Here is a 144,179-nt window from a genome sequence, read left to right on the forward strand (position 1 = left end):
TTTTTGCTCTTCTTTTTTCTTCCTGTCTTTCCCCTCCTTTTCCTTTTTTCTCTCTCTCTCTTTTCTCTTCATTGCTCCGACAATAGGGGGGCCGGGCCCCTCGCCCCCGGATCCACTTATGGTGTAGAACAGCAGAGTCAAGAATGACGTCTTTTCGAAGGAAACAGAGCAACAATGAGACCAGAACACATGACCCTCTACTTTGTCAGGTGCTGAGAGTCAGAAGAATAAAGTTTAATATTTGCACATGTACAATGGGTCAATAAAAAAAAGCATTGAAAAAAGATATTTGTTCATGTATGTCTACTTTGAGAGTCGGTTGATCCCTTTCTCCCCTCTAGATATATAACTGTTCCGTTGATCCCCGGATGTGGGCCGCTCTTAATCTCGGAAGCCTTGCTAACCTTTTCTCCCTTTCACACTTTCACATCATAAGGGCCTCGAAATGATGAAATTCCCAAAGTGGTTCCTTCCTGCCATTTTACGCACGCAAATTGGATCTTCTGCGGGATAGCCTTCTCTAAATCAAATTTAAGTCTCTATGAAATCACTGTTTTCGCTCTACCAAGTTAACCAACCACCCCCCCCCCCTCTCCTCTCCGCTCTCCGATATTGATATTGATAGGTTTGCCTCTTTGAAACGGAAATTCCACTCAACGGTAAGAAAAGAGATAAAGAGAGGGACTTAAGAGGGTGGTTTATTAAAATGATACAGACACAAAATGTCATCTTTGAAAGAATCTCGCGCTCGAACTGTATTTTCTTTAAAATTGCACGATCTTTATTAAAGGCATACTTAACATCTGTGGTTGGCTAATTAGTGTTTGAATCATTTAACCTGTTATCAACAAAATACTGTATTAGTTGGTAGAGGGAAATATTGGGAATATCAGTTGTTCTACATTTGTAAATAATATATTTCTCTTATTAATCAATTTCATTTGCTTCCATCCTTTTGCTTAACCCATCAGTGCCAACGAGGGAATGAGGGGCAAATTTGTTAGCTCTCTTTGCTCACTCGGGAGTTTTAAGCAATCTTGCCACACGCGAAATGACATGCTGTGGAACCTTAGGTATCAATGTTCGTAACCTAAAAATTTTACGCACGGCTGGTGACCAATTTTTGTGCTAAAATTCATTTTTTTAAACATAAATGGTAGTGCATTTTCCTTTAATTCCAATCAAAATTTTGAAAAAATATTGACTTTCCCATTCAGATACTTTCTATCAATGAGAATTTTAATAAAGAAACATCGGATGTAGACAAAATATGATATCGGAAAATCTGAATCAGCCTAGTAAAAAAGGGCTACCAGTCAAGCATCGAACGTGACTTTCGAACTGGTCAGTGAAATACCAGGGGCCCTTAACACAAAGATTAGCGATTAATCGCTATAGACCCAAATGGCCTATCAAGATCATTGTTGCATGCCCATTTTGCTCAGTAGATTGACTAAGGATCAATCAGCATCGTTCTTTCAAATTTACGATTAATCGCTAACCTTTGTGTTACGGAGCCCTGTTGTCTCCGCAACACAAAGGTTTGCGATGAATCGCAAATATGAAAGAACCGCACTGATTGGCTCCCGGTGCAGTATTTTAGACAGCGTGCGCTTGGTCATTGATGTTCCCGACCTTTCGTTGGAGAACGCGAACGCTTATTTACGACGGTAGTTGATTTTGGAAGAGACTTTTGGGCCCGTCGTCATGGTCGTAAAACTCTGTCCTGCAATGCAAATTGTGCGACATGAGATTTTTTTTCGTTTCGCATCTGCAACGGAAACATTCAATATGCGTTTCGTGTGCAAAATTCTGGTTGCTACTATGGTAACAGCGATATATCCGATTTAGGACGACTTTCCAGAGCCTCATTTGGTTTCTCCCAGAGCTCGAGAGGCCGCCCGGGGGGCCCACTTCCATTGACGAGTGGATACCAGGCGCGACCACGCGTAAAGGGGACAGAGTGGGCAAGTACGTTACGTGTAGGCCTATGTAACGTTATAAGGGTGTCAAAAACGATGCTAAAAATACTGAAAAATGGGATATATTCCCAATACTTGTAGGGTTTCACAAGCCTAATACTAGTCTTGTAAAGAGATGCATTTTCATAATCTGGAAAAGACTTGCTTCCCTTGTTTAGGGTGCTTTTCGAAACCCCATGGTCGTGCCTGGTATCCACTCATCAGTGGAAGTAGTCCCCCGGGAATTTGAATCTAATCCCCCATTTCTGGGGAAAGTAAAATATAATGTCTATTACATTGTGTGCTAGAGGCATATCGTTTGTGTAGAAGGAGTAAACAAAAGAAAAAACCCGCAAATTCGGCTGAAGTTCAGACGTATATAGGCCTATTGCATAATGCTGTGTACATATCAACGCATGCAAAATGGTTTCGGCTGGAGAGGTGATCTGACCCATGGAATCAATTGCCATACGTGATCCACCAATAATCCACATTAAATGCAATATCGATTCGATGGACTGTAATGATCTATATCTAAGCCTTAAAGGTCAAGTCCACCCCCAAAAAATATTGATTTGAATAAATAGAGAAAAATCAAACTAGCATAACGCTGAAAATTTCATCAAAAATAAGAAAGTTATGATATATTAAAGTTTCGCTTATTTTTCACAAAACAGTGATGTGTACAACTCAGTGACATGCAAATGAGACAGTCAATGATGTCCCTCACTCACTTTTTCTTTTGTTTGTTATTGTTTGAATTATACAATATTTCATTTTTTACAGATTTGACAATAAGGACCAACTTGACTGAACCATATAGTATTAAACAAAGCTAATTCCACATGTTCATGGAGGAATTAAGCATTGTTTCACTTGACAAAGAGGAGAAAATTAGAATATTTCATATTTCTCACAATGAAATACAAAAGAAATTGTGAGTGGATGACGTCATCGTTCTCCTCATTTGCATACCGACCAGGATGTGCACATAACTGTTTTGTGAATTTAAGCAAAAACTTTAAAATGCCATAACTTTCTTATTTTACATCCGATTTTGATGAAATTTTCTGTGTTATGCTTGTTTGATTTTTCTCTTTTTATTCAAATCAACTTTTTGTTGGGGTGGACTTGTCCTTTAATTCAGTAAGTTTTTCCTCACTCAATATGTACTCGATTTGTTTGAAAAACCACTTTCTTGTCCATGTCATAATCTATTGTGGGCCCTGCATTTCTAATATCTCCAGCCAACTGTCATAGTGGAGGCTCGCCGCCGGCTCAGGGGGCATATTCGATGATGACCAGAAGTACATTCATGAAAACGGGATTTAATTATGGTGCGGGTGTCGCGTGAAAGAATTTTGCAAACGAAAAGCAGATCTATAGGGCCTGTATCACAATGCTTAGCAATGAATGTAGAACAGTTTTCTATGATTGATTCTATTGATTATAATGTACACTTAATCGTGAAAATCAAACGTACGATTAATCGCTAATTTTTGTGTTAGGGGACCCTAATGTTACCGTCCCTGAGGTTTGCGAAAGGTGGCTATTTAGCGATTGATCGCAAACCTTTGTGCTACGGAGCCTTTAACACAAAGCTTAGCAATGATTTTTCTACGATTGATTGCATTGACTACAATGTACAATCAATCATAAAAATCAAGCATATCCGATCACCTTTGTGTTACGGGACCCAGATGGTTCCAAGCCTCCGAAAAGCTTTTACAATGCTATCAATACAGAAAATCATTATGCCCGAATCATATGTCAATACATGGTTAGTTACCCTAATTATGTTAATTTCAAAATGTTGATTTATCTATATGTATTGTAATGTATTGCGGGGGGAAGGAGGTTGGGATATGAGATGAAAACAAAACTGTCGCAGCCAAATCAAAAGATGAATGATAGTTACAAACATTCAAATAAGGCAGCGATTAATAAATGAATTTATAAACACAAGAAATAAAATGATGAATTATATATATATACACAATTGAATCACAAGACGGGACAAGAAGTTATAGTTTATGTAATATGATATAATAAGAACCTCCGTGTTATTTCTTTGTCATTGTGTTCTTTCCTCTCTTCTTTGAGCTGAAGTGGTGTAAATCAATTTTGACTCATCGAAGTGGGCAGCGCCAGGATATTTTGATTGAGGATGCAAAGCACTAGCGTACCTACGGGGGGGACAGGGGGGGCAGTCTGCCCCCCCTGACGAGCAACAACCCATACAAAAGACATATACCTGCCCCCCTGACGAGCTTAAAAGACCTTTTTTGCCCCCCCCCTGACGAGCTTAAAGACCTTTATTGCCCCCCTGACGAGCTTGAAGACCTTTTTTTTTTTTTTTTTTTTTTTTTGCTTGTCAATTTTTTTTTCTGGTACGAAAACCTATATATTTTTATTAAAGACCTTTTTTTTTTTTTTTTTTTTTTTTGCTTGTCAAATTTTTTGGCGGCCGATTTTGCCCCCCCCCCTGTGGAAAATTCTAGGTACGCCACTGATGCAAAGTGTCATCAAGATGACTTGATTTTTTACACAAATAAAAGTATTGTGTTCTTACCAATGAAAAGAGGTATTTTGTTCTTTGCCCCTAAATAAGCCATCTAATCTTCACAACACGACACACATATCAATGTCATGTATTATTCCTTTTTTCTCGACGTTTTTCTTTTATTTGTTATTTGACGCATCATAAGGGCAATCGCCCAAGCTTCGCCCCAGTATAGCTGCCCAGTTTTAAGTAGTCACCTTGAGACGAAAATGGGGAGGAATAGGTAAAATACACTCTAAAAAATATTGGGTAAAATTGCTCCATGAGGGTAATTATGTGTCCAACCAACATTGGTCATTTTTATTTATCCAGTGTGATGAAAATTTTGCCCATTCTAAAGTAATTGCTGCTTATTTGTTTAACCTTAATGGGAAATTTGCTTCCCGCATTGGGTAAAATTTTACCCAACACTTTTTTTTACAGTGTATTGTGTACAAAATATATTTATGAAAGTCCACATAATCCTACAATCTGTAAGCAAGATTGTCATTCTCAGGTGCATACCTCATAATTTAGATTGATGGTTTATAAAATGTTAACTCAATATCATATCAAGGGCCTACCCTATCAATAACACTGTGATAATAAATATATATCATATATCATAATAATTCAATAATGATAGAGCTTTGCTGTTATAACTGATTTGAATATTTCTCCATATTTGATCTTTCATATTCTTCGAAAAATGAAAGAGAGAGAGAGAGAAAAAAACTTATTAAAAGGAAAGTGAAAAGAAAAACAGAGTAGGGAGAGAACAGGGGGGGGGGGGACAAGAATAAAGGTGTGATAGAAAGCAAAAGGCGATATGGATAAAAATGGGATGCTGCATGACAGGATATCCCAGCCATCGTGGTGTGAAATTCAACTAAATGCACTAGATGAGATTGGAGATGAAAATTCCAGTCATCTTTCTTTCAACCTTGACATTCGGTTCGACATGTACCTAATTATGCTCGATTCAATGCACAGGCAGGGCTGGTGACAGTCTGTACCCTTCCAATTTATTATTTCTGCCGCTATAAAATCTCAACAAACAACAGTCGGGAAGCGATGGTATAAGGAGGATGCCGGATGAGGAGCAAATGAGTGGGGGTAATTTTCAGCCCCTGTGCGGTTTCGGAGGTGGTGGGGGTTGTATATTGGTGGGCTTTGATAAATTTGGTAAAGCTTTCCCCAAAACCTTTTGCACTATAAAAAAAAAATGAAATGTTAAATCAACAAATGAAAGGCTGGAGGAGTCACAACCGTTTTACACCCAACCTTATATACACAAAGCTGAATCCAAAAATTTAAGTGTTGGCCGGGTCTCGACCAGTTTAAAGTGGTAAATGCAACATTTAGAAAAGGTTGTCACTCCTCCAATCTCTCGATTGTTGATTTAATATTTTTTTCTTTGAGAGTGCCGATCTAGTGTACTTCTTATAAGTGTATTATTTTCAGTATATTGCGTTATTTGAGCATGGGTGTCGATTTGTGTTCATGGTTGGGAGGATGACTGACACAATATTGATCTCTGTGAGGTTTTTTTTTCCATTTAGTTGGAAGGGGAGGGGCAGTGGCGTATCGTGGGTCACTGGATGGGGGGCACCAGCAAATTTTTTGTTTCACTTAATGGGCACGCGAAGCGCGATTATTGCCAGGTATACTGACCTAATAGCAGGGGCAGCGATCCTGGGGGCCGGGGGCACAGTGCCCCCCACTTTTTCAAGCACTGAAAAAGTGCCCTTTTACGCAAGAAAAATGCCCACTCACGAACGTGTACTGTGCCCCTTTCATCTGAAGAGGACCCGTTTTAGGTGTTACCAAGTGCACTTTCTCGTATAAGTGCCATTTTTTCTCCAAAAAATGCACCCTCGCGGACGTGTTCTGTGTCTTTGCCCTTTTCACCTGAGAAGGACCCGTTTTATGTGTTAGCAAGTGCACTGCAAAAACTCTGGTGTTGATTTAACACCAGCCCGGAATCTATATATGTCCACATCAGAGAAGTGTTAAACAACACCAGTTTAGTGTTGGTCTCACACCAGATAGGTGTTTATACAACACCAATTAGTATAAAAACAGCATCGGTTTGATTCCAAACTGGTGTTGTTTCAATACTTCTCTGGTGTGGACATATATAGATTCCGGGCTGGTGTTAAATCAACACCGGGGTTTTTGCAGTGTGCACTAATCTTGTATCAGTGCCAAATTTTACCCCCCAAAATCCCCTCACTAACGTGTTTTGTGCCCCTTTCACCTGAGAAGGACCCGTTTTTATGCCGTTAGCAAGTGCCCTTTGCCATCTTATAGGTGCCTTTCTCATATCAGTGCCCCTTTTTACCCAAAGAAAGTGCCCCTCACAAACGTGTTCTATTCCCCTTTCACATGTTCTATGTCTAAGCAATTGCCCTCTTGCCTTCTTGTAAGTGCCCTTTCGAATCCGTGTCCCCCTTTCCCCAAGGAAAGTTTCCCTCACGAACATGTCCTGTGCCCCTTTCACCTGAGAAGGATCCGTTTTATGCTGTTAGCAAATGTCCCTTTGTTTTCTTCTTTTACAGGTGCACTTTCTCGTATCAGTGCCCCTTTTTACCTATATAAGAAAAGTGCCCCCCACGAACGTGTTCTGTGCCCCTTTCACTGAGAAGAACCTGTTATGTGGTTACGGGTGCCCCTTTGCCTTATCATATCCCTGTGCCCCCCCCCCCCCCACTTTCAACTTTGCTCCGCCGCCCCTGCCGAACAGAGACATTTTAAGGACTGTGCCATTAAACGATTATGTATCTCACTTATCAACTAATGCGAGTGCGAAGCGCGAGCTGAAAATTTGTGATATATAGACCTTAAATAGGGATATTATAAGAAAATTTTTGTTACCATGATTCGTACCTGTCTTACTAAAAAACAATGCGAGCGCGAAACGAAATAACGTTTGGAGTGTTCATTGATCTAAAAAAGGCGTTTGATTGTATTAACCATGACATATTGCTTAGTAAATTATCTTTTTATGGAATACGAGGTATTTCCCTTAAATTAATACACAATTATTTAAGTAATAGAAAGCAATGTGTTCTTTATAATTCATGTCATTCTTCGTTCAAGAAAGTATCAATAGGCGTACCGCAGGGTTCAATCCTCGGTCCTCTTCTTTTCCTTATATATGTTAATGATCTTCATCTCTGTTCTAATTTATTAAAATTTGTTCTTTTTGCTGACGACACAAATATATTTTTTTGCCACAGTGACATAGGTTATTTACAACAAAATATGAATATTGAACTTAATAAAGTACAGGAATTGTTCTCTGTTAATAATTTAGCTTTGAATATTCAGAAAACAAATGTTATGATCATCAGTAGAAACAATGTAGATAAAAAATCTGTTTAATTATATATTAATGATACTGAAGTAGAAAGGGTGGAGAGTGTAAAATTTCTTGGAATTCACATTGATGATAATTTAAAATGGAAAAGTCATGTTAACAAAATAAACTCCCTCATTTCTAGAAATATAGGTGTTTTAAATAGATTACGTGAATTTGTCCCACAAAATATTCTCTTAATGCTTTATAACACTTTAATTTTGTCATATCTCAATTATGGAATTATTGTTTGGGGGTCTTCAAATAAATATTTATTAGATAGAACTTTAGTTTTACAAAAAAGAGTAATCAGAATGATATCTTATTCTAGTTTCAGAGCTCACACTGCTCCACTCTTTCTTAAGTTTAAAATATTGCCTGTGTATGAATTATATAGTTACAATCTTGGTATCTTTATGTATTTATACTATAAGAAATTACTTCCAATAAATTTTGATTCTTTATTTTGTAAAAATTCTGATATTCACAATTATGATACTAGAAGAAAATCTGATTACCGTGTATCATGTGGGAAATTATCATTATCCCGAAAGTCAATAATTCATAATGGTCCTGTATTCTGGAACAGTCTCCCTGAAGATGTCAAAAGTTCTCTATCCCTTAATGTATTTAAATATAAACTTAAAACATTTCTTCTACAAAAACTTTAATTTCCTAGACTAAGTTACCTCAATTACATTTTTTTTTTCTTCTAGTCTTTCTCTGCAAAACTCAAACTTTTATTGACAAAATTGGGATTATGTTATAAGTTTTTAACTTTTTAAATGATCCCCCACATTTACATATACTGTTTCTCTTCTTGTCTGATTTAAGTATTGTTCATATTTTGGTATATTGTTTTGTGTAGTGTATGTTCTCTTTATGCATCGGAATATATTGTACTGTATTTTGTAATACCATCTTTACTCTGTATTGTTCTTTTTATGAAGTGTGGAAATAAATGAATCAATCAATCAATCAATCAAGTATTCAGTGTCAGTGTGGAGAAAACGTACCCTCGCAACAGGTTTTGCATGCAAGTGGAGCTTGACGTGGGAGAGCCAATCACGCCTCTCGTACAGACAGTGACGTCATCAAATTCGAGTCAATTCAGAGACCGATGCGAGGCATATTTCGGAGAGGCATTTTAGCGCTTTTTAATTGGCGATTTCCACCTTATGTATTATTTTCGTTATTTTTGAATGACCTAATGGTTATCCTCACATCATTACCTCTCCACTGATATATAATAAGGCCATATTCATAATCAATATATTTCTCCTTTAAGAACTATTTTCTTAGGAGATCATGAAGAGCATACATATCTCACCATAGTCATAAAATGCTAGCGCCAAGCGCTTGCTTATTTTGTTAGAATTACATCTAAACACATGAAGCACTTTTTGTAGTCATTGTAATCATGAACATGATACGTATCTCACTAATAAAATATTGCGAGCGCGATATTATTTATTTTCCTCCATTTCCAAACATTAATTTTTGCTATATAGAGTTTGCAAAACAGTTGTAGGCTTTCACAAACACTAAGAAAGTGGTTATGATTTTTGCTAGCGACCGCATGAGCAGATAGGCCTATATGTTCCAGAATGAAATCGGCAAAATTTGCAAAAAGAATTCGCATATACATAACTTTTGACGGTTTGCAACACTCAACACTCAGGAAACTGATTCCAAACATCGCTGTGTTACAGTAAGTGGGCACTGGCATACAGAGAGGAGGGGGGGGGGGGGACTCTGACTATAAATGAAGAGATTTTGTATAAATTGGCTTTTAATATTGAAGCTATTAACATTAAAGTCTATGCTATTATCACCCACAGTACCGTGATCTGTTATTAATTGGTACAAGCATGGGGAAGAAAACTAAACATGTTATTTTACAACTTACCCTGTTTACTATTAGGGGTAAGTCGTAACACACATTAAAAAAATCAGAATGAATGTTTAAGCATTTTCCACAACCACTGTTTGCGGGGAGTCTCACACCTATTCCAAATTACTCCGCCATTTCCCTGCATACTTTCAGTCCCGATCTGTATAGTTTTACAAGTTGTTCGACGTCTAACAACTTTCATCGATTCTATTTAAATAAAAAGCACAATTACTCTGATAAATGTGCAATAAAGCAAACCTCCCCATACATTGTTTAATCTCTATCTTTTCGGTTGATCAAAATACCGCACACCCCTGTCTATATCCCAACCCCCCCCCCCTCGATATTTCCCTCGCGTCTTTCCTTTTTACTCTTTTTTTCATATTTATTTCTTTCTTTTAGTATCTAAAAGTGTATTTCAAATTTTTATTTTAAAGGCCAAGCAATTTCTAAATTGGGAGGAAGAAAAATATATTTAGGCCGATATGAGTTGCACTAGAGATATACTATAGTGAACAGGATGGAAGCAGGGACTCTCCGAATTTTGTCAATGTGACCAGAAGAACATGGCATTGACCAAATGACTTAATCGATGACATGAAACTATTCAATTATGCAATATACCCGCAGTGAAAATCAATAACCAATTATCATGTTGCTCAATATATTTTATTCGATCAATCGTCTCGACACGGAAAACCATGTACCACCATCGGACGTTACCGAGCAACCAAGGTCATGTGATCAATCAATTACCACGAAAAGGTAAGATGGCGGCCGACATGGTCCCCGATAACAAGCCATATTTTTTCCATGGAAATTGACATATTCACAGACAGAAGATAGATGAGTATATTGTTTCAGTGAGGGTAGCAGATTCAGGGTGTACCTACAATTTAAAGTACAAAGGTAAGTTGGAAATGATATAGAAATGATGTTATTTAAGCTGCAAATTCATTGTTTACATCATTCCACCACTCACCAGGTTCAATTGTCCCGTTTTCGCGTCGCGCGCTGGCCGGCCGGCCGGACGGACTGGGCGGGGACCACATACCGGTATCGTGATTTTCGATACCGAGACAACTCGGCTCAGCTCGGATGTGTTGGGCCGGGGGGGGGGGGGGTCACTCTCCACATGACCTTCTACCCACCCGCGTCCAGAAAAAGCGTCGAAAAGGGTCCGGTTTCAGGCACTCACTCAGCCTCAGGCGCGCGTCGTCGACGTCTTTGCCTTTGGCTTTGGCAAAAAGGGTTGCATTTCACTTTTCAGGACCATTCGCTGGTAAATCGCCATTTAGCCTTTTTTTAGGGTAGCCAGGCGGCTTCTTGAGAGTAAAAATCATTCACTAACGTAGGCTTACTCTCAACGAAGCCAGGGAGTCCTTCCTATTCATCTGCCTGTACAGCAAAAATGAAAAAACCCTGAAACTTTCGCCCCCGAGATTTCTACTTTAGCTTTCCTTCTAAAAGTAAAACATCTAGCCATAAATCATGTAGGCCTACATGGGATAAAACTTCATTTCCGACATTTCTAGGCTCTCGTTGTTATTTTTAAACAAGAATTCATCAAAAAAAAGAAAAAATATTGAGAAAAGACGGAAGAGACTTGCCCGATGTTTACGCCGCCATCTTGTTTCTTATTGTACTTCCCCAACGTTACGCGACGCTCGCGTCTTTTCACAATATTTTTTCATTTTTTTGATGAATTCTTGTTTAAAAATAACAACGAGAGCGTAGAAATGTCGGAAATGAAGTTTTATCCCATGTACCATACATGATTTAGAGCTAGATCTTTTAGAAGGAAAGTAGAAATCTCGGGGGTGAAAGTTTCAGGTTTTGGGGTCCTTCGTGTAGGTGAATAGGAAGGACTCCCTGGCTTCGTTGAGAGTAAGCCTACGTTAGTAAATGATTTTTACTCTCAAGAAGCCGCCTGGCTAGATTAGGGTAGGCCTAGCCTTTCATCTCTCTCTTCACGCCATTTAGGGTTGCTTATTTGGTTATGAAGATTACGCCGTTGAGGGTTGCAAATATGAATAGATCTACGCCATTTCCGGCCATTTAGGGTTGCAAATTTGAGAAGATTCGGGAGCAGGCCTAAGCCATAAACACCATGAAGGGCGTGATTTTATTGGATACAAAATAATCCTCGCACACGCCGGCCAGCGCATCACTTACGAGAGAATACCCCTGTACACAGTAGTCTCTAGTCTTACACCTGGCTCTATACTAGGCAGCACACCTAGGGTTTAGGCCTATACTGTAGTCTATCATTTTGTGTGATTCATACCGGGGATTCTTATATTGATTTGCTTTTTATTATCAATTAAAACAAAACAAAGAAGATATAAGTTTAATTAATGTCTAATGAATGTATTTTTCAACACATTAACTGGTATGGATATAATGGATTCCATTTTTTCAAGTTTTGATGAAATTGGTAAAACGAATAGCAAGTGATGCATCGATCAATCAGTCAAAGCAAGCAACATTTTTCACTTGCATTCATTAATTTAGTCTAAAAGTTGGCTATTCAAAGTGGCCAAAAGAGGTGTCATTGGGGGTAAATTATGCTGGCCTTACTTGCAAAAACTTTTTAAAAATGCAGGGAATTTATACCTGTTGTATGTAACATCAAGTTAACTTCAGTAATCAGTATGGTATAAATTTAATCAATTTCGATATGTTTACGCCACTTAGGGTATCGAATTAGGGGCTTTTCCCTGTTAACGCCACTTAGAGTGGCTTTTCTCATGGGTATACGCCATTTAGGGTTGCAAATTTAGTTAATGTAGTTACGCCGTTTAGGGTGCATTTCTGAGGTTGTTGGACACGGGTGGGTAGCAGTCCATTTGCTGAATTGCCATCATAATTTATAGATCTAGTTCATGAAACTTAGACATAAGTTTAACAATATCCTGCATGAGATTCAGGTCACATGACCTGCCATAGGCATAGCTTAGGTCATGACATTGGGTCAATGAACGTAGTATTTTATTATCATATGAATTGTGTTTTAAAAAAAACACCATTCAATAGTCATGATAGTTGTTTTTCAAAATCAGCACTGCTGCTATATTGACTCGCGTAATGCAGGTGAGACTGCCAGAGCCAGAGGTGATCCACTTGTTTAGGATTTAAAGGCATCTTGTCTCTGGCAAAGTTTGAGACTTCACCGACATTGGTGTTTCCATCAACTGGACAGACATATCCCCATACTCCGGTATGGGCGTAGGATTGGAGTAGTGATTTTCGTTATTCCTTTCTTTATCTTTATCATCTCCTTCCTAAGTTTTCCAACCTATGTTCATGTACTTCGATTTTCAGTAAAAGCCCTGAATTATTGAGACACACGTACATGTACTTGACTTTAAATCTAACCGTAATGATACAGAAGTGAAAAAGAAAGAAGAGAAAATAAAGAAGAAAAGAAAGGGATTACTTTTTCATTTTTCATTTATTTATTATTGTTTTTTTAAAGAAAACAAAATTGAAGAATATTTATGATGGGGGAAATAGTCAAATTTACTGGTTGCCAAATAATAAGAAGACCCCCCTCCTCCCACCTCTATCCATTTCGAATTCCTTTGACAATTAATTGTGTGGTCTTTCAAAAAGTTGTGGAAAAAAATCAAAGCAGGTTAATACCTTAATATACCTATTTTATCCAAACACGCTTTATTCCAACAAGAGATCTTTTAGTGCTGGCGTTTTTCCTTTTTGGGGGAAATTTTGTTCCCCGGGGGGGAAGGGGCATCCTTTTGAGAGCCATAATCAAAATTTGTAATGTAAATATGCCATTCTTACACAAGTGTGTCCCCCCCTTTGAAAATCATAGCATATATTTTTAATAGGAATATGTTGTTCATACACCAGCAAGGACTTTTTTTTTGCTTGTCAAATTCCTGGATCTGCCCCTGACCCCATTGATTTTACTTTACTTACTTACTTTACTTTAAGTCCATGATGCTGTAAGCTTGAGTTGAGTGCCTGTAATATATATATATATATTATATATATGTATATATTTATATACAGTGTATATATAATATATATATTAAGTGTATATAAATATATATATATATATATATATATATATTTATAATAAACTTAACATGAGAAAGGACTGTCGGAAGTGTGTACACTTTTTTGGAAATTTTTTTCAACACCCCAGTCAGTGGCTGATCCGGGGGGAAGGGGCATCCTTTTGAGAGCCATAATCAAAATTTGTAATGTAAATATGCCGTTCTTACACAAGTGTGTCCCCCCCTTTGAAAATCATAGCATATATTTTTAATGGGAATATGTTGTTCATACACCGGCAAGGACTTTTTTTGCTTGTCAAATTCCTGGATCTGCCCCTGACCCCATTGATTTTACTTTACTTACTTACTTTACTTTAAGTCCATGATGCTGTAGGCTTGAGTTGAGTGCCTGTAATATATATATATACACAACAAAAAAAGTAAGTCCCCCCTAAATCAAATTGCTGTAACTTTTGAACGGAATTATTTTGAGATATGATATTTCGTAGGTGGTTTTCTACACTCATTAAGCAACCTCTGGGGAAAAATGAGATTGATCGGTTGAGTCATGCATGAGCAATTAAAGATTTAATTAAAAATGACAATTTTTGAAAGTCACAAGAGTCGTTTTTCAGATTGTGCAAATACAAAACTGGGCAAAAGTTGTTTTTAGGTGAATTTTATGGTGTTAATGCTGTTTTACTATCCATCATTTAGCCACTCCACACACAATTTTGATATCGTATGTTCATGGTTGAGTGAGCACAATAATGCAGGGGCCGCGGGGGGGGGGGGGGCTCAGCCCCCAACTTTTTTCCAAAAGCATGTACAAAAATGTAAAAATGACCATACGATTGTGATTTTTTGCATGGTCAGCCCCCCCCCCACTTTGAAAACCGTTCCGCGGCCCCTGTATAGTGACGTATCATCAAAGGGGTTTATGGTAGTATCCTCTACAACTTGTTAGATCATGTTAAAATTTGAAAATGTTGATGGCTACCCCGATTATAGGCCCCTCCCCCATTTTAAAATTCTGGATCCACCACTGATTTGTCCATAAATTAAACTGATCATGAGAATTTGTAAGAAAAAATACATTTATGCAGTATAAAGAGTATTCATTCCTAAGTTTTTGAATGTGCTCGCTCAACCATGAAAATTTTAAAATTTCGGAAAGTGTGTGGTGATAAAAATGATGGATGATAAAAACAACAGCAATTAAAATCACATTTGAAACCGAATTTGCCCCCAATATTCACTTTATTACCATTTAAAATGGGTCTGTGACTTTGAAAATACCCAATTTCCCACTTTGATGTGTGCTCACTCATCCATAAATAAACAAATCGATTTCATTTTTGCACATAATTCTGCCCATAGGTTGATAAACATTACTGCCAAATGACATTGCTAAAGACAGCCTTGAAAAAAAGTTCCACCACATTGAATAGGGGGTTACTTATTCTTAAACATATGCTCCCATAATGTACACAAGTCTATGAGAGAGGAAGTCAACATTTTAACAAATATGAAATGAGGGTTTGTTTCATGGACGGTTTTTGTTACTTCTGCCAACAGTTATTTCATGAAACTTCGCACATGGCTTCAGTGTAACACTATCCAAAATGTGCGCACACCAAAATAACCATTTGATACGGCACAGAGTGGGGCCAGGGCCTTGAACTTTCTTCTCATTTGCATAATTTTCGAATATTGTGTGCTCACTGATGCATTAAACATCGGGATTTTCATAAAAATCAAATCAAATGAACCATGCAAGGAGGTTTGTGATAGATATCCATAGTTACAAATTGCATTTTTTCCAATAACGTAAAAAAGAGCTTATCACATTCCACTTGTTCATTCAAGCGTGAATGTTTAATTAAACGCCTTTGAATCATTGAAGCATGTTAATTGGTCATGAACATAACGAAAAAGTTGAGAAAAGATCATTTTCAGTTACCAAAATGAAACAATACTTGCCTATGATATTTGAAAATCGTATCTTTTGTTTTCAATAAATGTTCATTGAATCGTGAAACAATGAATATTGTTGAAGATACTCTTCCCAAAAATAACTGTCATCATATTCTATCATTTTTATTGATAGAAGTTTGTAAAAAATCCAATTATAGCAAATTTGGACTTGTGTTCATTCAACCGTGAAATTTAGCCAGAAAAATTGTATCGTCTTTTAGAAAGTACCTTTTACAAGCCTTCTGACTATTTTTCATGATGAGAATGTGGAATTAGTTCCAATAAAAATGGAATCAAAGTCATGATATTTGGCTTGTGACTTTTGAAAAGTGACATTTTTGCCTTCTGACGGTGCTCACTGAAGCATGACGTAAAATACGTCCATAACATTTACTCAGAGGGTAGCCTATAAAATTACCTACACGCTCATGTAAAAATATATTAAAAACTCGCATTGGTTCGGAAATTATTGATGTTTGTTTAAGGGGGGACTTCCTTTTTTTGTTGTGTATATATACACTTAACATGAGAAAGGACTGTCGGAAGTGTGTACACTTTTTTGGAATTTTTTTTCAACACCCCAGTCAGTGGCTGATCCGGGGGGAAGGGGCATCCTTTTGAGAGCCATAATCAAAATTTGTAATGTAAATATGCTGTTCTTACACAAGTGTGCCCCCCTCCCCCTTTAGATATCACAGCATATGTTTTTTAATTGGAATATGTTGTTCATACACCAGCAAGGACTTTTTTATTTTTGCTTGTCGAATTCCTGGATCTGCCCCTGACCCCATTGATTTTACTTTACTTACTTTACTTTCAGTCCACGATGCTGTAGGCTTGAGTTGAGTGCCTGTTTATTGATCGTAGTATCTCCTCTGGTGGTAGTACAGTATCTATGGTATTAAAACAATATATATATATATATATATATATATATATATATATATATATATATATATATATATATATATATATATATAAATTTTAGTTTGAAGGTAGATGACGCCAAAATACAGCCTAAGTTTGAATTCAGTGTCCGCAGGTCAAAGGTCACAGCTCATTATATATGCGAGTTGGTTTCTGCATGATAACTTATGAAATATTCAACAGATTTTTAAAAATTTGGGTGTGTAGGTAGATGACACCAAATTACAGGCTAAGTTTGGATTCGAAGTCGGCAGGTCAAAGGTCACAGCTCATTATATGCAAGTTGATTTCCGTGCTATAACTTATGAAATATTCAACAGATTTTTTAAAAATTGGGGTGTGTAGGTAGATGACACCAAAATGCAGGCTAAGTTAGATTTTGGAGTCCGTAGTTCAAAGGTCACAGCTCATTATATATGCGAGTGAGTTTCTGCATGATAACTTATGAAATATTCAACAGATTAAAAAAAAATTGGGGTGTGTAGGTAGATGACACCAAAATACAGGCTAAGTTCGATTTCGGAGTCCGTAGGTCAAATGTCACAGCTCATTATATATGCGAGTGGGTTTCTGCATGATAACTTCTGCATGATAACTTATGAAATATTCAACAGATAAAAAAAAATTGGGGTGTGTAGGTAGATGACACCAAAATACAGGCTAAGTTCGAATTCGGAGTCCTCAGGTCAAAGGTCACAGCTCATTATATATGCAAGTTTGTTCAAAGGTCTAAAATTTGTTCATTATATACATCTGTATATGAATATTGGTTTCTGAATGATATTAAGTTCAATCACATTAAGCGGGGGCATCTGTGCCCTTTGGATACGTCAAATTTCTAGTTTGTTTTTGCATTGAACAAGAATTCCACTGTATACATGATTTAGGTGCTGAATAGGAGACGAACCAACACATTTTTCAATTGACTTCGCAATATCTTTTGGGTTTACACCCTTTAATGATTTCCTCTTTTCTATTGGGACAAATGGAATTTTCAGATGGTTGGTGCTATGAATGGAGGTGCTGCGGTTAGAAGAGGGGGTTTTGCATTTGGTATTATGTGATTCGGAAGCGCTGGAAGAGGAGTCTGCCCTGAGCAAGATAGATTCTTCTGCTAGACTTCCTTCATGTTTGCGTTTGTTTCGGCGTTTTTTACATCCGACGGTTTGGACATCCTTGCCCATGTCAAATGGGTTGACTCAGGAGCGGAAGTCGACGCCATTATTGGGTGCAGGGGGAGTGGCAGGAGTTTTATTTTCCGCCATTTGTGCGTGTGTGTGTTAATTAGACAAGTAAATGAGAGAGTGCAGATAAAAGTCCAAATCTTAAATGCTACCTAATTTTGTAAAATCCAACTCGCCCAGTCTCTGAACATCAATTCAAAGAGTGTATCAACTTCCAGAAGAAAAGATTACCATTTCTTTGTCGAATAGATCCGATTTGGAGAGTCGCGTCGGCCTGATGAACGATAGATAATGTTGACATAAAAAATCAGGCGACTTGTGTCATATGAATAGGCGACATGAAGCAGGCTTATCAGGGGAATAATCATCTTGAGGGCGGCCTCAGGCGGCCTCAGTCCACTTTTGGTGGCTTCAAAGTCGGCGTCAGAGACAGTTTCAAACCCGATGCATGTGTATCACAGGTTTTTGTTATACCCAGCCCCGGGGGGGGGGGGGGGGGGGAACTCACATATATTGGTGGTACAGGGACGCTTTGATGACACCCTTTTTCAGACCTAATTTTCAGTTCTCTAGATACTCTGAATGACATATATGCATAAACTATTCTTACATTTTGTATAAAATGAAGGAAAATTGAATATTATGATGCAAAAAAGATCATAAATCATCTTGGTACGTATGTATGTTCAATGTAATTAAAGAAATAACTGGGATTCCTGTTTTCCATTTTTATCTCGCCCACCAGAGGTGAAGGCGGGACTTAGGGATCCAAATGTCGTCTGTCCGTCACAAACCTTATGACACATAACTCCACAACCGTAAGTCACTTTTCGGGGGGGGGGGGGGTAGCATTTCTGGAAATCTCCATTGTTTATATTTTTGTCTCGCCCACCAAAGGTGAAGCCAAGTCTTAGGGATCCAAATGTTGTCCGTCCGTCACAAATATTATGACTCCACAACCGTAAGTCACTTTTCAACCAAACTTGCATGGTAGATGGACTTGGGGGACCTGCATGTTATGCTGCAGTCAGAGGTCACATGGTAAGGTCAAAGGTCATTTTCAGGTCAACGTTAAAGTTTACATGCAAGACTCTCTTATGACACCTAACTCCGCAACCGCAAGTCACTTTTCAACCAAACTTGCATGGTAGATGGACTTAGGGGACTTGCATGTTAGTCTGCAGTCGGAGGTCACATGGTAAGGTCAAAGGTAATTTTCAGGTCAACGTTAAAGTTTATATGCAAGACTCTCTTATGACACCTAACTCCGCAACCGTAAGTCGCTTTTCAACCAAACTTGGATGGTAGATGGACTTGGGGGAATTGCATGTTAGGCTGCAGTCGGAGGTCACATGTATGGTAAAGTCAAAGGTCATTTTCAGGTCAACGTTAAAGTTTACATGCAAGACTCTCTTACTGTATGACACCTAACTCCGCAACCATATGTCACTTTTCAACCAAACTTGGATGGTAGATGGACTTTGGGGACCTGCATGTTATGCTGCAGTTGGAGGTCACATGGTAAGGTCAAAGGTCATTTTCTGGTCAACGTTAAAGTTTATATGCAAGACTCTCTTTTGACACCTAACTCCACAACCGTAAGTCACTTTTCAACCCAACTGAGATGGTAGATGTACTTAGGCGACCTGCATGTTATGCTGCAGTCGGAGGTCACATGATAAGGTCAAAGGTCATTGTCAGGTCAACGTGAAAGTTTACATGCAAGACTCTTATGACAAGTGTTATTCCATCCCAGTCATTTCGCAATGAAGTTTTGATACCATTCTGTTGTGTGCCCTCACAAATCACGATATTTCTGGTTATTTTCATAAGTGAGACATAAGAGATAAGTGAGACATAAGCGAGACACAAAGTCGCTTTTGCCTTGTAGGATGCACTGCATGTAGGGAACAGTTTGTCAACTGATTTTTTGTGGAATTATAAGAAAAATGAATTTAGAATTAAATTGAAAGGATGCATACATCATACATACATGTATATGGGTCCCTCTCCATGCTCCAGTAGGATGGGGGTCCAAAGCCTGCACACTTACAATGAAACATTGTCTTTTGCTCTGAGCTGTCCATTGCATCAAGTATATGTAGCGCTAATAGTTAGTATTTTTCACATTTTCATATTTTATCAAATTTTTATACTTCTCATACGGAATTGGCTGAAAATGTCAAGATATCCTTGTGTACATGTGTAGCTGCTTTCTGGTTTCCAATACTTTTAGATGATTTTACTGGATGATCTGCAAAGAACAGTAAACACATTGTCTTAGCTTGGTCACTCCTTTGTTTTTGCTGTGAGTGTAGACAACTGTCAAAGAATGCTGTCTGCCATTGTACACTAAAATTTTTTATCTAAAATATTTTCCATTATTTGTAAATGTTTTCTTAATTATTTTATATGTAGATGGATGAGATACCAGAAGAGTTTGGTGTGCGTCAGTGGTCCCCCTCTATGGTGGGTACCATGTCTGTCTTAGACCGAGGTGATGCCCCAGCACAGCTGGTGATTGAAAGGAATCTAAAAGCTCAAGCTCAGCGTCAGGCTGACCAAACAAAAGAGGAACTAGATCGCATCACATCTCGTGTCAACAAGGTAACATTACTCATAAAGATTTCACGTTTATACTCATTGATAAGAATAATGTTGAATCCAGAAGTTAATACAGTTTTTCACTTTACCTCTCATCCATTATGGATTTACTCAAGATTTGTTTGATATTTGAAATATTCTTCTTTGTTTTGAGGGAGTTAGTAGATCTGGGATGGTGGATGTTTTCATAGAGGTTTTCATGTTCTGAATGACTGGTGTATTACAAGCCAAAATGAAAAAAAAATCTCAATCATCACACATTCTAGCTAAAGATGTAATAAACATATGCAGATGCAAATCTTGAACATACCAAACAAGACCTCCTTCAATAATACAGGCCTCAAAATTCAGGAATATCAGGGCTGTCATCTTTGCATTGGCTTCTTACAGCATAAATCAAGAAGGGCAAAATAATTACTGAGAGGAATATCAAGACCATGGCCTATGATGACCAGGGATTAATTTCAATCTTATTACTAATAATTAAAGGGATGGTTCAGGCTGGAAAAATTTATGCCTCAATAAATAGAGTAAAATTCACAGAGCAAAATGCTATAAATTTGATCAAAATTGGATCACAAATAACAAAGTTATTGAATTTTAAAGATTTGCATTTTTCTGGTGAAACAGTTCTAGGCATGCCTCTATGAATATTCATTAGGTGGGCTGATGATGTCATATTCCCACTTGTTCTTTTGTATTTTATTATATGAAATTAGGTTTATTCAAATTTTTTCTACTAAGAACTAAAACAATTTGATTGACAACTGATTAAGTGCATTAGTTATTTATTGCCGCAACTTATTTCATCATAGTGGAGACACATCATTTACACATGTATGAAAAAATGAAAAATTTATGATTTCATGTAATAACATATCAAAAAGGAAAGTGGGGATGTGACATTATCAGCCCACCTAATGAAAATTCATGACGATGTGCATATAACTGTTTTCACAAAATATTGATAAACTTTAAAATTCAATAACTTTGTTATTTGTTATCCGATTTGATGAAATTTTCAGCATTTTGCTCTGTGAATTTTACTCTATCTGTTTAGATATAAATATTGCCAGCCCGGATCATCCCTTTAAGATAAAATAGAATACTGAAGCAAATGTATAAAGCAGGAGAAAATGTTTGGCTGTGTATGTTACATCTAGATCCTATGATGATTGAAAAGTCTTATCTTTTGTCACTTTTAGACTGTTGCTGCCTTTGAACTCAATGAAGAGATGATGGATGAAAACAAAGCTGCCTACTTTGTCCCTGATTTAGTAAGTCATTTAAGGACGTTCCACAGTTATGTTTGTGCGCATTATGATCTGCGCATAGTTTACACTCTGCGCGCTGACGTCACAATTGATGAACAGGTGACTAATTAGCTGCGGGTATGAGCTGATTTTTCTCATCTTCTGCACTTTAACTGCAGATCCGATGCGTTATTTCATGAAGCTTAAAAATGGAATTATTCCATGGACCATTAAAAAAAAATTCTCTACAATTTCAAAATACTTTACTCTGCAGTGCTGCCAAGAATCACGAATATTACCCCGAGTTTAAATAAATGGTAGAGTGGTTTTGATTTTTTCTTCACTTAGATACAAAGCATTCGGCGCATTTTTGGTGTTTTAAAAAGCACATTTGCTCTGATAAAAATGCTGATAGTTTAAAAACAAGCACATGAACCCCTAGTTTTTAATGTTTGTACCTCTTAGTTATACCTTCCTCTACAACTCTGCAAATTTTGGTGAAAATGACATGGATTTTGAATAAAGTGCAGCATTTATTGTACGTTTGAAGTTTGTGACTGAAATTTCAAATTTTTTAGATTGGGATTTTGTTATCTTTTACGCCATTTTTAAGAACTGACAGTGCTGTTAAACTAAATATTGCAAACAAATAGGACTATAAATAGATTCTCCATTCTAATTATACAATTATTAACTCTCTTGCGAAATTTGATGACTTTTTCATGTATTTTGACTGAATAATAGAGGTTTAAACTCATTGTAGTAATTTTGGGCGGTCTAAAAATGCCAAATTCTTTTGAATGCGCAATTCTTAAGAACATCAATTTGGGTGAACTTTGAAGCTCTATAGCAAAAAATCAAGCACATGGACCTATGTTAATTTTTGCATATTTCGAATATTAAGGTTCTAAAGTATCTATGTGCAAAGTTTGGTGAAAATGACATGGATTTCACTTTAACTGTGGAACGTCCTTAAGATCTTTTCTGTTGTTAGGGTTTATACTGTATATAAACTGGTTGACTGCTGAACTTAAGTCTTTCCTACTATCATAAATGTTACTTTAAAATGATTTTTTTGTGAGCTTTCCCCAATTTTTTTTAAAGTCTGAGATAAGAGGTTTATATACATGTGTGTGATTATACTCTCCTTACAATTGTTTAACAATTGTCCTTACAATTGTTTAACAATTGTTGAAGCAAACAATGTCGAAAAGAGAAACAGCATTGAAAAAAATGGGGGAAACATCAGAAGTAATAACAATTGAGTGCTCTAAGTTGTTTGCTCTCTTTGAATTCATATTCCACTTTTACTTGATTTTTTTGTGTGTGGAGTGTGATAGATGGTTTAGATGCTGTTCATATTCTTTTTTTGTTCTTCGATTTCAGTTGGAGCTTGAGAAGATCATTAGTGACACCATTCAAAAGAGAAGATATCAGCAGCAGGTCATGATCTTTGTGGTTGGATTTGAAGAAGTCACTGACCAGAGACTCAAGTTATTAAATCAGATCAATGATGTGAGTTGATTGTACATAATGTCTGTGTAGACTTAACATTATCTTTGACACTCATTCCAATTTTGATGAAGGGGTAGGGGTCAATGGTCAATACCAACCCCTTTACAAATTTTGTAACAGCCGTACAAACTCTTTTCTTTTCACAAGATTGCAGTTGTTTCTTCAAATTAACAAATATATGATTTGACTGCAAGTTTGTGAAATCAGATAACTTGATAATTTATGATTTTGCCTTACTTTCCCATTTGACACAGTATGGTAGACTTATAAAGATACAATGAATTTTATCATGGATTGGAACGACTTGTCATTTCTCCATGAGTATTTTCTTAATGATTTTAATTGAAATTATCTTTGATCATGAGAGCTAATTCATCATTTTTTGTCTCACCTGCATAGCAGAGTGAGACTATAGGCGCCGCTTTTCCGACGGCGGCGGCGGCGTCAACACCAAATCTTAACCTGAGGTTAAGTTTTTGAAATGACAGCATAACTTAGAAAGTATATGGACCTAGTTCATGAAACTTGGCCATAAGGTTAATCAAGTATTACTGAACATCCTGCCTGAGTTTCATGTCACATGACCAAGGTCAAAGGTCATTTAGGGTCAATGAACTTAGACCATGTTGGGGGAATCAACATCAAAATCTTAACCTAAGGTTAAGTTTTTGAAATGTCATCATAACTTAGAAAATATATGGACCTAGTTCATGAAACTTATACATAAGGTTAATCAAGTATCACTGAACATCCTGCATGAGTTTCACGTCACATGACCAAGGTCAAAGGTCATTTAGGGTCAATGAACTTTGGCCGAATTGGGGGTATCTGTTGAATTACCATCATAACTTTGAAAGTTTATGGATCTGATTCATGAAACTTATACATAATAGTAATCAAGTATTACTGAACATCCTGTGCAAGTTTCAGGTCACATGATCAAGGTCAAAGGTCATTTAGGGTCCATGAACTTTGGCCAAATTGGGGTATTTGTTGAATTACAGCCATAAATTTGAAAGTGTGTTGGTCTAGTTCATAAAACTTGGACATAATAGTAATCAAGTATCACTGAACATCCTGTGCGAGTTTCAGGTCACATGATCAAGTTCAAAGGTCATGTAAGGTCAAAGAACTTTGGCCGCGTTGGGGGTATTTGTTGAATTGCCATCATATCTCTATAAGTGTATTGGTCTAGTTCATAAAACGTGGAAATAAGAGTAACCAAGTATCACTGAACATCTTGTGCGAGTTATAGTAGTTTTCAAAATCAGCACTGCTGCTATATTGAATCGCGTGATGCAGTTGAGACGGCCAGAGGCATTCCACTTGTTTTTATTTGGGGGGTAGCATTTCTGGAAATGTCCATTGTTTATATTTTTGTCTCGCCGACCAAAGGTGAAGGCAAGTCTTAGGGATCCAAATGTCGTCCGTCCGTCACAAACATTATGACTCCACAACCGTAAGTCACTTTTCAACCAAACTGAGAGGTCACATGGTAAGGTCAAAGGTCATTTTCAGGTCAACGTAAAAGTTTACATGCAATGTTCTCTTATGACACCTAATCCCGCAACCATAACTCACTTTTCAACCAAACTTTGATGGTAGATGGACTTGGGGTACCTGCATATTATGCTGCAGTCAGAGGTCACATGGTAAGGTCAAAGGTCATTTTCAGGTCAATGTTAAAGTTTACATGCAAGGCTCTCTTATGACACCTACATGTAACTCAGCAACCATAAGTCACTTTTTAACCGAACTTGGATGGTAGATGGACTTGGGGAACCTGCATATCATGCTGCAGTCAGAGGCCATATGGTAAGGTCAAAGGTAATTTTCAGGTCAACTTTACATTTTACATGCAAGACTCTTATGACATATAACTCTGCAACCGTAAATCACTTTTCAACCAAACTTGCATGGTAGATGTACTTAGGAGACCTGCATGTTATGTTACAGTCGGTGGTCACACGGTAAGGTCAAAGGTCATTTTCAGGTCAACTTTAAATTTTACATGCAAGACTCTTATGACACATAACTCTGCAACCGTAAATCACTTTTCAACCAAACTTTGATGGTAGATGTACTTGGGGGACCTGCATATTATGCTGCAGTCAGAGGTCACATGGTAAGGTCAAAGGTCATTTTCAGGTCAATGTTAAAGTTTACATGCAAGGCTCTCTTATGACACCTAACTCCGCAACCGTAAGTCACTTTTAACCAAACTTGGATGGTAGATGGACTTGGGGGACCTGCATGTAATGCTGCAGTCGGAGGTCACATGATAAGGTCAATGGTCATTTTCAGGTCAACTTTAAAGTTTCCGTGCAAGACTCTCTTGTGACACATAACTCTGCAACCGTAAATCACTTTTCAACCAAACTTGCATGGTAGACGTACATAGGGGACCTGCATGTTATGTTACAGTCGGTGGTCACACGGTAAGGTCAAAGGTCATTTTCAGGTCAACTTTAAATCTTACATGCAAGACTCTCTCATCACATCTTACTCCGCAACCGTAAGTCACTTTTCAACCAAACTTGAATGGTAGATGTACTTAGGCGTCCTGCATGTTATGCTGCAGTCAGAGGTCACATGGTAAGGTCAAAGGTCATTTTCAGGTCAACGTAAAAGTTTACATGCAATGTTCTCTTATGACACCTAACTCCGCAACCATAACTCACTTTTCAACCAAATTTTGATGGTAGATGGACTTGGGGTACCTGCATATTATGCTGCAGTTGGAGGTCACATGGTAAGGTCAAAGGTCATTTTCAGGTCAACGTTAAAGTTTCCGTGCAAGACTCTCTTATGACACATAACTTTGCAACCGTGAATCACTTTTCAACCAAACTTGGATGGTAAATGTACTTAGGGGACCTGCATGCTATTGTGTTGGGAGGTCACATGGTATGGTCAAAGTTCATTTTGAGGTCAACATTAAAGTTTACGTGTAAGACTCTTATGACAAGTGTTATTCCATCCCAGTCATTTCACAATAAAGTTTCGATACAATTCTGTTGCATGCCCTCGTTGTACACCTGTAAAAATGTGTATTTTATATTGTATTCATATCTGAAATCTGGGTGCATCAAAAGGATGTTAAAAATTCTTTGCAGTTTTTGTAGGAATTTATTTTAAAAATGTAACAGTTATTTGCTTTCTGAAAGTCATACATACATGAAGGAAAAACTAATAGGAGGTGAAATTTTTTATATCAACAACCTGAATAAATAAGGTAACAAAGGTCTAATATCCTGTGGTTATAAATATGAATCCTGAGTGGTGAATAACTGTCCACATTTACACACAATTAGATACACGTATGTAATCCTTGCTGGTATAAAGTTCTGTGGAATCATATACTGTACATTAAATGTTTCCTTTCAATTATGTTATCATTGTTCTAGTGACTGTTACCTATTCCACTCATTTTAATCATTACGCTGATATTCACTGCAACCATGAGTCGGATATATAGAGTATGTCATCAGATAATTACAACTTCCTCCATACAGATCGAAAAGTTGGTAAGGGAGGAGGTGTCGCTCTCTATGTACATAAAGATCTTAATTACAAAGTAAGACATGATATTGAACTTCAAAATATAGAATCCTTATTCATTGAAATTTCTAACGCTAAAAATAAGAATAAAATAATCGGTGTAATCTATAGACCCCCAACCTATAATGCTGATACATTTTTAAATGAATTGGAATCTAGTCTCGAATCAGTTTCTCGAGAAAACAAAAAAATCTATATCACGGGCGACTTTAACATTGATTTGTCCTTTCCCTATACTACAATAGGTCAACATTTTACTAATTTATTATCATCAGTTGGATTACAACATCTCGTTAATAAACCAACTAGAATTTCTAACATATCAAATACAATACTTGATAATATTTTTTCTAATGCACTTGATAGAAATAATAATGGAATAATATACTATGATATTTCAGACCATCTGCCTATTTTTGCAATGTATCCAAATGATAAACGCCCTCACCAACCTAGGGACAAAGAAAACATAACCAGACGAAAAGAAACCCAACGTAATATAGAATCCCTGAAGGTAGATTTGGCTGAAGAAAATTGGCATGATATTTACCTAGAACAAAATACAAATGACTCTTATGTAATATTCTTAAATAAACTTCTTTATTATTATGATAAAAACGTGCCATTAATAAGAGTTAAATCGAGCAAAAAGAAGAACAAACAACCGTGGGTTACACAAGGTATAATTAAATCCATATTTACTCGGAATAGACTCTATAAAATATCCATTAAATCGCCTACAATTCAAAACATAAATAAATACAAAAAATTCCGCAACAAATTAACTTCAGTTATCCGCCTAGCTCGCAAATCTTACTTTTCTGATAAAATTGAAAATAACAAAGATAATAAAAATTCATTATGGAAATCTGTAAATGAGATATTAGGTAAGAAAAAAGAAAGCTATGATAACATTAATTTCGTAGAAAATGGTCAACACTTGCGAAACCCAAGTGATGTTGCTAATGCCTTTAATAACTTCTTCAATAATATCGGTCCAAATTTAGCTTCAAAAATAATATCTAATGATAATGACTTTTCTGAATACTTAAACGACTTTCCGGAAAATTCTGTATTTTTTAATCCGACTAATACTCATGAGATCTTAGAAATTGTTAGGTCTTTGAAACCGACTAAATCTTCAGGGCATGATGGAATAAGTGTCTATTTATTAAAACAAATAATTCACTTTATAGCTTCACCGCTCATGCATATTTTTAACCTGTCTCTGTATCATGGCATTGTTCCCGATCCACTTAAGATTGCAAAAATAATACCAATATATAAGAAAGATGACCCATGTCTTACTTCCAATTACCGACCAATATCTTTATTACCGAGTATCTCTAAAATTCTTGAAAAAGTAGTTTACAAGCGATTGTATTCCTTTTTGAACAATAATAATATATTAATTCCAAATCAATATGGTTTTAGAGAGAATCATTCAACCGATTATGCTATTTTAAAATTATTCGACAAAATATCTGATTCTCTCTCTAAAAAAGAACACACTGTTGGGATTTTTATGGATCTATCGAAAGCATTCGATACAATGGATCACCGCATTTTACTTTGTAAATTAAAGAGATATGGAATCAGGGGGGTGGTTTTCAATTGGTTCAAAGATTACTTAAGTAATCGACGCCATTATGTTTCTTTCAAATCAAAAACATCCAATATTTGTACCATGAAATGTGGAGTACCACAAGGATCGATTTTAGGTCCCTTGCTATTTTTGATTTATATGAATGATATTGTAAATGCATCTCGAGAATTAACATACGTTTTATTTGCAGACGATACAAATGTCTTCTATTCCCACAAAGACTTAAATATACTCGTCCCGACACTTAATTTAGAATTAAAGAAATTATCAAAATGGTTTAAAGCCAATAAACTCTCCCTAAATCTAAGCAAAACAAATTTTATGTATTTTAAACACATTCAAACTAAACATATATTCCTTAATATATACATAGATGACATACCTATCATTGAAAAACAAGAAACCAAATTCTTAGGTGTATGGATTGACTCAAATTTAACCTGGAACAGTCACATTCACAATATTTCCATGATGGCATCCAGAGGAATAGGAATTTTGTTTAGATTAAAATATTATCTCTCCAAAAAATCATTATTTATGCTTTATAATTCGTTCGTTTTATCCCACTTATCTTACTGCAACTTAGTATGGGGGTATAGTAGTAAGGTAAAAATAGAAACGATTTTCCGTCTCCAAAAGAAAGCACTCCGCATATGTACTCATTCACATTTCATTGCACATACTGATCCAATATTTCACAACTTAAAGACATTGAAAATTGAAGATATTAACATTTATCAAACCGCCATATTCATGTTTAAATTTTCATCCAATATTATCCCGATTCCATTTCGCAATTTTTTTGTTTACAACAAAGACATTCACAAATATCCAACACGACATTCAACAGATCTTCACTTAACCAACCCAAGAATATTACTCGCTCATAAGACGATACGCCACCATGGCCCAGATATTTGGAATGCATTGCCACATGATCTTAAACAATGTACATCTCTCTATTCGTTTAAAGCTTCGTTGAAAAAATTTCTTATATCTAAATATACCTAATTTGATTCACCTGCACTCACCCACATGCACACACTTGCAATTCTTTTTACCATTTTTTTCTACCAATATATATATATATTTAAATCTTATATTTCGTGACGATCAATTTATCAAATATGATTTATGATGGTTTTCATGTAGCCCCCTCTCCTGGCTGCTATTGCTTCAAGCACCTTTGTGCTTATAATAGCTGGCCCCTGTATTTTACCGAACTATATCACATGCTTAGGTATGATTTAATTATCAGTCTTTTCTGTATTATCTACAATGTATCTCTTTAATTGTCACATTTAAATTGTATTCATTCAATTATGTGAACATGTTGATTTATTATTGATTTATGAATAAAATGCAGAAACTCCTGCAAAAAAAAAAAAAATAATCTTTCACATGCTTCTTTGACATGAGGAGACTATTTTACATTACATTTGATCAGTTTCAGTATTCCTTTTTAAGCTGCCAAAATTGGATATGATTTCAGAGGGTGAATGATGATGGGATTTTATATCTAAAAAAAAAAATGATTTGTAAACCTTTTGTGGTATTCAGTTCTTTGGAACATACATAAATAGTGTGGATGAGGAGGAATTTAAACCCAAGAAACCTGAAGTTGACCTGGAAGAGGTATCCATTGCTGTGAAGGATGCTCTAGATACAGCGTCTAGTGCCACACAGAAACTATCTGACATCAATACTGAAATCCTATCATATGTGGAGAAAATGACAGGAGGCAAGGCTGCATCAAAGTAAGTCTGTAGATAGATGTTATATTTCTAGACTTTTGATGTTTTGACACAGTGGTAAAAAAAGGATGAGACAAATGAGAATATACATATCTCCATTCTTGAAAATCCATCTGTACAGAATATATGTTTTCATATGTTGCAAATCTAGTTTAATACCGGAAGTCAGTTTTTAGAAAATTGTGAAGTCCAATTTTAATACAATTAGCATGAAGTCATCAACATGTTCAATCCAGTGATCTGCTCACTAAACAATTTTATGTACAAACCTGTGAACTATTTTTGGATCTATTCATGCTATTAAAAGAATTGTTGTGTTAATGAGTTTTTGCCTAGTTTTTAAACTTTTGTGTAACTTATTTCTTTCATATAAATAGGAGTAAAAAGAAGCTTGAAAAGGCTCTACAGCAAGCCAAAGATGATATCATGAGTTTAACTGACAAATTACAGGGGGCTCAAGCAGGTAAGAAGGCTACTCTTCTTAATGAAGTAAAGTGATGATTACCCTTCTGTGGTCAAATTTGTGGCAAATATATTTAAACGTTAGGAGCTGATTAAACTTTGTTTTTGTATATGTATTGAAGGGTCATTGAGGTTACTAGTTTTGGGGGTCACAAGATCAAAGGTTGCAAAGGTAAAATACCCCAAAATAGCCTGTTCTCTTGAGAACTAAAGAACAGTTTGAAGATGAAAGCTTCAAACTTAGCTTCTTGTATATATGAGTGATAATGGTCTGATTGGATTTTGTGGTCATGAGGTCAAAGGTCATAGGCACCATCATTATTGAATTCGTAACTAAGGTTAAGTTATTATAATGTCATCTTAACTTTGAAAGATTGTGGATCTAGTTCATAAACGTGGACAAAAGGGTAATCAAGTATCAACGATTGTCGTGCGTAAGTTTTAGGTCACATGATTTAGGTCATTTAGGGTCAATGAACTTTGACCATGTTTTAGGAATCAACATCAAAATCGTAACCAATGTTAAGTTTTTTAAATGTCATTATAACTTTGAAAGTTTATGGATCTAGTTCATAAATATGGACAAAAGGGTAATCAAGTATCAACGATTGTCGTGCGTAAGTTTTAGGTCACATGATTTAGGTCATTTAGGGTCAATAAACTTTGACCATGCTGTGATTATTTTTTTTAAATGCCATCATAACTTTGAAAGTTTGTGGATCTTGTTCATGAAACTTGCAAGAATTTCAGGTCACATGAACAACGTCACAGGTCATTTAGATTAAATGAGCTCAGTATTGCATTATCTAATGAATATTTTTTTTTTAATAATTAGGCATCTTTAATAGTTGTTTTCAAAGACAGCACTGCTTCTATATTGAAACGCGACATTGCATAAGACAGGCGAGAATGCCATAGGCATTCCACTTGTATACATTGCATTTCCCATTCTCGTAGAAAAAAAAAAAAAAAATTAAGGGATAAACTTTAAACTTGGTTCATGTACATATAGAAGGAAATATGATCTAATTACAATGTAGTCTTAGGGTCATGAGGTCAAAGGTCAATTTGGCACTAGGGCACTATACCTGAAAGTAACTTGTATTTTAGATAACTGAAGAACCACCTGGGTTATCAACTTAAAATTAGACTCATGTATGAATGAAGGTCATCTGATTTTTTTTTTGTCACAAGGTAAAAGGTCACAGCAATCATTAAATACTGGAAAATTTTAGAAGTTGTGTGTGTTGTCTAGCAATCGCAGAGACATAAATTTTACTACATACAGTTGAGAATCATGTCTAGCTTGTTTCTTCACACTTTCACTTTGCACATACTCCAAATATTGATATGAACTTTATGCTTCAAAGCTCTTTAACCAACTTAATTTTTTTTATGCAAGCTTTCATCTATTTCTATGGATTTATCTTACAATAAATTCATGTCTTTCCTGGCATTTATTTACAGACATTGAAGACAAAGAAGATCAGATGACAAGACTTTACAAGCAGATTGATTTGAAGAGCATGGAAGTCATGAAATACAAGAATGCAGCTGAACAAGCAAAGGTGGGTTTCAATTCATCAATCAGTATAAAATCAATTATGGTGAGTGTGTACATGTTGTAAATATAGAATGTAAACTGTTATAAAAAGTAATAAACCAAGGAATAAGTTTAGGAAATAACATTGAACAAGAATGAGTGGGGAACTATATACAAGACTATCAGGGATCTTGCTATGTGGCGTTATTTTATGCCAGAATTTCAATGTGTTTAAGACGAGAAGGAAAAAAATAGGAGGTATGAAAGGATATGAGCAGTATCTCATATTTTCCCCGTAAAGGTCATTTTGGAAAATCTCCACTCTCCTGTCTGAAATTTATCCGACCTGGCTTCATGTTTTTTCTGCTGCCTTAAAAGTCATATATTTTTCTTACCAAATGCAGGCCTCTACAAATTTTTTTTTCGTCACTTGCACTGTCGGGCAAGTGATTAAAAAATTTGCTTGCCCGATAGAAAAAACTGCTTGCCCAATTTGTTTTATAATTTTATTATGACGGCACTACTATTATATTCAAAGGTCATACAAAATAACAACAATTGAGAATCATGTATAGTATAAAAGAACACACATTTAAAAGTTTACTCAGCAACGTAGGCCTGAGTCATTACGTTTATTTATAATTTTTTTTTCGCTGTTTATAAATGGGCGTTTAAGGTTTAAAAAAAACACCTTAACCAAAAGTTGCTAAAATTTCATATTTTGCATCTGTAAATCCACGGAATGTTTATCTGTTTGCCATATTTCCTTAGAATTGTTTTGATTTAGTTGGAAACTATAAAAAAAATCCAGTGAAAAATATTCAGCTCTTTATTGATTCTGAAAAAGATAGTTTTTATGATGTTAAAATTTTTTTTTTTTTAAATCATCAAAAAAAAAAGTGGAGTGGCTAAAATTTCACATTTTGCATCTTTAAATCCATGAAATGGTCATTTATTTTCCATATTTCCTTGATTTTTTAAAAAATTAGTTGGAAAATATCAAGAAAATTAAGAATATTCACCTCTCTCTTGTCTTTTCTTCATCATTTTATGATGTTACGCTCGGTCAATATTTTTTTTATTGTAGTCCCACATTTAGACTTTCATGTTTTTTTTTCATGCAACATGAAAGTCTACATGTGGGACCACAATAACAAAAAAATTTACCGAGTGTAAGCATCATCATAAATCAGAGTAAAAAAAGAGAGTCAAGAAAGAGCTGAATAATCTTCATTTTTCCGTAGTTTCCAATAAATCAAAACAATTTCAAGGTAATATGGAAAATAGATGGCCATTTCATGGATCTTTGCAAAGTGTGAAATTTTAGCCACTTTTGTTGTTTTTGTTTTTTTGGTTTGCATCGGCAAATTGCGCAAGATAGTAGCGCATGCGCAGTCATTGCACACATATAACGTAAGATGCGATGGCACGGTTTTTCGAACGAGGTACCTGGCGATAAATTGTTGGTAATTGGCACTGATTTTACATCAGTTTCCACTGTTTTTTTTTACTGGTTTGACATAATATGAGAGATATATATAGTTGTGATTATCCAAAAGATTTTGAAATTTAGATGGTCTATTGATATTTTATTATTTTATTTCCAAAACAACCACTTTCCCGATCGGCAATTGACTTTGAGAAATGCTTGCCCGCACGTCATTTTCACTTGCCCCGGGCAAGCAGGTTTGTCACGCCCTGCAAATGTGCTCCTGTGATTTCTGCCATGAATTTGATACAACTTTGTTTTATTCACACAGAAAAAACTTGACCAAATCAGTGAACTGCAGTTGGAGATTTCTGAGCGGGATGAGGAAATTGAGAGGTTAAACAAGGCCCTAGATGACAGTCAGCTGAGTTTAAAACAGCTGGAGAACTCAAAAGAGAACAGCTTTGCCAGACTCAAAGCAGCAAATGATGAAGGAGAGGTATGCCTTTCTATTCCCCTTATTTGCATAAAATTTATCTTTACTTCCTTTCAATATTTAGAAAATTGAAACATTTTCTGTGCATTATTTTGATTATTATTTCATATTATTGTTGTTGCAATGACTTATGAATGTGAATTGAAATGAAATGAAAGAAAATGTTCAAGAATGGGGGGAAAGGGGACAATTACATGTACTCAAGGCCAAGTCTGTCCCAGTAGCAAGTTGACTTGAATAACTTGAATAATTACAGAAAAATTAAATAAGTAAAACACTGAAATGTTGCCAAGATCAGATGTAAAATAGCAAGAGTTTTTCATGTTTTGCTTGATATCACAGAATTATATGGGGGATCTGGAAATGAGAAATTTTACATACCATCACATGTTCATTTACATTATTATTTTTGCATTCTGGTGTACATGTATAATGCAATGAGCAAACCACTGAAAATTTTATAAAATCTGATTGAAAATAGTGAAAGTTCAGCATTATTTTGTGATTTATTTATATATGCATGTCATTATGAATATGCAATATGTTATGTTCCCTCTTTATTTTTCCTTATTTCACTATATGAAATAGTAATAATGATAATTACTTCTTACAAAAGTGCTTTTTTTTAAGTTGCAAAACAAAAAACTATTTCATAATTCATACATGTGGGTAAAAACACGTCTCCCTTGTAAACAAAATAAGTTTCAGCAATGATTATCTTACAGAGTAAATCAGCAGTCAGTCCTAATTTTACATTTTTAGAGGACAAACTTTGAACGTACATGATATAATTGAATACAGTACAAAAGAATGAATTAGGACGTGACATCATTAGCTTTTTCTTTTCATGTTCATGAGGTCAGGCATAGAACTCTTCCACTGAATTAATGCAAAACTTTGAATTGTCATAACTTTGTTATTCCTCATCCAATTTCGATTTAATTTGTAATGTTCGTTTGTCTGATTTTACTCATCTGTTCAAATTACATTTTCAACCTGTTGTTCATATACTCCTAATACCTCGGTCACATTTGCTCTACGGCGGCCGTACGGCGAGTCGAAAATAGCCGTTTTATTCATTTTTGTCTCGCCTGCATAGCAGAGCGAGACTATAGAATTATTTTCAAAATCTTAACCGAAGGTTAAGTTTTTGAAATGACATCAGAACTTAGAAAGGATATGGACCTAGTTCATGAAACTTGGGCATAAGGTTATTCAAGTATTAGTTAACATCTTGCTTGAGTTTCAGGTCACATGACCAAGGTCAAAGGTCATTTAGGGTCAATGAACTTTGGCCAAGTTGGTTTTTTTTTGTTGAATTACCCTCATAACTTTGAAAATTTATGGATCTAGTTCATGAAACTTGGACATAAGAGTAATCAAGTATCACTGAACATCCTGTACGAGTTTCAGGTCACATGACCATGGTCAAAGGTCATTAAAGGTCAATAAACTTTGGCCATGTTGGGGGTATTTGTTGAATTACCATCCTAACTATGAAAGTTTATGGTTTATCTAGTTCATAAAACTTGGACATAAGAGTAATCAAGTATCACTAAACATCCTGTACGAGTTTCAGGTCACATGACCATGGTCAAAGGTCATTAAAGGTCAATAAACTTTGGCCATGTTGGGGGTATTTGTTGAATTACCATCCTAACTATGAAAGTTTATGGATTTAGTTCATAAAACTTGGGATATAAGAGTAATCAAGTATCACTGAACATCCCCTGTGAGTTTCAGATCACAAAACCAAGGTCAAAGGTCAGTTAAGGTCAATAGACTTAGGCCATGTTGGGGTAATTGTTGAATTGCCATCATAACTTTCAAAGTTTATGGATAGAGTGAATGAAATGTGGACATGGGTGTAGTTGACAAGTCTTAAGTCACTGTTCAAATGTCATTTATGGTCAATGAATGTGGTATTATGTCATTATATGAATGGTGTTTTTGTGAATGATTATTTTATAGTAGTTTTCAAAGTTAGCACTGCTGATATATTAAATTGCGTAATGCAGGCGAGACTGCCAGAGGCGTTCCACTTGTTATTCAAACCACCTATATTTAGCTGGTACAAAAATTGTTAAAACGACTGTTCTCGACTCGCCGTACGGCCGCCGTAGAACAAATGTGACCGAGGTATTAAGCATATTATACACTGTATATCTGATCTGGCAATGGCAGAGTGTAAAACGTTGATGAAATTCAATCTAGTGCTTTCCATGCATGTACATGTATAACACAAACTATTAAAATCAGCTGGTTGTTGGGATAGACTTGGTCTTAAAGGAGAATGAAACCCTTGAAACCAGCTGAATCCATATCAAAGAGAAATATAAAAGAAACATATTGTTGAAAATTTGAGGAAGATTGAATGAATAATAAGAAAGTTATGAGCATTTGAATATTGAGATCACTAATGTCATGTAGATCCTCCCATTGGCAATGCGACCAAGATCTGTGATGTCACACACGTACAACTCCCTCATTACTTTAGTACTTATTTCACTTATATTCTCACTTTTATAGAGTCTATCACAGCAAGGTGAGGTGTTCTCTCTATGAGAGGACAAGTACAGAGGTTTCACAACATTATCATTGATGAATCGTTTGTCATATGATTAGAATGAGCAAAAAGATATGTTTTGAGGTATATTTTCATTGTCCAAAAGGGGAGAGTTGTTCATCTGTGACATCATAGATCTTGGTCGCATTGCCAATGGGAGGATCTCCATAGCATTAGTGATATCGACATTCAAATGCTCTTAACTCTTCTATTGCTAGTCCTATTTTACTCAAACTTTTGTTGATCTTATTCTTTGATTTTTCTGCTTTCACAAAAGCTAACTTGCTCCAAGAGTTTCATTCTCCTTTAATAATATATGTGCATGTATAAAAGGAAGAATGAAAATTTCTATGCTAGCCCTGATATTCACATCCATTTCACAAAGCAATCTTTTAATGCTGTGTTTTCTTGGAATTTTTGTCTGTCAGTACCGAAGTTTTGCAGCACCTGTGAGTTAGAAATGCTTGTGATGAAAAGCCAGTCTCCAAGTCACAATTCATCTGTCTTTCTAATTTACTTAGACATATACTGTATGAATTTCACTTAAGTTTATGAATTGAAATTACATGTAGGTTTATCCTACAATGGGCATCCATTAATGTGTCATTTCATATGCAAATTAAGTTTCAGAGACAACACATTCACAAGTGTACATGTATGTACTGTATGCCCTGACCACTGGATGCAAATTAGGAATCAAATGGTTTTTTGTTTTATTTAGGTCATCCATCGATCCATTTCCAATACTAGTGCCCTAAGAATGCAGGGATAGATTTTGGACACTTCATGACTACATGTAAAATCTATATTGGTGACCTATTAAGATTTCAATGTCAAAGGTCACTGAGGTCATGGTATTCATTAAAGTTTTTGAAGATGCATTTGATGGGTCATCTTTAAACTTTACCCTTATTGAAGTTGAATTATTTATAACCTAATTAAATCAGTTTAACCAATTAAATCAGTTTTGAACCTAGTAATATGTGTGCCTGCATACATGTACATTACCTGGATACGTGAAAGAATCTTGCGAATTAAGATAATTTATTACATAAACATAGTCAATTATAAAGCACATATTATGGCTTGGAGGAAGAACTTTCCAATAAATGTTTTATTATGTAAAATACAGTGTAATGTTATTTCAGTAGAAACTTTTTTTTTACATTGCAAATAAAGTTTTAAATGTGCATTTGGTATCAGTGCAAGGTGACTTCATAAAAGCAAAATTTAGACCTTGGTCAATCATCTTTATTTATAACGTCACTGCCATTTAAGAGCACTGTATTTGGAGGACAATTGAATACTTAAAAAGGGTTGTGTAATAGAAAGCAGAAAAGAACAGGGAATTTCCAGGTAGTGAAAATGTTGAAAAATACCCTGAGAAATTATGGAATTGAATAAGATAACATATCTCTTATTATTCCACTTTGATAATGGCTCTTGGATGCAGGTATTCACTTCTAAAGAAAATAACTACCTGTACCTGTACAGTACATGTAGTCATGCTATTAATGAAGCTTATTATTTCTCTCTGCAATTTTCACAATATATCATAGGGATGGTGAGAAAAGGGGAAAAAGGTCTGCCATTTCTTTTATGTTTGTTCAGTAATAAACAGACTGTATTCACTGACTTTTGTAGTTTATTTAAATTCCTTTGTTTTATTCTTTGATGCAATTTTCATTTTCTTAAATCATTTTCTCTTGGCGAAATTCTCATGTCTTCTGTGGATCTACGGAACATCTTCACTATGCAGAATAAAAATGTAAATTTGATTACATATCTTTGTAGTAGACTAGGCAGGTTTGCGGTGGGAGCTGTGTTCTTTATCTCTATAGTACTAGGATCATTTCTTTTCCTTAACATGAAAACAAATGTTGCATGTCATTAATCTAGTTGCTGTGTTCAATAATGCCTTCATTAACTGAAGTATATGTAATATAATTATCTGTTAAACATGGTAGTAATAAGTGCAATAATTATGATTAAATGATGATGATGATACTGGCCCTAGATCCTCCTGTTTCTAGGAACATAATTTTGTGTCTGCAAATTGATAACTAGTAAGTGAGAAAAATAATCATTTAATGTCTAATGTATCATGGTGGTACAGTATTACCCCAAAGTTACTTTAGCAAAAATTGAAAATGCTAACACACTTGCACACAAAAAAAATGAATTAAGAATATATTTTCATTGAATGATATAATGGGTAGCCCATCTGCAGGTATAAACTATTTGAATGAAAAATTTCAATAAACCGGAAAAACAGTGAGAGAAATATTCATCAAAGTTGGAAGAAAAATAACAAAGTTAGAGCATTTTTGTCTCACCTGCATAGCAGAGTGAGACTATAGGCGCCGCTTTTCCGATGGCGGTGGCGTCAACACCAAATCTTAACCTAAGGTTAAGTTTTTGAAATGACAGCATAACTTAGAAAGTATATAGACCTAGTTCATGAAACTTGGCCATAAGGTTTATCAAGTATTACTTAACATTCTGCCTGAGTTTCAGGTCACATGACCAAGGTCAAAGGTCATTTAGGGTCAATGAACTAAGACCATGTTGGGGAATCAACATCAAAATCTTAACCTTGAAATGTCATCATAACTTATAAAATATATGGACCTAGTTCATGAAACTTAGGTTAATCAAGTATTACTGAACATCCTGCTTGAGTTTCACGTCACATGACCAAGGTCAAAGGTCATTTAGGGTCAATGAACTTTGGCCAAATTGGGGGTATTTGTTAAATTACCATGATAACTTTTAAAGTTTATAGATCTGATTCATAAAACCTGGACATATTAGTAATCAAGTATCACTAAACATCTTGTGCGAGTTTCACGTCCCATGAACAAGGTCAAAGGTCATTTAGGGTCAATGAACTTTGGCCAAATTGGGGGTATCTGTTGAAATACCATCATAACTGAAAGTTTATGGATCTGATTAATGAAACTTGGCTATAAGAGTAATCAAGTATCTTTGAACTTCCCGTCCGAGTTTCAGGTCACATGACCAAGGTCAAAGGTCATATAAGGTCAATGAACTTTGGCCATGTTGGGGGTATTTGTTGAATTACCATCATATCTCTGTAAGTGTATTGGTCTAGTTCATAAAACGTGGACATGAGAGTAACCAAGTATCACTGAACATCTTGTGCGAGTTTCAGGTCACATGACCAAGGTCAATGGACTTTGGTCATGTTGTGGGTATTTCTTGAATTACCATCATAACTCTGTAAGTATATTGGTCTAGTTCATAAAACTTGGACATTAGAGTCATCAAGTTTCACTGAACATCTCATGCGAGTTTCAGGTCACATGACCAATGTCAAAGGTCATTTAAGGTCATTGAACTTTGGCCATTTTAGAGATAATTATTAGATTACTGTCATAACTTTCAAAGTTTATAGATATAGTGTATAAAATGTGGATATAGGGGTAATCAAGTATCACTGACACATTTTAGGTCACATGATCAAGGTCAAATGTCAATGAATGTAGTATTGTATCATTATATGAATGGTATTTTTTGTGAATAATTATTTTATAGTAGTTTTCATGTGCTTTTAAACAAAATGATGAAAATTGAAAAATCTATGATAAATGCACAAGAATGTACAACTGTACATCTTAAAGCTCTGGTGGATTTTTTAATGTTTATAATTAACATGTACTTCTTGACATCACTAATATTAACGTTTTATATTAAAAGCGACTCTTTTATAAAAGAGGAAATACATTGCATGCAGCATGGAACTAAAAATATGATGCAGTGCAGTGGTGATTTTGCATGATGTTAATGATGCATGATGATTATCTAACCATTTGTATTAACTCATTCTTTCCTAAATTCTAATAGTTTTTTTTTACTTGCATACATGTACATTTCAAAGCCTGTCATGCAGTTTTATATTAACAGTGCATTGTATGATGATTGATTGATTGATATGAATTTATTTGTTCACAGAAAACTCACATCAGCCCAAAAGACTGTTTTTCAGCAAGTCTGTGATACTATAGAATGACATTTTATTTGAAATAGAACACTGAGATGGAATATGATGATCAATTTACCAAAGAATAACACAAGTTAACATTATAGAAATCTACCAAAATTTCAATTTGTGATACATTCTTTGATTTACTTTCCACAAATACAATGTACATGTTCATTGTGACATTTCTATATTCTGCATAGTTTGAATGGTAAGTATGCTTTATTCATGTATTTATATGTCACATGAAGACAGCTATTAATATAATGGTTTGGGAGACTGAGGGTGGGAGGATGGTGGGGGAGTGGGAGAAGAACTTTGGATGGATAATGGTGATGTTTGCAGAAATTAAAAGATGAAAAATACTGGGAATTGTGCCAATAAAATATATGCATAGATGGGGTTTTTGTCAGGCATGAGGGCTTGATATTAGAACAGCATGATGTAACATGCCTGCGGAATGAATACACACTTTAATATGATTATCAGGTCACTCATTGTGGCAATGAAGGATTTTTTTTAATTGAATATTGTTTTATTGATGAACTTCTTGAATATAAATATCACTTAGGCAATTCAATATTAAGGTAATATCCTTTCCATGCCATGTCAATGTTTGTATTCATATCCTTTTCTCAAGTGTTTTTTGTAAAGTATTTAAAACAGAAATGAAAAAAAATCATGCATGATATTTAAAGGTCAAGTCCACCTTTAATAGAAAATTGTTGATTTGAATCAATAGAGAAAAATCAGACAAGCATAATGCTGAAAATTTCATCAAAATCGGATGTAAAATAAGAAAGTTGACATTTTAAAGTTTCGCTTATTTTTCACAAAATAGTTGTACGCACAATTTAGTCACATGCGAATGAGAGAATTGATGATGTCCCTCACTCACTATTTCTTTTGTTTTTTATTGTTTGAATTATACAATATTTCAATTTTTACAGATTTGACAAAAAGGACCAACTTGCCTGAACCATAAAATGTTAAACAATGGTAATTCCACATGTTCAGGGCGAAATTACACTTTGTTTCACAGGAGAATGAGGAGAAAATTAGAATATTTCATATAATAAATACAAAAGAAATAGTGAGTGAGTGATGTCATCAGTTCCCTCATTTGCATACCATTCGGGATGTGCATATAACTATTTTGTCAAATTAAGCGAAACTTGAAAATGTCATAACCTTCTTATTTTACATCCGATTTCAATGAAATTTTCAGTGTTGTGCTTGGTGGATTTTTCTCTTTTTATTCAAATCAGTTTTTTTGTTGGGGTGAACTTGTCCTTTAATATGTACAATCTACATGTATATGCATGTACCTTTGCAATTGATTGAAGTAATATCACGCATATTTAGATTGAGATATTATGCAGCAAGAACATGTCATAATGCAAACTTGGAAATATCATACTCAAATATAGAACATCTAGCCCAAGGAAACTAGATTTTTCCCTCCTTACAATACAAGATTGGTAATAAACTTGCCCATGTTTAATTGTCAATTTGTTCATGGTAGTGGGTTCAAATTTTTATCCCTTCTTGAAATACTATTACCCTTTTTACACAGGATTTTCTTAGCCCCGGACTATCGCTAACCCCGTACTATCCTTAACCCCGTACTATTTTTTTTCATTTTCACACATGCCAAATTGTTATTGCTAACCCCGGATAAGGAATGCTTGCTTTTCAGACACGAAACTCGCTAAGCCCGGACTAGTGGTTTTTGTCGATTATTCGTAGTACAAGTAGTTCACTCGTACCTTTTTTACACACGCTAAAATTTCCTTAACCCCGTACTATAGGTGGGGCTAAATTGCCATTTAGCCCCACCTATAGTACGGGGTTAAGCTTAGCCCACTTTCGTTTTACACTAGCGATCTTAACCCCGTACTATCGCTCTTAGCACCGCAATTGCTGGGATAACCCTGCTTTTTTGCAGGGCCAAATAATCCCGTACTAAAGGTGGGGTTAGCCCACTTTGCAAAAATGCTGTGTAAAAAGAAAGTGGGCTAAGCTTAACCCCGTACTATAGGTGGGGCTAAATAGCAATTTAGCCCCACCTATAGTACGGGGTTAAGGAAATTTTAGCGTGTGTAAAAAGGGTATATGTGTATGTAATAGGAATCGTGAAATAAAAGGCAGGTTCAATAAATGAGCTTTTGTGTGAGCACAAAAATAGAACCTCAAATCATGACCACTCCCAATGAAATAACTAACAGGAAGGAAAATTGCCATGTCCTTTAACCTGATGGCAGAAAACAAAATCCTGAACTGTTGATATTAATGCTGGTCTGATTTTTTTTTCAAGTACATATTTTATTGATGTCAGATTTTGTTCATCTAAAATATTGTGTAATATGGGAATCTGTTTTGTCCAAAGGTACTTCATGATAAGGTGTAATATTTCAAAACAAAAGTTCAATGCCAAACAATTGAATGCTCATGATGAAGCGATCGCTTTTAAACTTTGTCTACATTTAGGTGAGCAATTGTTCAGCAGCATTAGAACCATGGAGATGATATTGATTTTAGTGTCCCTTCAGGCTCTGTATGCCTCTCCCTCCCACTAAGCCCTCATCCTTAGCCATTATTATTGACTGGGGGTTTCCTTTGAAATGTTAGCTCAGAACAATAGCAGAAAGGTAGGAGCTACATGCTATAACCAATGATGTACAGACTGGAAGAATGAAAAGAAAAATTGAAAGACAAGAGGGAGAAATATTGATCTTTTTTTCGCTGCTACTCCTGTCAGAGATGATTGCAAGCATCAAAGCTCTGTTGTCACACAAACATAAAGCTGTTGAATAAAGCGAATTTTAATAGAGAAACAGACAAGAGTCTGCATTTAGTTGTAAGCTTAATTTACATTCAATATGTTTTGTACATCATACAAGTCGACTATAACCTTGGATTTGATAAAACATACATAAACGTTGGATGATGGTTGTTTTCAACAATTTGTGGCAGTAACTTCTGGTATGTCCAGTTCATAAATTCATTTTTTAGTGACTAAAGTTTGCATAAATATAACTGGTATCTTTGTATAAAGGTTGAAAAGGAGATATCAGTGACATGCTATTATTGTCCCTGAAAATTACCAGTTGATAGATTAACTTGTAAAAACAGGCTCTTTTTTTTTTACACAACGCAGATATGTAATATTTAATTGAGAAGCTACCATTAACATTGGGGTTGGTGATTGTAGTGTTGAATCCACATTCTACAATGTATATTTGTGAAGATCTGTAACATATGTAGAAAATTTTTTAATTCAATTACTTACCTAGGTTTCTTATAAACAGAATATTCTGGATCAAAAGATTTATATTATTCTGTAGCATTATATTTTCATGTGAACTGTATGTAACTACAGTATTTATTTTATTGTTGCAAATATTCTTACTGTTATATTAACTACAAAAAGATACAGCATTAGACCATCTGGAGTGTTTCACTAATAGTTAAGTGTAACTTTACGTTTGAAGGTAAAATTGATACCCTTCTCTCAGTCAAAAGAGTTGATTGATATCAGTTTTATTTTGAGTGTTTCACGATGTGAAAACAGAAAGACAGTCAAGAAACATTTATATATATGTTTATTGACTGTCTTTCCATTTTCACGTTCTAATTTCAATTTACATCAAGACCTACGCCTACATACTGCATTTGTATTTATGCTTTAAAGGATGATTCTTCTCATTCATGTATGAATTTGATTTCCTCTTCATGAATACTTACATTACTTTTGACCTTGGAAAGCATTCTCAGGTATTCTAACCTCAATATGATAAATCCACAATACCTTTTATTCAATTTTTTATACTTCTTTATTGCTTGTCCTTTATTTTCCACTCCAAATTTTTTTAATGTATTGTGTCATATAAATTTTAATCATATGGTTCAGTCTTTTTAACGTAATTTACGATACAACCGTTTGGTCAGTTGAATTGATTTGATGAAATCATTATCCCATTTATGTATGTTTGTCATATTATACAGCAAACTATTGAGAAATTGCAAAGGAAGATTCAAGCTTTAAATGTTCAACTTGGAGACTCATGGAATGGTAAGCATCAAACTTTTATGTCAATAGTTTTTGTCCAACTATGCCAATTTTTTTTTCTTTTGTCAGTGAGTGATGTCATCAGTTCCCTCATTTGCATACCATTCGGGATGTGCATATAACTATTTTGTCAAATTAAGCGAAACTTGAAAATGTCATAACCTTCTTATTTTACATCCGATTTCAATGAATTTTTTTTTTTTAGATATAATGGAAACAAGCTTTACATTTAAAGTAGCTTGTGATGTTTTTCCTTTATTAGAAGTCTTAAATTGATAGTAAAAAAGGAAACATGTCTCAGAATATTCGAGAGAAAAAAAAAGAAATATATTTTTGGATTGAACTATTTTTCTTTGTAAAATTTGAGACTTATTTTATTTTCTCAATATATAATTTGATTTTTAGACGGTCTGTAGGTAACAGTGCCATACCACTGAACAAATTTGCAATGCTTACTTCAAACGTGACCATATGTTCAGATTGCATCCATCTCTCTTGAATACAAAGTTACATAGCCCATTATTGAAACAAAAATTGTTGATGTAATGCCATGGACCCTTTATATTCAAAGTGCCTTAATCCCTAAATATACGTATCCTAATTTGATGCCTAAGTTTGCATATTATGAGTTTCCTAAAATGAAAAGGAGGACCAAACATTTACAGAGATATGTCATCAATGAAAATTTTTTACTTTCTTTTGGGAGACATATTGTGTACATGTACTTGTGATTTCCGATAAAATATGTATTTTTAAAATTGTTTCTGTTCTACCAGATTCCCAGAAACAATTTGAAACTACACTGCAGCAAGTGAATGAAGAACACAGACAAGAACTAGAGAGTGTAAGAGAAACTCTCCAGGCAAGGATAGATGAACTAGAGGTAATTATACACTCTTGCCAATCAGTTTTATTTTGAGTGTTTCACAATGTTCATTACCATGAGAGGCCTAATTTTTCTTTGCGGTTCAAAATCTTTTTTCCAAGATAGCATGTGCCATGATTTTGAGAATTGAAAAGTAACTAGAATGTTAATTCGTCATGAGGACGAATTAGGTGATCTGTCTCTGATTCTTATGATCACGAATACATTCGCCATGTTAATTCAGATCAATATGATCATCATGATGAAAACTGAACTTTTATAATGAAAAGATTATGTTGAATACTCTTGAAAAGGGGAAATGAGAAAGTTGTGTGAAAAGTGTATACCGGTACACATGGTACATGTTATATGAAAAAAAGGGATTTTAATCTCTTTTATTGTGCAATATTTTAGGTTTTACATACCTTTAAATGGTCATGAAGGACCATGTGCAAAATGGTTGAAAGAAAATAAAAATTCTCATGTTCTTGGGCTCGAACCCGTGCACCTATGACCGCTTGAGTCTAACGCCTTACTGATTGAGCTACAGTATGTCCCATAGACTTCACATGTAAGCAAAATGCAAGATTCTCAAACTCACTATTGCAAGTGAAATACGGGCAAGATCCCTACATCTGAGCAAAACATAAAAGCAACATAAACGATAGCTTAGAGTCTCAGCAACAACATACTCAAAGCTACATGTAAGTGAAAGCCGACAAGAAATAGTGGAGATATGGCTCACGAAAGGGGGGAATGTAGGTTTAAGAAAAAGTCATTTCCCATAGAGATTGCATGCAAATTGAGTGAAAATTACATACCTCTATAAATTGCCATTTTCTAGGATGATACGTTTCTCGAAATGAAAAATAAATGAAATACCTAAAAGGAGTATGTCCTAAACTACAACATATAAAAAACTGGGTGAAAATTGACCACATTACGTCAAACCTTCGATGGGGAGACAACAGCAGTTTAGGGCCCTGAACTGCGGTTGTATACCCCCGTAACAAAAACCTTGTTAGAGGATCCAAGATATTTCATTCCCAAGCGCTATCAACCCTGTATAACCCGATAATCCCTCTTATGTAACATTTCTCCTCCGCAGGCAAGCCCGCGGGTTAGACCATAAACAACAGCTGTGATATAACGCAAGAGCAGCTCTGCCTGTAGTAGGCCTTTCGGAATCATTGTATTTGATATTTATTCAAGTTTTCGAAGGCATATTGTATTTTGAAATCCAATGTTACTTTGTTTTCAATTTGGAAGAAAGAAATTCGGCCCCGAAATAAGGAAACTATTAAAGAGGATAAAAACGATTGCATGTGCTGGTGGGCCGCAGAGTTTGATTGAATCGTCACGCTGCGTATGCAATAGAGAAAGAGATGGAAAGAGAAAGATAGGAAGACAGAAGCTGTGGAAGGAAAGAAGAAAGAAAGAATAACATTTAAAAAAACAAAAAGAAAAGATAAAGAAAAGTAAGAGGAAATGAAAGGAGAACAGTAACATAAAATGAGATAGGGAGAGAGACAGAAAGAGAGGATCCATGATATTTCATTCCCAAGCACTATCAACCCTGTTGATGCGGAAGCGCATGTCGTGACCTTTACATGACCTTTGATGACATGGACAGTTGACCCTTGACCTGAAGTTGATATGCTGTAAATATGGTTGATTTTTTTAATAATTGATAATGTGATTTCACAAAATGGCACCTCGATGATGTCACCATGACTGTTTGACCTTGAACTTGTTTCATACACATGACATGATAAGTCCCCATAACTGATAATATTTCGAAGAAAATTGATGAAGTAGGTTTGGAGATTTTACGGGAACAAGAAAAGGGTGAAAAAATAAAAATAAACAATAAATTTAAAAAAAAAGAAATTTCATACAAAATTAATAGTTGACCTGTCAATTGACAGATCACCTAATAAATATTTAACTGAAAAACACCACTGATTTCAAATGAAAAGTATTTCAAAACCAGCTCCTTGCAATAAGGAATTGCACTTGGGTTCATTTCCATCTTTAATCTTGTTTTATTTGCATAATTTACATTAAACATCCTTATATTTCATAACTATTAGTTTATTTTTAAAGATTTGCTAATGTCAGATTGTTATTTACATTGATGTTCCTTCAGTTTTGGCTTTAAGACCACAAATGAGCATGAACAAAAGTGTGTATTGATGTGAAATAGCGACCACCACTAAAGTGGGTCTATAGCTAGAACACTGACCACAAGCACACAGATGAATAAAGATTAACCAGTTTAACTAGCAGTAGTATTCCACGAAAACTGTAGTGTTTAGATGATGTTTGTGATCGCTTAGAATAAGAAGATTTATGATAATTTACACAGTGTTAAGTTTGTTGTTAGTCAATCTGTCTGGATTGATATGAAGGAATGATGTCATACAATAAGGGCTCAACTTACATTATGTGCAAGTATTGTGAAATGTGCAAGTAAATGATAAATGTTAAAAAAAACTAAAAGCACACCTGCTGTTTCCTTGCCTACAGCATATTATTATCATAGATAACATATACTTATGATGCACCATACACTACCCTGCGGTACCACGTTGTGTAGCGCCATCTCACGTCCACTTGAGTACAAACCAATGCAGTGCATGGTGAAAACAAAAACATATCGACATTCATATTTTACAACTTTCAAACTTGAAAAATGCCAGTGGTGGATACAGAGATTTGCTAAAAGGGTAAAAGACGTAAAAGACAAAAGATTTCACTAAGAAAGTTGAAAAACATGATTATTTTTTTTAGTACCCTGTGGTGCCATTTATGTCATATCTTGCATGAAGAAGGTAATTATATTTAAGTAGTGGTGAATTTTAGTGTTAGGTCTAGGCTTTGTTTGGTGTTATGTCACTTTGACAAGGACAAGCATGCACTTAAAATGTCAATTGCATTTAATGAGGCTCGGTGTAAAAATGGCAGAGGTAAAAATGGCTGAGGTAAAAATGATAACACTTTAGTTGGTATTTCTTATTTTTTTCCTGGACTTACATGCACGACTTCATGTCAAATCGCTCTTCTAATATTCAAATTTGAAGAACACCTTGGATCCCAAATATTGTACTTAATTCATTACAGGGGAAATTCACACTGACATAAAGTTTATTAAAATGATATTGGTGAGGGTTTTAGGGAATCCATCAAAGATTTAAAAAGCTACTAAAATTTTGCATGTTAATGGGGTCGTCATTTGCGAGCAGTTTTCCCCATATATGGTGTAATAAAAAAATATCAATGAAATGTCATTTTCCAAAAAAAAAAGAAAATGGTTTAATTTTACCATAAGTATATTAACATACAAATAATTTCACATCCGCTCCTAAAAGATTTTGTTTTAGCAATCATGAACCACTGATTAAAAAAATTGAAAAGTAGACATTTTGGTGCATAAAATATGGGGTATATACTAGTATAGGACGTCACAGATCAAAGACTCAAACTTCTAATAACTTTCTTAATCTTTGATGGGTTTTCCGCACACCTTCACCAATATATTTTTTCTGCTATTTTTACAGTAAACCATTCGTCAGCGTGAATTTCCCCTTCAAAACACGTCGATAGAATAGTACCTAAGAAACACCTATGAATTTAAATCCCTGATTCGCTACACATTTCAAAATTCATGCAGTACCCGTTACCATAGAAACTAGTTAAGGAACCTGATATCCACTTGGACTAGCTGCAATGAGGTATTACTCTGAAAAAATTTAACACTAGTTGCTATTATTATATCATTTACATTAAACTATATACGTTTCATATCAATATCTATTCTGATCCATTATGATGTTGAAATATGAAAAATTACTTTTATTACAGAACGTATTTTTATATGTAAGTTATGCAAGTGGTTCAAAGAAATCCCGAACTTGTCTATTTCAGTGTGTTAATGGTAGTGCACATTGGTGTTTACATTACAATTCGTTTGGTATGTATGTGATGAAGTGCTGTTCTACTATACGAACTGGCCAAGATAAATCCTTTCATCACTCACTAATTGAAATCATTTTGGCATGAAAATTTTTGAGTTTAATCATATCAACGATAAAGTATAGACCTAAAATGATGAAAAAAGAATCCAGATAATATCTCATCAGTTCATAATACTCATTTTGTCGATAGGAGTCCATTCAAGGTCAATAATTATGACTGATATTAACTGGAAAGGCTATATCTTTTCCTTGCTGATCTGGTATGTCATGATCTTTACCTCTGTCATTTTTGCCTCTGCCATTATTACCTCTGCCATTTTTACCTCTGCCATTATTACCTCTGCCATTTTTACCTCTGCCATTATTACCTCTGCCATTTTTACCTGTGCCATTTTTACCTCTGCCATTTTTACCCAGCACCTTTAATTATATATGATTATAGTGAATTGTTAAAGCATTTTTTTATATTGCATGTATGTAAAATTTTCATCAAGATGCTATGATTATATGCAATTATAGGTATAATTACATTTTAGCTGTAGGTGAATTACAATTCTTATAACAGTCCATACAATGTTTGGTTTTATTTCACTTCATAATTAACAAACTTGTATTTAAATGGCAGTTTTACGGAAATTGTCAATATTTCTATTAAATACAAATAAAGAATGTTGACGTCTGGTTTCCGTTCATAAACTTTGCTCTTTTTTATCTTCATAATTTGTTTTTGTGCATGCATGAAGTTCTGTCTTGATTCAGAAGAAAAAAATTGTTAGTTATGAAATATCAATTTCCTGTAGTAAGATTCTGAAGAGCATGTTTTCTTCCAAACTTTTATTGTGCAATTTGTAAAAGGAGCTTGCAATATTCTACTTCTTTATCAAGGAGAGAGGAAGGAGATGTTGTAACAGGAAACAAATAAATACTATTAAAAGATCTTTTCAGGATTTTTTGATAGAAAAATAGAGAATAAAGAATAAAGAGAAATTTGTTATGGGAGATAAAAGAGAGAGAAAGAGCAGCAGTATTGAGAGAGACCCCCAGGGTGGTGGGTTACCAGGCTGGGGTTAGGAGGTCACCTGACTTGACACTTGGTGGCTTGGGACACCATGGCAACCTACAACAAAAGCAACCAATGAGAAATGGCAATACTAAAAAAAAAGTCAAAACAACCTGTCAGTGCCTGTCAAATGTAAAAAAAATGTTGTTCGTCCGGGCGAACAGATAATGTTGAAATCTGATCCTCACTTCTTTGGATGTTCTCAAATTGTTATGTCTGTTTAATAGGTGTCTACCAACAATTCCAATCCACAAGGCACAAGCCACTTCATTGTTACTTTGCTTGATGTGTGGTATCACTTTTCATGGGCAGAATTGATTTTTCATGCTTCAGTGCTTGCTGCATTATATTACTTTTCTAGAAATCGTTATGTGGAGCATTGTTAATTGTGATAGAATACTGTATTTAGGTTCCTATATCAACTGCAACTTATTTTGTTCTGAGTTATTGTGCCTCGGGTAAATCTGGCAGTGAGAACACAATCCAAATCAATTTTCGGAAGGATGTCTAATCAATCTGCAAACTGCTTTGATCAAGATGGAAAGATAATGCTGTCAGCATCTTGTATTAAACCTTATCTTTATTATGTATTCATGTACCCACCATATTTCTGTATTGGACTTGTCATAAATTGGACCCTGAGCTCATTAAAGCAACATTCAGCGTTACAGGTTTAATGATAAACTCTTTCTAGTTGATCTCCTTTTTTTTCTGGATTAACAAGGGTATACAGCATTCTCTGTGTGCTCGCCCATAATTTATTGACTCCAGATGACTTTGATGACTGTGAACATCATTGGATTTTTAAAACTGCTTTGATATTTCTTTGCTGTTTGTTTCGTGGATATTTTTTTCTTCAAAAAGAGAAACTTTTCTGGTGTAAACTAATGCAATCCACCGTTGCCTAATTTGGAAGTAATACAGTATTACTCAAAATGTCTGTAGCAGTAGAACTTCAAGAACTGTTGTTTTCAATATCAAAAACACAGGTTTGTCTATTTATTTCACCATGAGTAGTACCTGTTTGAACATACAGTATTTCAAAAATATTTCTGATTTTGATTGTTAAAAGTATCTGAATTGTTGCCTCTATTAGCAGATTAATTTCATGTCTTTTTACACCATTTTTTAAATCTCGGAATACTATTGTATGTTTTCATTTCACCAATTAAAAATCATGTTATTTTAATAGATTTGGAGTCTAATTATGAAATTGATGTAATTGCCACTTCCCAATGTTCTTTTACTTGGTATTATACATGTATGCCTAAAAGTGTTGAAGGCTGTGATATACACATAAAAATGTAAATTTGATTTGAAGTAATCTTTTTTAAACCTTGCTCTATTTACTCTATTTATAGCAATTGTTACTGATATATTTAAAAAAAAAGTTTTTTCATGTTACATCTGAAATTTGAAAACTGTGTCTCTGTTTTATTTCCCTTCCCCTTTCATTATCAGGAAGAGGCATTAAATCAACCCAAGGGCTGGGCATCGGACTCAGAAGACGAAAGGGACCTTACTAAAAGTTTGAGCAGAACCTCTGGGGTAAGATAAAACTATATGAGTGTTTTCTGGGCATCATTTAGCTTGTATACCTCCATCCATACATGTAGTTATTTTGTTGTCTATTCAGGTTTAAGTGTACAAGAAGTCATGTTATGTTAAGGGGGGAAAGAAAACATGCGGATGTGCATCAACTGGTATGGTGGTTTTTATTATTTTCTGCCAAGGACCAGGATTAACTTATATTATGTAACTTACATGTAAGTTCTGTTATTGAAAGTTAAAGTCCTACAGTTCCAACATGTATGAAAAACTGTAAATGGGTATCTTGCTATATACATGTACATGTATGCTCCCCTCTCTGCCTTGCTTCAATTTTCCATGTTTATAGTGTATCAGAGATGCCAAACGTCTCTGTTTTACTGTATTTTATAATGTTTTTCCTTAAATAATATTTTGCAGGTTTCATGATGATACTTAAATACATATCTGCAAAATTGTATGATATATTATTAATTGCAAAGAAGTTCGAAAATGCTTCAAAATCCATCAAAATAATGCAATTCTGTTACAAGTTTGCCATTCCTGGTTTTTAAAGAAAAATCTACATCTCTTTATTTTGTAAAATGCTAGTTCTGTGGGTTTTTTCAGTGACATTTACGTAACGCGAACATTAGATCCTATAAAGGCAGTATCTTTTTATAGAGCCCAATGTACTGCTTACAGGTTGGATCCATATTTTCCACTGATGCAAGACTTTGTATCATTTCTCTCATTTATATGTAGTAGTGTTCTTTCATGCTTGATAGTATCACTTTTTTGCCATAAGATTACACTTTTTCATGAGAGTATATTTTAATTGTGTTATTTTCAATTTTAATGATATTTCTAGGGCTTCTAGATTAGTGGTGTAGATGGCTTCCTATGTAATCATGCAATCATTGCAATCATATAGAAACTTAAGTATCTTGCTATATTCTTCATTTTTGTGCATGCCATACATCCTTTCTTCTCTACCCTGTTTCCATTGTGTCTGTAGTATTTAGACCAGGGTCCTGAGTTTGAGATGACGGAGGTGGCGAGTAATGTCACCTCTCTGTCCCAGCCCAGAGAACCGGGCTGGGATCTAGATACACTCGGGGATGATGTAAGTTTTACAAATAAAGCAAATCTAAAGAAAAAAATATGAGTGTTTGCCTCACCTTTGTATTTAGCCATGATTTCATTTATTCACATCAAGGTTTGTTGATCACCTGATTTGCTGTGTCCTTAATTACATATACTTATAAACTTAATTAATTAATTCAATTTACGAAGAGGGTAGTAACATTTATGTAAGAAAATATTTTCTGAATCAATGGTTCAATAGGCAGAAATGTTGCATAAATCAGAGATGTACAGGTAATTACTTATTAGTAGGCTGAATGAAAATTACTACATGACCTTGCAAAATGACTAATTGAATTGTGATGCTAATTCTTATTTTTAAAATGTGTCTGTGAAATCAGTGAAATATTAACATACATGGAAGCTTTTGGGTATGGGCCTTGTTTCTCATCACATACATACACATGTATATTTAGAACCAATGAGAGATATTCAACATGATGTGTATAAAATATGCACTGGTTATTGGTTATCGTTTATCGGTGAATCATAGTATAGTCGATGGTGCGATCACTTGAATTATTAGAATTATTACTCTGGACATTCATGAGGGCGGGGGGGGGGGGGGGGGGTAACAACCAGCTTTAATGTTATTATCATTAAGACATTAAGACCTTTCGGCAGTTGTAAATATTCTTACCATGATATGAATCTAAGTAACAGATTTTGCTTAGAGGAAATATACCGTAAACTACAGCATATTTTTTTTTTATTCCAAGACGATCACTACTTCTGCTAGGCAATGCTGTCAAATATTATTCCTCTATAAAGATGTACATTTTCTACATGTATGTTTAATTGGCTCCCCTGCAGCATATTTTAGGGCATAAAATAATCAAGAGCCTCCAATACCATGGCCATGGATGGCCAACTGATAGAGCTTGATTCTCCAGTTTGCGCTGGAATATAGAAATGTGCCCTAGATAGGAAATTGGTCTTGCCTTTAGAGTTATAAAATTTACAGTCTGATATTTGACTTTGTCATGCTATTTTTTGTTAGACATTGAAATGAAATCTAATCTCATGTAATATTACTAACATGTGATTGTGTATTTAATCTACTTTTCATTGGTACAACTCCAATATTTGTACAAATACATGTAATAACACATGTTAGAATATCATTGTTTTTTTGTAATACGCATATAAATTGCAAGATAATTTACCCAAACTACTACTATACCATTGTATTTTAAGAAACACTGAATTAAATGTTAGAAAAAATAGAAATATGACAAAACATGAGATCTAGTGTCAGAATTTTTTAAGCACCATGCAATATATTGGGATGTAATGCAAATCTCCTGATGCGCAGAATGTGATGCCAGTCTTAAAATATTCTTCTTAAAGGGGAATCCAACCCAAATAAAAACTTGCTTTTGTAAGGAAAAGATTAATCAGACAAGTTGATAGGTGAAAGTTTGAACATTATTGGACAAACAACAAGAAAGTTATGAATTTTAAAAGGTTGTAAATATTGGTAATCACTATACCCATGGAGACTTCAAATTGGCTGCATATGTGATGTCATAGTGATGTAAGGCAAGGACTACTCTTCCATGTACTCCAATACATATTATGGCTAAAATGTCATTTTTTCCCAAAAGTTTTATTTCAAATTATATTTTTCTTCCATGAGGACATAAAACAATAAACTACCTGGGTTATGTTAAGATTACTGCCCCAGGGGAATGGGTACTTAGGAGAAAACCACAAATCCCTGATAATAAAGTACATGGCCTATGGGAAAGTTGTCCTTGCCCTTGTCATAATTTACTTACCCAGTTGCCAATTTGAAATCTACATAGTATTAGTGATCTCAATTTTAAAGCAGCTATAACTTTCTTATTGCTTGTCCGATTTCTTTCAAACTTTCACCATTCTGTTTAATTTATTTATCTCCGTCCCAACACTTCAATTTATGGCCAAGGCTGGATTCCCCTTTAATGCCAGGAGAGGGCGGTATTTGTAATCCAGTGGTCACTATATGTCTGATTCCACTATCTCTTTTAGCATTTACAATATGAATGAAAATCTAGTCAACACTTGATTGCCCAAAATAAATGAAATACTAACCCAGGTTCAGGCTGAACAAGAGATTGAGTCCGCAGAGAGATACTTACTGTATGCTTATAATTAATATAAAGCTGTTTTTCTTATAAATTATTGTGGATTGATAAGGAATGAATGGCACTTGTTTCTATAAAATTGTCAAACTCAGCAAAAAGTATCTTGAAGATACTTCTTGGTTTTACATTTCTGAATGGTTCTTAAGTTTAAATGTCATCTCTACAGTGGTATAAACTATGAAAAAATGTAGTTTCTACCATTATGATGCTAGTAGGTCTGTGGACTCACACACATTTAACTTCACTCTTTTTCTGCAAAATGTGGTTGTGGAAATTATGAGTTGAACTTAAAGAGATATTCCTATGACAGACTTCAAACCTTACCTTGAAGAGTCAGACATATCACTTATTTGTATTTGTGTGTATTCACCTTCCATCCAAACAATCATTGTTTTGCTGTTTTCGCACATATCACCATCCACCCATCTCATTTTGTTATAGGCCCTGTAAAAATCTCATGCAGGACCAGGGAACAATTTTCCTTGTATTGCATCACAATTTCCTCCATATTTTCTGAAAGACTTCTATATAAATAATGCAAATTATGTCGAGGATTTCAATAGTACTGTACAGAAGTTAGTTAATTGGTTTGTGTATGACCAATGATGCTAATCAAATTAGGTAAGCAAAATTGTTATGTATATAGAGTGATTTAGCCATGCATAAAAAAATACATACTTAGTCTGCATCATGCCTGTGAAATACAAGATCGTATTGAACAAAGTATTGAAATCTGACAAATATCCCATAGGCTACTGTTATAATAATAATGAATGTTTATGAGTGCAATGGACAGAATACTTGAGGTGAAAGATGAAATGATCCATTCAACGAGGCGTAGCTGAGTTGAATGGATCATTATTTCATTTTTCACCGAATGAAGTATTCTGTCCATTGCACGAATGAAAAAAAAATTCATTATCTGGTTTATATGACATCTAAAAATTGTTTTTTTTTCATATGAAATTTATGAATTTCGATGCAAAACATGCTCATGCAGTGCGATTTCAGTCTGTTGATTGTTACGTCATTATAACATGCGCACTGCTGGTGCCTGCAGCTGCAGTCTCGGTGCGCGAATGCAATGGACAAAATCATATGGATCCAAATTGCACGATGAATGGATCCAAAATTGCACGGTTGATGACGTCATTGCAAAATGGACTGAATGAACGCTATCAAACAACCAATCAAATCACAAGGATCTATCCCGGTGTCATATAAATAAAACTAGTTGCTCAATATTCTTAATTGAACAGTCTAATGGGCAGGCCCGAATGCACAAAAATTATAACCAGCACAACTATTAATGCAATATAATGTGCAATATAGAGCATAGTGATACTACATGATGTCATAAAGAGCTGAATATATTCGTACTACTAATCAAACTGATCTTATGAGACATGGGGAGCGTTTCATGTCGGACGTTTTATCCGACAAATCCCATTTTTTCCGACAGTTACTATTATAGTAACAGTGCCGCTCAGCCAATCAGAATCAAGGAAAGATGTCAGATCTGACAAGTTGTCAGACAAAAATATTGATGAAACGGTCCCCAGAACTGATTGTGTTAAGTGACACGATTTGCTCAATCAATTTTTTTGGGGGTGGGGGATACATGTAGATAATATACAAATATACCAGGCTTTGAGTAAGTATAGCAGGAATTATTCATCCGAGGTTGGACTGGCACCCCAAGGGGAAATTAGTCATTTTACCAGTACAACCGAGGATGAATAATTCCCTCTATACTTTTGAAATAAAGCCCTGGTATATTTGTTTAATATCCTACTTTAAAGGACAAGTCCACCCCAACAAAAAATAATTTGAATAAAAAGAGAAAAATCCAACAAGCATAACACTGAAAATTTCATCAAATTCGGATGTGAAATAAGAAAGTTATGACATTTTAAAGTTTTGCTTAATTTCACAAAACAGTATTATGCACATCCTGATTAATATGCAAATGAGGAGACTGATGACGTCATCCACTCACTATTTCTTTTATATTTTATTATATGAAATATGAAATATTCTAATTTCCCCTCATTGTCAAGTGAAACAACGATTAATTCCTCCCTGAGCATGTGGAATTACCATTGTTTGATACTATATGGTTCAGTCAAGTTGGTCCCTATTGTCAAATCTGTCAAAAATGAAATATTGTTTAATTCAAACAATAAAAAACAAAAGAAATAGTGAGTGAGGGACATCATCGACTGTCTCATTTGCATGCCACTGAAATGTGCATATTACTGTTTTGTGAAAAATAAGCGAAACTTTAAAGTGTTATAACGTTCTTATTTTACATTTATTTATTTATTTATTTATTCATTTATTTACACATATTTTAACAGGTTCACAAGATCAGATATAAAATTATGTACATGTAGGTTATAATAATTATTATATTGGATTGCTTTATTTCATGGAATACCAGAAATATTCCACTCATTGGGACCAATATTGCACTCATCCTCAATTCGTGCAATATTGGTCCTAACTCTTGGAATATTTCTGGAGAGTGTTTCTTGAAAGGACTTGTCAGACGTTTTATCCCACAAGTCCCATTTTATCTGACAGTTTGCATAGTAACAGTGTTTTCAGCCAGTCAGAATTAAAGAAAGCTGTCAATTATAACAGCTTGTCAGACAAAAATGTTGATGAAATGATCCCCTGGTATCCTATTCTGAACCATCCAATGTCAAAGAATTACCTAGTCTGAAGATTTTTCTTGAAAACAAACAAGGATGACAATAATTAATTTGATGAATAAAGAAAAAATAAATAATGTACATCTATGTCAATATTTATTTTACATTGGTTTTGGTGATGATAACAATAACAATTATTTAGAAATTTATAACACAATTAACAACATTGACAATGACAATTTTAGTAATATGATAATGAAGAGATTTGATATGATAACAATCAATATCAATTGTAGTATTTTTGGGTAAAATGATCACAAAGATGAGATACTCAGAATGAGTAGGCATGTGTCATTACTTTTAATAACTTATGGTTGTATTCATACAAGTAGATTAACTACATGTAATTTTAGCATTTTATTGTAATTAATACTAGTATTATATTGTGAAATTATAACAGTTTCATTTTAATCATTAATAACCATGGAAACTCTAACTCACCTCTGAATATATACATGTAAAAGAAAAAAAAGTTACTTCAAATAACCAGGCTACATTTTTATCCAGTGAAAAATACTTCATGCATACAACTATTATTCCAATTATTTGTTTTATTTTTTTGCAGGAGAATGTTTTAATGAAAGTTATTTTTAAAAGTACAAATTATAAGTGAATTAACATTTGCTTCATGAAATTCTTTGTTTAGAGTGATGAAGTTAAAAGCATTTTTCACTTTTTATTTGAAAAAAATCCAAAAAAGTTTAAATGTGTAGTGAAATATATCAGTTGAATGGATGTATCAAGAAAGTTTGCATATTTATGGATTGTTTGCTGTCTTGCCAAAATTGGTGCATTTAAAAAAATATTTCTTATTATTCCCTGAGTAGAGCATACTGGTTTTACAATATTAGAAAAGGTCTCCAAAAAAACATATCATAAAAATGAATCTAAATACCTTTTGGATAAAAAAACAAAGTAAAAATCCTCTTCTGCATGAATTTTCTGTAAGTACTGGTAAAGAGAGAGAGAGAAGAAGATAAATATATATATATATATATACAAAAATGAAGTGTTAGGTTTAATATACTTGAATTTATTTTTTGCTGTAAATTTGTTTTGCATATTTTTGTTGCCCCTTTTTTGTGTGGCTTTAGTGCAATGAAATTCTGAAATTGCTAAAGGAGCATACAAAGTTGCAGATTCAATCTTAATAATCTTAACTAGTTGTGTGTTGGAAAGTGTTCACCAAGAAATGGTGGTCTTTCAGGAGCCTATGTGCAAATAAGATCCAGTTATGCTTAACATTGTTTTTGTTAATGCAACCATTTTTTTTTGGATGTACATACAATCATATCCATATAGTCCATTAATAAGTACTTAAACACTGCATTTATCAGTGATGGAACTATATTTGTCTCACCTGCATAGCAGGAGCGAAACAATATGCACCACTTTTCTGATGCTGGCGGTGTTGGCAACATTGAAATCTTAACCAAAATGTCATGACACCTTTGAAAGTACATGGACCTGTTTCATGAATTTTTGCAAAAAAAGGGCAATCAGTATCACTGACTATGTTTTGGTAATATTGAAATTTTATCCAAGATTAAGTTTTTAAATGTGTAATAACTTTGAAGGTATGGATCTAATTTGTGAAGCTTGAAGATAAGGGTGATCAATTATCACTGATCTTCTTGCATTAGTTTCAGCTCACAAGATCAAAGTCAAAGGTCATTTGAGGTCAACAAACTTAAAATTTCATGATGAAATTAATGGCTGTATTTGGTGACAAATAATTCATCTTTAATTGCTGTTTTCAAAGCCAGCGCTGCTGCTAGATTGAATCGCATGTTGGAGGTAAGACTGCCCGAGGCATTCCACTTGTAATTTCCAAAACAACAAATGGATGTCATCTGACTGACAGTTACATGTAGCAACCTGTTTTTAAAATGATTTTTTTTTCTGTAATACCGTAGTTAAATGAAATATTTGTCTCAAATCTAAACAAACCAGTTTGTAGACTGTTTCAGCTGGTAAACCAATGCTCTTCTCAGGGATGAGGGTGATTTTAAGTATTGCGTCGACAGTTAATGTAAGCTGATTGTTTTTTTCTCCAGTCATAGCACCAAATATAAAGTTGGTGCTAAGACTGACTCTATTACAAGTCTTTGAGTGATTTACGCTCTCCACTTCATTTTTTTTTAAACCCACATTACTTTGAGCGACATTTATGTTCTGATCACCAGCACCATCACTGCACTTGAAGTAAAGGTAAGACATGTATACTGAATATACAGCGTAAATTACAGTGTTTGACCAACTACCCCAATCTTTTATTTTCACAGAGAGAAATCAAGAGTGGCCTTTCAAGCAGACAACCTTCATCTATAAGGAAACAGGTAAAAAGAGAATCTTTAAAGAGCCTTTCAAAGAAAGCTATGGTTTCTAAAATATTGATTAGATGTTTGTACAAGGTTATCAGTAAGCCACAGTGGATAGCTTGATCTGCTTGCTTTTTCTTGTGGTTAATCCATGCCTGATGTTGGCAACCACAGGATTGAATTATTGAGCTATTAGCTTTGTCAAGGAATTTTAGATAAAATGGATAACAGCAAAACCATTTCTTTTGAACCATGTGCATAGCTGACAATAGGACATATGTCAGGCATGCCCGTAGATATCAAATCTTCTTTGCAGATGGCTAGACTGCACACTTACTTGTCATTTAGAGAGGCAAATGTTTAATCATTCATTTTTCGCAAGCAGGGGTCTGGTGATACCTATAGACGGTTACTGATTTGACAGATTATATCATGAATAACCAAACCAGATAATAAATTGCAAATGCATTTTCAATTTTCCTTTCCACAAGCCACTGGAAGAGCGTCACAATCTTGATTTGAACACCATGAAATTATTAACTTTTTGGCAATTACAACTCTAATAGTGCAAATTTCTTGGCCCAATAACAGTTTTCTTTTTAAAATTAGTATTCATTGTTTATCCAAATGAAAAAAAAAACTGAGCTACATAGGTCGTCAATATTTTTTTGTACAAACTCAAGGGATATGATCTACCAAACAATGATGCGGAGGCAATAGGCTTCTTAACAAAAAATGACAAGAATGCCACCTCCCAATAATTTTCTTGAAGTTGATGCATATTAATCTGTCAAGAATTGCTCTCACAAACTTGTTACATTATTCAATAGGACTGATGATAATAAAAAACAATCTTGCATGTAGCTATACATAATACATATACATGTAAGTCTTGACATTTTGAAATCCTTAGGATGTCATCACATTTTCTGTATAACTTTGGACATTTTTTTTAGATCGAAATGTATATGGGAATGTGTCTTACCATTTCTGATTGAGGTTTGGTTGTAGCAGTAGTTGTACTTAAAGAAATCTTTTTTAAATGAATTAGCAATACATTTTATTGTTTCATAGGAACTACAAAGCAGACAGTCAACAGATGCGTCCATTAAACCAACACCACCTGGAACACCCAAGAGCTTAGATCCCCCAAAGCCAAAGAACATTAATAAAGGTGAAAAAGGCAAACGATGAGTTAATATGTAATGAGATTAACATTTCTGAAGTGATTTTATTTTTTACAATATCGCTTGTCTAATATAACTAGAATTTCCATTTTTGTGCATGACCATTACTTTTAATGACTACACAACAAATTTGTGAATATAGTAATTCCTGAACATGCTTTTGAGTTAAAACATTTTTTTTGGATATCTGTACAGATTAAATATTTGCTTTATGCAGTACTATCTTGTGGCCATGATCACATTTTTTAAATAGAAATTGCTTAAAAATCAATTTCTCCCAATATCAAAGTTCATAATAATATTATTGAAAAGAAACAGTCAAAGATGACAGTGTGTATATTCTTTCTAAATTATTTCCTAAATTTACTTATTTTTCTTTATCAGTTGGAAATCATTTAGCATGATTTCCTGCTTTTTATGTTTAAAAGAAAAGAATGAAAGTTGAACTTTGATCTCTTTCCAAGATCTTTGCCCGTTCTTGAAATGTTTCCCATAAATTTTGTTATTCCAATTTTGACATTTACACGATAACAGTGACAGAAGATGACACTTCTCGGAACAAGACTGGCACTCCTAAGAAAGCAATGAGGACCAAGTCCAACTTAGAACCGGTCCATGAGGTACCGTTTGAGGAGAAAATTCCCCTGGAAGAAGAGGAGCGATGGAGTAAAGTTCCCCAGGAGCAGCTTCCATCAGCTTTCAAGCAATATCGGAAAGAAGTAAGAAAACAAAACCACTCTGTCTTAATTGTTATGTCACAGATGTTGGCTTTACCTTTTCTTACATTTGGTTTATATTTAGTACTGAAAAAGTCATGTAGTGTTGGGGCAAAAAGTACATTCTTTATAAGCACTTTGGGGATTTTGTAGTACATGTAGCTGGCAAAATAATTTATTTTGGAATATTAACTTTGGTTTTATTCAACACATATACACATCAGAAAAGAGCTTAGTGAATACAAGCTACAATGTAAACATAACAGTGTAAACATTGTTTTGAAATTCTTTGCTTCCCATAATTTTAGCACTTCGGAAGTTGTGACGTATCACTTAAGTTTCACAGAAAAGTTATATTAAGCCTAACACGTGTCCTTGCAAATTGGGAGAATTTATGATTTTACATATTCACTTTTTAAAAAACTTTATAAAGTAAAAATTATTTAATTTTCATAAATTTTGCAATGAAAATAATCTTTATTGCATCATCATATAACAAGTTATAGTAATTAAAATGTCAAAGTTTCATGTGACAGCAAAATAATGCTTTACATTAAAGGTAGAAATGTTCAAACTTAGACTAAAAACCAATTTTTTCCATTAATTTCCATACATTTTTTTCTTTCCTTTTTTAAATTTTGTTTTTCAAGCATTACAGGAGCTCTTCCAGTGCAGGAGAATATATGCACATAGTTTCTGCACTATACAAATCAGTGTATTATATTATTATTATTGTTAAAGGGGGCAGATATTTATGTTTTACATATAATGAAAAGTGACATCATCAATCGCATGTGAGTTACATTATCAATTGCCTTATATGACTTCTTTGTGAAGTAGAGCAAAAAAATTGAAATGTCATCACTTATTACATTTACATCGGCTTGTCTGATGACATTTTCAATGCTATGGATGTATGTTTTCCCTCTATTCACTCAATTATGCTCTTTGTTTTGAGTAAGCCTGAGTCATATCGATTATTTTGAAAACCGGTGTTAGACAGCTTTAATTCGATCGAACATCGATGCATCGAATGTTGAAGGCGGGGAAAATCGAGTCAATTTTATTTTGCTCCGGCCGCGATGCGCTATGCACGCACTGCACTAGCACTGACGATGGAGTAAAGTTCGTTTGTATTTTCCATGAACACAAAAAAAGGGCGGGGACCAAAGCAGAATTCTTCCCAAAATATCTTCAACAATGATATTTTCAGATGACAACACATAAGTTTAAAATGAAACAATATTAAAGACATGAATCACGCAGAGTCGATCCGAATGATTTTCGGTCAACTAGCATTCGCAGGCCAGACTCCCACACACCTAGCCGCCCCGTCTGCAGCCCCGTACCGTACACTCACTCTCCCGAAACGACAGGGCACCCAGCGGAGAGCACTGTAACTTGCCTGAGATCGTGTAGTTGGATCCAAAATGAGCTCCAAATTGATGAGAATAAATATAATACGTAATTTTCTCTGGATGGTCATTTGAATTGGTATTTAATGCTGATATAACAATTGTGAGGAAAGATTGTGGAATATGAGTTATGACGATGTTCGAGAATTAATCCTGGTATGATAATCCATTTTTTTTTATTGTAGACTCAAGAGCATGCGATCGAAATAAATACCAATGTCTCGGATCGAGCTCTGAATTCATATAAATTATTATTGGATGTTAAATAATTACGATTTAATAAGATTTTATGGCCATACTAAAAATATTGACGATGTCAGCAAAGTATGTTATGTTCATATGGAAGTATTAAAACTGTCATTATTTTTACTTTTATTCCATCAAGACGTCTCCGAGATAAGAAGCACAATGCGCATGCGCGTTCGATGACGTATGACATATTTTCCATTCATGAAATCAGAGCCCAAAGTTGGGCACAAACTAGCTTCAAATTGATGGGAAAAAAATATCAAACGCAATTTTCTCTGTTTTGTCTTGTAAAATGTTATTATATGGTGATATTACGATCTTGAAAAGAGTTTCTGCATGTTGACAATGTTTGAGAATCAATCCTGACTTGATAATTTTTTTTTAGATAAGTGCACTCACTCAAGTCGATCGTCATGTGATGTCCGTCATTGAAAATTGAAAGAAATACAAACGTTTCACATCAAGCTCTAAATGCATATTAATGATTATCATATGCAAATTATTGTTAAATATTACGATTAAATATTATTCTATGGTCATTATATTAATATTGTTCATGAATGCAAGGTATATTTTATGTTGATCGCGTCAATTTCCCAGCAATTTTCTGGTTTGATTAAAGCTCAGTACTGTGCATGCACGATCGATGGCGATGATTTCCATTCACGAATTCATTGTGCATAAATTATCTCGGCACGAGCAGACGAGTAAGACTCGAACTAAGATCAAAATCATCGAAATAAACTTCAAATTAATGGTGAATAGGCATCATAATTGCACAATCGGTTTCATTTTGGGGGAATATAAATCAAGTAAGTAGTAGTCAAGTGGGACATTACTGTTTATTTTGATGATTGTGTCATTTGTGTGAACCAAACGAATCGGCCGGTTGACCATTTTTTTTTTTTTTTTTCGATGCACCGATTTTGCAAAATCTGCATCGGCGCTGATCGAACACCGATTTTAGAATTGATTCGACTCAGGCTTAGTTTTTAGGGACTTGGCATTTAACGATAGATATAACCATCAACTTTCATGCTTGTGACATTTCATGATTTTCATCTTTTTCTGAAATTCAATGAGAATTTGTTATTACTTTTTTATTTTACATCTGATTAAATGTAATTTTCAATGTTATGCTTATATGATTTTTCATATTCTTTCTTTAAATCGGCATCTTTTGGGGATGGAATTGGCCTTAAACAAAAGTTATGACCATCAACTTTTGTGGTTATGATCAGATATTTCACTGCAACTTTTTTGATCCACCATTTTTGTTAAATACAGAAACTGGTTGACTACATTGTAGAATGGAAAAGTAGTTGAATGATTATCTCATACAAACCATGGCTTTCAGTAAGTGGTTCAGGCATTTATCAGGTGCCTTATTACTGTTTGGTCTCATCATCACTTATTCTAATACACTTTTGAACTAATTACCGTTGTGATTATTACAAGATGATCTAATTGACTCTTTCTTTTCTTAGAGCTCCTCAAATATTTTGATCAATTTTTAAATCTTAATACTCTTCTCACTTTGCAATTATGTATTCCAGGCCCTGTTCATAGTCCAAGGGCTGCAGGAAAAGATCAAAACCAACCAAGAAGACAACCACAAGAAAATCAGGCAACTCCGTAATCACATCCAAGTCAAGGAAGAGAAATGGGACAAGGTTTGTATTGGATTGAATTCTAATCTGTCATCCAATTGTTGTCAGATGGTATACCACTCTTCAATGTCTGCAAAATCATGGCAGGAGCAACTGCCAAAAAACAAAACAAAACAGCATCTACCAAGTGTCATGTTTCTGTTCTCCCTATTTATCATCCAACCTCTTTGAAGATTCTTAACAACATCAAATTTCTTGAATCACTTGTTTGTTTTAAGAATTGACCAACATTGAAGAATTGCATGTAAGTCTACAATGATATAAGTACACATATGATGAATATTAAGGCATCATTTTAATTCTTTATACATTAAACACAAAATAAAAAAAATGTCAAAATAATGAAACTACTCTGAAAAGTGTCAAAAGTGATATGTGGGATCAAATAATGGTTCTCAAAATTGAACTACATTATACTATAGAATAATTTAGTCAAATTTCTTAGGACCACAGAAACTTTGGTGCTTTATTGGTGAAATTTGACTTAGAAGAGGCAAATTATTCATTGTGTATTATCTGGACCACACCATTACATTAACATGGGTGATTATTAACTTTAGAAGGTTGACTTATGTGCATTTTAGTATTTTACTACTGGTATATACAATATTATAATATATACTTCTGAAATGTTTTCCTCCTTTTGATTTTTGTTAGGAGCGAAACACCCTTGTTCACCAAGTGGATGCAGCACGAGAAGCAGAGAGGGAGGCTGAGAAGGAAGCAGATAATGCAGTTGCCCAGCTAGAAAGCTTTGTTAAAGAACATGAAGAAACAGTATGTATTATTGATTAGTTGCATTCATATTTTTGTACATTAAATGCAATTCATTCAAAGAGTCTATCTTAATCTTATTTGTGATATTGTTTTTATGCTGAATAGTGGCCCATGGAATTAATCGTATATGAAAATATCTCCTCCTTATGGAATTCCTTGAAGATGAACCTTTCTAATTTTCCGTAGTGAGTAACTAGCACCTTTATGTCAAGAACGATCTCTAAAATGAGTTTTATTGTTTGTTGAGTCTGTGTTATACAGGTTGACTTTATTGGTGGTTAGATATACAGATTGAAAAGAGTGGGACACCAACAAAAAGCTCATTAGGGTCGTGTGGATGGCCCAAATGCACATTCATAATAATACATAGAACATGATACATTATACCCAAATACATGTCTGCAAATGGCATTAGATAGGAAATTATCTTTTTATCAAAATCAATTGTATGTTGGGGTAGAATTGCCACTTAAAGCTGAGCAGCAATAGACCCAGAAGCTATCCTGTTTCAGATAAATTTACTTTTCAGAATTTATTTTCATAGACAAAGAATATAATAAAGAAGGAGAAGAACCTTAATCCTGGACCAAGGGATCCCATCCCTCTCACTCTTGTTATTTACCTTTGTCCCAGTTTCTCTACTTTACTCCTTCAATTCTTTCTCTACAGACATGATGCCAAAAAGAGGGGTAGAAGGAATAAACCGCATAACACCTGGCTTTCTCTTTCTCTAATCCTTCAATTATTATTCCCTCTCAGACCAAGAATGCCATCAAACAGGAGCAGAAAGCCCTGAAGACTCTCACACCTGAACAGAGAGCTAAGTACCTTGGTGAATTCAACCCAATGGAAATGGTAAAACCCATCAAAGAAGAGAAGGTAGGTTTACTTTACTGCAGATATTTATATGGTATAAGTTATCATTTTAGTGGTTGTGTTTTTTTTGTAAATTTCATGAGTTGGCCCTCATGAAAATGTTCACTTTGATAGTATGGCTCATTTAAAGAAGTGAAGGGATCACAGAAATCATTAAATTTCAACGCAGTTGAACTCCCCACCCTGTACAAAATCAGGATTATCTCTGCAAATATGAAGTTGAAAGACAACGTACTAAATGAATTCTTTTTATAAAAATATGATATCTACTTTGCAGTTTGTCTTACACATTTTAAAATCTTAACCATGGGTTTCATTTGAAAATATCTTGGTATACAAATTACAGGTATATATCATGGTTGAGCCCTGTCTTTAGCTCATATCATTCGGCATCATTTTGGAAGAAACCAAATGATAATGATTTTTCTTTGGATAATACAATTAATTCTGCAATCCATGTTAGTATTGTATCAATTTGTACATCTCTCTAGGTCAAAATGGCACCACAGATATTTTGCCCTATTTTTGTTTCTCATAAGTGTTTCAAGTAGACACTTAGGGATAGATCATTTCGGAATTTTGAATATTTAGCATTGCAACAGTAACAAAAATCACTAATTCTGGTATGTTTTTGTATGATGTAGATTGCATGTAACTGACTGTATATTGAAAATGAACTACAATTGTTTAAAGGAAATATGTATCATGTCATTCAATCTATTTTAAATCCATAGCATGTTGTTGACATTGGTGAAAATAAGGTACAGTGTATTAGTAGTTCTAGATGATTGACAAAAGTATGTTTAACCATAGAAAACTGCAATTAGCATCATTTGCATCATGTCCATTTAACAACAAATGAGAATGGTACCATATTTTCCATCAATGTCATGAGATCCATGTCACATTGCTTCTAAAAAAAATGATTGCATTCACATGCTTCATCAGCCTGAAGAGGTTGAAAAGGAAGAGGAAGGAAAGAAGGAGGAATCTGAACTCCATGGAGAAAAAGATGAAATTGAAAAAGAAAACAATGTTATTGAAGAGGAGACTGAGGTAAAAGAACAAAAGGAAGAAGAAAAGTTTGAACAAGATAAGAAAGACAAGGAGGATGAGGCTCCAGAAATGGCGGATCAAAATACTCAGATGGACCCATTGATCATGGTAGAACAAGAACAGCAGACATCTAGGATTCAGTCGCGTTTGGTAAGAGCAAACACCAAGCTTGGCTGATATAACACCCACAAAATCTGCAGTTGTTGTGTGTCTTTGAGTGTTCTCATAACATTTGACTTTGTGAGGTTCATTTTGTCAAGTGACTGCTCTTGTCCTTGTAAATTTGTTTTGTTTCAGCAGTGTCATCCAAGGTCATCCATTGAAATAATCATATACATGTAGCTTTTCAGATGGCCAATAAATATATATACATGCAGTCCATTTCTGCAGCAGTGTTTTTGTACTTGTGTTTTCAATTCTATTCAATGTTAAAGATTTTTTTTAAAATTGATTTCTGTGCCTTGTTTTATTTCCATGACAAAGAGATGTATATTACTTAAATTAATTTTTTGACCTGTAGCACTGAGGGATGAAAAAACTGTTGAGTGTACTACTAATTTTGCTGTGTTAATGTTTTTACAAATGAGAAGTTATTTTGAGCATGCACAACTTTCGGAACCTTACCTTAATCTGGTATCCATGTTATCAGATTCCCTGATGATGCATTAATTATGCCAATTTCTTTTCTTTTTTCTTTTGCTCAGCGATATGCAGAGCTTTCAGCAACAGAGTTTACAACAACAAAAAAATGCCTGTACTTATGTCCGCTGCATTTTTTGCAACCTTAATTTTTGAACATTTGAACACTACATGTACATGTGTAGGATGATTGGAGTTGCCTCTATCAAAGAAACCATGCCATAAATGGGCATTTCAAATGTTTAATCTGAAAAGTAACAGGCAGATACCTCAGCCAATCAATATCAAAGAAAGAAGAGCTGGCCTGCTGTTAATAGGATAACTTATCCTTACTTTGTATGTAAACTGCAGATTCAGTATCCACTTCAAGTTGTGAAAACAGCCTAAATGATATAGTGAACAGAAAGAACATTGGATACCTAGTTAACATGATAGCCTTCTCATTTAATCCTACCTTATCTTCGTGAGGTGTTCCTCTTTTTGGCATGTACATAATTTGTAAACACAGAAGTGGACAAAATGTATACCTTTTCTTTCCAAGCATTTGTATTAAAGGCTAGAAGCAAGAACAACTTCAGAAGAAAGAAAAGGGGGATAATATACAGAGCTGTTGAGGATGGAAGATCTATGGAGTAGATATTAGATTTGTTTCTGAATATTCTCATAATTGATATGGAATTAGCTTGCATAATACATGCAAGAACCCGATAACGATTACTAAATACTAAGTTGAGGAACCCTGTATAAATTTGTATCGCTGCTAGGATATTACAGTAGCAATATTGGAATCTTTGATCCCTACTATTGAGATGCTATCTAAAATTAATTCCAGCCAATGTTGTATAGTTATCAATTAGAAATTACCCTTTAGATCTTGTGTTTAATGAGCATGGATACTATTTTTAGCTCTAATTATCTCTGTCTTGAAGTCTGTTTTCCAAAATACGTAGGAATCAAGGGGTGGTATACTGAGATCCATTTTATTTCAGATAAAATAAAATAGTTTATCTCCGTTAAAATCAGTGAGATAAAATACTCTTAAAATCTTTTGGAATTGGTATTCTGAGAACAATTTTATCTTCATTTTATCTCTGTAAGACACACCTATTTTTTAATCAATATCCAATTAGAAACGCGCTTTTATAGCTCTCTCATGTCACTCAACCAATGGAAATCCATTCCGCCAGGAGGTGTGGCAAAGGAGTGAGATTGCGTCAATTTATTGACTTCAAATACACTTGCACTATACGCAAGCCCGTCTTTACAGAGATTTCTTTTTACAAAAATGACAATACTCTCATCTTTTTTTTTTCGAAGTCTATATCGCATCTTTTCAATCATCATTTCAAAGACAATATTAGTCAAGAAAAGTCTTATGAAATACTTCCTGATTGTTTGGGAATAACGTTAAGGTGTTATTCCCAATAAAAATATACTTTTTCTTCATTTTCATGTCAACATGTGGGGTTAATTCACCTAGAAATATTGATGAAATCAATGTCGCGGAGATAAAATAGCCCCTACCCTCTTACGTTTATTTTTTCTTCAAAGTAGCATGTGCGCAAGCACATCATCCGCATTGCAATGTCCAGATACGCGATGGGTATGTCTACGCAGGCACTGTTCTGTTGCGTATCATTTATAGATACGCAAGATAAAATGTATACGCAAGATAAAATTTTAAATTTTATCGGAGAGATAAAATGTCATCTCAGAATACCAATTTCATTTTAAGAGATAAAATATAATATTTTTAAGATAAAGAATACCGCCCAAGGTCATTTTCTAAAGTATTTATAGTTTGATAGTAGACAGTAGTTTTATATGTTTTCTTTTTTTTGTGTGTGTCGATCTGCTGATGTGGCTTAAATGACTAAGATAAAATAGTGTTCAGAATGCTTAGGTTTGAAGTGCTGTAAAAAATTAAATGCATGAAAGAACTACACTTTTCTTGATAAGGTATTATGACAATTTTGATTTTATTTGTACGGTAAATGTCATCAATTTTTTCGAGTATAATGGATATGTTCTGCACTTTCTGTACAGTATGCCCTTTATCATAGTTTTTTATATGTGACATATAACTTGAAACTTCAATTCATATAAAGAGGAGTGTATTTTATCTTTGAATTGCATAAATTACCTCAATTGGGATTTTTTTTTTCAATTTTGTCCTTTATAGAAATTTATATTCCACGTAGGATTCATGATATGATGGTTTTATTAAGTATATTATACCATCTCTTCCTCTCATAATCTCTGACATCTTGACAACTATATGGATATCGCGTCTACTTGCATACTTGTACGATCCCCACCATAGAACCCAGAACACATGGAGCTGTTCATGAAGCTCCAGTCCACCGGCCGGTTTAGAAAGATGCCCACCATTTTGCAGGAGGAGCTGGTGGCTGCCACCGAAGGCAACCAGAAACTCCAACAAGCACTTCTCAAGGTTACCTCGGAAGTTGCTGATGATGTAGGGGTGGGTGTTGGTATCTTGGAGTCAGAAGGCTCCTTGGGGAGAAAAGATGATGGAGAAGAAAATGTTACTAGTGGTCCACCACATCCTCTTGATGATTTCCTAATGGTTGAACCATCCATAGAAAGCGGTATCTCAGTGGTGAGCGAGAGTGTCATATCGCCCATGTGAAAGCAAATGTGTCCCCAGATGCTACCATTACTAACCTACAGCATCCTTTTGTATTGCCATTGGTCTAAAATGTTGGTTTAATTGTGAAAATGATTGCTTGCTTGCTGAATCGATAATTTATGTGTCTTTGTCAAACCCCCCTCAGCAACAGCTCGTATACATGAAGATGGACCACCTACATCAAGAGTGGTCTTCCTTGAATCCCCATTGAAACATGTATTATAGGAACCTATCAAAAAAGACCACCAGTTTCAATAAAAATCCCTTTGTTATGGTCTTTGTATATGAGTTTCACCGTATCAATATTCTCTTTAAAGTAGACAAGTTGAAGTCAGAGGTGCATCAGTCATGTAGGCTTTTCACATAAACCTTCCTCTTTCTTTTTCATGGTTTGGCATGATTTGGATTTAGTTCCAGCAAAGTGTTGATTGATTTAAGGAATTCAGAAAAAAAAGATATTTTTTCTTCAGGGCAACATTTCATGGAGCATCCTGTAGATGTTTTTCTCTGCCACTTTTTTTTCTGTTGAAGGTGCTGGATTCCTCACATTGAGGGCAAATTTGTTATTGAAAAATTTCAATTTGAAATTAATGAGAAGATGCTTCCTGCTCCCCCCATGCATGAATCTTCGTATTGCCAGACAAGCTGTTGACGAAAAGAGGGGAATGATTAACAATTTTCATTATATTTTGTGTCTTTGCTATTAAATAACTGCTTATTAAAATCTTGTGGAAAGAGAGATTTTAAGTACCTGCTTTGCTTGTTACCTGTCAAAAGAATACTTCCTGCTGAATTGGTTGAAACCTGTGATTTTTAGTGTCACCTGCAAGTGCATGTTTGTATATGATGTGTCTAATGCTTACTTGCGAAACATTCTTCTTGATAATAATGTAGGTGCTTTGACCAGAAATTCAGGTGTGACCATTTTCAAAATCCGTCGGCTAATGCTAGATATCCTGGTTTTGTTGCTTTTGAACTAAACTAAAATATCTTCACCTTTATGAATTCTCTATGGACTGTTCTCTGTAAAATCTCTCACTATTTTCTTTTGCCGTATTTATTCTTTTATCCCAAATGCAGTAACCTTTGCATAAAGTATACCAGAATATTTGCCTGCTTTTGATAAGTATTTTGCTTTACATGAAGTTCTTGAATTTCTGTTTGCTTTTCAGGATAAGATATTGAAATTCAAGATGATTCAAAGAAACTTGTTTAAAATTCTCTTTTCCTGAAATCAGAAAATTACTATAATCTGTATAGAGATAGATATCTAGTGTCAATATAATTCTGAGTTTGATTTGCCATATGTATTTTCTGATTTATATACTGAAAGAATTCAACTCTTAGGTATAGATTGTTATTTTATTATAAGGAAATTTTATCTAAAAACCATGCAGTGTAATTTTTAAAAAGGGTAATATCTTGGCCATATTCTACTGTTGGTTTTGGTTTGTAGGATATTTTTGTTATACACATTTAGTAATATTGTTCTGCATTTTTTTGGACTTTTCACCTTAAATGTAAAAACAAATAAGTACGTGGTTAGTCTTTAATGTGAATATCTAAAAGATAAAACTTCTCTTTAGAAGCACATGTTAAGGTGAGAAAATCAACAGTGTTAAGGTCACTTTTGAAAATGAATAATTCAACAAAGTGGGACCTTTTTTCTTTCATCCCTGATAAAAACCTAAGAAGAAGCCAGTATCTCGAGCAACTCAGAAAACTCCACAACGAAAGTTACCCCCAAAGCATGCTAAGAAACCAAACAGCCAGCGACAACGGGCTGGTACTCGACTAAAACCCAAGGAAGAGTCTGAAATGAAACACCCAGTAACACCTACTGAAAATATCGTCATGGATGATAACGATGAAGATGAGGTTATGGAAGAGCTTGATTTTGAGGATGGTGATGAATACGATGAAGATAACATGGATGGTATCCAACTGGCCAATCATTTTGAAAAGCTCTTGGCCAGCGGCTTGGTAAGAGTGGTCATCATCTCTACATTTTGGCTAACAATCGCTTGAGTTAGCATGTTCTACCAGTGGTGATGGAACTAAAGTTGTTGCTTTAATATATACTTATATCAACAGATGACAACAAAGAATATTTTAATATGTTAATGGGTATTGCATGATGGAATATGTAACAATATGAATCAAAATAGAGGCCCATATTCTAAACTCCTAGTTTGCCATGGTATAAGTCAGCTCATGGGGAACCAATTATGTCTGAAATTGGTTTTACTAAATGTTTCCATGTTTATTGTGCTTTTTTAAAAATCATATCTTGATTGTGAATAAAACCATTAATATTCAGTTTTTTATATATTGAGTTCCAATTATCTGATAAATAGATCTATCATTTGATTATCAGTGTTGCATCTGGCTGATTTTATACCATAGTTTAAGATAGAATGGAGGCTAGAATATGGGCCATAGTTTGTTTGTGGTAAACAAAATCTAATATGCTTTCCATTATTCCACTTATCTTCTGCTTGATAACCTGACTCATTTCATCACCTGCTTTAATAATTAAAGACATTGTCACCTTTCTAGTATTTATTGCTTATCCAAGAAAAAATAGCTTTGCTGTACAGTTAACATACTAAATTGAGATTTGAGGAGATTTTGAAAATATATACAGCCAATAAGATTCAAGTATTCAAGTATTTGAGTACATGTAGCTAATAACTACATTAGGTTGTGAAAATCAGTAATGAATTCATTCATATGAATGAAAATGTCCAGTTATAAGCACTAAATAAATATAAACGTTTGTTTTATCAATTTATTCTGTCATGATTAATTGAATTGTTTATTGTCAAATAAATTGAAATACTTGTAGTTTGAGAGAGCATGGTGAATTTTGAAACTTAATATGCAGTTTCAGGCTTCCAAACATAAATCCTGAAGAAATCCACTGATTCAGATGGATTTGTGTTTCAATGGCTTCTTTGTCTTTTTCTTTTTTTTTGCAATAAAATAATTTGAAAACAAATTCTTAGAAAAAGGAGTGATAGAGTCCATGTCACATAATTATCGTGTGTTGAATCTGAACAGTTTCAATAAAAGTCCATATAAATCAGAAAGTCATGGCCACATTACACATAATTCACGTCTTCTGAGTACAAGATTTTTTGTTTGCATTGGCAGAAAACCAAAGTTAGTTTAAACGTCCAAAAATTAAATTTGCAGATTACAAACCACAATACAAATGAACTTGGATTGAGTTAGCACATTATGAGCACCGATCTATTATTTGAACCTGTCAGAATAAACATACATCCATGCAAGATTTCTTATAAAGAGACCTTACTTCTTGTTTTCCCATAAATTTGCTCAAGATTTGTTCTAGCTGATAATGAAATAAGACTTGTCTTCAAAGGTTTTACTTTTGCATTTAGCTTTCATTAGACTCAAATTGACCACGTCTGTAGCTCAGTTGATAATTAAGATCTAATGTAGGAAATAAATGTCATCTCCATCAAGGCTTGCCCGTATTATTCAACTAACTCCATTGGCATTCCTTTTTCTCCCCCTCATTGGAGATGTTATTAAACTCCGGAAGTTTTGTTCAAATCCAGGACTGAGAGGGATCATCGCAGTGACTGAAATGTAAAGAAATGTTATCTGTTTCTTTCAGATATAATTTCACTCTGAAATAGAACAAATGTACATGTACTACACCCTATTTAGATAGAACTTCATGTTCACTTACAGATTTTTATTTTTAATTTCACTTGTAGAAGAATTAGGTATTTAAAAATGCTTAAAATGAATGAACCCTTAAAATGAATATTTTTTCATATATGTATCTCTGTAACTCCTTTGCTTTTCTTATAAATTGTTTCAAAATTAACCTTTCTGAATTTTCGTTGATTTCATTACAATTTCTGATTATTCCCACCTTATGGATGGGGTAGTAATACCTGTCCACTGAACTCCACTTTATTTTACCCGGACCCCATGTAGATTTTGTATGCTTTGTTTATTTGAAAAGTTCATTCATTTATTTGTCTTCATTGATTGTATTAATGTTTGCCTTCTAACATATCAAGCTTTTACGAGAAAATTATGAATGCTTGCTATTTGTAAGATTCTGCTATTAAATGTGTGCACTCACATCACCACTAATCTGTCAATTCTGCAGTATACATTTTTACAATAATTTTATTTTCGTGAGTGTTTATATAAAATAAAAGAAATCAAATTAAGACAATTGATTTTCTGTTAAGGTTATGTTGAAATGACAATCTGAAGTTAACAGGAAACAGCAAGAGAAAGGAAAGGCTTCCTTTTCATTGATATTTATGGCTCCCCAGCTCAAAACTCACCAAAAGTTAGCCAACATGATTTTTTTAAAGTATTTCCTGCAGTTGATAACAGATCAAAGGCATTGCAATAACTTTTCAAATTTTGTCTACAACCCTTACAACTAATTGATCAGTGTAGTAGAATACACAGAAGAGATTCAAAGTACCAATTATGAGTACAATGTAAAACTCTTAGTAGTCAAAAAGAATAACTGAAAAAAATGTTGTCTCATTTATGGCTATATTGGACAACTTTATCTTTCAATAGGAGATACATATTGGGGAAAATTTACTCTATCAGATAGATCAATATTCTATGCCAAAATTATTGTTGCTGTGTTTTTTTTTTTTTTTTTTGGGGGGGCCAATTGCATAAAATATTGCCTAGTAACCTTTTGTTGGTCTTGAGCTCGGCAGTCATGCTAACTTTTTCGTGTTGTAAATGCCATGCATACAAACAAAAATAGCTTTTGTAGGTGTAAATTGAGTAATTTTTTATATGGTACATGTATAAATGTTTGACACCGATGTTGCATGTTTACACACACATGGACTGCACACCTCTACATATTCTTGCATTGATAAGTCATAACAATTAAGCCGTTGAGTGTTCTTATACATGTATGTCGTTTGTTTCTTGTTGGGAAAAAGTGGTAAGTGTTGCTTAATCCTTGTATGTGTATTTGCTCATTTTATTTCATGCAATTGATCACTTTTTTATGAAGTTAGTGTTATTTATTATCAATTCACATAATTTGCTTTCTGAAAATTTTGTTTACATTGATTCTCAGCTTAATTATGTTGAAGATAAAGTAGAGGGAAAATGAAAATTGATTGAAACCCTTTGTCCTCTTATAAAAGGTAAGAAAATTTAAGAAAATGTGAACTGAGTTAGATCGTAAGTTGGCTATATTTGATAGTGAATCATTTGAATTATTTGTATAATCTGCTCTTATATACAAATATATCATTCAGTTAATCAGGATTCTATTGACAGGTTTCTAATTTCTCAAAATTAATAAAATAAGTTGTCTTTCTAGACTATATGAGAGAAAAAATAACATGCATATATACTTCTATGAAATACTCTCTTATAGGATGGGGAGGATGAGTTAGACCGCCCTCTATCTGCAAGCAGTCACCACAGCCAACAATCTCTTTATGAGAAGTTCCGTGCCCAGCTTGAACAACGTAAACAGGAGATAGTGGAACGAAGGTCACGGGCCACGTCCATGCATGGCTCACTGCTCAGCGCTAAAAGTGGCAGCTATAGGGATCAAGCCCCTAGTAGGGACTCATCGGCTGTGTTGACACCCCAAGGGGATATACAGTTCCCTGATGAAGGTATGTGTGCGGTAGACCTTGCAAAGTATTGATTTTTCATGATCGATTTGACATTTACTCCTGCAACAATGAACCTTTTTCTTAAAATTTTGGTTAAGGTTTTGGGCTAGGACCTTGATAGGGAATTTGATTCCAATTGGAGTGATTGTCACAGGAGCATGGATCAAATAATGTAGATGTTAAAATGAATTTGTTTTTGATGGTAAACAGTAATTTTGGTGAAGTAAAATCACCCCCCAAAATGTGTCTCTTCCTAGTTCATCATTTACATCGACATGTATGCTCATTAATTTTGGGGTTCAAGTTATACTCAAGATTTTGACTTTTAATACTTCTTGTACAGCTTCTGTAATAATTGCCATATATATATATTATTTCAGAATTCTGCCCATTTTGAAAGCTTTCAATTGCAGCAGAAAATGAGCTCATATATCATTCTTAAATCCAATGTTCAATCTGCCCTCTAACTTTTCCATGCTTACCAAATCTGGATTTAATACATCTATATGGGATACAAAATATGATAATAATAAATAGAGTACGAAGACCCAGGTGAGGTTCTAAAATCTTCAGCTGAAAGCTCCACCCGTCCCCACCCTCACCGTGAGCAGCCGAGTGCTGCTATAAGCCATCAGGACCAGATGAGCCAAGCAAGGTTGAGTACAGCAGGGTATCAGGGGCGTGTCAGCTCACACCTCATCAGCAGGGCGCCCTCTGTGTCTGAAAGTGGTGTCTCCATGCTGGAGACGGATGAAGAAGGGGGTTACACTGCGGACGAGGAAGAAGCAGTGGGTGAAGCATTGCCTAGATTCATAGCGACGGCCACAAGCGCCAAACTCTTTGATGGTACAATGAGAGTGCACATCGTGTTACACATCACCAAACTAACTTTTCTTGATGCACCCAATTTTGCTGTGAATGATTAACAAATAGACACACATTTTGTACCTCTTTTAGACCATATCCAACAGTAGCAAAACGTGCTAGTATTTACAGTTGTCTAAAGTTAAATGATGTATTGCAACTCAGTATGACAGCCTAATGTGTGATACAGACCAAAAGAAGTATTGGATTTTGACTCATGAATTTTGTTTTGTCCAATATATTCATATGTTTGATGAATGGATACAACTTTACATTTAGGTACATGTATTTGAATCTAATTCCATAAACACCAATCCTTCTGTCAGTTCTACAGTTCACAAAATGTGCACACACTTTCTGATAATTTCCTTTAGAGAGGGGAATATTTGTTTCATTTTACTTGCTTTTTAATTTTCAACCAAATTCAAAGTGGAAATCAGGCATTTCTTTAGTTGAAAGGATTCATTTATTGTAAAGAGAAAAAGTGTCCAATGCAATCATAAAATGGCTGATTATACTGTTGGCAATACCTGGAAAGTGATTACACACAGTTTAAAGCTACATGTAGTTGGTAGCAGGAAAAAATAGTAAAACCAAGATGTTATTTCTTTCCTTTGAACATTGAGTTATATGATAAACCATGAAGGGTCAAAATAGGCCGGATGTTTTTGTGTCCATGCTTTTTGGCCCAAATGGGATAAGATGCATTAATTCTGTAGACTGTAAATGATGTATCACATTATGAAATAAACGTGATATCATTGCACATAGATGTATTGACCATATTGCTGTGCATTTCGCACACCTACATGTGGAAGTCAAGCATTTAATTCCCCCAGCATGACCCAAATTGCCATTGTTTATTTATAAATAAATAGTAATTTTCAAAAAAAATTCATGCTTGAAATATTAAAATTGATTATATGACACTTAAAGTAGTCAGTTTCACAAGTTTGTCATTTTACTACTGACAATGTAAAATTAGTTTAAAAACATTTGATGGATCTTGAATTTAGAAATAATTTGTTGTTCCTCACTTCTTGACTCATAATTTTGTTTTATTTTGATTTGTATTATTTGAAAGATTGATGTGTGCACTGTGAATTACACCTTGTGATCTGTACATTATGTACATTGTGTTTCAGTGGTAATATAGTAGTTGTAAACTATCACTATTATATAGGGTTAAGATAAAGGAAGCTTTAAGTTTCAATATCTAAGATATTAATCAACCTATCCTTAGTTATCAGTAAAGTTTAGTTTGTTAGTGGAGAAATTTTATTTTCATTAGTAGCATCACCATTTTTTATACTTGTACGTTTATGTGGGACAGATGTTTCTTATTCTTCAACAAATGTGCATATAATAGATCTTTAAAAAATAACCTGGATATATGCATTAATAGTATACATATCCGAAAAATTTATCAAAGTAAGTGTGGTAAAGGGGCCTGTTTTTAAAACATTTATTTGAAATACTAATTCATTGCCATATGCAGAGGAGAAATAGGCAAGGCAAAGAGGCAGTTGCACACCAGAGATATTAAAACTGTATTATTTGCAAATTTTCATGAGAATCCAATTGTAGTGTGCACCAGATCCTTTGCAACCTACGATGCAAAAAAAAAGTCTTGTCATTGTTATTGAAGACGTTATAAGGGCTTGTAGTCAGACTTTCTCAACATTGGAACCTTTTAGGCTTGTTTCTTTTTGAAATTCAGATGCCGTCCACCATGTGACTCTTTGGTATCCTTTCTACAAATTTGATTTTACTCACCCATCCTTGATTTAGCAGTCAAATAAAGTTTATCACATGAAAGAGGAGTTTGAATGCTTCGCAGTGATATGTCATTTGTCAATTATATTTGTAATTCAGCTATGATACATGAAAATCATTGATTCTCTCTTTTTTCTGTTACACACTGTATAAAGTGTGTAACAATATATATTTTCATTACTTTATCTTTATCTTTTCAGTTGATAAGCTGGATATGGCTACTTCTCCCGTTGCATATTCAACAGTCAGCAAATCTTCAAGGTGAATATCTCTTTTTTTAAAGTTCATTTTCATCTGCTTTCAAGAAAATAAGTTTCTAGCATTTGAAATTACCCTATGGTACTGATGCTATCTATATTGAAACCAAGTATGCTTGAGATTCCTAAACCCTGTCTAAAATGTTAGCATAAATCCAATAGTGTGAATATCATTGGCTTATATATTTAAAAAGTCTTATGTAATAGTGAAGTGACAGTTTTATAATGAATTGATTCTTAGTAAAAATTACAATTTAGTCATTAAATCAGATTTAGTGTTATTGTTGGTAATGTCATTATTTTTCTTAAAATGGGCCCTCCCATCACTTATCTTTTGACAGCAGTTATTGTATAATAGGGAGCTGTAGATCAAAAATAAAAATGTTCATCCTATTCCATGCTGAAAGAGTGAAAAACAAACTCTGAGACACTCTACTCTTTATACCTTTTAACTTTTCTCTATTCCATCTCATTTAAAATCCTATATTCCCACAAAATGCTTTCTATGATATGATCTTTCAATTTATCAAATTTTGAATTAAGAACTTTAGAATAAAAAAATCAGTTGATTTTACAAAATATGGGTTCTGAATTTTGTGACCTTTTCTGACCTTGATGTGTATACAGGCAATCCATAGAGTCAATAGCTGATCATCCAGTTGTACAGGATTACCTTAAAACGTATCAACATATCACAGACTTCAAGGAAAACGTCATTAAACTTGTCTATGACAAAGGTAAGAATAAAACATTTCTAGTGTGATTTGTTTGCTATTCGATAATGGATACATAACTATACCTCATGTACTTTGAGCCATTCAGCACCTATTATTTGTGTTCTTATATTATCTTTAAATCTTGTCTACTACTGCTGATCATATTTTAATCACTTCCAATACTGAGTTTAATGGTCTCTCATAGTTTGTCAACATGTATAATAATAATAATCAGGAATATGGTATTTTCTGACAGTACAGTATTCTTCTATATAAAAATTATGATTGACAAAAGCAACATTCTTCTTTGTTGTAAGTCTTGTCATTAGAGTGGTTGAAATATAACAACCAAAATTGGTTGAAATTAAAGCTAGGATTGTAATTTCAGAGGAAAGAGAGAAAGAAAAATCTACTTGTCCCTCATAATGGAATCAAGCTGTAGAGTCATGGTAATAAAGACTATCAGAATATATTGTAAAGTGCCACAGAAATGTGTGACTGTGGCCTCTTACCCCCTTTAGATCCACTACTGTACATTGTAAGATTTCAACATTTGTTGTAATAAAAATGCTGACAGCAATTCCAAGAAATCCCCCTTTGTTTTGTTTTAGAATTTGGAGCTGCATTAGAACAGTTAGCTGAAATCAAGACACTGCAGTTTGACCGGGATAGCAATGTTCAAAGTCAAGTCTCACACATGACATATAATGTAGAAACTTGTAAGTATATATTTACATGTATGTGTAAACATGTGAAACCAATTTCAGATATTTCATTCTGACATGAGTTTGAAACAATAAAACAACAACAAATAATACATGTATTTGATCTTTTGTGAAAGGGGGTTTATGGTTAGCGCTGATGGGCAATTCCATCCTAGAAAAATCAGCCATTTTCGTTACACTTTTCAACCTGCTGTCTAAACAGATTAGTAATATTTGTTTTGTTTAATTAATAAAGTACTATGAGGTAGTCATGTAAAAATATGACAACCAACAAAAATATGTTGTCCATGGATGAATTAGAGCTGAAAATGTTGCATCTCGTACGGGACATTTCTGAGTCCCGTACGACACACAACATTTTCATTTTTAATTCAGCCTTAATCAAACATTTTGTGTTGTTTATCAGTTTTTCATATGACTGCCACCTATAGCTTTATCACTGATGAAAAATGAAAATTTATTGCTCAAGCATTCAGCTAAGAGACTAGAAATTGTTGTTGGAATGTCCCGTACGACACATATGGAATCCCCCTAATTATCATTGAACTGTATATTGTACCTTGTTCTTTTGATTGTTGATAAAGAATGTATATTAAAAATGCAGAATTTTTTATTTTCGTGCTTAAAATCAAACCTGTCACAGCATGTTTAGTCAAATGATGAGAACCTGCTACAGAAGATTGTTTTACCTACGTCAAATTCTTGATATGCTTACTATATTTCCTTTACTTTCACAAACTTTGATAAACTGATTTACTATTCATCACTATGGATGATTCCAACCTCTCTATCTCAGTGATACTGATACATGCATTCATATATCTTCTTTCTCTTTATAGTTCTCAAAGAGATCATCTCTGTCTTTGGAACAGTCATGACAACACCTGAACCAGTAAGTATGGTATTCACAGATTGTTGAAATAATTAATTTCATTTTGTTATTTCAAATTAATCATTTAGTAATTGATATAAACAGGGAATTAATTATTCAATTTAATTTAAGTTAGGTAAATAAGCATATTAACATCCTTGGTAGGCCCATGGCATATTGTCATCAGGGGTTTTATGCCTTGGAGCCCTAATTTAGGGATATTATGGTCACAGGTTATAAATGTCAGTTTATAGGTGTAAAGTATTCTTTCTCACAATAACTGAAAATGATTCTATGATTTCTATCTTGGATGGCTCATGTATGCATATGAGCTTGATAATGATCTGATGATATTTTAGGGTCATGGGGTCCAATGTAATGGAGGTCCATCATTAAATGACTCGTTTGTGCTTACCTTGATATAGAGCAAATCAAATATGAACTTGATTCATACATAAATGATGATCAAATAAGTTTGAGGTATTTTAACATCTTAGAAATTACCAAAATGTAAAACAATTACAGATTTGGCACTTGCAACCTAAATTGAGACTTTGCCCAACCAAGAATCCATCTGGTTTGTTGTATGAAACGGATATTATTTCTCAAGTGATTACTTCTCTTCTGGTCCTAGCATTCAGTCTCAAATATTGAAGCCATGAGAAAGGGAAGAATTTTCCCTTGGATACAATGTTATGGCTGATATTGTTTTTTCATTCCTTAACTTGTAACATTTTTAGATACATCCTGTATAATTCTTTTGTATAAATTTTTTGTATATTCGGTTTTTATGTTATTTATTATTGTTCGTTTATATTTTACAGTGTATAAGTTCTTTTTATTCATTTGACAATACCTTCTGTATGTTTTGATGAGATGTACAAATAAAGCACTCTGATTTGAATTAGTCACACCCAAATCAATATTGTACCTCACCACTGATAACCCTTCTCAATCCTCTTATATACCTACCATTCTTTTAGGAAGCAGCAATATCATCTTTAATGGTATCTAGAGCAGATACTGGCAAGTCAAGAATGGGAGGTCTCGGGTTCCAACTGCAGTCAGCAGCTGAAGCTATACAAGAAGGTGTCCAGGAAGGTCTTGATAGGGAAATGACCGATATGACCTTTCAATCCAGTGAGAGAATCAAGGGGATACAAGAAAATTATGATAGACTGTGAGTACATACTACTTAACTCACTCTGCAAATGGGCAATTCTGTAAAATGATCAACCTTTTTGTACATCCAACTTCACTTAAAAAACATGATCATGTGAGAGCATTACAGACTGTCAAAAGAAGCAGAAATCAGAGACAGAAAATTTCATGAAAGTCCCACAAATATTAGGTCGGACATACATATTTTATGAAATTGCCCAAAAGCGTGTTGTATACATATCTCATAGTTTTGCTTCAAAATTGGAAGTTCATTGTCTTTTTCACAATTATTATATTGCTTTTTTATTCATTTTGTAAATACACTCTGAACCTGTATGTCAGAAAGTGAACATTTCTGCAGTTGTCCCATTACAAAATTTGTAACAACAACAACTACCTTGAAATTTTGAACATGTACAGTAATGACACAATAGTCCAATTTAGATAGATCAGTATTTATTCATATTTTGCTAGTCTCTTGATGTTTGGAATGTACATGTTTCTGTAAGGATATTTGAATTTGAAAGTCAATTTTGTTATCTCCTTGAAATTTTAGGAAACAAGAGGCAAGTAAACAGCAGATGGACTATGAAGACAAACTCAAGTAAGTTCTATTATCTTAATTTAGTTTGATTGTATTTGAAATTTATGTTTATAAAATACATTGATATATTTTTAGCTGAGTTTTGAATTAATATACTGATGTCAATATACTGGGATGTCAAGTGCAACTCCCATTCCAGTTTAACTTTTTTACAGACAATTCCAAAATGAGATAGGATGCCTTGTAAAGTACTTTTTTTATCAACATTCCCATGTGATTACTTTTGTGTGCAGTAACAACACCGTGATGATGATGGAGATGCAGAACACTATACAGGATCTGCAGCAGGAACTTCAAGCTTTAGGAGGAAGCAAAGCGATGTCTTCACCATCCAGGGTCTCCACAGCAACAGCTAACAGAGATCTCCAGGTGGAGCCTACCATTATATTCTCCAGGTCAGATTCGGAGAGGAATCAGAGAGCACTTAAGAGGGGGATCAGTGCACAGAAGGTAAGTCGTATGGTAATTGAATTCATTTTGAGGAATTTAAACATGCAAGGGGGTGGTTTTTGACAGAAGGAAACAAGTCATGCAATAGTTTCACTCTTTAGTCAATCTTAAAACCTATCTCCCCCCCCCTTACACTCCATAGATAATTTAAGTTAATTTAAACCTGGCTTTTATTTTGGTAAATCTCCCCAAATTTGTATATCACTATTGCAATGCTTGATTTGCATGTTGGATGATACTGAAATATAATTCCCATTATTGACCCTGTACCAAAGTTGTAGCTGGGTTTTGATGAAAGGAGCAGAAGATAGAAGTTGCGAAAAATGCTTTTTTGTTGTTTGTATTGTTATTCATTTTGGAGAAAAAATATATGGCATTTTTCTTTTTCTATCCGGGAGCAACAGAATTTAACAAATATTTATTCAAAAAGAAAAAAAAATAATAAGTAGTTTTTCATACACATCCACACTTTAAATTCAAGAGTGTAATGCAGATAAGAATAAGAGTGAAGATACTTTGCAAAAAAATATTTTATTCATTCACTATTCATTATTGTAGCAGATTATCTGGTAAAAATTGCAATACTTGTAGACTTTGAGCAGAAATACAGCATATAATATATTTAGTTGTTGCACTGGAATGATAGTCAGGACACCCCATCATGACCATTAAGATTGATGATAATAAAGATTGTTATCATTTTTCCAAACAGGTGTCAGCAGAGCAGTATAATGAAGCAGTAAGAGCAATGGAACAGTACACCGTTCTGCCTGCAAAGAGGCTTGTTCATATTGTTCGGAAATACTCACATCATACAGAGATGAAAAAAATTGAAGGTAACTCATTGACCATGACTTTTTTTACCATTCATGTACCAAGCCTTATCCTCCTAGAATTTCTTACTTAAAAAATCTAGTACAAATCAGCCATCCTCTGTATAATTAGAAAAATGATTCAGTATTTTATTATGTCTTACCGTAATTCCCTTCACCACTTTTGAAATCATTGTGTATGTGACAATCAATTTGAATGAAAAAGCATGTATGATAACGAGATGGAAGTGAGATTGGAATCTATTATAAGTTTGCATATAAATGCACTGTAATTACTTCATATATCTTTTCATTAATCATAATCGAATTATCTTTTGAAAATCCATTTACTAAATAAGAAATGGATGTTAACATATTACCTTCCTGTAGAATGAAGAAATCAAACATCATTTAAAGTGATGGGCAAGATTTAAATTCTATACATGTTTAATAATGTAAAGTTATGAAATGTATATTTATGAGCTGAATGCTGATTGAATGAAGAATAATGGAGGAGAAAAAAATAGGATTAGAGTTACCAATGCTAGAAAACAAAAAAGATTTTTAATATTGTTTAACCCAATTCTGCTTTTGATACATTAAATATTTTTAGGAATATGTTAATTACAATTGGTAGTAAATTTTAATGTTTCTCTTTATTTTGATAATTGTTCTATAGATGATGTAAGACATAGCAACTCAATAGATCAAGAAGTCTACACACTCTTAGAGAGGATGGAAACGCTCCAAAGCAAGGTAAGACATTGTCAAAAATATCAAATGAGCCTTCTTTTTACATGTACTGGACATGTATGTCATATTACAACCAGTGAATTAACCTTCCCTTGATATATTTCACAGTGCATATTCTGCTACCTGATAAGTTAACCTATGAATGCTGATATAGGATAACCATGCATATATTCAAATATGAGAGATGGCATCTCTATCAATCTACTCTTTTTAAGTACAGCATTCTTAAGCGCTTGAAGGCAGCTCAAGATAAAGCAGGGGTAGTAATGATAATGATAACTGTGTGCCTCGGAATAGATTATTTTTAGGTAGATGGCGCTTATTATTTTGAAGAAGAAAAGCATCCAAACATCTTTATAAAATGAGGGTCCATGTCCAGTATTAGCTTCATGAAACTAGAAGAAGTTTACTTTTTCAATATAGATATATATTTTTTACTTCCTCCAGGTTGTAAAAAGTGATGGGTTGATATTATCATAGTATTTTTTAAGCCCTAACTAAGATAACCTTTTTAATGGAATGCCTGTTGTCAACTCATTCACAAATAGTCTCCAGCGAAAAGCGTTCACATGTTAATTTTGCAATGAAATGAGAAGAAATAAATGAAATTATAAGTATGACCTGAATTTTTATGAATTCTTCATAAAATTATATTTGTCATGAATATTGGAAAAGGGCTCAAAACTTGTTTAGTCTTGACTCAGATCTGATTTAACTTATTAGTACACCACCCATGGGCATCATTGAAGGCTGATTTGCATTCAAATGTTTGTATTCTATATAGAGAGCACAGAGATGGGGTGAAGAGATGGATAATTTGACAGCAGAAAGAAATCGTTTGGCTCATCTTCTCATGGACACTTTAACTCATCTAGAACAAGAGTCTGGTATCTTCATGATCAAACCTATACTATCATGGAAGGGAAGGTAAGTCTAATACTACAAATGCCAGTTTTACTCAATGACATTTGAATCAAAACAATGTAGTCTGAAATAAATCTTGGAAATAGACTCAATCTTGCAGAATCCTGTCCATTTTCCTTTTGCTCTACATGTAATTTGATCAATATATATTGAATTTTTAATTTTAAAGTGTGTTTGAAAAATGATGTTTGTGATTCCATTAAAGGACATCCAAAATCAATCAATGATTAGCAATGTTTGGGGCTACATTATGTTATGTGTTTCAATGCATTCCATTCAAGTTGTCTCGTTCTAAAATTTCTTCTTGAACCACTCATCTTGTAAACTGTACCCCATCCTTTCTTTTATCTCATGTATGTTTTTTTTTTCTTTTCATTCTTTTTATCATAAAGTGTAGAAAATATTTTGATTGCATCTAGTTTACAAATATACATTAAAATAAGAATTTCTTGATGTCTATTACAGAATCAAAACAAGATCTGCTTAGTGTAATTTAATAATTCATGAACCAATCTTTTAGCTTTTAGAAGAAATTCCCATAGCAATCAAAAGATTAATTTCTTAGTAGATATCACACTACCTGACAAGGAAATGTATAATAGTTATGAAAATGTATAATAGTTAAGATAAGAATGAGTGGAAATAAAATGATAAAGGAATGAAATGAAATAGAAGTAGGTTGATTATTTCAACGTGTCTGTAGATCCTGCAGAGGTAGTGCGCTTTGGTTTTTACACATGCATTATTTATTTGATTATTTATTTATTGTTCGTATCATAATCTATTTACAATTTGATCGGCTGGCCTAATTGCAAGAAGATCACCTACATACTTTTGTAATCCTTGTAAAAGTCATCTGAATTTATTTCTTAGAGGCCACTTAATATTTGATGAAAGCCATCAACCAGATTACCTTGAATAATTAAGTGGAGCGAAAGGATTCAGTAAGAATCTGGGTGACACAATCCATACTTCTTCAGGTGTTCTGTTTGTATCTTGGCATTTTATGTAAATCTGTCAAGGATATTGTAGTTTTATGCATTCTGATTCATCTCCATTACTTTAATCACACTTTTAAATTGCTTAATAGACTTCCATCATTAAATTCCATTTAAATGTGAATAAGCAGATAGTTTTATTTCTTTTAACAAAAGACAAATTCCATTGGATTGAGATATTTAATATGTGTATGCAGGATTCTGAAATGTATATAGGGCAACAATGATTGGAAGAGAAAGCCTGTATGGGGGTGTGTGTATAGGTGTGGGGTGATTTGACCATAGATTTGAATTCTTACTTATTACTCTCTCATATTCTTTTATTGGGGGGTTGCCCAGAGGATTCCAGCCCCATTATCAAAGCAAACTGTCCAGCTATCAACCACCCAAGCGTTTATTAAGACCCATAACACCAGAGGAAAGGAAAGGAACCCCGTTTACAGTTGTTCCTGCTCCTACCCCTGCCAACCAAGGAACCAAGGCAGGCTACAGACCAGGCACAAGAGTATGTATTCAAACAAACATTACCAATCATCATTCATCAAGATTTCTATAAACAAATTTTGTATGACTATGGAATCTCGAAAATTGATAATTGTTATGACCATCAGACTCACTGCATCATTTTCGATGGAGATTTTATTTTTGATGATAATAAGAATGTATGAATCTTCTTTTCTCACTTGAGGTATGTCTAATCCACTAACTACCACTACAAGTACTACTACTATTTCAACTACTATTACTTCTACAACAACTTCTACTACTACTTATCATCTGTGTTATGCATATTGCTGTTATGCCATACATTTCTATTCATGTAGGATTAAATATTCACTGCTTTGCTTGATTAGGTGGGGATGGGACTGTAAATTGTCCTTGACACTGTCATTGAGAACGTACTTGTTTTTTATGTGCTGGAGGAGATGATAATTTTCGTGAAATGATTTGGTTACTAATGAGAAGCTGCACTTTGTACCATGTACGTGAGATTGCACATGCTCTAGCTGATGAATCTGATATTTCATATTCAACAAACATTAAGTACTTGAGCTAAGTGCTTAAAATGTCATTAAATGATGTACTGTTAACCATAGTAACAGTCTTCTTAGAACTCATGTCTATCCTAACTTATTATTGAATCAGCTGCAATAAAAATGTAAGTAAAATCAAACATGGATGAGATATTTTTGTATGTAAAACTGTTTTTCCCTTAATTGTGGACTAGAAAGCCAGTTTAAGCCCCCCCCCCCTGTCTTCTCTAAATATGAGTAGAAAAGCATAAAAACACATGATACTAGTTCATAATAAATCAATTTTAATGGAGTTGAACACTTAATGTATAATCAATTAATGTTAATTATCCCGTTCAAGAATATACAAAATTACAACGCCCGCTTTGATTCGTTTCAGACTTCATCTGGTACCCCAGGAGGAGGCGATGCCCATCGTCTATACACCCCCTCAGGCCATATCCCCAATGGAGGGGCATCCCTCAAAGGGTCTGCTGTACAGATGGTAGGGGAGGTTCCCCAACCCATGTGGTCCATGAACACCTCAATACCTACCCAAGGAGGAGAAGGGACAGGCACTGTAGGGGGAGGACTAACAGGGAGGTTAAACTTCATGACCACACCCCGTCTCCTTGAGCTTGACGTGAACAGACTCCTGATTGGTCAAAACATTGTTTCGTGAGTATTGACAAGTTTTTTTTTTTAGATAAGGTTTAGTAAATTAGTGTAATTCAGGAACATTGGAAATTAACAAGTGTGGTATTTATGTCGATATGCAGAAAACTAAAAATTTTAGGTAGTTATAAGGATAAATTTTTTTTCTATAGTTACAGGATTTTAACTAAATCTGACGCTTATGGCACTCACTCCAAATCAAAGACGTCATGTCTATCATTATAGTTGCACTGTTACGGTACTTTAGATAATCAGTTGCACATGATTTGATTTTAGTATGATACATATTTTCTTCAGACCTTAATCTAAGTTATTTCAGGCATAAGACAAGACAAAATGTTCAGTCATGTTTAAAATGCCCCTAATGGCTTTCTCAGATTAAGGAAATTGATTATAGAGCTTTTTATGTTATGTGTTTCAATGCATTACATTCAAGTCTGTATAGAATTATATTAAGATTACAATGTGATCAAAAGTTGATGTGCAGGCTGTGGGGAGATTTCCAAGTTGCAATCTCTATCATCACTAGATGTTTCAATCTCTTCACAGACATTTAGAAAAATTGAATTGATGAAAAAGTAGAATTCCATGTACATTCTGTGAAGAGAAAATGCTTGGTGACTATTTGAGCATCAGTGCAGATTTGACTTGTAATCCTGTCAAACATGATCTTTAAAAAATGCAATAGATCTAAAGTTTACTAAATCCTTTCTCTTTCATTGTGTTATCTGTTAACAGAGCTGCAACCAAAGCTCTGCTAAGCAATGATCGTCTGGTGAATGCAGCCAATAGCAGTGTTAGATCGTATGTGACAATAGCAAGACCGTCTACACATCCTCCTGTGCCGAATCTTCGACCATCAAGGCCCAACTCCTCAAGTAAGTTTTTTTTCCCGTTTATTATGGTTGTATGCTTTCGTGAATGGATTTCGTTCAAGAGTGTGTTATAGTTCAAGTGTGTAGGTTGTTATTAGAAAATGTTTGTGTTGTTAGGAGCAAGTGCAGTATTGAAATATTTTCTGTCTCATAAATTGTAATCAGATTTGTATGATACATTACTTGGAAATTAAGATGTTCTTGTTATTTATTCTCTTCTGTTTTCAACTTCTTTCATCTACTCTTTCTCTAACATCTCATCTCACATTTTAGAAGTTGCCTGATCATTCGTCTTCCTTCACCTACTTGTACTTTCCTTCTTTCTTTCTCACCTGATACTGTACTCATCCGACTCTTCCTCATTCATCCTTTCCTATGTCCCAATTATCTTTCCTTTCCCTCCTTTTCTCTTTCCTTCTCTCATCTTTCTATGTCACTCTACCTACCCTTTTCCTTCTATTCTAAACTCCTTCCACCCCATTTCATCCTCTACTCTGTTTTTTTTACCCCTTTCTCCTTTTTTAACACATTCCCATTTTCACCCTCTCACTGCTTACCGTTCCTCTTTCTCCATCCTCCCTTTTTTTCTACTCTTCTTCCTCCCACCCTCATTCTAAATCCTACCTGTCTACCATCTATTCCCCTTCATCACACTCTGTGTTCTTCTCAACTCCCTTCACGTTCTGTTTCCATTTCTTTGTATTGTTCCGAAGGCTGTTTTCCCTCAGGGGATGTCCTCATCCCATCTTCTACCAATCACACATTTATACTCATAGTGTTCTCTTCTCCCCTTTCTCCATCTTTTCCTTCTTCCCATTCTTCTACTCTTCCTCCTCCCATCCTGATGCTAATCCTGCCTGTCTGCCACCTATTTCCCCTTCATCATACTTCCCGATATCATTTCTCTCAGCTTCTTTGTCCTCCCTTTTCATTGTTCCCCTGGCCATGTTCCCTCTGGCGATGTCCTTTTAATATTGACAAATTCAATAAATCTGACAAAGCCTCCAGATGAAAAAGCAATATCTTTAAATGCAGCAGAGCAAAACAGATAAGAAATTAAAAATGTAAACATCACCATTTGTCCACTCAGTGCCATAGATAGAATTGATGTTGCATTAGGAAAATTTAATCATCGGTCTCCCTGCGAATGGCAAACTTTATCTTTAGGGCATAGTGGAAGAGCATACTCTACACAGCTAAATGTCAAACACACATATTTTTGTCTGAGGCATGAATTTGATTGCTTCACATTGACACTGTTAGTTGGATTGTACCTGTCTGTTGTAGCAGAAACTTGTTTGAGGGGCAGAAGTGATGATAGTACCTCTATTGGTTTTTGACATGCATTTATACTGTATGAACTACATGTTAAATAATAAAGTACATCTGAAAGGTATTGTTAACATTGATTAGAATTTTAAAAACATCACAATTTTAACAAGGTCTGTTTGATTTTTTGTCGTTTGGGTGGATTTGGATGAAAGAAAATTAGGTATTGAATAGTTATTCATTTTTGTAAATTGCCCATGCAGGCAGCTTAACTGAAAGAAGGTTGATTGGCATTGAAAAAATAAAGAATTATATAGAATGTGCATTTACTCTCAATTAGGCATAACTCATAAGCAAGGAAACAGTATACAGCCTGCTCTTATCCACTCAACACCTAATTGTATCTTAAAGAGAACACGTCACAAAGGATTATACAATAAAAAACAAGCAACAAACATGAGAAAAATACGCCCACTTTTTGAAAGGTGGTGTTCAAGCCTGGAGACGTTACTAACACTATACTTATAGGTGCAATTCACCCAGACAAAATGAGGGTAACTTGAATCATTTCAGTTATGTAAATTTCAGTATTAAACTGTGTGATAGATTACAATGAATACCAAGTTAGTTTTTAGTTCATTGCAGTCTTTCATTGCTTGTGCATTATTTAATGGCATCAGTAAATAGTTTGGAATCACTCTGGTGATAAGAATATTGCTCCCTTAATTATCAACTTGATTTAGTAAACTTGCTAGTGTGATAAAATTGGTTTTAGGCTTGTGTACACCTGACCTGAACTTCAGATAAATTTTATGAAAATAATGAATATATGGCAATGATAATGATCGAGGTTTAACAACTTTTAGCTATTTGATTTCATAGATTAAATTATTAGTATTTGTGTAATACATAGATTGAATGGAACATTTCAAACTTAAAGTGAGTTTTGGTACAATCCTAGTCATAGGTTTGTTGTCATTCAGTCAGACTCCCACTTCTTGAAGAATAAACTACATGTAACTGTAAACTTAATCTTACTTTCAATCATAACTATGGCTGGATTGCACATCATTAGAGGAAATTATTAATACCAGTATTTTAGACAAATGAAGTTTTTTTTTAATTGATACCAATACATTAAACTTATAGATTGACCTCGATCATGTATGAGAAAGTATTTGAGATCAGTGTCAGAGTGACAGATAATTGATTGGAATCAGATCACTTTTAATCAAATATGGCCCAAGTATTAGCTGGATCTCTAGTTCTAGAGTATCGCTATTTTTCATACACAGTGAAAACACATTCATTTAATAGATACATAAACATGTATAAGTGTGATACAGATGACATCAGTATATGTGAAATATAAAGAATGTACATGTATAATGCATTGCATGCCATTTATTCAACATTTTATCCTCATACAATGCATTTTATATGAATTAGGCAGTGGCCCATTTTGGTTGATCCATTTAACTGTTTAAAGGACTAACCTAATTGCTCTGATAGTAAGGTGACATCATTTAAAGCCAAGCTCACTGCAGGCCTGTTCATTGCTATAACAATTGAGTTCATTAATAACTCAACACTATGCAAAGCCCATGATATTGGCTGCGAAATATTTATCGAGTCAATTTTTCATGATCAAGAAAGAACCGGAAATTGTGAGCTGAAGAAGTTGGTGTCAAATATCAAAGATTGCCTGGGGACTGAAGGGTGTGATAGGCTAATTTTCATTGTGCATTCGGCTTCAGTAAATTTCACTCATACTTGGATTGAGTTTTATTTTGGGGCTGCATTTTTCTCAAAATAATATTTTTGGTTTTGTTATCTGAAAAAAAAATGTGTTTGTCAGACTTCACTTGGCTGTAATTTTAAATGTCATACGAGTCTGTCCTTAGTCTTTCATTTGCTGTTACACTCAAGCAATAAAAGACATAAACATCTTTTAATTGGTTATTTCGTATCATGAAGGAGATTCATGATGCCAACAGATAGAGGGTTTTTTTCAATGAGGATCATCCTTTGTTACATTTTTCTTCTCTTTCTTTCTTCTATAAGTATTTGTACTCTTATCTCCATGTTGCCATTTATCCACCCTCTTGTTTTGTATCATTCCTCTCTTCCATTTTTCTCTGTTTTAGGCCCCCCCCCCCAATAAAAAACTTTCTTTTCTCCCTTCCTCTCCCTATTCCTGTTCTTTCTAGTTTCAATATGTTTCTTCAGCCAATCTCTCACTCCTTGTACTTATTCTCCTCTGACTCTTTTTCTTCTCTCTCTATCTATCTTCATTGTTCTTCTTCCTCTTTGCTACTTTCAGATTTTTTTTTGTTCTTTTGCACCCACAATAACACACTCATTTCTCTCTCTACCTCTGTGTACCTTACACCTTTCCACCTGACTGCATTGTAATATATCTCATCAACTCTTCTTTGCAAAGGTAAATGGAATGATGAGTAGTCCAAATGAGATGAAGTGCATATATTTGTGTTTGTGTTTCAACCAAGTGTTCTACTTGTCAATCCATACCAAGTTCCCTCTTCATATTTGCATCTCCTACTCCCGTTTCCCCCCTTCCTTCCTATTTCCATCGATGTGTTCCTCTCAATCCCTTGGGATATTCCAACCATGTCGCATCCCCGTCTCATCACTCCAAGAATTGTTTAATCAAATTAAAAGGATTCCATATATGTGTGATTGTTAGATTATTACCGATATCGATGGGAGCAGTGTTATTTCTTATTGTTGTTCTTTAGCACTGATGGAATATCTACCATTCAGGATCAGTAGTGCATTGGATTGGATGCGATCAGTTCAGATTCCATGAATTTCATTACTTGAATTGATGACCTATTTCTTGAATGTAGCATGATAGGGTTTCATTTGATATAGTGCTTGTCAGAGAAATAAAGATATTAATTTGTTTCTGTATTTGCTGTTGAACTTGTCTGATCAGAAGTCAGTCAGTATAATATTACAAAGGATAGATATTTAGTGAAGGTCCATGTATAGATGCCAGTAGCACTTTCCCCAAGCCAAGTTTATTTGTAGTAACATGCTCCAGTGAGGATTTTGCGTTACAGTCCATTCTCTGTAATCTCGAGACCACATGCATATTTGTATATCTTATATGACATTTGTCCAACATATATTTGATAATTTGTTTTCTTAACTTTTTTGTGCATGATTTGTTATAATATATTCTTGATATTTGGCATAAAAGTACCTTATCACAAGACACTGAAGTCATTATCTAGGGCTTAGTGACATGTTTGCCTTTATTGAAGACAAAAGTGTTTAAGGTGAATTACCCTTTATCATTCACTGTGTAAGCTTAATCTCTAAGATATTTGGAGAAAAAAATTATGTGTATATATTGCAATTAGGAGGTGTTAAATATTTGTAAATAATAAAATCATATTTAGGAGTGTTGTAAGCCTTTCTTGTAGACAGTTTATTGTGAATAATTAATTTGTTGGGGGGGTTAGAAAAAAAATTTAATTTTGGAAAATTCTTTTTTTACTACATGTTGATGGCAGTAATATCTCCTACATGTAGAGCCAGCATTAACTTTTATTGCAAAGAGTGACATTTTCTCTTTTGTACACCATCAGGTGAGGCAGAAAAGGGCCAGACCACACCCAGATCACCACCTCCTCAGACATCATCTAGTGCAGGTCCCCATGGAAGGTCAAGAAGTGAGGGCGCTCTTCAAATGAGTCAGCCCCTCCCACCCATCAAAGTCCCATCTAATAATAATGAGGAAGATGATAACAGGACTGGCAAAGACACTGGTGGATCTGGTGAGTCATTCATTGCTTCATTTCCTAAATCTCTCCTTTTTTTAATTCAATTTTTTTCTATTTTTGTTTTTGTGTTTAGGGACATTATTCATGTACGTTTTTAATGTTTGTAAGATGATGAAATGGATCCTAATCATGAAGTCAAGCAATAAGTTTCTTGATAAAGAACAGTTCAACAGCAGTATAAATTGATCTAACTAAGAGAGATGAAGGGCTCCTTTTACCCAGGACTTTTTTTCTAATCATATGATATAATGGAATGTGTAGACTACAGAGATATACAGGATCCCTAGACATTGTCAAACTAACACTACTGAGCTAGAAATACTCATGTCTTTTATCCCCACTACATTATGGATGTTTGGCCAGCGGGGAAACAGCCAGTAATTGGGGAATGTAATTACTAATTTTACATGTATTAAAGTCATAGTATCGGTTTACCATGTTTGCTGGTTAAGGTTAGATTCTGGTTATTTGGGATATGTGTGAATGATATAGGCAGCATGCACCCATTTTAATTGGGAGCACATGGACTTTGATTTGGTTTGCAACACATGTGAACAATGCACTTAAGTGTAGATAGGCAATTGCTGCTTGATATTAGTTCAAGGTCTACATATAATTAGAATATTGTGAAGGGAGAGAGAGATTGTGTATATGAGTGTGGGTAAGAGAGAGAGAAGGAAAATACAAGAAAGGAAAAGAGACAAAAAGGGAGGGAGGGTGAGAAAAGGGTGGGAAGTATGTTTAGAGTAAAATATTCATCAAGAATTTGACTTGAAAGTACCTGCCTGTTAAAATGAGCAAATTGATTTGAAAGAGCGAATGAAGAGAGATGCCATTTAATGATTTGACCTAAATGTTCATGTATATGGCAAATATGAAAGCCTCAGATGTATTTACTAATGACAACTTAAATAGTATTATAAATTGATAATGTTGTTGTAGTCAGATTTTGTTCCAATAAGTTTGATATCTACTTCTTTGATTATTTTCTTTTACTCTAAAAGAAATATTTAGTTGGATTAGATTCCCTTTGATGATAATATATGTGCATGAAGCATGTATGATTGAGTATTTCCTTGAATGTGGTGAATATGATATTGACAATCATAAGGACATTTTTAGTAATTCAAATAATTTTTTTCCTTTGAGAACTTTATTGTCGCATAAGACAATACTTGCATTTTTTATTTTAAAAAAGATGTCTACATGATTAAGACTTTCTTTTGATATTTAGATTACTGCATATTTTATAATTATTTCTATAAATATTGATGGTTGATATTAGTTGTTTTCTTATATTGAAAAAAAGTGCTAATGATATTGAAGTAGCATTTTATTAATTACTTTTGAATGTGTCATAACACTGTACACCGCAGTCTTAAAAGCCTATCTATTATTGATGTCCTACTATTTGAATGACACATTATGTCATGTTCCGCATTGAAATGAGTCAGTTATTTGGCTTTTAAGGCAAATTATATTAAGATAATTCTACGCTCCATTAGTGCATTATCAAAGAATTAATTTTGATCAACAAAGTTGAAAGTGGAGGGAAGTTATTGGTGATGAGAGAGATGAAAGCAGTATTAATTGGGGTAGAAAATGTATCTTAATGCATAACTATTTATTAGTCATTGTATGTCATACATAGCCATGGGGTGTTTGATAAGATCATGTAATTATCCATTTTAGATGATAGTGAGAAAGACAAACAAGAAAATAAATAAAAAGGCATCCTGGAATCCATGTATTTTACATGAGCTTTAGTGTTCAAAGCTGAATTCAAATCAAGGGATCTACCTAATCTTTACATATCATTTTAATGACTTTCAAGAATACATTAGAAAGAAAATCCACCAAGTGTTCCTAGAAAACTTGAATATCATTTCTACTTGGAGAAATAGATCAAATGGATTGTACATTGCATCTTATTTCAATAAATCTTTTCTCACTTGTCACAGTAAAAAGGAAGTTTAGAATAGATAATCAAGGTTGTTTTCAAATTTACTGACATGAGCATTTGTGATTATTTTCATCACATACACTGTAGAGTTACAAAGAGTTTATTGTTATTTGACAGTAGCCCAAAGAATAATCAATTTGCCAAAATCAGACAATACCACAAACAATTTTGAAATACGATCACTGGCGTACTATTCCAGTCACCTTGTCTTTCTTTCATAGAATTTAAGTACCACATGAAAGCTAATGCAACATCTTCAATCGAAAGTGTTAGTGCTCATCGTAATGAAAAATGGGAATGTCATTTGAGAAAAGTTTATCATGGGCTAACTGGCTTATGAATAAATCAATAGGGTTAATAATTGATGAAGTAATACAATTTCCTTCTGTAAAGTGATCAAAACACTTTTACTTGATTGCTATAAGCGTACTGGCCAGACAATACAAATTCAAGGACATGCTTTGTAATGATATGGATGGATTATCTGTTAAAAATCATGCATATATAATGCAACCCCCTTTGATCTTTACCCTTATTGTTGACTGAATTTGATATTATCTACTTATTCTTTATTAATTTAATTTTTGGTGAAAAAAATATATATTTCTATTATCCGTATTTGTTATTCATTCATATATTTTCGTATAGATTGTGCTATACTAAAGTATCCAATTGAAAATTAATTTACTCTATTTAGTCAGCCTGTCATTTCCAGCTGATTTCTTTATCTGTTACCTTTGACCACCTTCTCAAACTGGTGGTATTATACTGTATATATGTACCTATTGGACTACCTACCAAGTTTAATCTCGAAAAGAGATAAGGTGATCAAAGAAAATGTTATCATACTACAGGATGTATATAGTGAACATGTACTGAATTTGTATTCTTTTACAATTTTTTTTATGTCTGTTTGCAAATGGGGCAATAAATCTCTCTTCAAGAATCCCTTTTCTTTATCTATCTACATATAACTTTGGTTCACTCCTACTCCACCCCTCCCCCCTCACTAAATCCCTAATCCCAGTCAGAAGTCTGCATCTGTAGTAGATGTTAACATTTTATTTACATGAAAGGATCTATGCAGTGATGCATGATTAATTTTGTTTTGCTCTTGTAAATATTGTGCCGTCATGCACACAGTTGATGTTCTATCACATTAAATCCTCACATTATTTTCTCTTTAGATATTATGCAATGCTTACTTGAACATACATGTAGCTCTAGACTTTTGAAGGTATGTACTATGTATAGTTATTGAATTACTTCCATGGACCAACCCTATTAGATTTGGTACTCCTAAAGAATCTTAAAGTTTTTCTTTACTCACCTTTAGAATAAAAGGGCAGATAAATCTAATGTGCAAGTGTGCGCACTTTACCATTGAGTGCATTTAGTGCTGAAGCCCCCCCCCCCCCCTCCTTATGGTCGCTTGTATAGCAAGTTTATCAGGCATTATATTGAAATTCCACACGCTTTCTTGACTCTCATCTAAACCATATTCATCAGAATTGTCTCAAGAGGTAGACAGATTAGATTTAGATGACACCAACTTCAAATCTCTCATGGCCAGTGCAGGATTTCTCTATTCTTTACCCTCCTGTATATCTCACTGTCTTGTTTGTCTCTTTTCCATTTCTTCATCTCTTTTGCTGCCACTCTACTTTTATGATATATGCAGTCTACTCTAACCCTAACCCTTACATTGTATTTTTTTAAAAATCTTTATCAGGCATTTCTTTATTACCCCTTTTATTCCACGTCCTATTTTCTTCTTGACTCTCTCTCTCTCTCTCTCTTTGTCTTTCTTGTTCCCCTTGCCCCCTCTCTCTTGCTTCCTTCAGTTCTTTTATGATTTCATTATTTATTCATTTTTTATTATTTTGAATATTATCCATTCAATATTGCTTCATAACCCCTTTGATATTCTCTTTCACATCTCTTTCCTTCTCTTTCTCTTATATAAAGTATGTTTTTCTTCATATCTTTGTCATAGCTTGCCCTCTTTTTCTTTCGATTTTTACATGTATTCCCAGCAATCGATCCATATCTTCCATAATCCTACCCTCCCCATACCCATATTCCTAATGATAAAAACTAAATTTGATAGACATTTATCATATTCAATTCAATGCATGAGAACCTTTCATTGAAATTGAATACTCATTGATGGAAGTTTCAATATGTGAAATTGTTGACCAATATTCATTCTTAATTCATTCTATGTAATGTATGTGGGAGTAAAGAACTAGTTAAGAAATAAACTCAAATGAACATGCATTTTACTCTAGGATTTAGGGGGGAGTTAAAGAAAGAACGTGGGTCCACGTACCTATAATGTACGCAACTGCTCCTTTGATTGATTCCACTTCTTGGATTTTGATGCCACCTTGCAAAAAAAAAAAAATTCAAGAGGTCATAATCATCAGCTGAGAGACAAATCAATATAGAGTCATCGTAATACAGATGGAGTAACACCCTTCTTGCATTGACATTTGTACAATATTAGGTTTTGATGACAGAAGTTTACCATTGCGACAGTACAATACTGTCTATTCTGCTGCCACGTCATATGAAAGATTTGGTTTCCAAGTATACAGTCCCATCTACTTTTGTATTTCCATTGCTTTTACATTTCTTTATTGCTTCCTGATTATTTTCCTCCATTCATTCATGCCCATGATCTCCCTCCACCTCCCCTTTTCTCTCTCCCTCTTTCCCTCTCCTTCCACCTATCTTCCTCTCTCTTTCTTTCCCTCTGTTGTGTATAATGTTATTATCTTTTCTTCACTAGAGGGTTTTGTTTGTTTTGTTTTAGGGTCTTGCTGAAGTACATCCTTGTCACTCTGGCTAAAGCTTGCTTCCAGATTATTCTACGCTACCTTTGTTTTGTAAATTTGGCTGTTAGATTTTGTGTTTGTAATGTAGCTTGGACATTATCTGTGCTTATGTACAGCATAAACAGTACAGTACTGTAGCTCATAAAGTAACATTGGTTTCTTTCACATTTCTGCCAAAAACCAGGGCGGTGAATAAGATTCTTTATTTTTCATTCGATATAGCCCTTAATGTCTCTTTTTCCATTTCCAAACTACAGACCTACCACCCTTGTTCTTCTCCCCCTTTTCTCTTTCTATCTGGCTTTTTCTTCCCCTCATTTTCTTCCCCTGCCTTTTCCCTTCCTCCTACTCTCTCTCTCTCTCTCTTTCTCTCTCGTTTGTTCGCCTGCTCCATTGAGGCGTCGCTGTATTCAGTTTTCCGTGTGTCATTCTGGTCTTGTCCTCCTTTCCTCATTTTGATCCATTTATACACCTTATATCATTCAAAATGGGCCCTGGCATCTATACTTTCCTCTTTCTTTATCTCTCTACAATTTACATGTTCCTCTTCTTCTCTTCCCCTCTGTCCCTTCTCTCTTCCCATCTTTCTCTCATGGTCATATTGCTTCAGTCTATTAGATTAAGACAGTTTGCTGGTCGTTGAGATGGATGAATAGCGGGAAAACGGAAAGGATTGTGACAGCATGGCTTATTACATCCACCCACCAGTTCATAGCCACATCTTTATCAAATCAAAATCAGTTTGGCATGATAGGATAAAAGTCTGATTCCTCTGCACTTGGATTCCTTTTGTGCCCAAAATAGGTGCGCCAAGTTTGCCTCCAGTTCAGCATCTGCATAATGTAACCAGACATCGGGATGTTCAGAGAAAATGATGTCACTAAAATGCTGTTACCTTTATTTGAGGCTTAATGGGCTTATAGGAATTGATGAATTGATTGGCCTGCTTTGAAATACCGCTACAAATCTTATTAAGTCATTTTGAAATATCTCTTTACTACCTTCACTCTTTCTCCTTCCATTACTGTATGATACAGCCTGCCATGCTTGCCAATTTCCACATTATCTTTTGTACAGGATCTTGTCACCTGCTTGTCAATTGCAATTGTCTTTGATATCATTGAGGTTTGTAAACTTGAATCAATAGTAAGAAAAAATGGTGGTTATTTGTTTAACTTATCGTGAAATATACTTTTGAAGAAAAGACAGAAATCTTGATATTTTTATCGTTCCATGTCATGTTTATCTCTCAATGAAATGCTATTAAAATCCATGTTACCCTTTATTGTAAATTCAAATTCAAATTCAATTCGGTTTTATTAAACAATACTCATCAAAAAGTCCGAAGACTAACAATGTGAGTTTACATTTTTTTAAATACATAACAGAGAATTAAATAAATACATAACCTGCAGTGACCATTAAAGAAGAAAAAAAAATACATTATGTTTAAAATGCAATAATAGTATAAAAGAAATAGAATGAGCAGATGCATGTAATAAGACAGATTTAGTTTTTTTTTTAAAAGAGCAGGTGAGGAGCAAGAATGGCAAGAGTAAACATGTGGAAAGGTGAGAATAGAGAGGGGGATGTAGCAAAAATAAAGGAAAGAGGGAAAGAAGGAGAAAAAAAAGACCCACAAGTAAACAATAAATTGCAGATTACAAATATAAGAATTATGTGTAACAAAAAAAAAAGGAAAGTGACATGATGGCGATCATAATAGACAAGAGAGTTGGAAAGAGCAACAGGGAGATAGAGAGAGAAGGAGGGAGAAAGACAGAAAGAGAGAAATAGAAAGGTCAGACAGAATCTGAAAGAAGGACATCATATCTAATCATAAGTTACATAAGTAAACAAGATATACGTAGAAAAAAAAGGTAAGCATCAATAATGAATACTGGTCAGACACCAAATGAAAGGGAGAAATACAAAAATATAACATTAATGATTTGATTGTAATTGTAATTTTACAATGTTTTATGTTAAAATTTTACAATTTTTGATTGTAATTTTACAATTTTTGATGTTTTCTCCTTGATGGGAAATTCCCTTTTCTCTTTTGTGATGCCATTATGCTTTGACCTTCATAAAAATCATTGCATGATTTATTTTTTGTCAACTTTATTCTATAATATGGGAATAGTTTGAGACAGTGAAATGAGAAATTACCATTTTTGTTTTGTTTTGTTTCTATTGTAAAAATGCAGTGCATTGACCTGGCTGTATGATGAAGACTAGTAGATCTTGAAACTAAAACAGACATGCCATTTGGATCTGATCCCCTTCCACAAGCAATCTCATTCATATCCATGCAGTTGAGATATTTTTATGAAACAAATATGACAATTAAAATCCTTTCTTCAAGATTAAAAGTGGAGCTATCAAAAAGGGGGCATGGAAATGGAGCCTGAGAAATACCTTGCAGTACGACAGCTACAAAAAGATGAAATGATCAATGAATAATGGAAAGAAATGAACAAAGCTCAAGGAGAGTAGAATCTTGTCTACCCTTGCGTGTGTCCTGGTCCCTTCAAGGTTCTTCATTTAGTGAATATTCAGAAAGAAATGTCTCAACTTGGTATGGATGTGTTCCATCGGGTTATCATTACATGATAACAATATTCAAAAGTATGTCCTAAGGGGCTAAACAAGACAAGAACATTAATGGGATATACGATTACCAACCAACCAAAAGAAAACAAGGGGCTATCAATAGGGAATGATTTAGCCCCACCATACTTGGAATTCATTGGGCATGGATAGTATAGTGTTTCAACAGCCACCAGTATTGATTACTGTGACACATATTCATGTGACCAACGTCCAAGGAATGAACAAGATGTGGTCATTGGGTGTTTGACGTCAGTTTGTGTTCCTTGAATTAGAGTGTCCACACTGCTGAGTGAAATGTTGGATGAACCTTTTTCGAAACATTTTTTGTCTGTTGGCAGGAACAAGGTTTGTAGACTTTCGCATTTATCAGTGGAGGAAGCAGATCAAAGCCCTGCACTTGTGAAATACCATAGGAGCTCAGTTTAATGTTGGACGAAGCATTTTGTCTCGATGTGTTACCAGATACTTGCACCTTGTCCATGATATGTGATTATGTAGAGTTCATTTCACTTTGTGTACAGATAAATTGTCAACTATATGTTACATTTAATCAAGATATTATCTGAAGTCTATTACCTACATGATTTTAAAGGTAGCATTTACAAAAAATTCTCTTATATAAATATTTGTCCCTGACCATGCTGAAGGGCAGTGTAAAATTGTTGTTTTTACTGTACCATTTTCAATACACGAACAGGCTACCAGGTGCAAGGAGTGTCCTGGGACCTTAGATCGGATTAAAGGAAAAGGTGCTGGAGAGGGAAGGGACGGGATCAACGGATCACTTACAACAGAATCCAAGACACAAATATAACGCTGGTTATTTTCCTAATTGTTAAATTACGTTGTAGATATGTATCTCTCTTTCTATGTTATCATCATTCAACAGGAAACAAAACTTTTTTACAAGTTGTCAACTAATACCAACAAATACATTAAAAAAACATCCACCTTATATCAGAGAAAAGCAAATTAATATTTCCATACTAAAATTCCTGCTTATTAGTGGACAACTTGAACAAAGTACCTGTGTTTGTATGTAAATCAATTTTAGTTAAGTATTATTGACAGAAATCAATTTGCAGTTTGAAAATAAATCAATATGCTTTTAGCTGTAATTGCTTTTGTTATTAGAGTGTATTGCTATTGTCTTCTGAGCTGCCAAGTTTAAAGTCATCCCCTTTTTTCTTTCTCTACTGACATACGTTTATGTAAAGGTAGTATTTCATGAAACAGCATCCAATATGCTGGGAATGTTATGATGATCAATTAAATCAAAGTGGAGATCATCATTAAATATAATTTCTAATCGGTTATAATCTGGTTATTACAAATAACAGTTTGTATGTTGTTTGAAGCAATTTACAAGTGCTCTTGAACGAATCTTAGACACATTTTGCAGGCAACTTGCCCATAGAACTTATGTAGTTATTTAAACTTTGAATGTTGAAAAAACAAACATTTTTTAATGATTGGTTGCATTTACTATGGCTGGTGCAATCATTCATACCCCCCCTTATAATATATTGTAACATTTGTGTCACAGGGCCCTGATTACAATCCTGTGTTATATTCTCTCATTTCATATCTACCATAGATATTGACTTCCTTTTAGGGTGTGTCACAAAGTGTTTTATCAAAAGTTCTCTCTGGTAAATTTTATCAGCCAATCAGATGCAATGAAAGTAGCTTATTAATTGTACATTTGAATTAAAACCACTAGTGTACTTAATGGAATGCCCCTCCCCCCCTGGACAGATGGGCCCATTTCATAAAGGTACAGCGTCAGCGTCAATTCCCAAAGCGTCAAATTCTCACTTGCAGCGTCAAATTTGATATTTGACGCTGCAGCGTAGTTCATAAAAAGTTGACGCTCCTAGCGTCAACTTTTTACTGGAGCGTCAAATAGGGTTAAAATTTTGATGCTGGTCATGGGGGAGCGTCAAGTTGATATTGTACAGGGTTTTTCAATGTCAAGTTCATTGTTAAGAATGGCGTACTTTGTGCTCATGCATGCCCAAATGGCTCTTAGAAGAGAACGGATATTTAGAGCAATGTCTGTGATAATAATGCTAATAAAGAATATATTAAGGTAATGCTTTCTAGTAGAAATGCTGTTTCTTTTTTGTCCTACCTACAAAAAAAAAAAATGTTTAAAAATTTCTTCTGAAACAGCGAATTTTTCAGTTTATCCCAGGGCAGGCCAAGGGAAAAAAAGGGAGGTTAAAGACAGATTTAAAAAAAAAAGACAAATGGAGAGGATTTTTTTTCTTGTGGGGAAAAATAGAAGAAGGTAGATCTATTAACGTGTGGAAGTCTTTAATTTAAGGCCTAAATTAAAAAAACCCTAGGTCCTTAAACAAATGATAAATTGCTTTCTTATTTTTCTGTTTCTGACTTTCTAAAAAAAAAAAATAGTGGCCATTGTTGAATCCATTTACTGGATGGTTATTCGCCGTTGAAACCGATAACTTAAAATGATTTCAAATATGAACAAAAATAATCTTAAGGTCATTTTCGATGTTTCATACATAATTAGAGCCTACAAATTTAATTGCTTCAGGGTGATTTTTAACAGCACTGCACCAGCAGTGGCCTGCGCCTGCCATGTTGTTGATATAACCTTGCATCACCGACACAAATAGTCAAGTGTGGGACTGGGATTAAAATTGAGCAGTAGAAAATTTGTTGAAAGTGAAATTTCGACCGGCGATAATGATACATTTTCCTTTTTTCAAGATATATTCTTTTCTCTGGCATAGGGCTAAAATACATAAATTCTCTGAAAACATACACAATGGAGAAAGAATGCTATAAAAAATGAACATTTTTTTCTTACTCTCTTCCAGAATCAGGATTATTGCCAGCCATCACTCTGCTTCAACAGCTAGTCTTAATAATAATAATAATGATATACAGTTCTTGTATAGCGCATATCACATTATGAATAATGTCTCTATGCACTTTCAAAGGACTTGATTATTATTAGCCCAGCTGTAGCTTGGCAGCCATAATTACTAAGATTACAGCGCACGCGCATTTCAAGGAATAAATTCCTGCCAGGTACCCATTCACCTCACCTGGGTTGAGTGCAGCACAATGTGGATGAATTTCTTGCTGAAGAAAATTATGCCATGGCTGGGATTCGAACCCACGACCCTCTGTTTCAAAGTCAGAAGACTAATCCACTGGGCCACAACGCTCCACACAAAAGAGGGAGGTTATAGACAGACTAAAAAAAAAATTCTTATGCTGCAGACCCTGTCTGCAGCTGCAAAATAATAGTTTCGCCCCAGAAAAAATTAACAAGCCAAAAAAAATATTAACTTTCATTTTTTTCTTCTGATTTTGCTTCTCAAAGGTAAGGGGGGGCCACGGGCTGGCTGTGCCCCCCCCCCTGATCTGCCAGTGCTTTCTACCTAAACTTGTGACTTGAATTGAAAAAAAAGTGGAGAGGAAGGGGATTTCCCCCTAATCAGCCTTGTACATGACTATTCAAATAATTCGCTAATGTCCTTTTATGAAATGCAAAGTTGCTAGCAAAGCAAGTAAAAGCTGTTATTCTACCAGAGTTGCTATCATAGCAGCTTGCTATGATAGCAACTCTTTATGAAATGGGCCCCTGGTCTACTTTTTTACTTTATTGCCAAGGTCTTGCGCATTTCTTTTATACATATCTTTTTGTTAGATATGTTATTATGATTTCACAGAAACTGTAAATTAACTGCTAATGCTAAGAAGTGCTATGGAAAGGGCAAGGCTTTTCAGTCTGTCTAGCTGAAGTATATCAAATCACATTATAGAGTGAGACATTATTTTGTTCTCCTGGGCTTGTTGTGGTCTATTTTGTGGTACTGAGTGTATTGCATGTTGTTCCATATCCTTACACCTTTTCTTTGAATTACCATCTCTTCTAAACCTTTGGGAAAGAGCCAGCATGATCTATGTCAAGGGCCTGTAAGATTGTTAGAATTTAGTCTGGACCAGGTTTAAGCTCATCAGCTCTTTTTCCCCACTCACAGGAAAGAGAAAAATGCATTCAGCCTCATGTGTTTTAAGCGTCAACAGGAGGGTAGCCTGCTGGGGTGTGGTGGGTACAATTTGTGATACTTTTTATTGAATATATCAATATTGACTGCCTAGTTTGGATTAGTGATCAGTAGATACATGTACATTAATTAATGTATTGCAGTAAATCTGCAATATCTCTTACATTTTCAAAAGCAAAATTATTCCTTTTTAGCTACGGTGCCTTAAATAGCTTCAGATTGAGCCCTCGGCTTCCTAATGTGTCCCTGTCTTCCTCACCCAATTTGCAAAATATGGATCATATATTCTTATGATGTTTAAAAAAAAAGGATAGCCTACCTCCTGGGTATCCCTTTTTTCAAAATGTTTTATCAAAAGTTCAAATATGTGAAGCATAATTATAAACTGTTTGACTGACCTCCTGGGTATCACATTTTTCAATAGTTAATAAAGAGCAGGATGAAGTGAAGTTCATATCCACCATCATATTAATTGATGAATTCGCCTAACGATTGATTGGGTCTACATCAAAAGGTGTTTTCCTATTCCAAGTGTGTCAAGAATGACTCAAGTTTGTCTGTTGTCAACATCCAATGGACATGACCCACATTATTTTTCTTGTATTATACATTCATACATTCAATTATGATAGTAGCCCAGGCATGAAGAGTCTGGTGTACCATACCCTGTAATTGATATCTGTGTTAAAGAGCAGCATTGAATAAATCCTTGCATAATAATTGCATGTACACAGTACTGTTGTTGATTCAACCCATTGGTGGTTTCAAGAAGTATGCAGTACTTTTGATGTATATTGTCAGATGTTTTCCAGTTTTTAGGTTTACTTTGAATAATGTTTTCCATGTGGCATCTTACACTTAAGAAATTTCAGAACATAATGGTGGCTCCCTTTCCATTAACAACATCACAGAGATAAAACAAGATATATTATCTTAATTTAGTTTTGAAACTTTGCTCGAAAAAGGGAACTTTAAAAAAAATGACTTATATGCTTAAGACTCTTAAAATCATAGGATTTTCAAAGTGTTGCAACTAGCAAGCATTTCTACCAGAAGTGAAGTACAAATAGATATCCCTACAAGTCTAAATGTAGAGTAAAAATTAACCAGATTTTCATCATTGTCAGTTGAAACTACAACAGCACAGGGAACATTCCCTTGCCTCAGAACATAAGCTTCGTTCAAGTATCATTTCCCAAACATAGTACAGTGTCACAAGTTTACCACGCAAAAATCAATAAACACAATTCTGTTCTTCATCGTAACTGGCCTTTTCCCCCTCTCCTCCCTCGTCGATTCTGGCCGATTCTGACACAGATTAACTCACTCCTCCTGTTAGGGGAGAAACTGGGGTAGTGTTGGTACCTAAAATTGGAGCAGTAGATGCTGGATCATTACCATGGAAACCTGAGCCTCCTGGTGGTGGTGAAATGCAACACGGTTGTTGAGAATCATCAAGATGGCCATTGTCAATGAATAGGAAAGGTTGCTTCTTCTTTTTTTTCCCCCATGATTGTCCTGGTCTTCCCTTGTTGAGAATCAAAGCTCTGCAGGTAAATAGAGAAGTAGGAGTGAATTGGATTTCCTTTACTCCCTAGAGGAGGTTTACTCAACCATCAGAGGGGAATGGAAGGGAAATTTCCCCTTCATCTTAATGTCCTTAATCATTTGCTTGTATGGTTTTCATGGCATGAATGAGAATAGCAGGGTAATAGTGTGCACCTAGTTGAAAAGTTACAGAATATTGAGCTTAAAATCTTATTAATAAGTGCAAATTAAAGCTGATAAATCAATTTGATTTCTTCTACTCCATCTACTAACTCCCAACTCCCTCTCTCTCAATCTTTTTCTCTTCTTCTCATCCTCTCTCTCTCTCTTTACTTTCATTCTTCATGCCCTTTCTATATTCCCATAATTAATCACCTGACTATATTTCCTCTTTTTATATAGCCTTTATTTACTTTTTTATTTACTCCAATCCTGTTTTTCTCTACTGTTTTTCCTGTAGTTTTGCCAAAAGTATTTTTTTTATACATTTGATACATTACTGATGAAAGTGTCTTTGTTTACCTCTTCTTGTATCTACGTGTGACTGTATATGATTTCGTTCTTGCACCTCTTTGCAGTCACCTGCCCTCGATGCAAAATGGTCAGCATTGTAGAGTAATGAAATAATGTCAATCTGGAATGCCTTCAGAAGCTGGACTTGGGGGTATGAAAGGACAATTTTAATAATCAACAAGCTGATGTGGTACAAAGCAAAAAAGATTGCCAGAGGAGGTAGCACTAGAACTGGCAATTTGAACATTTTCTTGTTGATAAACAGTATATAACAGGTATATTTGTAAATTGTTAAACGAATTATCCTCATTTTTTAGGAGTCATTTCAAACCAGCAGGTTAATTAGCCTCATATTCTATTCAATGTCCCCTCTCATTCTCTCTCACTGCCCTTTTTCTCTCTCATTCCCTTGTTTATCTCTCTCTCTCTCTCTCATTCTCTTTTTCTCTCACTTTCTCTCTTCATCAGTCTTCCTCTCTTTCCTTCTCTCTTCAATCTCAGCTTCCTCACCAGTTCAGGTTTTGTTTCATCTCTTTCAGTCTGTCAATCTGTCCATCATTTGTCTTACTGAACTTTGAGCTTTTGTGTGAATTTATTTATTTATTCATTTATTTATTTATTGGTATATATGCACATAAATATTGACCAGCAGCACATGCTGTATGGGTCAATTTACAAAAATTCATGAAGTACAATATAACAAAGCAAATGAACAAAAAACGTAATTACAGTATTCTATATCAAAACTTAGATCCAATTAAAAGACGTATCTCATTAATAGAAGATTGAGGAAGGGAGAAATAAGCAATGGGGAAGAGGGAGAGAGAGAAAGAGAAATGAGAGTAATGGAAAGAAAGGGAGGGAGAGAGGGGGTATGATCTCCAAATAGAAAGAGAAAATTGAGTGAGGTAGAGAGAAAAACAGAAAGTGGTGAAGAATAGGAGAGTGACATGAAGAACATAGGAGACAAAATATTGTCAATTATGATTGACACTACATAACGATATGAATATCCTATATGAGATAGAAAATGAATTATATATATATATAAATACATTCAACATAAGAACAATTAGTATAAAACATTTAAGCAAGACAATAACTGATCAATTAAAATTTTCCATGTACCTAGGCCTATACTACAAAAAACGATAAAACGCTAAAGTAAAGAAAGAAAGAGGGACAGAGAAGGAAAATGAATAAGAAAAGTGTAAGGGAAAGGACTCAAATAGATACAGAGAATAGTATTATAGGAAAGGGAATATAGAGAGGAAAGAGGGAGAACGAAGCCAAGACAGGGAGAAAGAAAATAAGGAAAAATATCTTCAGAAATAAAAGATATTCCCTTTCCATTTCCCCTTTCCCATTCTTTTCTCTCTATTTCTTTAGTAGTGTTTCTTCTTATCTTCTCTCCTATTTATATTTATTTTGTTCTTTAGCAATGTATAAGAAGCACCATGATCTATTATGGTAGATTCGTGCCTTGCATTTAATATGCTATTCCTCTTTCATTGTAATTACTGGAATTATATTGCAAGATCTTCATTTTCTGAACTTCCAATCTATGCACCGAAGTTCTTTATTGAACTGGATATGCAATATATAATCTATGTAAACTTTATTGTGACACCTCTATTGGTTGTGGTTGGTTGGGATTTTTTACCTGAATGCTAAGAAAGCATGAATGCTTGTAAGCAAACAACCAGAGGACCGACGGCTTAAGGTCCTCTCCGAAGGACCTGGTAATGAGGATTAATGCCTTAGCAAAGGGCACTAGCGCACCAAGTGGGAATCGAACCCGGATCACCGGAATACGAATCCCCCCCTCTACCGACTGAGCTATCGCGCCTCTCTTAAGTTGCAGAAGATATTCTTTTAATTACCCAGTTGTGACTCATTAAGTTAAGGTGGCAAAGTTTCAATAACAAACAATAGAAGAACAAGAGCAACTGAATGAGTTATTACATATTATAATTGGAATCCTATGTGAATGTCAACAGTTTAGGGTTGAAATAGGTTAACTTGTGTGGGTTTTCTATATAGAGGTTTATTTCAACATACGTCTCTTCTTTTTCTGTCTGTGTTTAGGTGTATTATTATTTATTTAATATATCATCAGTTGTAATACTAATTAATATAAAAAGTATATTGACTACCTGAACTAAAAAGATCAAATTTAGTTAATAATCTATGATGACTTTCTGAATTTACGCAGTTTACTTTATGATTACTCTAGTAGAGGTTCAGGAAACAAAATATGAAGCCACTCATTTATTGATTGTCATTTTACCTCAGTGAATCATTTTTGAAGCTGAGGTAGGAATTTGGAGTGCTAAGTGTGTAGGAGAGGCCGATCATTGCCTCTGACATTCATCACAGTAAAGATGGTCTTGCCTCTCCAAAACCTATAAGAGTTTTCAATTATGCGCAACACCTCCCTCCCAACGGATCATCTCCCAGGCTGCATCAGTCGATCATCGCCAATATTTGTCGAGGGTAACATGACGTCCTTTTTCAAACAGGTCATGCCGGGGATTTTTCCAGTAAGGCTCATTTTGTTAGCGGCATAGTACATAGGCATCCAGTGGGAGGATAAGGAAGGAAGAATATATTCCTTGTATAGTGTGGCTCATAAGGGTTGATATCTGGCAAAATGAAGAGGTACTTGTGATAGGAGGCATCGCTTACCCTCTTACTTTACAAAGCCCTCATACCTGGTAGCCAAGCTAAATGCTTCATGTGACCTCCTCTAAGGATTGGTCATCATTGTGACGGTGAAGAAGCCGCAGGTGCTCAAAGAACTGCCCAATCCCGCAGTCACAAGCTAGTGGGGGTATGAACTTACATTGAGATTAACTTTCCCCCATCTTTCCCCATTTACATTACAAACCTGTCTGTCTCTGTAAATATGATCACAGACTATGAAAGTACAGGAAATTTGAATAGTATGAAAACAGGAAATGTTTCTATTTCTTAACACTTGAAAACAGGAGCCTTTAAGAAACTAAAGACAATGTTTATATGAAGCTAAGTTTACATTAATTATTTGCATGTAGTTACACTCCAGGAAATCTACTCTGATTTTAACAAACATTATGAAAAAAAAATAGTCATGGTATTTCTAATTCTATCCACTAGCAGGGAGGGAATTTTTGCATTTTAAATGTGTCAGATTTTAAATGTATCTTGTCAAATGAAAAGATTATGTATGCATAAGTGATGGATAGAACATCTCTGTTTTATGCACCCATCATAATTTGCAATAATTCTTTAAGGGAGCATGAATGATAACAATCTTTAAGATAAAAGATCTTTAAAAAGATAAAAATCTTTAAGATAAAAATGAGATTTGTGAACTCAGAGCAAGTACAGTATAATTTGTGTTCACACTAACTCAAAGATTAAATTTAATTAAATTTTCCTCTCACTTTCATTGACCAGTTTCACGTTCTTCTTTTCATAAAACAATTTTTTTTTGGATTGTTATTATTATCTAATTATTATTCTAGTTTTAACAATTGGTTTCTTTCAATTCATGATAAAATGCAATTCAATTTTATATCCGACTTGAATTTTTATGATAATAGAATATTTCTGATTTTCAATAAGCTTTTGGATAGAGTGAGTTTGGTTTAGTAATAGCATGTAGATGTGATCGCATATAGACATTTTCTTCGGTGTAAGTTTAAAAGGCATCTGTGTACAGACTGTTGATCTGGAACCATTCTTTGTGAAAATGGGTCATTTTGTTTAGGAACATGCTTTTCTGCAATTCACTGGGCATATCACTTCTCTCCTCTCTCATGAAGTGTCGATGGATGGAGGCTTGTTGAATGCCCAAGCACACTCACGATTCTGGGGCCCAATTACAGCGATTACTGAATGTCTTTTTCCCCGTTCTTTTTTCCTTCTTGACTACACCATGCTTCTCTCTGTCACGCCCGAGTCTAATTTTTGCCAGCATTTGCAGTTTGGGAGATATTGATCATCTAGTGTGTGGGATAGAATGACATTTGAATAGAGGTGCTATTAAAAAGTTTAGCAGGTACTGTGTGAAAGAACTGTTGTGTAGGTGCCTGCTGGTTCTGCCAGGTAGGCTTGAAGCCAAGATTATGAAATGTTTGTGACTTGTGACAATGGAAGATGCGTGGGTTTGGTTTGAGGTACTTCTCTGATGAATAGTTAATCATCATATATTTTTTACCTATACCACAGAATGTTTTAAAAGAGATAGAGAAAATATCCTGCAAATGGATTTCTACAAAATATTTGTGTCTAAGATGAATATTCTTAATGGGAACTTTTAAAGGGCAATCTGTATTATCTACCTTTCAGAAGTTGTCTTAGATTTCATTTGAAAGTATAATGCATACATTCTAATGCATTATGTACTTATATACTATTTTAAATATTTTGATATTGTTCCTGTTTGCACAGTATTTTCTAACTCTGTTCTCTTTTCTTTTACTTACAATACCAGTATCTTTTATTTATAAAATTGTTAAAGATAGATATAACAAAATCCTTAAGATATATCACATTTACCACAACCTTCTTAGGTGATGTAAATGATTGTCCTACAACTTGGTTTTCACTTAACATGAGAGGATTTGTGAATTATATATTTGTTTTCTCACAACTAGATAATTGAATCAGAAAGTAGCATGTTAAATCTTTGTTGCTTCACAAAAAACCTCAACATTGTGTGGCAAATGTTTATTGGACAGAATCCTTTTCTATATCATTCATACACATTCATATGTTCTTTTTAATTATCAATAAATTTGGATTACCTAGATACTTGATATATTTCCTTTCTAATTTTCGTTTTCAGAAAAATATCAAGAAAACAGCAAATTGAACCAACATCTTGTTCTTTTACATTTGTGAGATGGCCTCTTACACTCTATAATAAAGACAATAAATGGGTATTCCAGTATATTTTAATCTATTTGTTTTTGTTTTTGTTTTTGTGTGTGTGTGTTTTCCCCTACCCATTTCCAGATTCCCAGTCAAGACTCCATCCATCTCCACCTCATACACCACCTGGCTCTTCACTCAGACACTCTCCTGCCATCATTGATGATGATGATGATCCACGCCAATCCCAGAATGCATCTCCCGGTCACATAACCAAGGTTTCAATGCGATCAGCATCCAGGTCATCAGAACACAACCTCAAAATGTGATTTAACTGCACTATGATGTCATCAGGCAATCCCAAAGTGTGATGTTTCCTCTGTATGATGGCATTAAGTAGTACTCTGCAATGTGTTGTTGCTGATATAGGAGATCCTCCAATCTCTGGGTCACAAGTGCAAGGTCTTTAGTACAAGCAGGTCATCAGAACATTACATGTACCTCGATATTAGGAGGTTCCCCATGATGATGTCGACAGGAAAAACAATGCCAGACTGAAACCTTAAGTGTAGAAGGTGATTTTCATGAATTCCAGAAGGCATCTTCCAGTTACATATTTACCAAGGTTTCAGTGCAATTATCATTTGTGTCAGGAAGCATTTCATATGAACTATGCTTCTCAGCCAATCAAATTCAAATTTATCAGATATGACAACTTGTTGCTGGATGAAAAATATGAAATGCTCCTTGGTAAGAGCCTCAAAGCGTGTTATGTCTTCATGATGATATCATCAAGGAGAATAGTCCCAGGTTTATTGTGGAGGTAATATACTCATTTTTTTAATCAGTCAATCTTGTGTGCCTTGAGAATGGGGGAATAGGCTTGATTGTCTATTTTAGGCAAAATATTCAATTTCTATGCATACTGATCAAACCAACTGAAGGTTATTCCAAACAAACTGCATTTTCAAGAGGTTTTGAAGTGCATTCAAAAGTTTTTAAGTTTATTTATTAATTAATTGGTTGAAATACCTTATCATGATATCCTGTACGAAGAAGCGTTCATGAAATTACAGAACAAACAGAAGGAAAGAAAGTTTAAGAAATAAGATCAAATGTTTCCAATGTTCAAAATTGTATAAACACCGTTGTACATTGTGTCAACCTTGATACTATGAAAACTAACTAACCTTGTATTGAAAAAGTACAACAACCTTTGTCATTTAAAAGGAAGCAATGTATGGACAAGCTTGCCTTATGAAACATTCAGTTGTTGATAGATATTGATTGATATCCACTGATATAGCAATTGATCAAACGAGGGAAACTAGATTAAAGTCCTTGGACTTTTCATAGAACCTAGAAATTATTAACTTGATAAAGGATTCCTTGTGTCTAAAGATTGTGTTTATATTTACGATATATCATGGAGTCAAAAAAAGAAGGAAAAAAACTTGACACCTCAAAAAATTCAAAATTTAAGGATGTGCCATGGACATATATTCTTTATATATTGCCTGAAAGAGTATCTTCTTCCAAATGATTTGATTCCATATTTATGTGGTATGTGTGAACACTCGGATAATCAGGAGGTATTTTTACTGTGATGTAAAGTTTGATGTGCGCTAAAGTAAGGCATAGCTGCAATGAATGATTCCAGATGTCAGTGATGTCATAATCGAACTGAGTTAGTAAACATATTAGCAATCTATTTTCATTGAAATTAACTTGAGAATTTATACTAAAACGAGTTTATTATTTATATTTAACAAGTTTGATTCTGTGGGAGAGGTTTAATAGTGATCAATTCATATCATCAATCTGTATTTAATTGTTTAATAATGAATTCTCTCATTTTGACACACATAACCACACTTATCAGTTACATGTGCAATTAATTCTTAGAAATCAATGAAAATTAATGTTCAGCAAATCCACTGATGACAGTTTTATTCATTGCGATTGTCATTGTACCTTCATCATGTTTGGATAGATCTGTATAGAACTGATAGAACTGTATGTTGTTCAAAGATTACGTATTTATGTGAACCATTGTGTCTTTCATAACATAATACTAGTATAATGTATGTATGCAAAATGAAGTATTCAAGTTTGCCATGTTATGATTCCATCCAAATTGATATCTCAAAACTTTTTGCATACCATATGCATTTTCATGTAAATATGTTGATAATTATTTTTATATATAAAGATTGTAAATATGTATAAATAAATAATATTTTATAGATGTATAAGAACTTCTTTATGCATTGATTATGCCTTAGATGTTCAAAAACATTCCTGTAAGCTGATGTGATTTTGCCATCAGTGGTAACTTTTATTGAAACCTTGATCTTAACTGGATGTTGAGAATTATTATATTGGTAGTTTCCATTGATGATAAAGTTATAATTAATGGTTAGTTACAGGACTCATGGGCCCTGATTCATAAAGTCACAATAATGTTAACTGCCGTATATGGTAAAGTTCCATGGAATCCTTGATCTTCAATTTTCAAGGAATGTTGCAATGATGGGTATCTTTCGTATAACCCATATGAAACATGTTAGTTATGTATCTCATAGACCGCAGTCTGCATATAAGTGGCCTCACTGTCAAATGGGTTAATATTGGGATATTAGTTACAGGACATGGTAATTTCTTTATTCACCAAAATGTATGAAACCAAGCCCAAGTTGTTTTAAAGCTCATTCACATTTCAATTATTCTTGTGAATTGATATATGCATTGAAGTTCAATATTTATGCAATTCATGTTTTTTTTGGTCAAATTCATGAATGATTTATTGTGATAATGTGAACAATAATTTATGATCAATGTATGATGTATAAAAGTATTATTTCGAAAAATATATGTGTATACTACACTTTAGTGCATTCCTCCTGTGTTCTCATGTAGGCATATATACCAAGGTGCTTTGAAAATAATCAGATCAACATTTAGCTGTGGTCTTTGGCAGGTATCTTGCTCAGTGTCTTTTCCCTTTCAGTCCTCTTATTCCCAGTTAAGCAAATGAAAGAGTCTTGAAAGTTGCTTTAGAATTCATCGGCCAATTACATGAAAGAGTCTTCATCTTCATCTTTTGTGTCGCCCATTTTTTATGGTGCGCTGTATGTGACGCTTTTAAATGAAATTATCAGCAAACATATTTAATCTGTCCATTGAAGTGAACAAAACCATTGCTCCGAAATGATGTATTTATTTAAGTATATAAAAATCAGTTTTAAACGAGTTGAATAATGTTAATGGATTAGAACTTATCGTTAAAAGGCACCTCATACAGCGTATCATGATAAATGGGCGACGCAAAAGACGGTCCTTGCAAAGGCCCTTTCATGTAATTGGCCCCTTCGTACAACAAAGTGTTAGATTTTACATTTTGTTCATGTATCTGAAGAGAATGTATCATGTTTGATACATTTTGTGTGATTCCATGGATACATGTAACACCCCAAAATGTGAGTCACAAGTTCAAATTCGTCCACTGTAGAACAAAAAGACACTGCCACTCTCTATCCAGGTTCAAGTGGTAGTCGTAGTGAGGAGGATCTGAGTGGTAGAGTTTAACAATATCCTAAATTTATTTTCCAATTAAAAATGTAGCTCCTCATGTGCCCTGCTGACACACTGTTTTAAATACCCTGGCGCCAACCATGACAGAATTTGTAGTATTAGCATCAGCAGCATAGTGGTAGTAGTGGGAATTTTTATATTACTATTAGTAGTAGTAGTAGTAGTAGTAATAGTAGTAGTAGTGGTGGTGGTTGTGGTGGTGGTAGTAGTAGTAGTGGTGGTGGTAATGGTCTGTATTGTGGTTGCGTTGACGTTGATGTTGGTGACTAATCGCTAAACAATAATTTTCAAACCACATAACAAACTTAGAATACCCTCTCATCCCCCAACATTAACTTATGACCATCCGCATGAAAATGAATTGGTGAAATGAAGCGACAAGGTCGTTCTTCTGAGAGCTAATGGCCATTAATTGAACACTTACTTTGGTAATGACCTCTGCCTGCCAATCATGCATTAATGAAGAAAGACTCGTCATCACTGTCCATCTCTGACTTAACCTTCCCATTATTCATGGAGATATTCTTTGTGTTTCGATATTTCATCGGTAGAAAGATCCACAATAAATTAAACAGTACAATTTTTAGAAATAATTGCAGGTTTATCTCATGGCGATAAAGCACCCCCCCCCCCCCATCATTAGCCTACTGATTTGACGTATCTTTATAGTGCAAGTCCATCATATCACATAGAACACATGAGCACTCGAGTGAAAGAAAGTTGGCTCCATCTTACACTTCATAGTTACATTTGAATGTTATGAATTATCGAATCATAAACAGTATTTGAAATAACATTTTGAAGGATTTTTCATCGTGAGAGAAGGCCTCATTCTATTTGGACACCAACAATCACCTCCCCACTAGGTATTAATTCTTCATGTAGACGAGATCGTGCAACGGATCGTTTGCGCCTCGATGAATGATGATGATTTTAGCGATGTTTGAATAAATTACGGGTCTCCTCTCCTACTATTAGGCCAATCACGCTTATGAATGACCCATCAAGGTCTTGTCAGCAACCATTTACCACCATTGTCGACAGTAACGGCGTCATAGGAGAGCCAAAACAGAACTTAGAACATACAAATTTACAAAACTCATTGACTACAGAGAGAAGTCAAGAAAAATAAAGGGACATTCGTGATTGATTTTCACATTTCTCCATTTTGCTCCCCCACCATTTAGAACTTAGGCCTATGTAATTTTTCACCACATCACATGACCCCCCCCCCCCACTCCCAATCGAATTGGTTTCGCCTTTGTTATCCACCAACTTAACACGAACGTCTCACATTTGAATGGATTTGTTTTGTTACTTGTCCGATTGCATGGCATTCTTACATAATAGTGATCCGACACAATTATTTGAAAATGTTGATTTTCGAGTTGAATGAGGAGTTCTGAGTAGAATTTGTCTGAATAGTTAAGTGTCCTGCGCGTGCGCGATGACGTAAAAGGCTCATTCTGTAATCAAGTTAATGTCTCTTAAAAATAGCAGAAGCTAAACATACTACATAGGCACCGCTTTCGCGACGACGGCGGTAGCGACTGAGGCGGCGTCGTCAAATCTTAAGAGTAAGGACCTATTCCATGAATCTTGGACAAAAGGTATTTAGTTATGCTGGTAACATTCATTGTTAACTTCAAATGTCATTTGGTGTCAATTAACTTGGATCATGTTGTGGTATCATCAAAAACTTAAACAAGGCTAATGTTTTAGATTTCAAAACAATTTTTACAGTATAAATTCCTATTCCATAAAACTTAGGCTACATATAATAGTAATCAAGTATCGGAAAATGTATGAATGCAATGTCAGGTCATAGGCAAAGATCAAAAATTAGAAATCGCTTTTTCACTAAATTTTGGAAATTTTAATTCCTTGTTCTCATAATTTGGATATAACGGTTTTCAGGTATAGCATTTACTTGAATATCATTTACCATTTATCAATATTAGTGTCACGAAGTCAACACCGATGCGATATTGAATTTCAGAATGCAGGCGAGACTACCAGGGGTGTATCATTAGTTCCATCTGATGATCAAAGAAAACATCTAGATGATCGCACAATATTATACACATCCAGTTACGCAACAAATAAGATCAAGTTTACTGAGGAATGAAATATAGGTAAATGAATGTAAGGATACGTTGATTTATTGATTAATCAGTAGAAACAGATTAAAGTCCTTATACAGACTTGTGTTGAAAGCACACCATGCACTTTTTAATTAGGTGTTTTTGTGCTTGAGTAGATAGTAGGATCTCAGATGAGCTACACGAAATACTGTATGAATGATAATCAACCTATTAAACTGCTTAACCTAAATATAGAATTTACTGAATTACTTTTGACAATTTTTCCTCTTTCGCTACTGATTAAAGGGAAAGTCTACCCTTACACTAAGTAGATTTTAAGAAAAGCAGGAGTTTTTGATGTAAACTTAACGAAAATCAATCACAGAGTAATATCTCTTTGAATTTGATTATGATTGTAATTTATTCAGAATTTGACGTATATCATCTATTATCTCTGCATCTAGTCAAGCGCGAAAAAAAATTAACACAATGTAAAAATGTGCATGGTGTACTCGACGGGTGTCGATCGGTGTTCGTGGTTGGGGAACGACTAACACAAATATTGTTCTCTGCCAGGGATTTTTTAAATGTTAGTTAGGGGGTGGGGTCAGTAGCATTACGATTCTTTTTTTAGGGGACCAGTGATGACGTAAAGGGCAACATTCATTTTTTTAAATGCTGCGAGCGAGCGAAACGACCGAGCAAAAAAAATTGACAATACAAATTCTCATTTTGTGATAGACTTTGACGTGATTCTTTAAAATACATATCATATTCCACATGTTTCTTTTCTTTCTTTCTTTCTCCTTCTTTATTTGTCATTAAACTTTTTGGGGTCCATGGCCCCCAACACCAAGTATGTATACGCCAGTGGGGGCGGTAGTCCTTGAAACAGAAGTATAATGTCTGCTTATTTCTACAACTAGATTGGGTACTTATAAGGAGTATTATCAAGAATGCGAGAGCGAAGCGTGAACTAAATCTTTGAAAAACTGACTAGAAAATTCACCATTTTGAGGGCCCTTTCGGTTTTCATGATTATATCCCTTTTATACACTCTTTTAAACATTTCTCATTTCTTTTGTTTGTTCTCCACTTATTTTACATCATTAACCCGAAAAAAGAAAATGAACAAAAGTGATGTGATATTTCAAAGGGTGTGAAAATAAACGAGGTACGCCACATGTAATTCTTTACGGGGAGGAGTAACTTTAAAAAAGATAGTGTCATGTATAATTATGAACATGAACATGATATTCTATTGATTTCTAGGGAGCGTTTCATGAAAGAAATTGTCGGATGTTTTATCCGAAAAGTCCCATTTTATCCGACAGTTTCCAGAGTAACAGTGCTTTTTAGCCAATCAATATCAAGGAAAATTGTCAGATCTGACAACTTGTCAGACAGTTTCCGAAACGTATGGTCTCATTCAATAGCAATAATCATAAGAAAATTATGAGCGAAACAATACTTATGATCATTATGCGTAAATACGATTTAAAAAATACAATAACACAATCATCATGATAATCATCATACGTCTATTATGAGTATAATCCTAATTAATAGTAATAACAATAAAACAATAATTATGATTATGATAAATATAATCTGTCATATAATTCAACATATTGAAATATTATGATGCTCGACCTTGAATTATTAGGGGATAATAACACAGGTCATCCCTCACCCAAAATATCAGGGAAAATATTCCTCCTTCCCCACCCCCCGACCGACACCCATGGTGTACTATTCATGAATGTCTCTCGAAAATTTGTTCTGATATTATTCTGCTCTCTCTTCTCTTCCCTTTTCACCTCCTCTCTCACTTTCTCTCATTGTATATAGATTATCTGGAGGTTTGTTGCTTGGTGTACTCGTTTCTTGTCTCGCCTGCATAGCAGAGTGAGAATATAAGCGCCGCTTTTCCGACGGTGGCGTCGTCAATATTGAAATCTTTACCAAAGTTAAGTTTTTGAAATGTCATCATAACTAAGAAAAGTTTATGGACTTTGTTCGTGAAACTTGAACATTAAGGGTAATCAGATTTCACTGATTGTCTTGCAAGAGATTTAGGTTACATGATCAATGTCAAAGGTCATTTAGGGTCGATGAACTGTGACCATATTGGGGGTAATTTTTCCGAGCTATACTTAGGTATCCATTCTTGCCCCGATGATCTCTATTAGTGGCATCACATTTTGTATCTGAGTAGAAAGGTAAATTGAGACGCAGAAGAAAGAGTTAATTGACAATGCAACACACAAGGCGGATGTAGGTCACACTTTTAGAGTAATCGAAAGATTAATAACGTCTAAAATTTACGAGGCATGAATGTCTCACTTATCACTTTTTTTGTGCTTGACAGGATGTAGTTGGATATAATGACTTATTTAGAGTCAGTGCTTAGGATCCATTGATGTAAATCATTATATATTGCTATCATGCGCAGTATAATGATATAGAATAGACAATTAATGTCAAGGCTGGATCCTGTGTAAATGTATATCCCAACCAGGACTAACGTCTGCAGACAAAATACTGGTAAGGGAAGCCTACACTGATGTATTAGGGTTTAATAAATGAAGAACAATGAGGGAAGCGTTAATGGATGGATGAAAATGAAGGTTTGAAAGAACCCTGCATGTAAGTAATAAGAGAGTTTGTGAATTTTCATTTTTTTTATTTTGTGACTCGTAGTGTGATAACCCCCATCGGATTCCTTATGTCATATTACATGAATTTCACTAAATGCCATTGTTTATGTTCCCGTTTATGTTCCCTTATTAATAATTGAATCTAGTTAATGCACTGCTAGGTATAATGATTTTTTTTTCAAAGAAAATGGCACGGTATTGAATTAATATTATATCAATCATAACAATCGACCCCTTATCAATGTATGTGTGTCCAACGCTCATATTCTCTCTTTGAATGTAAAATAGAATTCTTCAAGATTGCTTTTGAATGATCCAACAATCGGTTGAAAATGCTTTGTAAAATTGAAAAAAGTTTTGGTGACTTTTATGTTCCTAGAATGCGTTTAAGTATAACTCCATGCGTGCCAAAATTTTCAACATGTTGAAAAAATTGGCACGCATTTCACGCACTGCCACGCACCTATCCGCAAGCTGGCACGCATAATTCGCGCATGGGCCCGCATGCGTGCCCATGCGCAAACTATGCGGGAACCACAATGCGTGCAAGTTTCAAGCGAGCTTTACGATTGAGCAATGAAAATTTCACACACTATTATAGGTGGTAGGTTCTGTACGCTTACTCGAAGTTAATTTACTTTAATGTAGCACATGTCAGACTCACTGCTTCACTTTCCGTAATCTAGTCTATTTCTTCGTGTTTCGATTATGTTACCTTGTATAGTCCCGATTACGACGCAACATCCTCTCACTTCAAGAATTTCACATTTCAAATTAATGAAACATTACTCTTGATATGAAAAAAATGAAAATGAAAATCTATATTTTACTGTTCGAAATTGACATGAAATGAAATACTCCAAAAAATTGCTTTGCCCAATTGATCGTGGGCCCGGCAGCCGCTGTGCAGCGCCAGATCGACGAGGCTCTATATCCCTTTAATCGTTGAACGCCAAACAGGGTAGCAGCAACTCCCATCTTTCAACGTATTTTGGTCTGACGCGGCCGGAGTTTGAATCACCGACCTCCCGGTTGTGAGACGGACGCTCTACCAACTGAGCCAACACACCGGTGAAGAAGAAACGAAAGATTTATATCATTTGTGCTTGGTTGGTTTACTTCTGGGTCTTAGACACACACCTATAGTAGTGACAGTGTACATGGTCTTCCAACTGCATAGACTGTATAGCGACTCAATATTGGTGTCGACCAATGGTCTCTCTTACTATACACAAAGGCACATTGTAATGTCTCTCTCTCTCTCTCTCTCTCTCTTTACTGCATGATTATATTCAAATTCATTCTCCCCCCCCCCCAAAAAAAAAAAAGAAGATAATAATAATAATAAATTGATAATGACAATAATAAAATGAAATAATTAGAATAAATAAACAAATGAGTAAATAAATAAATTAATTGAATAATTGATAAATGAATGAATAAAGGGGGATAAAAAGTTATTAAACGATAATAATCGGGACTACAAGGAAACATAAAACTGGGAGTATCCGAAGAAGAAGTAGAAGAAGGAGAAGAGGAAAAGAAGAAGAAGAAGAAGAAGAGGATGAGGAAGAAGAAGAAGAGGAGGAAGAAGAAGAAGAAGGAGGAGGAGAAGAAGAAGAAGAAGAGAAGGAGGAGGAGGAGGAGGAAGAAGAAGAGGAAGAAGAACAACAACAACAAAAAGAAGAAGAAGAAGGAGGAGGAGTATAAAAAATTAATGTCTGCTTATCCCGGTTTACGTTGCTTTTTGGTAAGTTAGTTTATGTTCACTTTGATGCCTCAGCCAGAGCCCCATTCAGACTAATGCCAATACAGAGTTTGAAACACAAGTAAGATGTTCATATCTAATATAGATTGTAGAGCAAAGTTCAAGACATCTATCTCCGTTTGTCAGATTTTTGTTCTTCAAATCTTTATTTACTTTGTGATTAGGGTATGTTAAATGCATCTGATTTAAGTACAATTATCTCCTAATAAGAAAGGTGTTATTATTAAAACAATAATTTCTTCTGATAACTCCCAACTTTTCGTATTAGCTGTATCTATCCACCCATCTATTTATTTATTTATCTATCTATATAATATATAAATTTATCTATACATCTCGATAAGTGCGTTTGCTCTTTCTTATTCAGATATGTGATCTGCTGTCCAACACCTACCCCCACCCCCTCTGTATCTCTCCCCCTCTTTCTTCCCAGCTTTATCATCATTATTGTGGTTATATATATTTTTATTATAATTATTATTATTATCATCATTAATATTATTATCATCATCATCATAATCACCACCAGCATCATCATCATCATCGTCGTCGTCATTATTATGCTTTTTTTCTTTCTATTCACGTTTTATAATCAAATCAAACTACTGCACTCCACTCAACTCTCATTATTTTTTTAAAACTCTCCTCTCTCCGTGCACATTTTCCGATTTTCCCATTCTATCTTATTTTATTTTTCATCTTCCTTTATCAACATTTATATTGGTCGCTTAATTCTTAGATCCCCTTTTCCTCTCCCGTTCTTTTATTCCGTTCGTGTACTTTCTACTCCTAGAGAGCCTTGAGCGAGCTTTCATTTTCTTTATTTCCCGACATCATGTAAATTAAACCACTACCCATTAAACTCTTAAGGAATTGTGAGGTCAACACAAGCTCAAATTCAACATCATTGCCCCACCATATCAAACTATTCAAATATACATTATATCCTGCATTAGAAATCCTATTTTTAGTGTAATGTAACCAAAGCAGTAAATGTCCAAATAAAAATTAAAGTAAAATATAGAATAGTAATAATTTATGTTAAATTGTATTTGAAAAAAAAAATGATAGGCAAGCAGTTAAATAATTAAAGACATATCTTGGGAGGAAGAAATTAATAATTCATATTTTCGACGGAACCAAAAATATTGTTATAGTTGTTTTAAAAACATAGTGTTCCGAATCAATAAAATAATATTAATAGCAGATAAAGTAATATACATAATTATGCATAACTAAAACTAATTTGAGAGGTTTTAGAATTACTTATATCTCCTTGAGTTTGCAATTTCAATATATGGCAACATTTTCAACAGGTATATGTAAATATGTTTAGGTATGTACTGTTACATTATTTTGTAGCAGAAGCTTTTCAAACTTTTTTAAAAATAAAACTCATCATTCTTTATATACTCTCACGACTGCTTCGTAATTTCCAAGAATTAACTGATCTCAAGTCCTGAATTAAATTTATGTAAAGGAATATATATACACACACACACACATATATATATATAAAGAGTTGCCAAAGCTGTTGTACATGTATAATTTCACACATTTGTATACTTTCTCCCATACGTGTACTGTATCAAAGCAATAGCTTTGATCCAGCTGAGGCATGGCGGCTTGTCATTATTCAAAACCCACCTACACCCGACAAAGAAAATTATAATTGGTATAGTGTCGAAAATCTGTCTATCTGACGGTCAATCGGATCGGGGTCGCCCTAGTCACTAACCCGTCTCTGTGGTCTAGTGGTTAAGGCACATGCGTTCAAAGCTGGGGGCCCGTGTTCGATTCCCGGCAGAGGCATTTTTTCGGCATCACCAATTTTTCCAAAGGGTAAATAGCTCTGGGGAACCTTGATTTAAGCTACGCCTACCATTGTTCTCTTCATCCATTTCTTTCACAATATATATATATATGTGTGTGTGTGTGTGTGTACATATATATACATATGTGTATGTATTCCTTTACATAAATTTAATTCTCTCTCTCTCTATATATATATATATGTATATATACATATATATATATATATATATATATATATATATATATAAGGGTGTGTGAATGTGTGTTCTTCAGATTCATTTGCAATACATGTGTGTTTGTGTTTTGTGTTTAGTTGTTTACTCAAGCATTTATGAATTTCGCCCTTCTTTTAGGGCACGATGTACATTTCTGCTATTTGGCCGAGTCGCTCTAGGGGACATATAGCCTCGGCTATATCAATCTCAAATGGCGAATCGTGGGGCTCTACTTTATTCTATCCTTTATATTTTGTAATGATTTTTATACTCTCTGAAGGAAATTAAGAAACTCTTTATGGATTCAAACAGATACTAAAGCTAGCGCTCAAATCGGGAAAAGTATAATGTTTGTGAATATTGGTTATTTTTTTGTGTTGTTTCTTTTTCTTTCTTTTTTCCTTTTTTGCTCTCTGTGCTCACACATTGCTCCCAGAAAATTGAGTATAAAATACAACCGTTTTTTTTTTTTAGAAATTATAATCATGTAAATACTTTTAACATTTCTGATCTTAATTTTTATCAATATCAGGTAGCCTTGATAAAGTACATCAGGAAAAGGCAATTTGAAACTTCTGCATAAAGCGCTTTATCTGTTCTATATTATTATCACTATTATCACTATTAATAAAAAAAAATTAAATACCGATGACTCTCTGTCAAATATACAGATTAAAGATGAAGTGGGTTCACTTCGAAACTTTCATTCATTAAAATGTTATAATTCTTTCATTCTATTGTAAAGTTATATTCTATGTGCCTCAGAACTTCATTAAAAAAAAATAGAATGCATTGAAACATTGCGTTATTGGATCACCCTGCAAAGTCGTTAGCAACAGCACTTTATGAAGTCATCATGCTAAAAAAAATTATTGTAATAAAGTGTAAAGGAATCAAACGCACACACATTACCACATGTTTCTTACCAAACTATGAAGAAAAAATAAAAATCAATGGTTATTCTGAAAAAGAACCATATATCTGGAATTTTCTGACGACTAAACAGGCCTCATATATTGTAGGGGGATCGCCAAATGTTGTATTAGAGGGTGCAAAATATTCACCTTTTCAATGTGCATCATTGAAAATTATAATTTTTCATCGGATTGTCTTTCATTAATAGCCAATTTCGATGTCTCTGCATTTTAAATCAGAAGTAACATACATACTTTTACGCCACTGGGATACAACCGGTTGTATTTCACAGCTGCTATATATTCAAAAGAGGCACTGAATGGAAATTTCATACACCAAAATGAGCTGTTTATTTTTATATATTTTTTTCCTGCCAAATATTTCTTTCTTGAGGTAAGTATCACAGCCTATTCGTGTATATAAAGCATTATACCGCAGGTAATGCGCAATATGGTGGCAAAATACCGCATCTGTCAAAAAAAGCCCTGTAATTGGTGTAAATCGATGTCATGGTTTTTGCGAGCGGTATGAAGGAAAACACTTTTGTTCTCTATATATTCGTGAAAGACTCTGCCATTTGTATACACATATGTTCTTCTTTTATGTGCTTAATGCTACATGATATGGAATAATTTTAGCTTATTCATTGTTGTCTGAATGTCCCTTAATGGAGGAAATTTCTTGATGCGCTATCTGCTTTGTGAAGATTATCGGTAAATCCGTTCGTTTATTGGCCCGCTTTCATCGCATCAATCGAAATCACCTTGGGGTATTCTCTGTCGAAATGTCGGAGTAGATATCTTTAGAGAAACTGACTCTTTTTGTATTCTATTCATTGGCAATTACAGAATGAATAGTGTATAGGTTCTCCAAAATTAACACATGTAAAAGTAAAATATAATTTGAAATGAACAACACTGTCTAATCTAAGAAAAGGCCTTGGATATTTCGTCTCTATATACGTGTACATACTGATAAAACGTTTTAAATGAAGAAAATGACTCTTTAAGATAAAAAAAAAATTTCAATACTTCAAGCAATTCATTTGTCTCAACCTATGTGATAACAATGTATGGATCTAAATGAAATAGGGGGAATTACAAATTTTAAAACTATACACGTTCCGAACCTGATTATTTAATCAATTACCGTTTATGATACTCTTAAGATCCTCTTCATTCATCGTCGTATTTATGTATACCACGTAAATGCATATTCTTAAGTGACCTCATCTGTCATAGGGTGAAATGTATAGCCCTTTGTTCTTATTTTACTAAAAATTAATTTATCTCGTGATAAAACACCTGTTGTGCGTAGACTCATATATGATTCAAACACCTTCATTGTATTTATGGTGTAATGCCATGGCACGATAATGATAATAGAGCGCCAAAAGTGTTAATTATGACAGACAGGGATGCGCATTTATTTTCTTTACCATCATTATGATAGTAAAGCGGGAAAGGCAATATTTTTTGACGGTTTGAAGTCTGCTAATAAATTTTGGTTAGATTCAATATATGATAAATTTCAATCAATATGAAACCCTGATCATTCCAAATCAAGCCATTCGAATTAGCAAAACGCTATTCTATTTTATTGACTGTTCTTAAGTTCTGACAAAATTAATCAATGATTGGATCGGCTAATAAAAGCTCAATATGCTTTATTTTTAGGTCATGTCATCCCCCTCAAGCTCTAAATCTGCTAGAATAGCTTTAAATTTTATCATAAATTTTCATAATTTTATGTCTAAATTTTACTCTGATGTCAGGTTGATCTAAAATATCATAAACAATTTTATCAATATTCTTGGATGGATCGTCCTCATTTTTATCATGATTCTCTCACAATACAGTAACATTTTGTTTAACATTTAAAAATCACAACCTAAGAGGTATTGGTCATTAAGCTCACATGATAAATCAATTCATACTCGCCACTGTTTTTTTCCCCTGAAATATGAATGGTAGGTAGTATACTGAATGAATTGAAGAGAAAAATAATTATATGAAACTATCAATGAATTTTCAGGAAGTTGAAAGTAAGATAAGAATGATTGATGATTGTCAATTAATAATGATTATGTTAATGTCTGAAACCATCCTTTAAATTTGTAGAAGAACAGTTGAAATAGACTTTGCATACACACTTCATAATTTATTTTTTTGTAGATAAATAGATAATTGAGAGTATAAATAGAATCCCTGAACATAGAATGAACATAGAAAATGGGGTGGAACGTTTAGAAAAGAATAGGTTGATATTCAAGGCACAGCTTATTCCTATTCCGTATTATTCTCTGCCACTAAAGTAGTCTTTTGTCATTTTATACCGGCGTGCTCTCAATGGTGTGGAAAATCTTGGAAAAAAGAAGTCACTTTACCAAATATACATTACATGTATCATTCTCCCCGCATTATCGACTATTATATTGGATGCATCGATTGGCGTCGTTAAATGGCGGGTGGATAAATACCGATAAAATTCACTACAAAAGACGGTTTCTATCCATGGTCAAATACCATGAAGGCGGAGTGAACCCGATCCACCACTGTCTTGAATGTTACCGCCGAAATCAATGACGTCTCAAGTGTTTACTCCTAATAATTGACTGATAGCCCAGCCATAATCACATTATCTGTTATATCAGCTAAGCTTTGGCAATTTCATTTCTCTATTTCAATCTAAGAAAGCCATTTACTTCGTCCTCGCAAACAATCATTAATCATTTTCCCCCTCATAACCGATTTTTGTTACGATTTCGTATATGGTTAAAACTTGTGATTTTAAAACTATTACTTCCGATGATTAAGAACTGCACTCTTAAAATTCCTTGTCAAAATGATCTTAAATAGTCCGAATGAGTCTCTGATCCTGCTTAAAAGAATGAACCGGCGAGGATATTATGGCACCGGAAATAAGTTACTATTACCATATTGAGTCAATTTTATTCAACATTATTCGAGATCGGATATGACCTGCAACAATAACTGTCCGAGTTAATCTGACTAAGAAGTTTTTGAAGCGTGTGTTTAATTTTATGCCAACAAACTGTGCTGTATTTAAAGAAGCAGAGGGAATTGCGTTATCGCAATGACTGGTTGTGCATTCTCATTATAATGCAATGACATGATATCATAGTAGGTGTACAACAATTGGGGGCCATTCCCCCCTCCCAAAAAAAATTATAGAATAGGTTAAGAACAAATGCTGAAATGTGTTAATATTTTCTGAAAATGTCAAAATCTATCTAAAGAATAAATTTTCGTATTAAAAGTGTCACATTTTTCTCGCTCTTCAAAATATTGAGTATATGGCATGTCTACCCCCGTTACATTTTTGGCTCATTTCGCTATTGCATGATACACTACCGACGCTATTATAATGGGCATTTAGTATATTTTGATTAAACGCTTCCGAAGTGTTGGGTACAAAAACACTGATACCCTTAATGGACTTAAAGATCAACATTTTTGTCGGTGATCACATCTTTTTAAATTTCTATATGAACCTCCCCTTCCGTAGACTTGAAAATTCACAAAATAATAATTTAGACTGAAACTACCCGACTGTTCCGGCTCAAATATTTGATTGCAATTGTCAAATTAGTCACTTAAGTTGATTAATTTTGTGTATCGAAATCCTGATTGTATAAAGATGTCATATAATGATGGAAGAATATGCCAAGAGAAATTGTGTACATGACTGCGTAATTGGACTTCAAATATTTACGTCAGCTCCTACTCAGCTGTACCGTTGCGAGAAAAAATCTCGACTCTGGACATCAAGACAGAACTGTAACTTCCGGTACATTTTTGGTTTCTCTGGCTTATTTCATTTAACAAAATGTCTCACGCATATCACGATGTTATGATTATAATACAAGTTCGATGGGTTGTCTTGATTGTACGACAGTGTATAATGCGTATATCCTTTATTGTTTTGATTAAATCAAAATAAGTACATCACTTACATGTACTGTGAACGTATCAAAATTGATGCGATATTCATCAAGTTACAATTTCATGATCGCATTTACTCTTAGCATTCCTATGTTCTGATGTTATTTCATTAAGAAACATGTATGCTATGATATAAGAGTTAAGCGGCATTTGAACAATGACATTCGTTAAAAGCTGGGGGATAATAGTTTCTCTAGGCTTGTAAAATACATAATTTTAATGTTTACAGTTTGCATTTGCAATGTCATAAGATCTTATTATTTAAACAACTGGTATACGTAGTAACAAATGAGGATGATGGTGATTATGATTACAATGAAAATCATAAACAATGATTATGTTCACACAAAATGATGATGATGGTGGTGGCGGTAGTGGTGGTGGTGATGATGAGTAAGAGGAGGAGGAGGAGGAGGGGGAATGGGGAGTGTGATGAAAAGGATAAGGAGGGGGAGGAAGAGGGGGTAGATGAGGAGGAGGAGGATGCTGGTGCTGTAGATGATAATGATGGTTAAAATGATGTATTATAAATGATGGTTATGATAAGACAATGGTGATGCTAGTGATGGTGGTAGTGGTGATGATGATAAAGGATGATGCTGGTGGTGGTTGTGAAGATGGTGCTTCCAATGATGACGATTATTATCTATAAAAATGACAAAGACACTAATATCAAAATGATGGACAGATGAAAAGGATTATGACTATGAAGATTAAAATAATCACCATAGGTCTAATGGTTAAGATAAGTAAATAAATATCATATATACATGTATAAAATTATGTAATTTCGTCAACTTTTCATATAGAAAAACTGAAGATTTTCAGTTAACAGTTATTTCAAGGATTACAGTTTTAAGAGCGTCATTGCACTATGTCATAATGCCATCGGAAGTGTCGTCAACATTGATTATCCTTTGCAACTGCCGATGCGCTTTTTGGGCTATCGAAAATTACGAATGGTGACAGGTTTGTTCTCTGCTTGGGGAAAAGATACAAGTTATAAACTCCGCCTCAGAGTTCAATGAACTCTTTGTCTTATGTTATAGTCATGAGCCATTTCATGTTTAAGCCTATGTATAGCTGGGTACGAGGTGCCTGAAGAAGAAGACTGTTTTATGAATTGTAAAGACCTGAAGGAGCCATTTCAATGCAAGTTCCTGGCGTACAAGAAACACGATGCATAATTGAAACGACAGGCATGAAACTTGAAAATTTTAAAAACAAGGGACAAACCCACAAACATTAACACTTTCTGTAAAATAACTGAATTTCAGAAAAGGGCTATCATGTTCACTACTCAATCATACGAAATATTAGCTATACATCGTCACTGGGGAGAAAAGTGATCTTTTCATGTATAAACCACAATTTAGAAAAATATCAAGTCAATGAAATTGTGGATAGGTAGAGAATATCATATTGTTGTCGCTGAAGGTTGGCTGATATAATCACGAATTCAATTTTAGAAATTGGTCAAAAGAAGTGGACTTTTCAGTTTTTTAGATCGAGTTTCACTTGTGTGTTTATATGTGTGGAGATGCACCCTCTCAGGGACAGCCAATCATACACATTGCCCACATTGCTTATCTTATCTGTAAAGGGGCTCTCCCTGAAAATTACTTTTGGGTTTTTTTTTACAGGAACATCTTCATGGAACATAAAAAGCAAAATTAATGCTGTACAGCATAATGGCTAGATCTTGAATATACATTACATTGAAAAAATAAATAAACTTTAATTACACTCTCCATATGGCCTGATTGAGAGGCAGTGATGACGAAAGTGCAACGACACGGGATGGCTTTCTTTAATGAAGTAAGCTGACACTGGTGAGATCTAACCCGAGCCTCTAGTCGACTGGAGATGCACGAACAGCAGGAACGGTGATGTTGCATTCGGTTTTGTTTCTCAGCTGCCACTGATATGCGAGGGTTTAAAGTGAGATGATGTGTGGATTACATTAATCAAGCCAGAAGAATAGTTTTAAAAGAGCGGAGCGGGGGTTGACGACGGGGAGCGTGTGGGTTCGTCTGAATGACATGGCTTAATGAGGCGTGGGAATAAACCTAGAACGTGAAGAAGAAACACTGCATCAAGGATGGATTCCACTAAATAAGGGTGATGATTGACAAGACTATAGGAGGGAGCGATCAGTTAGTAGAATGTTGGGGGTAAACATGCTCAGACATAATATAAAATCTAAAGCTTCATGATTTTTTTTTTAATGAAAATCTGGCTAAGTCCATTGGGGTTTCACAAACTGCATAATTTTTTTATTATTTTTATGTAATCATCCACGTAAATCCTCAATTTGTTTTTATATTCCTTTTTTTTTTAATTAACTAAATTCGTGAAATTCAACCATCTCATTGGTAAAATCACAGTCACACACACATATTTGGAAACACACGCACCCTCCCTATGCACATCCTCACACACCCCACACACACACATTTATATATATATATATATATATATATATACATTAATACATTTGGAAACGTTCTAGACTCAATCAATATGAAAGGCATAGTATAGTTTTAATGTTCCTATAGACTTCCCTGCCTCTGCTCGAGAACAGAATTATTCTGTCTATTTCAAATCAACAGAAATCAATATCCTTTTCCTAACGTTTTTGAGACCTTCCGTTGATAAAAAAAGCAAAACAAATGTCATGATTAATGAAATATATTGAAGAGATTCTACTCAGTCATATCAAAGTACGTTTTATCCACAATTTTAATGTTTATGACTGTTATCCAACATGTAAAGAATATGTTTTAGGCATAAAAGTCTTCCCCTACATGTGTTTGAACTTCCTCTACCCTTAGGAAAAATGGAAAAAATAAGAATATTTTCTGTAAGTGGAAGAAAAAAATATTTGTTATTGTACCAATCCTTAGCTATACATGACGTAGTATATGAAGTCAAATGAAATTATGACGTCACTGCCAAGTCAATAGAGATAGACAGGAGATAGTTTTGCCATGAATTTTTTTCTGGTTATATACAGGACTAACCCCAGTGGAAGTGTTGATTGAAGTATTCCAAGTATTCACATAGACAGGAATTCAGAGGTTGACAATGTATATTTACCTGACTTTTGAGGACTATCTTGAAGGCATAAACACGCTGAATTTTCCTCGTTCACTTCAGTCTTGGGACCAACCGACCAAGCAGAAATGAGATTGTTTTCAGTCTCTGGATGATATTGATAACTCCATATCCGTGTCTTTTTTCTTTCTTATAGAAGAATATAAAGTCTGCATATTGTCGAAACTGCCCACGAATGTTCTAAATAGACTGGCTTAAACGTGTCCTGTGCGTAAATCATGCGGGGGGGGGGGGGGGGTGGGGGGTATTTCTAATTAAAAGGGTTCCTACTCTCAGGTATTGCAATATAATTTCACAGAACGAAATACTTATTTTATTTCTCTTAAAAAATTACCCTTTAATTAACAACCTGTACTTTCTCACATTGGGGAAACTATTCTCATCATTTCAATAAATTTAGTGAATAACAGAAAATCCACTATTCAGTAAAAAAAATATATTTACTTGTCATCCTATTTGTACATTAAGGGGAAAGAGTTTCCTTGCAATTGAACATTAATTCCAATCACTTGCGCCCGCGCAAATGTATTGTACATAGAATGTTGAAGCTCTTAACTCTCATACTAAGGCATATTTGGAACTCTTTCAATTACCTAAGGTTCTTTAGCATTATTGAACATTGCAATTTCACGTAATTGGAGGGTAGGACTCGGCTTGTTTGTTGCTGATTATTTTATTGTATTCTTTAAACAATAGGACATCGACAAACGTGTTTGGCGCTGTGAGAAGCATCCCCTACATCATTAAGGCACTCACACAAAAACACGCGCTCACTTTAATCAACAAACACTTCAGAATAACAATGTTTAACATAGGATGATTGTCACAGGAGCTAAAAAGTACTTTGAGTTCACCTTTACGCTCTAAGAGTCATAATTGAGTGTTAATGGCCCTGTCTCCGGTCTATTATCTTGCCCAATTAGGAACATGAAGAAGATGTTTCCCTACAGGCACATTCTTTGATAAGAGAACCAAGTCATCATTTCGCCTCCATCTTGGCTCTAATTCTATTCCTTAATTATATTCTCAAATAGTTTAAGTTGATTTCCACATGTCAAATTGCCTACGTATGTTTTGAGTGGAGACGACATTTGCGTCCCACATATAGATGCTGGGGAAGGTTTGTGATATACATGCCTCATTATTTCCTCAAACCATTTTTTTACGTGTTAAGTCCAAAACAAATGTATACTTTATAAAGGATTGGTCAAAATCGATCAATTTGTATATATTGAACAAATTATTTCATTAACTATGGTCATATTTTGTAAAGAATTTTATGTTGATAACCGTCTTTCATACTCAAATTTTATCACAAATATTAATGAAAATAGGTGAAATAATTTCGCGGAAATTGTTGCTTCTAATTAATGTATCTGTCTTTCTCTCCCTCAGTCTCTCTCAATACTTGTGAATATGCCCGGGTAAGTATATATATATATATATATATATATATATATATATATATATATATATATATATATATATATATATATATATATATATACAAATGTGTGTGTGTGTGTCTGGTGTTAGTTTCTTTCACTCTTTATTTCTCCCCTTCCACAGGTTTTCCCTCACCCTTTCTCCTGCCTCTCTTTTTTTATTCTTCCTTCCCCTCTCTCTCCTTACCTTCTACATCTAAATGTCAATACAGATGAGACAAATAGCGAGAACGAATTTCGTAATCGTGTGGTGTTATTTCCAAGAAGTGAATTTCATAAGAGTCATATGCTTATTTCCTCAGTGAAAAAAAAAATCTGAAAAACTCATTACGATTCACAAACTTACACCCACTCTCACCTTTAAACCACACTACACCCACATCTAAACCGCCGGGTAAGCTTGCTACACTCTTTTTTGTAATCTCGAAGAAAGAGCCAGCGGATTGAAGCTCTATTTTTGATAATTTTGACAATTTTCTTGTCTAATCTAATAATGGAACACAATCTTTTTGTCCTACGTAAAATGAATTATGATCAGATATACTAGATTTATATTTGTGACACTCTTCATACCATCCCAGGTTCATGGGCCATTATCTCAAAGTATTTAATACCTCAAATTTATATTTGCACTTATGATTGCTCAAAATGCACAGCTGACCCTTTGTCTAGTTATTTCAGTTAAGTTGTTTTTAGAGTTTACCAACAACACAAAGCACAAGATATTTCACATCAACAGTTGAACAAATTAATCATGGAATAACATATATGTAAAAATTGCAATAACTTTAATTAAGATCTTTTCAAGGGAAACCTAGATTTTTACATCTAAGAACAAAGCAGGGACAAGTTAAAACAGGCGTTTGAATATTCAACCACCTTTTACGATCCTAGAAAATGGAATAAAATTTTGTTGGTTTCATTTAAAATAATCCCTTATCTTAAATTTTCTTGAGATACAACATATCTTTCATACATGAATAATTCAAATTTACTTAAAAGACTTTTCATTTTCAAGTTGAACTAACATTACAAATTTCCTTCCCAATAAAATATTTTTCAACTATGAAACTAATCTACATCAGAATTGATTTCCACTATCTACGTCTTAAATAAATCAAGGTTTTCTGGCTCTGATAAAGAATTCCGACTTTTTACAAGCTATTTACACAACATTTCGCCAAATAAACTTTACAGACTATCTGATAGGGAATATAAACCCTTTCAGGCAACAAAACACATGAGCACGAATAGCCAAGTTCAGTACTTAGTCAATGGACAAAGATTGCAACTCTTAAAGTGCCTGCTCATTGATAACCAATGGTCAAGCACGAATATAGTATTATTTACAATACAAATCATTCATTTTTATGAATCGATTAAAATAATTTGTAATATTTTGAAGCAGAACGAGGACATCGACACATACTATTACACTACTGGGATCTGAACAATGACATCTCTATTCTGAAAATACATAGCTATATGTAACTGTAACATTATCATAGCGGAAATGATTCATTTTCATATTTCAGCGTATTTTATATATCCTTGTATTTCATCAATGCTGGTAACCTAAAAAACAGTCATAAGTATTTTAGATTCATTGATAAAAAAACATTATAAATTTGGCATGAAAAGTTTAACTCATCAAATTAAACATGAACAATCATGCAAACATTTCAGATTCCATCTTTTTTTCCAAATGCTCAAAAGAAAAAAAAAACTTTTTTCTCACCAGTTACACACATAAAATTGAGATTAAAACTTAATCACCATTTCACTGCATCAACTAAGAAAGACATCAACGTCGCTATTTTATTTCTTGAGAAAGAGATGCAGGGGTCTGTGTATTCATTTAAAATATCAAAGAATTGTAAACGTTTATGAAATGTAAAGCGTATATTTATTTAAGCAAATAAGTATGTCCATTCACCCGTTATGCAACTTAAGAAATATATCATGAAATATTAATAATGATTTCATCCGAGCGGATACGGTATCACTAAGTTTGGAATACAACAAAATACCAAAAAAATCCTTAAGAAACATTTTATGTGGTATAATGTTTAAGGGAGCATCCATATAAGTATACAGTGTATATTGCAAAAGGGTCGTGAATCCTAAAACGTCACTATACGATGTGAAATAATAGACCCTTGCTGTGTGCTCTGAACCATCTGTGTATCGAATTGCAATTTAACGTAATTAATTCTCACCCTTTAATTCATAATTCACTGAAGTGTTTAGAAAACATTTACCCGTTTATTACATCGTTCAACCATCGTACACCTTTAAATCAAGTTACTGCAAGCGAATCAACCGCTCTAATAAAATCAACTTTCCAACTTCCAAGATGGCGCCGTCTCATCAAAAGGATTAGGCCTTCTCGAGATGTAGGCGGCTATTCTACTGCTGCAGTCACACCACAGGGACCAAATCCGACCAGCCAACGATATGACATTCGAAATGATGTAATAGCTCCGTTCGGTCTAGATTTGATTTCGTTGATGTGACTTGTCATTATCAAACAAGTGTGCGAATAGCTCTTTCTTTCTATCTTTCACCCACCCTATTGACCATTATCTGTATTATATATACCAAGGACCTTCTCTTTAAATCTATTATTGTTGTCCACATGATGACTCTTCAGTCTTTCCAGAATTCATGATTTTATGAATGATAGATTTATTGTAAACCATGCAGCAATACCATGCCCTGCGTTCTCGAAGTTTTCGACAACACAACAAACAAAGTGTTTTCATGTCAAGTAATACTGATAAACAATAATTTGATTATGAGAATTCCATATGAAGATAGATTTTGTACTCAGATAGTGTTGTAATTACCATAAATGACCTACACTTGGATATTGAATAAATCATGGTTATTTATAATTTACCTTCTCAGAATTTCAGAAATCTTATCAGAGTATCAATGATATTCATAGTCGTTTAATAGCGTGTTTTCAGATTGGTCTTGTTTAATAATAGACTTCATATCGTTTTGAATTTGAGATCATTCCCAGTTAAATGGGCAGGGGTTGTATTTATATGAATTATTGCCTGATGTACAAATAAACAAAAATTGTGTTACTTTTTTGTCTTCATTTTCGAGTTTTTCCTAACCATAAAACCATGAATTTGCTAGATACTTTTGTCAGATATTATGCCATAGACGAAATAAACCACTTGCCATGTCCTAATTAAAACAATCGCCAATACTGGTAGAGCGAATATGGTGGTAGATGGTGGGAAGAAGGGATTATGGAATATTATTCTCCAAAGAATAAACATTTGATAGATATTGTGGGTAAAGGTCAGATACCATGTTTTATAGCTCCCTTTTAAATTCCCAATACCTCCTTTCTTCCAGCACCTATATATGCAAAGCTTGGAAACTTGGCAACCTTTCTCATCGTTTCTGTTCAATTTCGATGGAAATCTATTTTAAAAATAAAGATAACAACCTTTATAACGCACTTTTCGGCAGATCATTAAAGGGGTAATCAAAAATGAGTATATACTCTTAGATTTTTTTTCGCCAGGTGTCTACCTTTTTTTAATTGTTAACGACTGATTCGTCGCGGGTAGGTCTCAGCCAAGCCACACTGTAGGACATCGGTAATTGTTCATTTCATGGCTTTGCTGAATTCGTCTTTCAGTAAGAACAATCTTATCGTGCTCCTGCATAGACCTACCTAACTTTAACTTATACATGTAATACACGTACTGTTTAAAGCATTAATGGACGTGACAGGTGAAGTGTTGTAGAGCATACGTTTTTCTCTCGTTTTAACACAATTATGGTAATGCTGATCAATTAACTTTGTACTACTCTATTTGGTGAAAGTTGTGTTACCGGGCAAACTGTGACTTTCTACTGTCCATCAAATTCTTAACCATTTACTTTGTACAGAGGTATACCATGTTAATTTTAGGTCATAGTTTTTGGTACATGAAGGATAATCTGAGATTCCTCTTAGACTACAGTGTGTCTTATCTCAATTGTATTTTATCTGTGTCCCTTCAGTGGAGTCATCAACGAATTTGCACGGTTAGTGCAATCATAGCCATGTTTAAAGAGAACATTAAGAGGCAATGCTTAAGGGATACAGTATATAAAAAAGAAATTGTAGACATTATTCTGAGCCTTCTATTCTCTCCAGCGGCGTAACAGGGGTCGGTGGCCAGGGGGGGGGGGGGGGGCAAGAGCCAAAAATTTCCCGGTCATATGGTATGAACAGGCGTAATGGTGTAATGAGGAGACTATTTTTAGAAGGCCAGCCATATTGCGTATCGGGCAGAATTTATCTTTCAAAAAAAGTTGCGAGCGAAGCGAGCGAGCAAAAATTTTGACCTTTTTGATATAAAAATCAAATTTTGTGATAGATTTCGACATGATATCCAGAGAATAATATATTTCACTCTTCTCTCTTTAGATTCCTTTTTTGTGCTCTGTACGTACGCCACTGTGAACAGGATTCTTTGCGGCAGTAGCGTGAAGAATAAAAAACGAGAGGCGCAGTATAGCACATGTGCTAAAAAGCTGCTTTATATAAGTCCCGAGCGAGCGAAGCGAGCGAGAAAAAAATCACCTTTTCATGAGAATCTAACTTTGAGCTATTTTTTGACATTATATTCAGTAAATAAAATCATATCCTACACTTTTCCGTTGCTTTTCTTTCCTCATTTTTTGTTTCTTGTTTGTAGAACTTTTTGGGGCCATGGCCCAACCCCTCCATACGCAGTGCTTCTTGATATCAAAGCCATTTAAACTTCGCAGATTGCCGCTATTTTAATCAAATCGCGGGCATATACAGAATATAACTTTTACACAACACATTTATTCAACCCAGTTTCGTGATGAACCAAATATTTTGAGGGGGCAAAACATAGCAATGTGGGAAAATTTGTAAAAAGTCGCCAGCGTGCAAAGCGAGCAGGAAAAAAAATTGCCTATTGAAATTAAATTCTAATTATGTGATAGATTTTTCCATTAGATTCAGCAAATAACACATTCCATTGTTTCCATTCATTTCATTGTACGTTGTCTCCTATAATTTCTTTTATTTCCTCTTGAGTGTGGAACCAAGACCCCCCGCGCCTGTATGCCAGTGATTGAACGTGATTGAACGGGGGCGTTATAGAGCTGCCATTTGAAGGTTATAAATGAAGAGCCCCTACTGCGTGGGGTCTGGGGCAAAGCCCCGATAGCTTATTTGCATAAAATTTAGCAAGCTTATAGCACAATGTTGTATGCAGTCCATCTTTCTTCCCGCTCTTTAATTTAAATCATCGGCAGCCTTGTCGTGTTATAATTTTTTTCTTGTCCCTTTTCTTTGTTTTCCAATTTAGCTTTTGACTAATTACATTCTACTTTCGTTTCCCGCTATTGTTTGCCATTTTGTAATCTTTTAATTAATTTCCCATCGTGCTATTTCGGAATGATTTGTTCTTAAATGATCTTCTTTCGTACATTTTCCCGCTTTCCTTCCTTTTCCATAAAAAAAATTCTTCGTTTTCTTTTCACTTTTCCCATTCCTTTTCCTCCTTTCCTTTTCCCCTTTCCTTCCCCTTTCCCTTTCTTTCTTTCTCCCTCTTTTTCTTTTTCCCGTTTTTCTTTTATTTTCCCGGTGAAATCCGCCAGGGGGGGGGGGCAACTTGCCCCCCCTGCCCCCCCCCCCCGCCTGTTACGCCACTGGTTCTCTCTAGTAATATGATGCCTATTTTTTATGCCATTTTCAGCCAGTAAATATAGTGAGTTGAGCCACCTGATTGCTTAAAGTGCCATTGGATCAAATATCATTTTCGCAACTCTCTTGCTTGATATCTGTACCAGTGTCAAGCAGATTCAAAGTATTCTAGTTTAATATAAATGCTAATTTTATATTGAGTGGTGCTTGAACATTACTTAAACCTACTTCCATCTTCCAAAGTCATCATAATGGTCCATTACTTGGATGAACTTTGCCGTTGGGAACGCTTTTATGGGTATCATCATTTTTATGATCTGACGCTTTTTCTAATAAATTACTTTGAAAATGCCCTATTGGCCATTGTATTATGGTAAATTTTATCAAACATTCTCATGTAATAAAAACAATTGCCTGACGGTGTCGGGTTACTGTTTGCTTCTTTTGTACTTTCAGTATGAACTTTTTAAAGTGGTGATGCTTTTATCCATTACATTTCTTTAATTAATCTTTAGTCAAATTGTTTAATATTATTGAAGTCATGATTAACGTAAGTATGTCAAATTCTACTTCTGTCATTTACAAGTTGTTACAAGTGTCAGAAGTGAGACCTGGGCCCCGTCTTACAATGAGTTGCAATTGATCCGATCAACGTCAACTGTATGGAAATCCATCAGTGTCATAATTTTTCTACAGGAAATTGCACAATGTCCTTTGTAAACAGAGAAGCACACTGAATCTTTAAGAAAACTATGGAAAGCAAGCAACATCAACATATCAAATGCATGTTAGTTCAAAATGTTTTCTAGGTATGATGGATATTCCTACATTCATCGTTGTCTTGACAATTAAGTGCCCTCTTCTTTGTTTACAACATGACTCTGCGCAGATTTCCTGTAGGAAAAATTATGACATCGATAATTGAAGCTGATTTAATCAATCACAACTCTGTCTAAGACGCGCGGTGCCCTGGATATCGATATCATTCATGAAGAATTTAGACAACTGTATTGTTAAAATCCATATTCTCGATGAATCAATTCTCCATTACCATAATGAACTTATGTTTATTTATCAATACCGTTCATCAATGTACCAATTAGTCAAGATAATCTAAGTAATATCTTCAAATGGATCCATTACTGCCTATTATAAATGTTTCTTCCCCCCAAAATGATGAATGGAAGTCTAGCGAAAATAATAAATGCACAACGCATATCAAAGGGGGTAGTACCGTCCTACTTTTGACCGATTCCCCCATCTTCAATTCGTATGTCCGCTACATGACTGTGTAAATAAAGATTTTTTTCAAATTGATGACAGCACAGTGATTTATCAGCCCAATCAGAGAGTGATGGGAATCTATTATTCAGCTTAGTACCACTGGCTGTGTTTAATAGCACTGGACTTGGCGTGACTATAGCACGTAATCTCTATCATCATAGTCATGAGCACATCTTTACTGTAAATATTGAAATAAGTCTGGTCTAGACTATATCTTATCTGGATGTCACTGCCTCTCCCACACGCAATAATTTTGATGTGGGAATGTAACTTTTCATACTGCATTCTACTTTTACAAAGAATACACATTATGCTAGATTCAGTTAAAATAATGTAAATTCATTAAAAATAATTTGCTTTATAATTAAACATTACGATTTTCTTTAGTTAACATATACACGCAAGTGCATGTCATCATGGAACTGCTGCCTTAACATTGCAATATAATTTCAGAGGTTGAAACAGTCTTTCATTGAGCTTGAGAACAATTGCACGCTACTATTATAAAATTATCCTAGCTAAGAATATTTCAAAATATTATATTGTAAATGGAACAACCGTATGAATTGAGGCATACGATCAAGAAATGTATGGCCATGTCATGTAACCATAGCATCACGACAATTCAGAAAACATAATAGAAATACGTGCAAGCTTTTCCGTCAGATTTAAATTCCCTCTTGAATGAAAATTAAAAGGAGAAGTTGGAATGTTCTCAAAAGAAACATGCATGTAACCATTCTACAGACCTTTGATGATATTAAAGGAGGGAATAAGAACGTGAAACTAAACAAAAAGAAAAGAAGGGACATAAAAATGCTTTGGATCAATAAAACTCTAACATAATAATGTCGAGTACGTACAGCAAGGTTTTTATTTCATCTCACTATTTATCTGCAAAAATAGTTTAAAAATCCGTCTCCGAAATTCAGTATTCATATAATCAACAATTTACATCCTTACTTTGTCTTGTTTCATCATTTTGAAAGGTAGTTTAAAACAACCATGGTTGATCAATTTTCATTCTAGTTTGACAATTATCATTAATTCCAACCACTTTTTTTTATTCGAGCCTATAAAACTGGTTTCATATATAGAATTCGAGACCCCTCCCAGATTTTGAAAGAATAAAAACCTATGTTGATCAGAGGCGGGCTAACAAACGCTGAATTGAATCATGTGGGACTACACGCGGTGAATCTAATTGCGCTTCTTCGGCCTCTTCAAGCCACCTAGGGAGATCATCTTCTACGTCTACTGCAACATTTCGCAGCCGGTTCATGAGAGCGCTGAATGTGTCATCCTC

At 34.4% G+C, this 144,179-nt stretch overlaps 2 protein-coding genes across 24 annotated transcripts; both read left to right on the forward strand.

Annotated features, from left to right (window-relative positions):
- The first annotated feature begins 10,496 nt into the window (after positions 1-10,496).
- Positions 10,497-38,827, forward strand: LOC129255521 (restin homolog). The gene is made up of 9 exons (XM_054893871.2): positions 10,497-10,667; positions 20,287-20,475; positions 21,678-21,749; positions 23,112-23,240; positions 29,968-30,164; positions 30,539-30,624; positions 32,091-32,191; positions 33,927-34,094; positions 38,417-38,827. The coding sequence occupies exons 2-9, from the start codon at positions 20,287-20,289 to the stop codon at positions 38,549-38,551; spliced, it is 1,077 nt and encodes a 358-aa protein (XP_054749846.2). The 5' UTR covers positions 10,497-10,667; the 3' UTR covers positions 38,552-38,827.
- Positions 38,828-43,471: 4,644 nt separating this feature from the next.
- Positions 43,472-105,484, forward strand: LOC129255520 (trichohyalin-like). Of its 23 annotated transcripts, none has more exons than XM_064097275.1 (29): positions 43,481-43,645; positions 44,669-44,735; positions 45,509-45,615; positions 52,096-52,182; positions 53,180-53,287; positions 60,439-60,492; positions 61,549-61,648; positions 62,196-62,380; positions 65,598-65,714; positions 66,369-66,488; positions 67,248-67,367; positions 68,313-68,570; positions 77,126-77,372; positions 77,910-78,218; positions 80,213-80,273; positions 80,897-81,006; positions 81,597-81,704; positions 82,550-82,602; positions 83,565-83,761; positions 84,299-84,346; positions 84,580-84,796; positions 85,509-85,632; positions 86,288-86,364; positions 87,146-87,288; positions 88,623-88,788; positions 89,697-89,974; positions 90,710-90,849; positions 95,733-95,921; positions 104,044-105,439. In XM_064097275.1, exons 5-29 carry the CDS (start codon positions 53,207-53,209, stop codon positions 104,085-104,087), a joined length of 3,546 nt encoding a protein of 1,181 aa, XP_063953345.1. In that variant the 5' UTR covers positions 43,481-43,645; positions 44,669-44,735; positions 45,509-45,615; positions 52,096-52,182; positions 53,180-53,206; the 3' UTR covers positions 104,088-105,439. The 23 variants fall into 23 exon arrangements, with proteins under 23 accessions (XP_063953355.1, XP_063953361.1, XP_063953345.1 ...); XM_064097276.1 differs by having other exon boundaries at positions 43,484-43,645; positions 102,941-104,462; XM_064097274.1 differs by lacking the exon at positions 68,313-68,570 and adding an exon at positions 73,405-73,695 and having other exon boundaries at positions 43,497-43,645; positions 104,044-104,173.
- Positions 105,485-144,179: the final 38,695 nt, after the last annotated feature.

This window comes from Lytechinus pictus, chromosome 3, assembly GCF_037042905.1.
Source record: "Lytechinus pictus isolate F3 Inbred chromosome 3, Lp3.0, whole genome shotgun sequence".
Classification (NCBI taxonomy): domain Eukaryota; kingdom Metazoa; phylum Echinodermata; class Echinoidea; order Temnopleuroida; family Toxopneustidae; genus Lytechinus; species Lytechinus pictus.

Bases quoted from the DNA above. Each gene is read 5' to 3' on its own strand.
- LOC129255520 (XM_064097268.1), top strand. From the start codon at position 51,570: ATGTCTGTAGCAGTAGAACTTCAAGAACTGTTGTTTTCAATATCAAAA. The intron at 80,274-80,896 runs GTGAATATCTCT...ATGTGTATACAG, and splicing joins ACAGTCAGCAAATCTTCAAG to GCAATCCATAGAGTCAATAG. The intron at 83,762-84,298 runs GTGAGTACATAC...TTGAAATTTTAG, and splicing joins CAAGAAAATTATGATAGACT to GAAACAAGAGGCAAGTAAAC.
- LOC129255521 (XM_054893871.2), top strand. From the start codon at position 20,287: ATGGATGAGATACCAGAAGAGTTTGGTGTGCGTCAGTGGTCCCCCTCT. The intron at 21,750-23,111 runs GTAAGTCATTTA...CTTCGATTTCAG, and splicing joins CCTACTTTGTCCCTGATTTA to TTGGAGCTTGAGAAGATCAT. The intron at 23,241-29,967 runs GTGAGTTGATTG...TGTGGTATTCAG, and splicing joins TATTAAATCAGATCAATGAT to TTCTTTGGAACATACATAAA.